Source organism: Rhipicephalus sanguineus, unplaced genomic scaffold, assembly GCF_013339695.2.
Source record: "Rhipicephalus sanguineus isolate Rsan-2018 unplaced genomic scaffold, BIME_Rsan_1.4 Seq484, whole genome shotgun sequence".
In the NCBI taxonomy this organism is placed as follows: domain Eukaryota; kingdom Metazoa; phylum Arthropoda; class Arachnida; order Ixodida; family Ixodidae; genus Rhipicephalus; species Rhipicephalus sanguineus.
Window position 1 is genome coordinate 126422 of NW_023615352.1, and position 144179 is coordinate 270600.

Below are 144179 nucleotides of genomic sequence, written 5' to 3' on the forward strand. Positions count from 1 at the left end.
CCAAGGTTCAGGCTCCTGTTTGCAAAATCTCCACTCGTGCCACTTTCTCGGTATCCCGTGAAGGAACTGTCGCATATTCATCACCAAGTCTTCATCAGACAGCCATCCATTGCTCCTGGCAGCTTGTTCATAGAAAGCTATCCACGCTTCTGGATTGTCGGACGCGTCGTCGAATATGTCTGGCTGGATTAGTCGCGATGATAGCTTTGCCCGCTTCGTCAAGTCTGCGACGAGAGTCTCAATGACAACGTTTTGCTGCACAATTTTCTGCTGTTGACATGCAATGGCTCTCCGTACTGTCGTTAACTCGTCATACGGCGCTGGACAGGTCGTGAAATTCCTCTCTAGTGGTGTTAGCACCAGCTCGTTGAACCTTCTTAGAGGAATGTTGACTTTCACGAAATCTCGCTTCAAAAGTTCCTCTGAAGACAGGGAGGCTTCGGTCAAAATGAGGTTTAGAAGCTCACCTGTAGTCACATATTCGGGAAGCTCCACGGCCACGTCGTCCTCGACTTGATATTTCTTGAATACCGCAGAGTCGCTGCGGTTGTCCACAAAGAAAGTCACCCACATGATGTCTCTTGTCGTCGGCTGCGCCAAATTATGTAACAAGACCGCACATAATTACGTAACAAGACCGCACATAATAAACAGACGACGCTCTTCATGTCGCCATTTCTAACTTCTTCTTTATTCTCCCCCAGTCCCCCTGGCCTGAATTCTGTCGTCTTCTTCCTCAACTGCTTGAGCTTGCTTCATTGTGTAAGTGCGGCATTGTAATATGCGCTGCTTATTTACTCACTGGTTCTCAGTGCCGTTCTGTTTTACTCTTTAGCAAATAAAATATTGTTTACCAATGAAAGAGAGAGAGAAAATATATTACAAGGCAGAGAGGGTGGCCTGAGCTAGTACGCCCCTGCCTGCTACTCTGCACCGGGGAAAACGCAACGGGGGAAAAAGAGTGATGAAGTACGATGATGGGGAGATAATTAGGTAATCCGTATATACATAATAAGACACGTTTGCTAGCCTAAAGAGGAGAAGGACGCTAGTAACCATCTTTTATTATGCTGTATACCAACTAGCCCAACTGTCCGTCTTATAGGGTATATATACCATTTTCATAATTGTTGAGCTATCTTTCCTACGATGCAGTTAGCCCAATTAATTGCATCTAGTCACTTCTTCAAACAGAGTGTTCAAGCGCGGTTTGCTTGCGCTGGGACGCGGAAAGTGTATACTCGGCTCTCTTGACACGAACACGCATAATAGACAAACGCCAGCGCGCGCAACTACGACCTCGACTCCACTTGAAGCACGAAAGTTGCTGCCATTAGTTGAGAGAAAATGTAGTGCAGGAATTCGCACTCGCGAATTGTGAAATGGGTCTATAGACCCTTTATGTAATCCGCAACTTTACGCGTCCGTTTACCGAACGTCTAGCATCCAGTGCATTACTATTGAAGAAGTGACCTTGAAGCACTTAGTAATACTGCATGGTCGCGTATTTAGGGAGAAATACAGCTTTCAGCTAGAGGCCCCCGTCTTCTGCTGTGACAAGAAAGGACAGTCGCGCAATTTATGTTGTAATGTCTGGTACACTAGATAGCGCTCACAGTTCAGGATGTACGCACGATTGAAAAGGCGTGAGTGGCGCCGTGTTACGGCAAAGACGAGGTGAAACCTGCGGAGTATACTGGCGCAGCTGCTGTTTTTTCTAGCCGGGAGGCAGAAACTCATGTCACTCTATTTACCGCAATATTAATTAGAACTAACAGACAATAATGCCAAGGGAAGTATAAAGCATGTTATCTGTAATAATTGGGATATCAATGTGAAGAAAGTAAAGTGGGCGATAAGGTAACTTGCCGCCGGCAGGGACCGAACTTGCGACCTTCGAATAACGCGTCCGATGCTCTGCCACTGAGCTACGGCGACGGTCATCCCCCCGTCCACTTCATAGGGTACACATGTGCATTTAAACCTAGGAGTGTTAGTCAGCGCCGATCACAGCCATGGCGGCGAGTGTGGAACACCCTTTTTCTGCCTTTTGGCGTCACGTAGCAAGTGACCTTTTTTTACGAGCTGGCAGCTGACCAATAATCCCTCGAGCGCATACTACCTGAAGGCACCAAGTCTGCCAGAACGAGACCCTCGCTATGAATGAAGGAAAGAAGGTGACTTTTAGGGGCTCGTTTTTCTTTGTCATACACCCTTAACAACCCCCATACTTTCCTTCGCATTATTTTCTGTTAGCTCTAATTAATATTGTGTCTAACAAAGAAAAACGAGCCCCTAAAAGTAATCTTCATTCCCTCATTCATAGCGAGGGTCTCGTTCTCGCAGACTTGGTGCCTTCAGGTAGTATGCGAGGGATTATTGGTCAGCTGCCAGCTCGTAAAAAGATCACTTGCTACGTGACGCCAAACGGCAGAAAAAGAGTGTTCCACACTCACCGCCGTGGCTGCGATCGGCGCTGACTAACACTCCTAGATTTAAAAATGCACACGTATACCCTATGAAGTGGACGGGGGGATGACCGCTGCCGTAGCTCAGTGGTAGAGCATCGGACGCGTTATTCGAAGGTCACAGGTTTGGTCCCTTCCGGCGACAAGTTATCTTTCCGTCCACTTTACTTTCTTCAGATTTATATCCCAATTATTACACATAACACCCCCTATACTTTTTTTTGGCAATATTGTCTGTTAGTGCTAATTATTATTGTGTCTAACAAAGAAACACGAGCCCCTAAATGTCATCTTCTTTCCTTCTATTTCCAGCAGTTACCTGTACAGATGGTCTGTTTGAAGCTAGTATATTTCTGTGTAATCTCTGCATAGGTGACCTCAAGAAAAACATCGCGTCAGTCCGCAATTATAGTATTATGTAGGGCTTCCACAATATCTAACCGACAAACTGAGAAAAGATGCCTTGCTTACTAGAGCGAGCGTCTTATTTAATTTCTCCTCGTCTCTCTTTTACCTTTCTCGCGATTTCCTCACCATCCGCCACACTGAATGTTTCAACTGCGACTTTCCAACCAGTGTGGTCCCCGAACGCGCCCCCGGTTTCGATGAGCTCGAGTAGGCAGGCTTCGAGAAAATACGACCTGCTGCCGAATAGTCCAGGGATGATGGCCACATATTCTTGAATCCGCGACATCAACCAACGACGACGGGTCCCTTGTGTGCAGTGTGCGAAAGTGTGAATTTTTGCACACTGGACACAAGGGGCCCGTCGTCGACACTTTCGAAAGTGTGAATTTTGGATCGTCAACGCGTCTAATGAAAAGATTTGGGCCCATATTAAACACGAACGATGCCTCCCAAACAAAGAGATATCGGTTTTAAAGCATCCATTAAAAATGTCGATTAATCGATTAATCGATTAAAAGATTCCCCCGAAAGCAATTAATCGATTAAAGGCTAAATCGATTAACGATTAACGATTAATCGATTAAAAATTTTAATCGACCATCCCTACTCGAGTCTATCAAGTAGTGGCCGTCGTGCGCTCTGTAGCTCGTTACCACCGAACTGATGATTTTGCTTGCTTTAGATTCATGTCCTTAAGCTTCGACAGCAAAGTATTCGTGTCAATTCAACGCCGTTTTCGAGAGCCATCTTCAAATAAAGATGATGCAGGCTTAGCGAGTGGCGATGGGCCTGGCGATAGGCACTTCCGGAATCTCGGAGAACATAGATTATGTGTTTGTTAGTTGTTTTTACCTCCATAGCTGGCGCCACTTGATGTGGTAGAGCAGCTACGCCTTTGCGATACCCGAATACTGGACAGGCTAAAAAATACGGCAGATCCCACGCATTGCGGGAATCGATGTAATGCGAAGCAGCCAGCAAACAGCCGCATGCATCGCCTTATTTGTCTTTGAGGCAAGTGAAGTCATTCATGTCATGACATCTAGTCCACTATATATCGCATCTTTCTTTCGCATGCATGTGTGCATATACAATATTGTTATACCATGATAATGGAACGTACATTCTGATACATACAATGCACGACCTGTCATTTATGTTCGTCACTATGCTCATGTCATATGCCGTACTAATTTTGGTATATATCCAGTTAACAAAACAGCCGGAAGTGCACCAAGACAGTGTCATGTAAATCATGCCATACATGACATGCATGTCATGATTTGATTGTTAGGACCTGTCGTTTATGTTCACCATACAGTCACGTCGCGGAATACCGATTTTGGTCCATATCAAGCTAGCGAAACGGCCACGAGCGCACCATGAGCGTGGCATGTAAGTCATGCTGTGCGTGACACGCATGCTATAATTTTCATGTTACCAGCTGTCATTTATGTTCAGGGGCGTAGCCAAGGGGGGGGGGGGGGGGGGGGTTCAAACCCCCCCGACATTTTTCAGTTTTGCTTGCGTATATATACACGCACACATACAAACGCACGCACGAACATACATAAAGTATGGTTGAACCCCCCCCCGAAAAAAATTTCTGGCTACGCCCCTGTTTATGTTCGTCGTACAGACACATCCCACGAAACCAATTTTGGTGTATACGAAGCTGGCGAGACGACCGCGACCGCACCATGAGCGTGGCATGTAAATCATGCCCTACATGACATGCATGACAGGTTACCACCTGTCATTTATGCTCGTCGTACAGTCATGTCACGTAGAACCCAGTTTGGTAAATGTCAAGCTAGCGAATACGCCGCGGGCGCACCATGAGCGTGGCAAATCTATCATGCATGCCCTACATGACAGACATGTCATGATTGCCATGTTACCGCCTGTCATTTATTTACGTTATGCAGTCACGTCACGCAATACCAAATTTGGTACATGGCAAGCTAGCGAAACGGCCGCGAGCGCACCATGAGCGTGGCTTGTAAATCACGCCATGCATGATTTCATACAGAAATTTTTCCTCATGCCAGTTCTGACATATACCCATTCAATTAAACAGCCACGAGCACCCCGAGAGTATTTCATGTAAATCATGATGTACACGACATGCGTGACGTGATTTGCTCGTTATAACCTGTAACTTACATTTGTCATACATTCTTGTCACGCCGTACCAATATTGGTATATATCAAGTTAACGAAACGGCCGCAAAAGCACCAAGACCGTGGCATGTAAATCAAGCCTTCATGGCATGCATGTCACGATTTTCATGTTGTGACCCGTCATTTATGTTCTTCATACAGTCATGTTATGCCTTACCAGTTTTGGTATACATGCCATTAACGAAGCGACCAGGAGAGCACAAAGTCGTAGGCGGATAGATAGATAGATAGATGATAGATAGATAGATAGATGATAGATAGATAGATAGATAGATAGATAGATAGATAGATAGATAGATAGATAGATAGATAGATAATAGATAGGATAGATAGATAGATAGAGATAGACAGACAGACAGACAGACAGACAGACAGATAGATAGATAGATAGATAGATAGATAGATAGATAGATAGATAGATAGATAGATAGATAGATAGATAGATAGATAGATAGATAGATAGATAGATAGATAGATAGATAGATAGATAGATAGATAGATAGATAGATAGATAGATGCACTCAATGTCGCAGAAGTTCGCTACGAAATGCTTGGCATTTAAAAATGCTAATGTGCGCCTGTCGTAGCCGTTACAAAGCGTTATGCGTTAAGCCTGCCCTCGGTTGCTACTCAGCTCTGCGATGACTTGGCGGCCCGTCTCTCGGCAACTTCTTGGCGGTCACTTTGCCGATCCGTATGTCATACGCCGCCGTTAATCCCTTCGTCGTCTCTTCTCATTTCTCTCGCTCTGTGATAAATTCATTCCGTCATGAGACAATATGTTCGACTGCCTCTTTCCGATTTCCCACATGATCTGCCCATCACACTTATGCCCCGTACGTGTTAACTATCTCAAGACTATGCTGCTGAGAGCTGAGAGTTTCTGATAAAGGGAAGCTCAAAGCATGCACAAATTAAAAAAGTAACAAGTAAAGAAGACAAACATATAGCTACGTGAACCAAATAATTATGGGGAGGGGCGAAGCATGTATAGGGAAGGGTCTTTCAGCTCCACTAACGTGAAACCTGTGGAGGGGCGAAGCATACAGGGTGCACTGGTGTTTACAGCAAAATCACTGCTAATGGGCAATGAGAGACAGATGAAAGATTAGACACAGAGACCCGCAGTCTGCTTTTAGTTAACGTGCACGCTGCGAATCTTTATTGTTCAATTACGCACAAGAGAAATCCCCCACCGGTACTACATTGTAGGTAACGATATATACGGCGGGGCCGGTGAACGGTTGCGCAGCGCGAGCAGTCGGTTTTTCCAAGAAACTTGCTAGCAGTCGCTGGTTGTGTCGGCGTTGTCTCTCGCGGGCGAGGGCGCGTTCTCGTTCCTCGCGAGCTGTTATTTTAGCGTTCATCGCAAAAAGAGCGTTTCCATATATTCAACGCGCCGTTCGCTCTCTCTCGCCACACGGCGAGCGCTGAGGCGGTGGCGCCCTTTCTTGCGCTCAAGCAAATGGACAGCAGACGACGATGCACGCCGACACCCCAAGGTGCTTCGCCCCTAAAACACTTATCTGCCGCTGTCGTTCCGGAGCCCTCGAAAAACGTCCTTCCACTAAGGACTAGGCTGCTGCATCCTCAAAAAGCTTCTGACAGCAGGATCGCGCCAAATAAGTTAGCGGAGGGACAGCGGCACCTGTAGATAAGCTGGACAAGTACCACGACCCATGAAACGCAAAAGAAGCTGTTTCACGTCTAAAAAACGTCTTGAACGGATAGCTGTAAGGGCTATATAATACATGTCTTCTTCAAGACAGTCTGTAGCCGTAGACGGCTATCCGACATTTGGATAGCCGCGCTAATGTGACGCTAAAAGTTGTCTAAAAAACATCTTGACAAGGTCAAGCTAAGCCGTTTTTTAGACATTTTCGTAATTTTGCTGTAATGGCTTTAGAAATTAAAAAAAAACAATATATTATAACTGTCTTTGCAGCGTGTTTGGTTGGCAGCCTGATGGCCCCTACCAGGAATTTACATAATACAGAGACTGAAAAAGTTCCCGCGGGAGCTCTTTCCTGTTTTTCTCCCATGTTCTATGTCAGTCGTCGTGCAGGTGACCGATCAAGCAACATCACTAACAAACCTGTTCATCCAGCCATGTCCTCACCGTGGCATTTTATAATTTTTCGATGTGCCATGTGTCAGTGCCATGTGCCGGGAAAACTACTTCAGCACACCAGATATATCCTATTTTCATACAGAACACAATATCGGTTTACTATTGAACAAATAATCAGTCTGAAAAGAACGTGACCGCACAAGGTGAGGCTGATTTCCGCGGCAGCAACATGAATATGTTCTGCATGAATGCACTCCACGTCCCGTCAAAGAAACTGCACTGGCTTCCACATTAGCTGGCGTGGTCTCGGGCCCAGTGTCCATTGTGCAAACAGTACCTGAAGAAAAGATGCATTGAAGAAAAAGTAGCTATAGGTATGATTTACAACAAATAACAGAGCACCAAGTCATTCTAAAGGCAGATTTTCAATTACAGATGTCATGAAATGCTGTCATGTATTTATAAACGACAATCAGTGATAACTGAACTCACAAAGCGAGGCACCTATTGCAGAAGCGTTGCGCTTTATTTGTCAGCGACTGGCCGACATGGTTGTAAGCAAGCAAGCGTTGGCTCGCACGCACACACCCACACACGAGCTGCATCCCGCAGAAGAACAAGATGACCCGAAATAAGGCTAGTCACTCTGGCTTACGATTAGCACCGGCGCGTCTTTCATATAGCTTCGCGTTCGACCAAGATTCAACCACCAGCACAGAACTGTCATATTTAACGTCTTAATTACAAGACAGCTAAAACGTTCCAGCAGTAATGACGAAAAGTGAGCCGCACTTTTTCCCAGCTGCAACGAAGGTGGCGAGCAGATATGGCCATTTTTGTAACGAACCATCGGCGAAAACACACAGCAGTGGCGTAAGCAGAAATTTTTTTCGAGGGGAGGGGGCATCTCCTTGATTCGACATTGGGTCCGGGCAGATATATAAGTGGGGTCGAGTGTCATTTAGTCCTCTGTATCCCATGGGGAAAAAATTTCGGGGGGTTGGGGGCGCCGAGTCCGGTGTGCCCCCCCCCTGGATACGCCCCTGACACACAGTATGGTTTGTTTCACGAAACACTTATGGAAAATATCCGCCATGAGCACAGTTACTTGGTGCTAGATAATTACAGCCAGTGAACCGTACAGAAAAGCTGGCAACGCTTCAAAGCGCAATTTGGTGACCGCCCAGCTGGTGCCAGCGCAAAACGACGCCAACGGGGCCTCCGTATTCGCCGGTGCACAATCGTGAAGGAAACGTTTCAACATGAATGCCATCGAAGCTGATTGCACGGTGCGCTGCGTGCGTGCCCTGCGTTTTGCTCTTGTTGTCAATCGCTGTTGTGCGAGCATGCTGCTAGAGGCATCATTATCTGTTGATAGTAATATATCTACAGGTATACACATGCGGTGTCAAAGCAATTATGTTGGGGGTTTTGTTGTCTGCGTCAGGTGTTTGAGTAAAACCGACGGTCACCGTTCTCTTGACATGCCATTTTGGCATATTGACCCTTCTCGACAAAACATTCGAAGAATCATTGAGGCAGTCGTTGTGCACTCGCCGGCCCTTTCAGACAAAATGTCTAAAAAATGTCTCGAAGTAGACGTTATGAACTTGTTTGCCAAATAGACTCTGGCTATGCCGTAGCTCTATAGAGAATGCTAATAAACAGTACGCAAGCACATCTGAGGCGCTAATGTTATATTTTAAAAAATCTCTATTTTAGGTCATCTCCTAGACAAGACGTCTATAGCCGCTTGGAGACGTTTTTTAGAGGTTTTGTGTTTCGCGGGAAGCGCCTGACCAGCGAGGCGGTAGAGGGTTTTCACGTGACGACGAGCGTTTGGAAAACTTATTCTACCGGCTTTTTATATTAAAAAATCCGGCAGATCCCACACACTGTGGGAATCGGTGTAATGCGAAGCAGCCAGCAAAGAGCTGCATGCGATCGCCTTGTTTGTCTTTAACGCTAATGAAGTCATTGATCTCGTGACATCTAGTTCACTATATAACGCATATATATGTTCCTCATGCATGCATGCATACACAATCTCGTACACACCATGAAACGTATATTCTGGTATTACAATGCATGACCTGCCATTTATGTTCGTCACGCACTAATGTCATGCCATGAAAGTTTTTGTATATATTAAGTGAACAAAACTGCCGGAAGCGCACCAAGAATGTATATCATGCCGTACATTACATGCATGCAATGATGTGCTTGTCAGGACGTCATACAGCCATGTCGCGCAATACCAATATTAGTGCACATCAAGCTAGCGAACCGGCCGCGAGTGTTCCATAAGCGTGTCATGTAAGTCATGCCATATATAATACGCATGTCATTATTTTCGTATTACTACCCATAATTTATGTTCATTGTACAGTCACGTCGTGCAATACCAATAGCAAAATGGCCGCGAGCGCAACATGAGCTTGGCATGTGAATCATGCCTTATATGACATGCATGTCACGATTTTCATGTTACCACCTGTCATTTATGTTCGTCATACAGTCACGTCGCGCAATACCGATTTTGGAGTATATCAAGCTAGAAAACTGGCCGCGAGCGCACCGCAAGTGTTGCATGTAAATCATGCCTTACGTGACATGCATATTGCGATTTTCATGTTACCACCTGTAATTTGTGTTCGTCATAAAGTCACGTCACGCCAGGGGCGTAGCCAAGGGGGGGGGGGGGGGCAGTTGGGGGTTTCAAGCCCCCCCCGAAATTTTTCAATTTTGCATGTGTATATATACATGCACACATACAAACGCACGCACGAACATACATAAAGTATGCTTGAACCCCCCCCCTGAAAAAAATTTCTGGCTACGCCCCTGCGTCACGCAATACCAATCTTGTTGTATATCAAGCTAGCTGAATGGCCATGAGCGCACCACGAGCGTGACATGCAAGTCGTCATACATGACATGCATGTCATTATTTTCATGTAAGCACCTGCCATTTATGTTCGTCATACAGCAACGTGGCGCAATACCAATTTTGGTGTATACCAAACTAGCAAACTGGCAGCAAATGGCATGTAAATCATACCTTTCATGACATGCATGTCATGATTTTCTGGTTACCACCTGTAAAAAACGGTAAAAAACTGGCTCGAAAAAATCAGTTGTCAGTCCCTTAATGCATTTCCATCTACGCAGCAGTCTTTCGCCTCCAAGTGTTACGAGTGTAACATATGCTGCCGGGCTTTTTCTTTTTTGAAAACTTTTGCTGCTGCTTCCACAATACTGCTGGTTGAGAGACGTGCAGTAGCATGTTTATTCTTTGGTGAATTGTAGATCCAATGTAATACGACACACCGACAGCTCTTTCACTATGACAGGTTGTTGCGTGCCGAAGTGTTACAACCGCTGCGAAAATGGTAAACCACCTTTGGCAATCTCACGAGTGCAATTTGCTATAGGCCACCGACTCCAGCGGCTGCTACATATGGCCCGTGTGAAAAAGCCGTAATTGTGTAAAATGAGACAAGTGCAATGAAATTGTGACGTATAAAGCACCAGCTCCATTTGTCACTGGAATTGCCGAGTAATTGCATCCTCTGCCGTTGGTGTCACATACAGAAATAGCAATTGTATACAGGATGTTTTCTTAGGCAATACACATATTTAATAAAGATGGTATGATAATGAGACCCCTGTCATCTTCGTAAATGAACTCTACGTCGAGGTGGAAAAACATTGCGATACTTAAAGTTCCATTCAAATAAGTAATTAACAAAACTTCACTAATTAACTTTTTAATTATTCATTTAAGGGCTGTTGTTTATATGTAAGAGCTGTAGAGCGTGACAACTTACGACATGACCATTTTTTTTAATTGAAAAAAATGCACATAGTTTGAGATAATAATCCCCAAAATTCAAGATCCCGATCAATGGGATACCGAAACTGAGTGCACCGGGTGCGCAGGAAATCAGTCAGCCCGGAAGCTCACATGACATTGAAACGGCAACTCGGACCAAATACCCAAATGGACCGCTTATTCTTTGCATTTGGTGTGTGGTGCTTATCCGTCTCGTTAAACTCAAAGAAGTGCAAAGAAGTCGTTCGCTTGTGTGCGAGAAGTAGTGCCGCAGTGGCTGCCGCCTAGTTTTAAGTTGTACAGTCAAAGAAAAAGTGGCAATTGCGGTTTTCTTGCCAGCATTTGTTGCAATTGCGATAGTGGTGCTGTCACTGTCTGCTGGCATCCGTTCTGCTGGCATCCTCACAGAGCACTGCATCTTTTCGTGTTTACGTGCATTCGCTTGCATTTAGTATCATCGACAGCCGTGGGTAAAGCCAGATTTCGGAATACGTACATTAAATTGTTTTTCCAGCGTTCAAACAGAGACCAATTGGTAAGGCTGCAATGTAAGAATAAGTTTCCAATGACCACGAAAAATCCATAGTTTCTGTAAGCGCGAAGGACACGTAACACAATCGAAGGACACAGGACCTGTCCTTCGCGCTTACAGGAACTATGGATCAGTACCAACTAGCCCGATCTCAGTGCCTTCTAAGAAAAGTTGAACAGCCAGTTAGTGAATGTGCTGGAGAAAAGGTGCCTGCAGAACACGTGCATAAAGAAAAATCTACCTTTCTTGGATATACTTTACAAGTGCCTTTTTGCATCTTCATGAAGCTGACGTCGGGGAAGCATGTCGGTCTATTGGTGCTTGTTTGATTCACAGTCCACGTCTGACCAACCAACCAAGATAACAGTCAATTTTCATCCGCACATGTGTGTCTGGACTAGCACACAGCTATTGCACAATATAAACACGATGTTCCACCACTCTCGTGAGCACCTGTACCATGTACAAAAACCTGTGAGTGTGTAAATCACACTGGCATAACTACACGGAAAAATTCAAGAACACAAAACAATAAAATGCATGCGAATGCACACAGAATTCGAAGAATTGGGAGTGCGGGACAAAGGACGACAGGTCAAGAAGAACCAAATGAGAAAGAGTGCTCGCGAGGGGCAAGCTTCCGTCGTTCATGATCCCGTGCTGCCCGTTGTTTGAACCTTACTGTGGTGAATTTACTGCGCTTTAAATGTCCACGTCTACAACTTTACGGAATAAGGTGATGGCGAACTCTTCAGGTGTGAGTAAAAGTACAGCATTTTTAATACCGACAGGCAAACTGGATGGTGTTATTACATTGAATGCATGGGCACAGCACAGACCAGTCAAATAAGTTTTTCGCAAGTCCTGCCACGTACTTGCAGCGTCTCCGTTCTTATGTAATAGACGCACATGCACTACATCCCCTTTTTATTTATGTCGTGACAACGGGTGGTATGTACTACGTACTTTGAGTAGGGGGGGGGGGGGGCAGGTCAATGCACACCCACTAACGAGTTCGAAATGCGAAACACTTTATATGAAGACTCGTACGCGCATGCAAACGCGCGCGGTCGGATGAGACAGGGTTTCAAAACAAACAAAACGACAGCTTTCCGTCGGCCGATCGCACACGACGTCCTTCCGATAAGTCGTGTATGTCGCACGGGCAAACGGTGAACACAGGCTAGAAGTCAAGCAACGAGGCAACGGCAATGGTGCACTGTGAGTTAAGCGAGTCTACGTCACGGGCAGCGCGGCCCTCCTGAGCACCAGATACCCGTTGACCTGGTCGGCGGTGAGCAGGCGCAGTCGCGCGTACTCGTGCCTGTTGGCGTAGCGCAGCTTGGTCTTGGGGTCCGTGTACGGCGCCACGAGGCCCGTCAGGTCAGAGTACTTGCGCCAGGGACGCAGCGAGGGCGCCGCCTCGAGCGCCGCGTAGGCTCCCGGTTGGAGACGCTCGGCCGTCACCACCTGCTTCAGGCTCTTCCAAACGCGAGGCTTGCTCTTGGTAGAGGTCGACGAAGACTGCGACTGCTGCGGCGCGGAAGGTTGCTTGGAGCTCGTTGAAGGCTCCTTGGAAGTGCTGGGCCGGTCCATCTCTTCCTCCTTCTTCTCCGGCTCGGGTCTGGGACGTTTCTTGCCCATGGCTTACGGGTTCACACACAGCGAGGAGGGGGGAAAGATCTAGGAGCCCACTGAAGGGAGGTCAATGCACACCCACTAACGAGTTCGAAATGCGAAACACTTATATGAAGACTCGCGCTGGCGGCAGCTACAGTCACACTAAATGAGGGCTGTGATAGCGAATCACTCGATCAACAACGCCGACAATTCCTACACTGGGGAATATCGTTGTGGCCGTGACCAACCAATACAATATACGGCTCTGTGACCAACAATCGTCATAATACCAGAGAACATCTGGTAATACGGTAATACCTAATCGTACACTCGTATTCGGCTTTGACCTCGGCTTGGATTGAAGTAGAACACTGTAGATTGAAGCGAACTGTTTTTCGGATCGAGTCGGCATCGTGTTGACTCGTGACTGGCCACTGGTTGAGAGCACGGACAGCTGCACGGAAATCCAATTTTTTGCTGCGGCCTTCCAGAGAGCAGCGAAAACGTTTATTCCACGCGGATTTCCTCGCCCAAAAACCGAACTGGCGTATGCTAGTCCCGAAATATGCGCTATTTATGGTGATGAGATCGTCGACTCTCTTGAATAAAGAGTATTTTGTTGTTGTTGAGTTGTTGGGGCGTGAACTGAACATCGTTTTGGAAGAGCCATAGCCAGAAACGTCGCAGATTTCGGGAATCGTACTCCCGGCGCTAGCGTTGTGTGTTTCACGGCGCCTTCACGGAAGAGGCCGTTCGCGAGTCTCGTAGCACCTGTGGATCCTCGCGTACTCCTACTATCAGTCGCCGGGACGGCCCATCCATTGGGCCATGTGACACCGGCGGGGGGTGTGAGTGGGCGTTTTCGAACACACAGCAGACCGGCGGCGCTGAGCGGTCCCAACTCGTCGCGCCAGATCGTGGTGGCTGTCTGCTTCGTCATCGCGCCGTGATGATGACTCTTCAGGACGGCACCGATGACACGGCAAATTCGGCGGACACCTCGCTCAAGGTAAGCTCGGCGGCAGTACGCGACAGGCACTTCATCCAGCAGCAGCCGTGACAGTTGGGAAAACGCGATGAGCATGTTAGGCCTACCAGCCTGGGACGTGTCGCGAGTCTGGGTCTCTCACGCCTGCGACCGCCGCGTAAGTTCCTCGCCGCATTTCATCTCGACCGTTTTGTCAGATTTTCGGGGTACCACTCGACATTTCGCACTCCGTGCGAGCTTGCCTAACGCGCCGTTGGCAAGCGTGTCACTTTCGCAAGCTCGTCAACACCTTGTGCTTCAATTCACCGCCCTGAAATTTGCGATGCAGTTTAGCCTTTCTATTCCTTGAGCATAGCACCCGTTAGTCTGCTTAGTAACGTTCAGGAAGCGCCCAATCTACTTGGTTGTCGGAAGCGCCGGCCGGCATTGCGCGTTTGTCGGTATGGGCTTGCAGTGTTTTCTTCTTGTGGCTGCGCATTTCGCCCGTACATTTTTTTTTGGGAGTGGATATTCGCCCGGCATCCGGCTGAACTGCGCGAGCGGAACTTGGCCGCAGTGTCTCCTCATTGGCCGGCGGTAGTCACGTGGTTAATGCCGGCATCCTGTGGCAAAAAGTGCTTTGCCGGCACGGGTATTTGCCGAGTGTCATTTCGCGAGCGGCCGTCAAGCGAAGAGTGCCGGCATTTAGTGAGGGAACAATTATATGCCGGTACTTTGACTTACCCACGCCGTCGTCACATCTGAAAACGCACGCCGTGACAGCAACAGTTGTCCGGTTCTGGTTTGACCGGCAGTTTGCTTTTGCGGCCGGACGCGTCAAGCGACGAGCGCCGGCACTTAGCGCACGGGTATTTGCGAGTTTCATTTCGCGAGCGGCCGTCAAGCGAAGAGTGCCGGCATAGACCCACGCCGTCGCCACGTCTGAGAACGCACGCCGTGATGGCAACAGAGTTGTCTGGTTGTGGTTTGACCGGCAGTTTGCTTTCACGAGCGGCCGGCCGTCAAGCGACGAGCGCCGGCACTTAGCGCGGAGACAATTATTTGCCGGTAGTTTTACTTATCCATGGTATAGCCTCCCCTGAAAACAGGCTGTGACTACTACGACGGCACAAGTCGTCCGGTTGTGCCCCTAGCAAAAATTCTGATAGAGGTCTGTATCAGTCTGATACAGTTTCCTATCAGTTGCCATAGTCTTGTATAAGACTGATACAAAGTCCTATCAGTTCTGATAGACATCCGTATCAGTCTGATACAGTTTCTTGTCAGTTTTACCAGTCTTGTATCACACTGATACAGGGTCTTACCAGTGCTAACAGTTTTTCAATCAGTCTGATTGGCCATTTCTATGGTGTATTAGTCTATAGGTTTTTAGTCTTTTGTTGGTTTATGGGATCTTCATAAAATGCAGTAGTGTCATTTTAACAGTTACTCTTTTTTTTAAACACACTGGTCATATATATGATTGGTCATTTCTGCATGCATACTGGTGTATCAGTGTTTTCTATTGAACATTGCGACCATCGTATGACATATTACCATCATTCAATGAGTGCCACTGGTAGCTTTTGGATGCGTAGAATAAAGATGTATAATGCTTCATGCAGGTGTTAAGCATAATGAACACACTGAGCTTTGCAAAGCAGGTTTCAGGCTAGATGAACATCTCTCATTCTATGTACAAATGGGGTTGCAGGTGCCAGATAGCAACGCAGTTTATTGTGACATTCAGGTATCTTAGGAATTTTAAGACACTAAGTATACAAAGCTTATCACACAGCAGTACAAACACAACTTAAAAACATACAAACAAACTTCTCATCACACAGCAGTACCAACACAACTTAAAACAACAATACAAACAAAACTCATCACACAGCAATACCAACATAACTTTTAAATTTTTAGCTTATAGGGCCAGTAAACATCCCAGGACACTAAACTTCATATATAGAGCATTGTGTCCTATTGTGAAATGAGCATGCTGATGCAATAATTTTTTGAAACTGTGCGGAGTTGAAAGCCTCAGTGTCTGGATGCTGGTTCTTGCTTTCACGACCCAAGCTGGCCCTAGCTGCCTCCCCCACATAGTGCTTTGCCTTTAATGATGAGACACTACATCAGTGCCATAATCCATACTGGATGAAATCCTTTAAAGGGGGGATGAACCACTTTTCCAAGTAATAATCGAATGACCTCAGGGTCGAAGTTTATTGCCTCGCAAATCCACTGCCACAAAAATTTCAAAGCGAGCGGAATTAGAAGGGTTTGTGTGCACTTTAAGCGCTTTCTCTTTTCTCTCGGCCATCCCGACAAGGTGCGTTGGAAGCTAGGGAGGAATGGCACTGAGGAAATACGTTATGTCAGCACACATCATGACCTAGAGCATGTTTGATGAAGCACGACTGCTTTTTCCTGTTGCAGTTCCCATGCACGAGTTTGACTATGTAATGTTAGCAGATTATGGACAGCAGTGCCAGCATGTGGCAGCACCCTGTGGCAAGAAGCACATCTGATCGAAACGTTGCTCTTGATTTATGATGGCTATAGGCCAATATCTATCTGTTTTACACCATACAGCAGGCATCCGAAAGACCGAAGAAAGTGAGCAGGCATCTATATATATGAAAAGAGGGCACCTGAGAAATTCGCAACTTCGCATTCCGCTTTTAAACTCCCTTGCCGTGCACAGCTGCAAGATTTGGGTGAGATGTTTATAGCAGGTCTGGCATCCACAGGGTGTCTTTTCACCAAGGACTGGTACAGACCTGTTTAATACTTGCATGTAATCTTGCCAAGATTTATGAACATCAAAAAACATGTACTAATAAAGGCCAAAGCATTTGACCGCAAAAAACACAAGAAACTGCCTACCATAGTAAAAGTTCAATTGCGAAGAGAACAGCGATAGAAATGGTCAAGAAAAGTAAACTTTTGATTGCCCTACCACGTTAAACTCAAATTAGACTGACTACATTTGTCACTGACACCCAGTAATCAGTCTCTTTCAAACAGTTTCTTTTTGGCTGCCTCTTCAACAATGTGCAAGGTATATGGTACCAGCAGAGACACCAATCACAAAAAATAGTCAAACTTCTCAAGCTCTTCATGACACTGTTCACATTCCCACTGGTGCATTGTTATGTTTCACCTTCACTGTGCTCATTATAGCGAGCCATGCATCACTGCTGAAAAAGGGCCTTACAAGGTTAATGTCCATGCACTCATCCAAAACACCACAGTTCAGCAAATCTGGCTTTGTTTCCACATCTTCTTCAAGAATTTTACCACTGAGGGCACTGATAACACCAAAACAGTTGCGCTCAGAATATTAGGTGGTATCGTAATCGTCGGTGATTTTTTTCCCCTTTATTTCACCATGTTTGTCACCGACGTGACGGGACTCCGTCACACTATCTTGACATGTATCGGCAAATATTTGTCTCCGCGCTAGTCGCTTGACGGCCGGCCGCTCGCGAAAGCAAACTGCCGGTCAAACCACAACCGGACGACTTGTGCCGTCGTAGTAGTCACAGCCTGTTTTCAGGGGAGGCTATACCATGGATAAGTAAAACTACCGGCAAATAATTGTCTCCGCGCTAAGTGCCGCGGCGCTCGTCGCTTGACGGCCGGCCGCTCGCGAAAGCAAACTGCCGGTCACACCACAACCGGACGACTTGTGCCGTCGTAGTAGTCACAGCTGCCTGTTTTCAGGGGAGGCTATACCATGGATAAGTAAAACCAGAGTCATGTAAAACTAACGGCAAATAATTGTCTCCGCGCTAAGTGCCGGCGCTCGTCGCTTGACGGCCGGCCGCTCGCGAAAGCAAACTGCCGGTCAAACCACAACCAGACAACTCTGTTGCCGTCACGGCATGCGTTTTCAGACGTGGCGACGGCGTGGGTCTAAATGCCGGCACTCTTCGCTTGACGGCCGCTCGCGAAATGAAACTCGCAAATACCCGTACGCTAAGTGCCGGCGCTCGTCGCTTGACGGCCGGCCGCAAAAGCAAACTGCCGGTCAAACCAGAACCGGACAACTGTTGCCGTCACGGCGTGCGTTTTCAGATGTGGCGACGGCGTGGGTAAGTCAAACTACCGGCATATAATTGTTCTCTCACTAAACGCCGGCACTCTTCGCTTGACGGCCGCTCGCGAAATGACACTCGGCAAGTACCCGTGCCGGCAAAGCGCTTTTTGCCACAGGATGCCGGCATTAACCACGTGACTACCGCCGGCCAATGAGGAGACACTGCCGGCCAAGTTCCGCTCGCGCAGTTCAGCCGGATGCCGGGCGAATATCCACTCCCTTTTTTTTTTTTTTCGGTGTCGGAGGCGTGTCGTTGCGACTTACGGTGTCAGCTGCACGGCGCGTACAGCGCATATGTGTGTGCATTGAGCGTTGACCCGTTCTAGCAAAAGCTGTTTTCACAGTCACCGCCTCCGAGCTGCGCCGCATACCTACGTCGCTTTTGTGGCAGCTTCCTGTCTGCGTACGAAAAACCTCAAACGCCCTTGCGCGATGGTATGTGTTGACTGCAGTGCTTACATGGAGACGTATTGCCGCACTGTTTTTTTTATCGAATGTCCCGTCGTTTTGGGGCGGTTTCGCTGCCGCTTTGGGGCGTGTCACACCAGATGCGACGTGTTAGTTGTCGCTGCGGCAACTCGATAGTTCTTTCGTCCCTTGCTGTTTGCTACGCGAGTGCGCGTACCAATTCACCTTTTTTTACAGAGCCCTGCCGCTAAGCACGTGGCCGCAGGTTCGATAACATGCGGTGGTTGCACTTCAGTGGACGTGAGAAACGCGTGAGCCTAGCTTTGCGCTCGCCTTAAACGACTTCAAGCGGTCGAAATTAATCCTGAGCTTCCGCCAGTACTGTCTGCAAGCCGTATGTTGGCTTGGGGGGCGTTAAAGGCAGTATTTTTCCTCGTCTAAACAAGCTGATAGTAATCAAAACATTGTGACAGCCTGGTGTCTAAAGTTGGTGTAAGTAAGTGCTGTCCTGTCTGCTTCTAGTCTGTTTTTCAGTGCGCTTCAACCAAATTTTCAAACATGAACGTCAACCAACTGGCTCAACTTGCCATCTTGCTGCAAGTAGTTAAACTATTGTTGAACTAACATATGTGATTTCTTGTCCATACTTTACTGATACTTGTTTTGAGTGCAGTCCGTTTTTTTTTTTGTTGTGCTAATCGTAGAGAAAGTGGCCTTTGAAGTGTAGTTTGCACTTAGCAGAGGCACTAACGGTGAAGTCACTCGGAAAATCTCAGAAAAACACTTGCCGGGGATCTCCTAGCATAAAATCGTGATATTTTCCTATCTAACTGCAAGTACGAGCTTAGATCAGGCTTCGTTGAAGTCAACTGGTGTGCACCGCAACTCTCAACTTTAAACGGAACAAGAAAGCCAATGTGGTCCACTGATTGCTGACATTTTGCCTGTTTTTCGGGCACCGCCATCACTGTTTTGTCTCGAGCGCAACCTGCATGATTTGTGCTGCTAGTGTCAGTGTTCTTGTACTCCTAAAAGTTGCCTTTTTCTATATACCTTACCACTAGCGAGTCAAGTTGTTTGTTCAAAACCAGATTTGAACATTTGGAAGAAGTTTCCGCTTTGTAGCAGAGGTTTGTAGCACCGTTGCCAATGCTGTCTTGTATTTTCGATGCATTTTAATGTGTCCAGGCCATTCCTAACAAAATTACGAAATTTATTTTATAATTCGTTGTGCAGTGTTCTTTGTAAGTGAACTTTTAAGTATCTCTAATCATAAACTGTCCAAATCCACATCATCAGAAGCTCATTCGTGAATTTGAACGCTCGTTGCTTCCTCAGTGTTGCTTGTGCATTCGCGTCTCTCGAAAATTCAGATAAATCGCAGTATCCTGGTCATATTGACTAGCGCATGTTTCAGAGAAACTTGAGCACTCATTTTTCGGATGGAAGTACGACGATTAGCAAGCAAGAGTTTAAGGCTCCCTCTTGAAGCACTGCATCTAGAATCGATATTACTGCAATGTTGCAGTGTCAGTGAAATTTGCTGGTGCCGTGTATGTAGCGTCAAGGAATTATCTCCTTCACAGACTTGCCAGTCCGGCCAAATGTACATCAGGTAGTGGAGCTGTGCGAGTGACTTGAATGCTTTTTTATTTGAATAAAAGATGGGGATAGGGTGAAAAGCCCCATTTCGATTGTTAAACAAAACCTAATGAGGCCAGAGTAGACGCTGAGTATCATTCTGCCTACTGCAGTCAGCTTCCACAATCTTGCAGGTGACCTCCCATGGGCAATGTGTTGAATGCAGTTTGATAAACAAGAATTATGAGTAAAGTAACAGTTGAAAAGTAGACCTCAGTCTTCTTATGTGACATGCATGCAATGCATCTTTGATAACATCGCACGGTTTCGAAGCAAAAGGTTTGGATGCTGTTGTGTTGCATCGTTGGCTCCTACTGAGCAATCACGTACCAACCCTCCTTGCTGCATGAAATTAGATGTGGAAATCCTCTTAATGGCATTGCTGTAAAAAAAAATGTGTGCACTATTTATGTGTGGCTGCCGTGGTGATGAATGTGGGAATGAAACAGGCCAGCTGGTAATCTTGTAGTGGTATCTACATCCACTGCATTCGAACAAACTCATTCGCAGGAATCACGATCCCAGAAGGGCTGTGGCATTTTTCCGTACTCTTCTGGAGATCGGTGTACAGTTTTGGACTTCAATGTACAGCAAGAATTTGTTCAAATGTGCCAGCCCAGAGCACATTTAATGCTTGTTCTGTGTTCTTATTGTGGCTTCTTAGGTGCTACTGTTGGTGTGTGTGGCAACGTGCTCCTAAGCACGAGGGTTTGGCTTTGATTCCCGGCCACTGCAGCCGGTGTGCATTAAATAACTGTCTTACCTGTATTAAGAGCTGTTAGTGGACGAAGAAGTGTTTGTCTTTCGTCACTGTGTACTTTTGCGTGGTTACCTTAGCATCGTGACTCATTTAAAAATGTCGGCACATATTACTCGCCCGTGTAACTCTGTTCTTCTGTCTCGCAGATGCGGTCAGACACGATTGATCTAGCAGACCAGTCCCTGCTCGTGGATATCTCGGATGCCCTCAGTGAAAGGGACAAGGTCAAGTTCACCGTGCACACCAAGGTATGTATCTTGGATTGACCCTTCAGAAAAACAGCAAACGTACCTTTGTCGTCTGGGCCACCGCTGTAGTACAATGGTTATGATTCTCGGTTGCTGACCAGAAAGTCGCGGGTTCAGTCCCAACTGCAGTGGCTGCATTTTGATGGAGGTTAAATGCTAGAGGCCTGTGTACATTGCAATGTCGGTGCATGTTATAGAAAACCAGATTGTCAAAATTTCCGGAGCCCTCCACTGCAGCATGCCTCATAATCGTATCGTCGTTTTGGGACGTGAAACCCCAGATGTTCTAACCTGGTTGTCAGAGGCTGTGCGCTTGCAGTTTTAACCTTTCTGCTAGTTGAATAAACCAGACATATAGAGCCTGGAGAATTTAGCGGTGAAACACACTGCTGAAGAAGTGGTTGATTGAGCCAGTGTGTGTGAAATGCTTGTGGACTTTTAACCCCTTCAGGGTTTTCGCCGTACATGTACGGCAGAAGCTTCCTGGTACCAAAGGGTTTTCGTCGTACATGTACGGCATAGCGTTTATTTTTAAAACGCGCGCCTTTTTCGATCATTTCTTTTGTTTGGCCTGTGCTTCCACACTTCGGGAATACGTGGAATTTTTTTCATGCGCCGATGTCTCTCCGTTGTATTTTTTTTTCGCTTCCCAAAACGGCGCGTCGCCTATCGCTTGCCCATCCGAGCGCGTTCGCGGTGCAGCTGGTTTAAAGTGCGCGCCTTTTTTGATGATTTCCCTTGCTTGGCATGTGCTGCCACGCTTCGGGAATACGTGGAATTTTTTTCATGCGCCGATGTCTCTCCGTTGTTGCTTTTTTTATGCTTCGCAAAATGGCGCGCCGCGCGCCGGCTATCGCTTGCGCAACCGAGAGCGCCCGCGGCGCGGTTCGGTTTCAAACGCGTGCATTCTCCCATTTCTCTTGCTTGGAATGTGCTGCCACGCATCGGGAATACGTGTAATTTTTTTAATACGCCAAAGTCTCTCCGTCTTTTTTTTCTTTTCCAAAGAGGCGCGGCGGCTTGTAGTCTCGCGCGCGCACGCGGTCCGGCTCGTTTCGGTTTCGTCCTTCGGGTGGTTTTCGCTTCTTGCGCCCGCAAAGCTGATGGCTGTTTGGTTTCTAATCTCTCAAAGGGTGACCGCTTGTTACTCTCTCATTTATTGCACCCCGGCGCGCGATTACATCTGTTTCCGTGCGGCGCTAAATTACACAAACGACGCCGCCGTGATTGCGTTTTCCGTTTTGGGGTCTCGGAAAAACTAACTACGTCTTGTTGGCGATAAGATGAAGTATTACTGTAGCTTTTTCACTCGTTTTGCTTTCCGGACGGGAGCAGAACCATAGTTTTCTTCCGTGCGCTCACTGACGCAGTTCGCTTACGTTATGGAAGCGCGCGCCGGTTGCACTGCTGCCGGTGAGTCGAGCAGCGATTCTTCCGATGCGGACTATTCCCCAATTGCCGAATCAGAATCTGATTCATTGGATTTCAGTTCGTCAGACGAGAATTTTTTGACGTGTTCAGACTCCGATGACGATCAAGGAGCGACATCTGAAACGCGTGCGCGGGGAGCCATGCTTCAAAGACTATCACACGCTGAAAAGTTTTTAGTGTTCGAGCACGAGCGTTTTTTACCGGAAATGTACTCTGGTGCGCTTATTTTTGTATGTTTGTGAGCTATGTTTAATACAATGGATAATTTTTATTCATAAAAAATTGTGAAGCTTTTTTTTTTTAGGATTCTGCTTGATTTTACTACGAATAAGCCATATGTATGTAACAACAAAACTGATTTTTTTTGTCACTTTACGGTCACGAAAAAAATTTTAGACAATTTTTTTCTTAAATAGAATCGTCTGAAGAATTTATTTCAGCAATAAAAAAATTACACATTTTTGGACTGGATTTCGCGAAAAAATTCGACCCTCAAAGGGTTAAACATGCACATTTGGAAAATCACAGGTGGTCAGACTTAAAGGGGCCCTGCAACACGTTTTCAGCATGGTCAGAAAATTGCCGATCGGTAGTTGAGGCTTCTGGGAACACGCGGGCCAAACGTTATACTAGTGCACACGCTGCCTGGAATTTACAATTCTCAGTCAAGCAGCAATCACTCCCTCTTCTCTCTACGAATGATGCCATATACCGAAATTACTGCGCCATGTACTTAAGTCCGTGGCTGTTAGATGATTTGAGCATCACGAGCAGCATAGTTACTGTGGCCCCTGTAGGATTCTGCCACATGCCCGCGAGCGTGCTCGCGATCACACTGAATGCAAGCCACGCTTTCAAAGAAAAAATGAGTGCTTAAGGCCATGACGTGCGCTGACAAAGGGACGCATCTTCTTGCCCTCTTGTCATTCCCCCTTCCTGCGTAGCTTTCAGCGCGCTCGCTGGTACGAAAGGAGAGAAAGCGCTTAAAGCATGCGACGAATCCCTGTAACTGCGTTCGTACTAGACGAAGTCTAAAAATTTTTGCTCCAGTCGAATCATGAGGCAATAAGCAGTGTTAAAGGGGTCATGAAGCACCCCTTCGGCTTGTTGAAAAAACACATCCTGTGGAAAGCTAACACGGCTATGAACTGCTCTGCCAAATATTAGTCGTGCGCGCCGCTTAAAGGCCACAAGCGGAGCGCAAAGTTGCCGTTTCCCCAGGCACCCTCTTTTCAAACAGAGGCCGGTTCTCACTCTCGTCGGTGGGCGGGGTGTCTGCACGTTGACGTCGCGGATCTGCCAGTTTACGTTGCAAGAGACATAGCATACTTATTGGCCGATAGCCGACGTAAATCGAGAGCGGTATTCGGATCAGATGCGCTTCTTGTCACGGGGTGCCGCCACTTGCCGGCGCCGCACTCCTCACTACATGGCAGCCGCACTCGCGCACGCGAATCACAGCGGGAGAGCGGTCGCGTTTCATGACGCGCGCTGACGTAACTTCTTTCCCCCGTGCCATCCCTCCCTATGTAGCTTCCAGTGCGCTCGTCGGCACGAGAAGAGAAAGCGCTGAGAGCGTGCGCCAGATCCCCGTAACTCCGCTCATTCTTGACGGATTCGAGAAATTTTTGCGGCAATCGATTCGGGAGGCAGTAAACTCCGATACTGAGGTTATTAGATCATTACTTGGAAAAGTAGTTCATGACCCCTTTAAAGAAGCCATTAGACAGTTATACTTGGAAAAGTGTTGCGGGGCCCCTTTAAATTCATTCTCCATTAGTTCGCTGTTATGGTATGCCCTGTATGCAATCATAGTTTTGTCACGTAAAATCTGAGAATGGAGTGTGGTTATTTTCTTCTTTAACCCTTTCAGCCCTGGATTTTTTGTTTTGGTTGGAGGCATTTTTTGTGCGTGTTTTTCCTAATAGTTAAGACCTCAGAAGACCACAAACGAAAAATTGAGCCAGTGTTGCAAGTATTTATGGATTAATAAGCATGGATTCAAATTAGGTCATCAGGGCTCAGCGGTTGTGCAATGAGAAAAATAGCTTCCTTTTTGCTGCTACTCACTAGAGTACACAAAATGTGAACTGCGTCTGATTTTTCAGTGTGATACTCATTGAAACAGCTTCGGTACATCGACCCAAAATTGGCGCTTACCCGCCTCAGCTTTCCCGCCTCGGCGTCGCCCATGACTTCGGTCAAGCTTCTCCTTTGCGGCTCCCAGCTCCGCAAGCATGTCACAATTTTGGTCTCAATCGCAGTGGGGATCATTGAAGAATTCCGCCAAGAATGAACAGTTTTGGTTTCATATCCGAGGTGCTACGGGAAATGCTGTGTGGTGGTGTCAGTTGACACCGCCAAGGCCGAAAGGGCTAAGCGCATCACCTCCTTGTTTCCAGCCTAAAAGAATACATGCATCGAGCTCATCCTACCATTTCTGGCTCATTTTTCACTACTGGAAAACGACATTGCCAGTGTTTGTTCACTACATGCCAGTCTCTGCAAGAACAATTTAACTTATCCAAAAGCCTGTCTGTTGTATTGAAATTAGATTGTGATGTTTCTATAATAATTCGCTCCTTGACTTCACGTGCCATCAACCTCCTCTCTGCTGCAGACGACACTGTCGGACTTCCAGAAGCCGGAGTTCTCGGTGTTGCGGCAGCACGAGGAGTTCATCTGGCTCCACGATGCCCTGGAGGAGTGCGAAAGTTACGCAGGCTTCATCGTGAGTGTCGTGTGCATACGTTTGGTTTCTCTTTCGCTTCATGCGAGACTTCTGTGTTCGTAGTTTGCCGACGACGGCCGTCGATGATTGCAGACTCTGCTGTTAGCAGATTTAGCCATAATGTGGGATAGTAAAGGTCTCGAAGGTGTCGCGACTATTTGGGAAGAGTGTAAGGAGCCATTGAACGCATTGTGCTTGTGACTATGTTGCTGGTTTCGGCCAACTAAGATGACCCCCTCCTGCTTACTTCAAAACCATTTTAAGGGGAGACGTGGGTCTTGAAAAAAACTTCTTTGTCAGTTGGATTAACTGAATGGAGTTTAATGCACTTATTCAGTTTTCATCTGCACATTCCAAATCTTTAGATTTTTATTATCTGCATTAGAACAGGTACCTTTTGGCAACTTTGTTTTGTCAAACAAAAACAAAATATCTGGCAAGACTGTCAGAGAGCTCGTCTAGCCGATGATGCTAATTTGATTGTTTTATCAATTCAGTTCATTTTATTCAGTTTCTTTAGAATGTAACTAATTACATCGAACTTCGAATGCAAAATAAACAAATGCAAATATGTGTGAAAAATTTTTGCTTCATACATTTTATGATTATCGAGAATTATCATTAGGTAAACATTATAAGAAAATAAATAGCATTATCACCTAGACCAGGTTTCTGGCAATCTTGCCGCATACTTTGCTTTTGTGTTTGATGAAAAGAATTACCAAAAATCCCCATGAGGATTGTGCTAGAAAACGTTCTAGAACTAGCATATCTTGTTATAATGCAGCTATCAAAAATCTACTCCGAGATTTGGAATCTGCAGAAAAAACTGAATAAGTGTATTAAATTTCATTCCCTTCACCCAACTAGTAAAAACACAATTTTCAAGACCCACGTCTCCCCTTAAATGTCCTCAAGGTAACGTTCGCCATCGATTACAGGGTCAGAGGTGTCTACGTACAGATGCCAAACCCAACAACAGAAACACCTCAAGATAGAAATATTGGCGAGATTTGTCCTTTAAGCGCCATAACTTAAATTGTCTTCATAGCCTCTCAATTTTACGTGAATAACCCGGCACAGCGGTGTAGTGGTTATGGCGTTTGACTGCTGACTCGAAGGTTGTGAGATCGAATGTCAGCCACGGCAGCTGCATTTTGATAAGAGGCAAAATGCTAGAAAATTGTGTACTGTGCGAGAACAGTGCATGTTTAAGAACCCCAGGTGGTTGTATTTTTTTGAAACCCTTCACTACAGCGTGTCTCAAATCATGTTGTTGTTTTGGGACGTAAAACCCCAACAATTATTTTATTATACTTTTACATGAGAAATTCACGTGCCTGCGAGCCCTCATGTTCAGCATTTATAAGGAGGCATTTGCGCAATTGAGGTTCTGCGTTGTACAAGAATGGTACCTCTGCTTCGCTCCTGCTTGTTCGCATGTCCTTTGTGGTTTTTGCGAGCACTGTCAATATATACGCACCAGTTTATGTAAAGTACCAAGTAAGTAGCCAAATGTGGAGTGCCTGTGTACAGAGTGCGAATTGCATATAGTTGTTGGTTCACGTCATTCCTTTGTAGACTTATCTTGTTAATGGTTTTGTGCTAAGGGGGCACAAAGTGTCGTTTTGTCTTGGGACGGGTTAAACTGCAAACAGATTTATGACAGTGCAATGCAGGGTACTGGAACGTGACCATAGGATCAGCACGCTATACTGGGAATCTTTTTGTGTGCCTTTATTTGTAAAAATTCGTCATTTTAAAAGATGTAACTGCAGTAGCCAGCCCAGATACATGCGTTAATGTTTCTTTGCAAGCATTTCGTATTTCTGCATGCTTGCAAAGAGCTTTGTGGAAATTGAGTTGATGTAACTGTTAATTTAGGAAAGTGGCATGAATTTTGGGCCCCTCGTTTACTATATCAAATGGCGTTTGATTTGAAGGCATAGCTGACGTATCGGTTATGTTGGTAGTATCAGTTGACGCAGTACAGGGCTTTTGGCATTGGAGTTTCTTTTTCTCGGAAACAGAGCATGGGCACAGTGCAAGCGCAACAGTCGTTTGGCATTTCAGATTCCACCGGCACCTCCTCGGCCGGACTTTGACGCCTCTCGTGAGAAGCTTCAAAAGCTGGGCGAGGGCGAGGGTTCCATGACCAAGGAGGAGTTCACCAAAATGAAGCAGGAGCTTGAGGCGTGAGTTAGGCTGCTTCTCCTGTCTAGCTCGACTTGAGGCAATCCTTTGGTGGAAGTTGGCGTTGCGGTGGTAGAATGCTTGCAGTGCTTGGCTGCTCACCCGAAGGATGCATGTTTCATTCATTCAATCAATCAATCAATGGAACTTTATTTTCATGAAAAGAAAACTGAACATACAGGGCGATTCTTTTAGAACTGTGCTAGTATTTCATTGGGCTGTAGTTTTGTTACAAATTATCCGACTTTAATGTGGTTTGCACAAAACATTCAGGAAGGATGAAAATTCAATGTCCATTTGCGTGACATACCACGCCAGAAAACAGTCGGAAAAAGGAAAACTGCAACATTCCTCGAAATTCTATACATTAGGGATGCTGGGCGCGCACAAATGCCACAAGTGACATGATGAACCTGATGTCGCCAACTTCCATCGCTGCTGCCTGACGCGAAAGCTGCACTGGGCTAGCCATCCATCCTTGTATAGCATTTCGCAGTTTTCGTTATTTTTTTTTATTTCTATCGGTGTTGCACATCAAGAAATGAGACGGACCAATAAATTTTCATCCTTCCGTAATGTTCTGCTGCAAACCGCATTAAAGTAGAATATTTTGTAACAAAACCATAGCCCAAAGAAATTGGTCCGTTCTAAAAGAATCTCCCTGTACCAACACAATTATTTGGACCGATGGCCTAAAGTGGCTAGTGGCCAGTCCAATACAATGTGCTACAAAGAATGTACAGGTCATCTAAGGAAAAAAAACAATCATGTAATTATATACATACATGCTTAATAACTTAACTTATAGCTTGCTATACATAAGTACTCAGTAAAAAGGCAATGAAAATCGGATTACTAACGATTTCCACCAACATGCACGCAGGTTTACATGTCTTGAAGTGATAAAAAAACTTGCATGCTAGGCTGAAATTATGGGCAGCTTTAATCTCAAGGGTGATCATGTTCTATATTTTAGTTCCAATTAAATTAGTCTGTCACCATGAACGTTGACATTTGGGTAAATTGAAGTTATTGTTTGAAGAATGTGGGTTTGATCCTGGCCGCGGCAGTCGCATTTTGATTGAGGCAGAATGCTAGAGGAGGCGCTTGGATTTTGGTGTGCTTAAAGGGGCTGCAAGTTGTCTTTTGGTCCATTTTAATTTCTTCACACTTGCATCGTAATTACTACAAATAACATCCCCCATACTTTCCTTGTCTTGACTGATTGTTAGTTCTCGTTAACGCTGTGTCTAACAAAGAAAAGCGAGCCCTTGAAATTCCCCTTCTTTCGTTGCATTCACTGCATGCTTCTATTTCTTGTGAACTTCCATCTTGCAGTTTTGTAAGTGGCGAGCGCGTGCACTTACAGTATGCCACGCTGTGTATCCCTCTTGCTTTCAGGGAGTATTTGGCGACGTTCAAGAAGACGGTGGCCATGCACGAGTTGTTCTTGCAGCGGCTGGCCCTGCACCCTGTCTTCCGCACGGACTCAAACTTCCACGTCTTCCTAGAATACGAGAAAGAGGTGAGTCTTTTTCTTTCTACTCAAGGCAATTGCCTCGGGTTTCAAAATGTTCACAATAGTTATGCTCACACTGATCAAGACTGCGTTTGAGTTGTCTTCCTTTGGCCTTCCACTTCATGACTGTGTTGATGCAGTGTAAAACTAAATACTATGGTGACCGGCCCTCAGGTTCCTCAAAAATAGATTTTTTTTTAAAAGACAATAGTCTTTCTTGGGATACGTACTTGAATGCAGAAATTTTGGTCTGTCTGTCTGTCAGTCAGTCACACTATTCAGCAACCCGGCCACAGTTTAAGCACTTTCTGAACACCCAGCCATCTTGAACTGGTAGCTGCGTTCATACTTGTGAACATTGTCGATCAAAAAGCAAATATTGCGCATATCTTAGACGCAACATCAATACATAAGCATTAGGTGGTGTGTTCCTTTACTAGAAAATACATAGATACGTAATCCTAAAGACCCTAGTGTTTCTTAGGCTGCGCTGAAAATGCGACGCTATGCATGAAAAGCCCTCTGCCGAGGATATGGTGCCGCCACCTGGCAGTGGCCCTGGGTTCTGCACAAGCTCACGTTTCCCTACGCCACTGCCAGATGGCGTCCATATCTCATGCAGCGCCTCCTCTATTTTATCAATGCCAACTGGATGCGGCCAATTCAACATCGAGGAGGCACTGTCTGAGGCAAGGCAAAACATAAATGGCAGAAGACTACATATCGTCTTTCGATGACATTTGCAGCGAAGCAGCAGGTACGCGGCCAATTTTTTTTTACTGAAGTAAGTTTTTTTGTATTGCATCATTCCTGTAAAAAACATGATCCATTGCAGACTATGCTTTGCATAAGAGGCCAAATTTCAGCATAATAAAGTTAACAATACGATTGCCAATTTTACCAGCTTTATTGTGTTGATGTTTAGCTCTTACTACTTCTGCATCCATGCGGTGCACATTCGTCAGTTCATCAGTGGATAGCACACTGCCTATGCCACAGGTGGTGCTCCAGTGGGAAGACTACCGATGGGTTTGTGGTTGGATACTGTGGTTGGCAACACTGCGACTTTGCCATACTGAATCTTTGCAGGCGCAATTAAGAACTACTAAGTCCCGACTGTTTCGCTTTACAGAGCTATGTGAAACAGGCTTGTAGAAGCAATCGTTAGTTAAAAGAGAAAGCCTGGAAGGACTTTGCCTACGTGAGGGCAACACCTTCAACAAGTGTAGTGTTATCATTAAGTGTCCAGGCTGAGGATTTGCTTGTTTAGCCAGCTTTGACCTCTGCACTTCGTCTTCCCCGTGGACCTCTCTAATTTGGGTTTTAGAAGAGGCACAAGTAATGGCCTCTGCACATGCTGGCTCCTCTAGCATACTCTACATTTTGTGCTTGTCTTGAAAAGTTGGTCACCTAAACATTGCGTTCATGGCCATGTTTTGTTCCACTTTGGCTGCCACCCTTGATGATGATATTCTAGCGTGCGTTGCGAGCACCTTTTCATTCATCCTGTGCAAATTAATTTTGTGCTCGCAGCTGAGTGTGCGGGGCAAGAACAAAAAGGAGAAACTCGCCGGACTGCTGAGCCACCTGGGCAAGTCTGCGGACGACCTGCGCCTCTCGTCGACGCAAAAGGACGTGGACGAGTTCTTCGAGCACGAGCGCAACTTCCTCACGGAGTACCACACGCACGTGCGCGACGCCACCACTAAGGCCGACCGCATGACCCGTGCCCACAAGAGTGAGTTCCAAGGAGTCGTCAAAACACGGGGCGTATGAGTGATCAACAGAACCCGGAGGGACCAAGAAAATATATGTTCAATTTAACATAAGTTCTGAGGCATCCAAGCGTCATCAAACGGGAAAATTGACCGGTGCCCCGTGTCAGCGGCACCAACGCAAGTGATGCGAAAAATCATCTCTGTATAATGTGACCATATGATGTCATCATGGCATCGCAGATATCCAAAATTTGTGATGTCATGATGACGTGGAAACTTCATCGCATGACACCATTGCTTGCTCAAAGGTGGGCTGATCGTGGAGGCATTGCAAAACCATGTTAGTTGCAGAAAGCTTTCGGATGGGGGTGGGAAGGTTCAATACATCGCCACAGAAGAAGAAAAAAAATGCCTTTTGCTTTAGAGGCAACTGAGGTGGGCACATAAGGGACCCTGCGAGTTTTTGAGAGATGAACGGGGTTGCAGCATTCAAGTACGAAATCAGTCGCGTTAAAGCCTGTTGTTGCACTTCAGCTGTACTCCTTTTAATAAGAGATTGCCGTTTACTGAGTCTACTATACGTGCATTAATATTACAGTAGAACCCCGCTAATACGTTTTTGAAGGGACCGTAGGAAATAAACGTAAGAGACGGGAAACGTAAGAGCCGAAAAACAGGAAAAACGGCAAAATATTTAGTGGTACAGAATTTTATTTCAATTCTTACGAGTAGCACGAAAATTGGCGCGTTCAGCCGCGATCTAGTCGATGGATAGAAACGCGGAGCTTAGGACGGCCTCATCCACAGAAATGTAATCAACGTATGTGATTTTTTTAACACCAACAGCTGTAGGCATGAGAGAACTAAGCACACGCAATCACGACCGGCGCGGCGAGTCCGACCGCGAACTGCACGCACGACCAGCGAGCTCCAACCAGCTCGAACTCCTCCCGTTCTCCGACAATAACGATGATGGTGAGTCTACGCCAACGCGATGGCAGAAGTGAATGCCAATCTCGAAGGCCTTGCTTTCGCAAGCAGTTACGTCATTCACGCCATGTTTGTGCAATACAAATCTCAGAGGCTATGCTTTTGTCAATAGTAAATGCCAATCTCGAAGGCCTTGCTTTCGCGAGCAGTTACGTCATAGACGCCATGTTTGCAATTTGAATCTCGAAGGCCATGCTTTTGTTTGCATCAATTGAAAGATTCTGTTGCTTGCGCCTCTCATGCGGCTAATATTACGGTCAAACGAGGCCAAACTGCGTCAAAATGCGCCATGGCCGCTCTCTTTGGTAGTCACTCGGTCGGCTCCGAGCGCACTTCGCGACGTATCATACGGGAACGGTCCGACAGTTACGACGTAACAGCAAGGTTCCCAATACATTGTATCCTATGGGAGCTATGCCGGGACCGGCGGAAAACGACGTAACAGCTGGGAAAACGCAGCAGTGAGGAACGTAACAGCGGGGTTCTACTGTACATAGTGGTTATTGTGGTGCGGGCACATCAAGAGCTGACACCATCAATTTTGTGGGAAGCCTTGCAGTTTACATATTTTATTTCATACCTGAATGGCTTCTGCTAATGCATTATTAATTGCAGATTTCAGGTTACACACAAAAGCTATAAAAGTTGAAAGTGTAAAAAAGAAATTGCTGTGCTTACAAGGTCATTAGGGATCTTCCACGTAAATTTGTCATCTTTTTTGTTCTTGTTTGACGTATTCATTTATTTTACAGTACAACACTGATAAGCTTATGGATGGGTTGAATTTAACTGCGATATAAACTTGCAATATTGCCCACCTGAAATACGTTGCATACAGTGTGCAAAGCATTGGTTGTTCTGAATGTGTTAGCTGAAGCCACTCTGGGATACAGATTGCCTGTAGTCGCCAGGTCACCATGAAACTGGTGCTGTGAGATAATCTGATAGCTTTTACTGTATTTCATGTGACAGCACATAAGGTACGCAGTTCTTCTTTGCCACGTGACAATCTTTTGCTTGCCAGTTTTCATGAAGTTGTTATTGCTGCATTCGGGAACAACTTTTCTCGGCACTACTGTGGAAGCTACCGAACCAAAACGCATGCCTGCCAGCGCTCCAAGAAATAGTACACAACTTTACCGATAATTCTCATTGCTTTGCTGAAATTAATACTGTTTTATTTATTATGAGGCTCAAATAGTTACGGGGAGTTGTAGGTAAATTCCTATTATTGTTCATCTTACAAGAATGTCTTTTTTTTTCCATTTTTTAAACGGCACCACGTTTTCTGCACGCCATGTTTTTCAAAGTAAACATGGTGTCCGTGACTTGCGTGGGTCAGTTTGTGGCTGCAAATTTGCCGTTAAGTTCTCCAAGAAAAGCATACTTTATAATATGGCACTGAAATGTACGCTGCACAATCTAAATGTCTCTTCCCCATTTGCATTTTTCATGTGTATGTTTTTCTAAATGCGTTAATCGCTGTGGACAGTTCGTCCAGGCAAACATGCGTACTAAATGTTGGACACACTCTGCCCGCTGGGTGACAGCGAATGACTGTGCTTTCCATAGTCATTGAGATTTCCCGCATGACACCAAACTTGAACAAATCTGCTATATTCTCCACGTTCTCACGTTGCATCTTAAATTTTTTGCAAATTTAGAAGTTTGCTGGTAGACAGTTGTGGTACCGTAGACTCGTATTGGGCCATGAGACAGAGTCCGAGCGAGTCCGGTGGAGGAACATTTTGAGGGGTCAGAGTCCGAGTGAGCCCTCGGAGCAAAATACAGTATTTCTTGAGTGAGTCTGAATGAGCTCCAATTTTTGTGCCGACCTATGTGTGATACTGTGATGGAAACGTGTATCGTAGTTAGTGCTTTGGCTGCTGGGCATGTGTTATGTGGGTCGTTTAATTTTGTATGTGCCATTCTTTCTTTCTCTTTTTGTTTTTAGATGTGGCCGACAGCTACATCAAGATTTCATCCTGCCTCACCCAACTGGCCACAGTCGAGTCGTCCGAGCTGGAGAAGTGAGTTGGCCTCTCTTTCACTTCGCTCTTATTACTAGAGCTGTGCGTATAGCAAAATTTTGGGTGCAAATCGAATAGAATATTTTTCGAATATTTCTCGAATATTTCTAGAATATTTTTCGAATACTTCGAAGCGAAATTGCAGAGAAAAAAAAGTTAGAGAGGATTCCTAAGCATATTCTTATGAGATAGCAACATGAAAGTGTTTCTTTTCGCTAGGTTGATGAAGCACTGGTGGGGTGGTGTTTCATAGTTGTCTTATCAAGAATGAGGCAATGTAGAGGCCGAACTGTATTTAGGTACATGATTTGGTGCAACCAAAGTGTTGCCGACAACACTTTACACATGACAGGCAAAGATGCCATTTTTCTCAGCCTCTCTTCTTCTTTCAACTTCTGTGGAAGCCCAACTGATGTGGCGGACAAGGGTGTGCTCCCTTCAAGTCCGGAGTTCCAAATCTGCCTCGTAGACGTCGATATAAGAACATCTGAAATTTTGGAGGCTAAAAAGCTTCGGCGTACGATTTTTCGGACTTCCTGCCCAAATTTCATGTCCAAAACAGCATTAGTTGAGCCCCCACCTCTGCCACATCTTTCATCTCCATGTTGGAACCAGCGTTTTCTTGAGTACAGTTGCGACCGAAGCATAGCTTGAAAGGCAGCTTTGCCGCAATGCGGGGGTGTGATGAGGTGAAGCATATTGAAAATCTGAAGGGGGCACTTTCAGTCGGACATTGACTGTATTTGTCTTTGGGAAGTTCGAATAGTAAAATTCCAGTGTGAATTGAATCGAATAGCAAACACTATTCGAAAAATATTCGAAATTTCGAATATTCGCACACCCCTACTTATTGCCATACTGCCCCTGTTCTTTTTTTTCTCTAAGTACTAAATTAGAATGATGATAGTATGAGAGGTTTTTCCAATTCAGTCTGGCAACGTTGATCTTCCTCACTGTCCGCTATTAGTTAGGCTGGTTGGGCGATGACTCTGCCACTCGTGTCGTACAACGAATATTTTTGCATCGGCGATGTCAGGATTGAAAAATTCGCAGTAATTCTAGAGAACGTTACGGTAACAAAAAAGAGAAGCTTGCAGCACTTTGCGAAAACTGAATGGAAAGCTACATTCTGTCCATTTCCATAGAAACCTAAATTGTACAGCGGGGAAGTTAAATACACAGCCTTTGAACAGAGTCACACTTTATGCCTGCAAGGCATACCTCTTCTTTGACCTGAAGGTGGTCTTTAGTTGCTGCGATGTGCGTCAGTGTTCTGAAGTCGCACACACTGGTGTTCTCATTTATTTGTATCACTCTCGTATTGAACCAATGCCTGGCTGTGACGGAGTGTTTCCTTCGTAGGCACATTTTTTTTTTCTGCGTAACTTTACATTCGTCTGTGTGCACGTGCCATATTATCAGAGCCAGAAAACGTGTTATACCAACGCGATTGCCTACTGGGTCACACTGTGCCAAACATCCCAGCGATTTTGGTGAAGATCTGAAATATATTCGAAAAAAAATGTGCCGTTTTCTTGCTTGAAAACAGTTGATTGCTAGAATATTTTGGAGAGAAAAAATTTTTTGGTCACGTGAGAGCCTTCCGAATTTCGCAGAGTGTCGTCTGAGTGTTTGTCAGAACGTTTATTCTGAGAGCGTTGTTTATTATTTCAATACCAAATTTGATTTGCACATTAGGCGATGACATTTGTGGGAGGTGTTTCGAAGCTCAGTTACATTGCTGCAATTTTTCTGCCATATACGCCTGCAGAAATTTTGCCAAAATGTTGTGTGTCTGCATTTTTTGCCTCGTAATATTACTCTGTGTATGAATATCCGACTAATGAATACTTACTGTACCGAAGGTATATTTTGCATTAAAAATATTGTCAAACCACTGAAGTTTGTAAATCTTGCGAGAAAAAAGATCGTGAATTTCAGAAAAGTTCATTTTTGGCCACACTGAGACCCAGTTTACACCATGTGGTGCTCCAATTAAAAATCACTTTTATACTTCAATTCAACGCAAATAAGTAGTTATTCTTGCGTGGCAAGTTTTGATTACATTTTTTGTTTGAAAGAACAAAATTACTTTTGAAATTCCCTGTCGACTTCAATACCAAATATAAAGATAGCGGTGAATGGGGAACTTAAAAAAATTATCTTCCTTAAAACAAAAAATGTAATAAAACTTGCCATACAAGAATAACTTTTTGTTTGCTACAACTATATGCCACGCACGCGTAGTTTACCAGTACGACTCACCCACCTGATGTCGTCAGAGAGAGACTTCTTGTTGCTCTCGTTGTTGTCACATCTTGTTTCTGGCTAGCTCAAAAGGTAAAAAAAAAATTATGTGCATACGGTGGTCGTAAGAGGTGGGAGAAAGCTAGTGGGCCTCGCGCTGCGGTCTCATTGTGAAGGAAGTTGCAAGACAAGCACTGCATCATGTACGCTGCTTTTACGCAAAACAGGATTTTCAGATTCATCAAGTGAACTAAAGTGTGTTGATTTAGTAAGTGTTTATTGGTTCATTGATATCGTAGATAATTTGAAAATTTGGACATTTTCCTCTGCTCCATGAAATTGAAATTAACAAGGTTTTACTGTAGCTTTTGAAGACTTGAAACTCAAAGGAGGGAAGTTTCTAAAGGGAGAAACTTTTTGTGAGTTCTGTGAAAAACTATTTTGTGAAAAGAAGTCCATTCCGGCCTAGGTTAATGAGGGAAGAAATCTGATTGTGACAGTTGTGTGCAGTCAAGTACATATTGCACGCCTTTTTGTACAGTGCGTACAGGAGGCAATACAAAAGCTTACCAAGCTATGGTGTGTGCAGTGCTGTCCATCAGTAGTTCTTGTATGCTTTGTCGTTCATTGACCACCTGTTGTGTGTCTATTTGTACATTTCAGGTTCTTCCCCAAGGTTGCAGAGTGCTTCGAGAAGGCTCGGGTGAGTTGTGCTAGATGCCAAAGGTTTCATTAAAAGTATGCAGCAAGGTTAGACTTGGAACTGTCTCACATTTGATGCTGTGTTTCAAAACAACTTGCTGTCTCAAAGGGTTTCAACTAACCCATGTGCTTCGTGATTTGTGGCTTGGGCAACGGAAACCCCATCTGGCCTCTGTAGCCCTCTTATATATAGCTTGCGTTGTAATCAGATTTTGATGACTGTTCATAAAAACTTCTCTCCCGAATATCATATTCCGTTTTCATTATGCACAAAGTAGGTAATTCTAGTGAAAATGGTCTTGTTTGAGCAAAGACAAAGTGATAGTGACAAAGCATTAGGCTTGTGCAAATAGTAAATTTTAGGTTCGAAGCAAATAGTGATTTGGTCGAATAGTTTCGAGTCGAATTCGAATAGCATATATTATAAAAAAAAAACAGCAGATTTGTTATGACCCAGCTAACCTGCGGAATATTTAAAATTGAAACAAGGCATGTGTAAATGTTATTCTTTTTGGTTCAAAAGGGAAGTGAAAGCAACTTTGACTGGTAGCAGGATTTGACTTTTGGTAGAATGCAAGTGATAACCTGTGAAATACGTTGCATTTTAAAATTTACTATACTTGGAGCATATAAGGTGGTATAACAAGCTTTTAAACTTAAAAAATTATGAATCGATGCGAGGGTAAAATGTTCATTTAACCTTGAAGTGGGGCTTCGCGACAGTGTGGATTCGCACAAACCTACAAAGCACCCGTGAGAAAACGCTGTGTTCTGCCCCTCCACTGCTGTGAAACCACCTTTACAGGGGGTTACGTGCGGTTGATTTGTCTATTCGTTCATTTCGAATACTTCGAAATTTAGAAGAATTTACATTTGTCGAAGCGAATTTGAATACTGTAATATTCGTTTGAATATTCGCACAAACCTACAAAGCACCCGCGAGCAAACGCTGTGTTCTTGTGTCTGTCGGAAAACCCTAGCAAGCAAAAAACCTAGCAGCAATTGTGTGTGGGATTACTAAACGGGATGCAATAAGCTCTTGCTGGTCAAGTCCATACAACTTCAGGAGCAGGCTGTCCCTGATGTAATGGCTGTCCCGTCTACGCTTATTGTGTGCAGAAAATCGAAGGTCGGGTGGCAACGGATGAAGATTTGAAGTTGTCGGACACGTTACGGTACTACATGCGCGACACCTCTGCTGCCAAGGTAGGTGGTGCTTATCATTGGAGGATCAACTCAAATAAGGTCTAACTAGGCTTGTGTAATCGTTACTTTTTAAAGATAATAGCCTTTAGGATACTTCAACACAAAAATTTTGGTCTGTCTGTCTGACATGATTCAGCCACCCGGCCAAAGTTTAAGCACTTGCTGAACGCCCAGCCATCGTGAACGGCTGACTAGGTTCATACTTGTGCACATTGCCGATCGAAAAGCAACTATTACACATATCTGAGGCGCAACATCAGTACGTAAGTATTAGGTGGTGTGTTCCTTTACTAGAAAATACATAGATATGTCATTCTAAATACCCTAGTGTTTCTTAGGCTGCATGGAAAATGCAACGCTATGCACGAAAAAGCCCTCTGCCGACGATATGGTACTGCCACCTGGCAGTGGCCCTGGGGACAGCATCATGGGTGGCTGCGGATGAGACCAGGACTCGTGTAGTACGGCCGGCAGAAGACTATAGTCCTTCGACATTTGCAGCGAAGCACGCAGATACAAGAGACTGCAAATGGAATGCTAATTATTTTTGAATAATTTTGAACTGAATTAGAATAGTAGTACTGGTGCAAGTTATAAATGGTAAAATGTTACATTTTAAAATTTACCATACTTATTCCATATCAGCCTGTATAACATGCTTTTCAACTTTAAAAAGCTTAAAGAAATGAATCGGGGTGTAGGTAATATGCACTCTTACCTTGAAGTGTGGCTTCATAGAACTGCGGATTTCGCTTAAATAGGTGGTGTCACGGCGTAGCGGCCATTCACTGCCGTGAAACCACCTATATTGACCATGTGTAACCACCCATATTCAGTACATTGCATGCAGTAAAATGCATCTATTCGTTCATTTAGAATACCTTGAAATTTTGGAAATAATAAATTCATGGGGAGGTGAATTCGAATACTGTAATATTTGTTAGAATATACAAAGTGCTCGAATATTCGCACCGGCCTAGGTCTGACCGCTCAATATCATAAAAGGCCAGTTAACGCAATCAGAATCTAGAAGGCAAGCAAAGCAGACTGAAACTTCTATTCAGAACGAAGGAACTTTGACGTTGAGGCAGTTGCTAGCACATTTTCTATAATTCTTCACTGCATTTGAAGAGAGCTGATTAGCACTGCATGCATTGTTCATAATATAGCTGGAGTTTGGGAATATTCGAAAGTTTCAAATGTCGAATTAAGTGGTGTCTTCGATTTGGTGTTAGAGTCGAATAGCCGCTACTCATCAGAAGACATAAGTTTTTTCGCTATTTCAAAATGTCAACTGCATGCGAATGAACACAAAATGGGTGCTAAAGTATGCCTTTCATCAGAGCGTGCATAATAGAATCAAAAATCACAACTTGCATAGAGCAACAGGCTATTTCACTTTGTAAGCCACTCTTTGTACAACGATTAACTTTTCTCATTAAAAATTCATGTACATGTGAAGAATCCGCTTATTTGTTCCTGATGTTCCATTGTACTTTCATTGCTAAAATACTTGGACGGAAATATTGTTGTACATAAATTGTAAAAATGGCTGTTGAAAATTCAGGAACAATTTGGAAAGCATTCAGCTAGATTTGCTTCTAGCACTTATTAGGTTTGTATTCATTTGGTCTTCAGAATCACTGTTTACACACTCCCTATTAAAAAAAAGATATTATTGCTGAAGATTTGCTTTGTGCAGCAGTAGTGTCAAATTGCTCTTAAAAAAAACTCTACTACACTCAAACCTATAACGAAGTCTCATCCGACATGAAAATAACTTCGTTATACAGTAAAACCTCGTTAACCCGGATCTCACGGGACCGGCGAAAATGTCAGAGTTAACCGAATTCCGGATTATCGAATGGGCCACGAAAAGAAAAGGAAAATGTGCTCGGCACAGACAAACCTTTTTTTCATGAAAAACTGCGTTATTTTTGTCTGCCTCGTCGTAAGAATTTGAACTAGAACAATCTTCTTCAACCCCATCAGGTGGTGGTGCGCACGCTCGCTGTCGCGGGAATCGACGCAGAACTCCTCGAGGACAGCGAGGGCTTCGGCGGCCTCCTGCACGGTGCGATGTCGCGTCGGCTCATCTTGACTGTCATCATCGGAACAGTGATTCTGATCCTTTCAAGCACTTCCGATAATGTCATCGTCAGTCAGACGAGCAACGGCGTAGTCTACAATCTGGACGCCACTAGGAAGGAGAGACCTATCTCCTGTCGAGAAACACCTGTGTTCACGTCTTTAACATCACCTTTCTTTCTAGATCATTTGCTTGCTGCTGTTGCCGCTTCTGTTCGGTGACGGTTGCCATCACTATGAAGCACGAGACGGCGGCAACGCGAGCAAGCACAGCCGGAGAATGCAATATGCACAAGCTCACACACTACGTGCGAAGTCACAACACAAAGAAACCAGCAGCGTAGGCGCGTAGGCATAGGCGTAGACACTGGATGTGCCAGCGGCCCAAGTGCTTCTGCTGGGTGGTGACTAGCGCCACCTAGCCACTTCTCCCCTCTCATTCACTATCATCATGATCATATCCTGCTGGAGTCGTTAGTTCGGTTTCGGTTTCTCCAAAACTCTGGTTCCGCCGTCTGTTACGGCAAGCAGTGAGTGCTTGAACCTTCAAGCCACGAGATTGCGAGACTGAAAACATGGGAGTCCACTCGGAAGTGTCCGAGTTAACCGGTGCGCAGCTAAATCCCTCCGGATTAACGAGCATTCAACACCATTGAAGTACACACAGTTTTGCCGGGACCGCGCCGCGACTCCGAGTTAACCGAATTTTCCGAGTTAACGAGATCCGGATAAACGAGGTTTTACTGTATAGGAAAATTCATTATAAACATACATTTGTAATACTGCGTCTATGACACGACTACTATTCAATTAATTCGTTATAACCAATAATTCATTACAACCATGTTGGCTGTATCGAGGTTTGAGAGTATGTATCTCGTGTAGATATGTAAGGGTTGCGTTCGCATACTTTTCGCCCTTTTCTTTTTTTGCAAATGGGTGTGCATAGCTGTAGTGTGTGGTTGTGTGCAGGACCTGCTGTATCGGCGGCTGCGTTGCCTGGCCAACTATGAAAATGCCAACCGCGCCCTTGAACGGGCACGCAACAAGAACAAGGAGGTCCAAGCGGTCAGTACTCCTCCTCTCGTCACACTTTTTCACACTTTGCACGCCCATTCAGTCACGAATGGGCGTGCGTGTTATCAGTATGACATAGCATTCTTGATAGGGAGTGCGAGCAAGCCAGGTGACAATCGTAGTTGCGTGGCAGAAATACTCCCCAAATACTCTTTTTTTTCTTAGTGTATTATACCATATAGTGTCTTTGTATACCATGACTTGTCTTATAAGATTTCAAAGTTATCATTGGTGTCCACGTTCCAGAGTAAACTTGAGTGCTCGCCTTGTACACACTATTTTATCAAGGAGTCTAAGACTATTGGCAACAATCCCAGGCATTTTGCAATGCCTGGGCCAAGTGGTGGTAACAGGTTTTTGTGGGTGAAGCTCGGTCACACAAAAATAAGTGCGCGTTGCAGTATATAGTACCAAGCTTTGGCTAATTAGATTGATGTTATCTTAGATCTGACCAATTGGTTGCTTCACTACTTAGGCCGGGTTCTTTGCAGACTGCATTTGTTCTGGTTAATTTTTTCCATTGCACTGTCTTTAGGAGTTCATTGTGTGACGAAAAGGCAAGCATTGCTCCCATACACATTTAATGGAAATTTAGCTGAAACATTTCTTTTTTACTGCAAAAGTCTGTTTTTTTTTTTTTTTGAAGTGTCCATCAATTTCAGGTTACTGTGTGGTATTTTCAGAGTAGAAATTATATGCATATTTTATTCAATTTCAGGTGACTGGTATTTTCCTTGTAGAAATTCTATGCATATTGTATATGATGCAGCGTATTAAGTGAGCACTGTTTCATCTATCTACTGGGACATGCAATCCTATACATTGTGCAGTCAATAGCTGCCTCTCTGAAAACTTAAAAAAGTGCAGTCATTTAATGTAGGCTAGTGCGGATATCACATTTTTGGTTTGAAGCGAAGAGCTTCAGATAATTGTCAAGCAATTTTGAATATATAGTGGTTGGATTTGAATAGTAGTAAAACTGTAGTTACAGGTGGTAAAATACATTACAGTTTAAAATTTGCCATACTTAGCCCATATAAGCTTGTCATCCCTCAGCCACCGTGGTCTAGTGGTTATGGCGCTCGACTGCTGACCCGAAGGTTGCGGGATCGAATCCTCGCTGCGGCGGCTGCATTTTCGATGGAGGCGAAAATGTTTGAGGCCCGTGTACTTAGATTTAGGTGCACGTTAAAGAACCCCGGGTGGTCGAAATTTCCGGAGCCCTCCACTACGGAGTCTCTCATAACATCGTGGTTTTGGGACGTTAAACCCCAGATATTATTATTATTAAGCCTGTCATAACACGCTTCTAAATTTTAACAAAAGCTTGAATTGGGGTGATGCATGCATAACCATGAAGTGCGGCTTTGCGGCGGTGCAGATCTTCCCTGATTAGGCAGTTTCTGCACATAGCGGCCTCTCATCACAGTGAAATTGCCTTTCCAGGTGGGTTACATGCGGAAACATGTATTTGTTTGTTTCGAATGCTCTGAAATTTCGGAAATTTTAGACTTGGGCAAAAGCAAATTTGAAAATATCCACAGGGGCCTAATTTATGCCACGCCTTTTCATCTGATTGTCTTCCTTGTGTTAACTGGTGTGGCATCTTTTTCTTACCGTGTCTTTGCAGGCTGAGCAAGCCCAACAAGAAGCCTGCGAGAAGTTCGAGGGCATCTCGAAGCAGGCAAAGCAGGGTGAGGGACAGACTTCAGGATAGTTGCCGCGGCTGTTCTCCCGACCGCGAACCGAAACTTCGTTTCACGCGTGATGCCCTCGGCTCGCGAGTGCGATCTCTTCTACGCCCGATCTCCGTGTTGTCTAGGGCAAGCTTCTCGCGACAGCATGCGAAGTTGCAACGCGCACGCTAGGCCTAACGGGCGCTAGCTGCCATATCGGTGGCCGCGGACTACAGAAGTCGCGGTTTGGTGCCGAGTCAATGAAACATTTTGCATTTAGAAGGGGTGACTTCCATCTTTAACGAAAACGCGGGCTTGCGTGTGAAACACTCGAGTGGTGGTTTGCGGTCGCCACCGTTTTCGACATCGCGCACGCGTGGTATGTTACCGCGGCGACTTCCCGTGAGGGCGCATTTTTTCTGCGTTCGTTATGTCGGCGCCGCAGATCCGCGGACGCCAACCGTTCAACATTTTCAAATGTAAGCAGATGCAAACTTGCGTCCCAGTCGCATGCCTCGATAGTCGGAATCGCGCGCCTGCCTGTTGGTCATGTTTTGCACACGTGCAACCTTTCAAAAATATTGATTTGGTTATAGTGCGGATATTCGCGACTCCGGCGACTTACGTTATAAGCGGTCTATGCTATCGGATGTTTCACTGTGTGGGAGTTTGATATACGTGTGCACCAGCCTATTCTTTTGCAAGGGAAATTCAAGGGGATTTTTGAACTGTTCGATATAGCCAATAATTTGATATATCAGTGTTTGATATATCCAGGATCGACTGTATTAATAACAACTTCATGGCAACTAAACTGGTCTTGTGTTTGAGGGTAGAAGAGCGGAGAAATATTAATCAGCAGTAACGTGTCAACAGTGATCTCATCATGTTAACATACCAACTTGCCCAACTAGCTGTGTTAACCCCAGAAGAGTCGGTCGTACTTGTGTCGACTTGAGAATGTGGAAGTGTTTGTCCCATGCATGTGATTCGGTTGGTTCACTTTGCATGAAAGCAATAATGTATTGGTCAACAGTAATTGAAAACAATCCCCATCAACCAGTGCGGTTGTGTAATGCCTTGTAGGCTCTGTCGGTTGTGGATGCCAGATGACTTTCCATCAGTCTGTCGCACACCTGAGAATGGACGTATGCATCAAAGTGAATATCTGCTTCGATTCCTCATTTCCTCCGCAGAGTTGACGGACTTCAAGACTCGCCGTGTGGGCAACTTCCGCAAGAACTTGCTCGAGCTTGTCGAGTTGGAGCTCAAGCATGCCAAGGTATGCACTCATCGACTAAGGGCACCTCTTCACTTTGACACCAACCATGTCTTTGATGTTGCCACCTTTTCAGTGTCGTATTCTCCTGAGGATCTTTCCTTTGGTAATCATTTACGTTCAAGGTGCATCACACCTCATCTTTATCTTAAAGGGTGTGCTAAGTGAGCACAGACACAACACAGAACGACAGAATACAGGACACGCGATGTCAAGCGCAAGCTGCCAACTCTGGTGTTTGCGCTGGGCATTGTCTGTCCTGTATTTGTTTGCTTCTGTGGCTTCTGTGCTGTGTCTGTGTTCCAACAAGTCCACCTTGTAGCTCTGCTCAACGCACCACACCCACAACTTACCATATGCTACAATCATTGTTGCTATTTTGGTGATATTTTTTGGTCACCCGGATTTAACAATGCCAGTTCTGGTCAATGTTTTCGTCCACTGGCCAGCAACTTTTTTTTTATGATACACTTGACAATATTTCAACGATTTCTGTGATGAGATGCTTCAGAAATTGCTTTCAAGAGCTTCATTATTAGTCTTTCAAGCAGTGGGTGGCCTAAATTCGCTGTAAGGCGTGTGGGCTCTGTGATAATACCAAAGCAACCGAACTGCACTGAAAGAGGGTTAACTTTGTCCGCTGTGGTAGCTTAACTGGTAAAGTGTTGCACTGCTAAGCCCGAGCATGCTGGCTTCAATTCCTGGCCATGGCAGCTACGTTCCACTAGCTGCGAAATGCAAAGAACACCCGCCTGCTCAAATGTAGGTGCACGTAGAGAGCCCCACGTGGTCAAACAATAATCTGGAACCCCCCACTACAGCATGCTTCACAATTGTACCGCGATTTCGAGGTAAAAACTTCAGCATTTTTTTTTTTGTGTGTTCTTTAATAGTGGCAATGGGGTATTTGACCTGCGTGAAAATTTTGATTGTCATTCATCACGATAACTTGAAAAATCTCGTGCCACTGAATTTAGTCCTCTTCTCGCGAGTGCAACAAGACGGTCTGAAGGCAGGGCGTGCATCTGGTGCACGTTTTTCAGAAAAATTGGGTTACTGTTTTTTCTCGTGTATAACTCGCACAGAATATACAGAAAATTTGGAGCTAAAGTTGGGGGGTGGGTTATAGTATGTGAACTTCTGTGTGAAAGAGAGTGGTTCGTGAAAGAAGTGAAAAGGGACGCTATTTTCTGCCTCCCGTCATGGGAGCACGGCTCAGCGCCCTTAGGGATGGGGAAGTACAGATGATAGAAGAGAAGATAGGAAGGAGTGAGAAGCGTGGCAAGAATGTCTTGTGAACGAAGGCGGGAGCACGCAGCCAAAGCGTTCATCTATACGGCACTGCTTCACAGTATGCAATGAACGCGGCTTCAAAGCAATACACGGGGATCTTTTTTTTTCCGTGATTTGTTGTTTAGGGTGCTCGTTATATGCAGGTGTGAGTTACACACAAGAAAATACTCCACTCTAATGGAGGGATATGATGAAGTAAATTGGCTTCAACTGCATTGTAACAGTCTTAACCAAATTTGTTACACACTGGTACTCGTGGAAGGCGGGCTGTAACGAACAATTTCATGTTTACGCACTTTTATACCATATGTAACGAATATAAATTTTCTGGTGCAGGCGCAGGTCCAGCTGCTGAAGAGCAGCATAGCACTGCTCAAGAACGAGCCGGTCAAAGTGTGAGAAACCTGGTGGGCCAGCCGCCACTGCCAACAACCGGCCCAAGAGTATTTTCCTGTACCATATTTATTTTTCTTTTTTTGCCACACGCGGAGACAAGGGGGTCTTTTTTGGATATGTGAAGAAAAAAAAATAATAAAAGAGCATTCTATTCAGGTTTACAACTGGTTCCCTCTAGACTCCACGTGAAAGAGTTGTGGTACATTTGTGCCCGTTTGACAGTCACGTGGGACTTCAAAGAAATTGTCTGAAAAGGGAATGTTGCAGGAGCCCAGTGTTGTTTGTTCAACAATTTTTTAAATATCGGACTGTCCCAACATGGAAGCAGCCCGCTGAACGCTGAGTCACCCACCTCGGGACCTTCAATAAAGTTTTGCATCCATCCATCCATACTTAGTGTAATGTAGTGGAAGCATGGAACTGCATGTTGGTCAGGAGAGTCCATTTGTATCTCATCAGCTTGGAGTCACTTGACCCAAGCAGAAATGTCTCTTATGATGTCATTGGTAGAGGGGAACTTAGCTGTCGACTCTGCTTCTGGCAGTAGCGATGCTGGCAAAATATAGTGAGAACCGCGAAATGACATGGCGTACGTTACTGGCACCCTACTGATATGGGCCAACTAACCACACTGGCAAAGTAGCTATACTTATGCAATGCCAGGTAGAACCTTGCCAATCATACAAACTGTGTGGTGGTGGTATAACCTTGTACGTAATGCTTCTGCATGGGTCACTCGACTCCCGAGGTGTAGAGGTGCAAATGGACTCTCCCATTGGTCAGTGCTACGTAATGCACACCAGCAAAAGTTCAGAGTTAGTGCATGTGCACCAGGTGTCCTGGTTCCTGAACATGCGCATTTGCGATTGGCTTATTGTAATTGTGTGTCTACGTTTGGAAGCACGTGTGTACTTTGTGCTAAAGCGAAGGAGCAGCAGGGGTTGTTTGACCCACCAGAATAGTGCACTGTACTGTCAACTGCCGATTTTTCAGACTCCTGATTTTCCGGACATGCTTGAAAATTCGGACGCTATCGCGGCACCGTCACCAGCCCCATAGATGTCAATGTATAAGAACGTTCGAAATTTCGGACGCTGAAACTCTTTGGCGTTCGATTTTTTGGACTTTCTGCCCAAATTGCAGGTCCGAAAGGCATTAATTGGAGCCCTCACCTCTGCCGCGTCAATCATCTCTTAGGTTCGAACCAGCGCTTTCGCGAGTCGATCTGTGTGCGACAGTAGCAGAGTCTGAAAATCAGCTTTGCCTCAATGCCGAAGTGTTATGGGGTGAAGCAGACCAGAAATTCAAGGGGCCGCTGTCACGGCGCCGTGCGGCGATATCTTTACGGATAAGCAGCGGAAATGCACGGAGGCGTGATGGCGGCACATGGCAAACACGCCAGTACAGCTTAATCGCTGACAACCCTTACGATAAGCATCTTCAGTTAACTGCTCAGTAGTGCATGTGGCCTAGCGCACTTGCATGCATACTGCACACACGAGAACATAAACGCGCCGCGCCGCCATTCGTTCTGTCGTTTTGTGCGAGTCCGCAAAGTGCGCCGCACAGACGCGTCATCACGAACCATTTCATGACAAATGCGTGTGTGCGGTACAGCAACAGTACAGTGATGTTGTCAGCTTAGTTGGCGATGTGCTGCACACAACTAGAAATGATCGGCGTCACACGGCAGCAAATCTTGCGTATCGGTGGAGATTCGGTAATGTCTGTGCGCACCGCTTACGTGCGCACACGCATCGGGGAAAGCCGGACGAGTCGTCCGCTTTTCCGTCACAGTCTTTGTGTTCCGTGTCATCGCTTCCAAACGCTCCATGCGACAGAGCCTTAATCTATTCTGCGCTTTGCTGCTATCAGCGGCGCTCATCACGAGACGCAAATTTGCAAGTGGCAGTTGGCACGTAGTTTAAGCGGGGTTCGCGGCAGGTACCGAATGTATTTGCGAGAGCCTGGGCGCACTCCAAAATGCCTGATAAGTGTACTGGGATGCATTAAAGCTATTTTGAACCTGGCTCTGGCGATTTGACCGCTTGAGATAAATAAAAAAGCATGAATTCGATTTTTCGGACGATTTCGCGGTCCCTAGGGAGTCCGAAAAATCGGACGTTCACTGTATATGCCTGGATGTCTTTGCAAATGTGCCTGCCATGGCTACATTAGCATTTCTACTTTTGAATGTAGATCGTAGGAAGTTTTAAAGAATGTGTCTATCTCCTGTATATTGTCAATCGGTCTCCTACTACAGCATAGCATATCGAAGCTGGTGCTGGTGCATAAAGCAGTAAGTGCACAAGTTTTCAAGCACGATTCACGATCAAACATGAATTAGAAGTAAGACACAATACTAATAAGAACTAACAGACAATGCCATTGAAAGTACAGGGGATGTTATTAGTAGCAAGTAGGATATAAATGTGAAGAAAGTAAAGTGGTCGAACCAGGGACAAACTGCGACCTTCGAATAACGCGGCTGATGCTGTACCACTGAGCTACGGCGGCGGCCATCCTCCCGTCCACTTTATGAGGTATATATGTGCATTTGGAAGTAAGGTTTTCCCTAACTGGGAAAGTTAAAGTAAAAAAACAACATATAAATTTGGAATGAAAACTCTATGCAAGAAAATGAGAATAAAACTATTCGAACAAAAGCTACATTATGGTTAACATGTGTGAGCGAAATCCCAGCTTGACATAGACTTTCTCGTGAATGTTCAACATAAAACATTTGTTCTTTTATTGCATATAGTTCATTCTATATTACTGCGATATGCCAATTTACTTCGTAATCTCCCAGCTTGGGATCTTGCTTCCAAAGGGCACATGAAATGTTCGGTTTTTAAAGCGCACGGTGTACTACAAAAATAATTGCATATTTGAAATTGGTGCACACGTATAGTGTGCAACGATTTCTGCAAGTTTCAGTTGAAACTGCAAGTTTTGTCAAACTTCTTTTTTTTATTATTGAAAGAGGTACCCCCCTCCCCCTTAGATTGGGGATGCAACCTTACTACGTCACGGCCCATTAACCTAATTTGGTGCTATTCTAAAATGTTTGTTGCTTTTTGCACCTTGTCGCTTTTGTATGTAGTAATGTTCTGTGGAATATTCAGAAAGAACTCTATATTTGCTCTTTCGCCAGGAGCGGCCATTGTATCTTGAGAAAAAGGCTTCAGGAGATGCACATGCAATCAGTTGATAACAAAGGTGTGCACGGTACAAAAGGACATGATAGTTTTATTACCTTTAACATTTAATGAACACCAAACACAAAGTATACAGTCCACAACACACAGCAAACACTTCTCTGAATGTAGCCTTCGCGCCGCACATTCCCGAAGATGCAAGAGACTGTTTGCCCCTTGGAACTGGCACATGAAGTCTCCCTCACGAAGCAGCACCTTAGGTGCAGTGCTTGGCGACTGAGGTGACAGTTATAAATGTAAACAACGGTACCTTTGCAGCCTCTTGGGCCTTTCTCATCCGCGAAATACCAGTCAGCATTTTCAATCCGTCGGAAGACAACACTGACAATCAGCTATTAGCTGATTTCACAAACCCAAGTTGACGGCAAACCACTCGCTAGGCGTGAGAGACGTAATATGTACAACCACTCTTTGCTGTGGTCTGCCGACCAATGAGGAACCGACAAGTAGTAAGTTGAAGTTGATGAGTCTGTGCCTCAGTCCATGAAATACAGGCGCCTGGAGAGGTCGTCGAGCATCCAGTCCATGCCGTCCAGCAGTCCTTCCATGCCCGTGAATGCGCTGCAGCCGACCATCTTCCAGTGGAGGTTGTTGATGGCCGACAGTTCGAGTGCCTGAAGTTTTGTGAAAAGAAGCTGAATGGCAGTGCCCAAACAAAAGCAAACTGGCACGACGTTCTAATTTCACTCCGAATTTCTTTTTATGTGCGATTTCTTTTTATATGACATGTCCTGGCATTTACCCAAATCCTTTTTTAGAGCAATGTATCCAAATGAAGATGGCGTACCTCTGCAATCTGGTCAGGGGGCAGGGCCCCCGGCAGGTCTTGTTTGTTGGCCAGTACCAATAGACTGCTTCCGAGCAGCTTCTGCACAGTCGAAACAGAACGATATCCTCTTGGCTCTGTGTCATACTGATTTTACCTTGTACACAGATATCACCATGAAATCATCAATTCTGTGTCTTGCGACAGTCATGACCACTGATGCCCTTTCTACTCTCTTTCTCAGGTAACAGAAAAAAATTAAGGCAACATTGCACTAGTGGTGCCAAGCCTGAAGGAAGTGCAGAGACGGGTGGCCTTCTTTGTTTTTCTTCTTCTTTCGTCATCTTTCTTTCCTTTTCTCTGTCTATTTCTATTTCATTCTGTCTCTCTCTATATATTTCTTTCTCTTTCTCGCTCTTTCCATTCGGACAGTGACTGAGGCTAGTTGTGCATCAGTACAGTGGCGTTTCAATGCCGTGTGGACGTATGAAGCTCACACACAATGCCACAATTTCTGTGCAAGTTTGCATACAAGGTTTCTGACAATCGACATTTAGCAGGCTAAGAAATATCTTCGTTGCTGCATAATGTTTCTTACGTAACTCGCTGCATCTTAAAACGGCAAACCTGTGTTAGCTACAGAACTGCATTATCCCCAGGATGGACTTGCGCGTCAAAGGCATTTTGTGAAGGACAGATTTCCTGGGGAGCTAATCTTGAACTAACGTTTAATGATTAAAAGGCAAATCTTTACAAACAAGTACACTGCTAACGAGGCTTCCATATGAAATGCTGGAATCTTGTTTAAAGGGACACTAAAGAGCAAAACGATTTTTGTCGCATTAGTAAAGTAGCCCTCCACGATACCAAAAACACCACGCTTGCTGCGAGAAGACGCTTAATAAGCGAGAAAACACGCAAAAAGAAAATACGCCACCTTGGAATTCCCGCACCATTTGCCGTGACATCACATAATTTTGACGGCACCTGCTTGGGTCTACGTAGTTCTTAATAGGTTAAATCGAAGTACATTGTCCTCTGAGGCGGCCAGAGATTTGACATAACGAGTTTGTGGAAATTTCGTCGAGCCAGTGGCGCCAAAATACAGTAAATGCTCTTTGAAATCTTTTACCTCACGAATTACAAAGTTTGGCGCGAAATTTAAAAATGAAACTTTGAACTTGGTTTTCTCCTCTAATAATAAACCTATGGTAGTGAAATAAACTACACAAGAGTTCTCCGAGCACACTTTATCAGTCTAAACCAATTCACTGTTTCTCTTTAGTGTCCCTTTAAAAATTCTATTTGGTCGATGTAAGTCTTTCATTTTGTCCCATTTCATACGGACCAGGCGGTCTTCCGTCTGACTCTCAATTACATAAGTGAACTGTGAGGCCTGTCACGCAGCAATTAGAACATTACTGAAGCTCACCTCCTCGCAGATGAGTGACCTCAGCTCCCGGTGACAGTCCTCCATGCGGCGCCGGTCGGCGCTGTCCACCACCCAGATGATGGCATCGGTGCTCTCAAAGTAGTTGCGCCAGTAGCCCCGCAGGGACTTCTGGCCACCCACGTCCCACATGTTGAGGCGAAACCTGTAGACGACGCGCACGACAATGTGACTTGATGTCCCTTCTTCGCCAGAAAAAGTTGCTAGCGTAAGCTGTGATGAACAGTGGCTGAACACACAAATCTTCAGTCTGGAAACGAGAAAATGATCAGTCTCTGTTGAGGAAACTGTTGTCATGACGTGTATTGGTCGAAACTTTATTTTTAACTGCATACGTAAAAGATGCACTGGGGATGCAGCTGACGAAATTGAAATTTTTGGTTGTGTGGGCTGTGAAAATCACATCCTCATGCTTAAGTGTACCTGACGCTGTTTCTATTATTGATGTTTCTTCTTTTTTGTTCTTGATTCGCTACAGTCTAATAAGAAGCTTTCTTTCTGAAAAAAAACCAAATGGGCTTATTTTGCAGCTTCACGCTACAAGCATATGGGATGAAGACATGTTTGATGTCTTGTATCAAGACATGTTTGATGTCATGATAAAAATATCGCTTGTTCAAGATATGTTTTCCGTTTCACGAACACTTTACCATCTTACAGGCTTCCACAAAACTGGCTTGCCATCAATTTCCATGTTCCCTTAATAAACCACGCTGCACACAGCGAGTAAAACGAGACTGCTTACCCTCGGTGCTCCAGGGTTTTGATGTTGAAGCCAAGCGTGGGCGACACTTCGGACGTGTCCTCCCCGTTGAGTCTCTTGAGCAGCGTCGTCTTGCCCGCATTGTCCAGCCCTCTGGGATGGTCTGGCTAAGGCGAAAAGCTTCATCTCTCTAGCAGAAATACCAAGAACAAATATCGAGCAATTCGAGAGCTGCCCCGGTTTGTCTCTCAGGCGTTCCGAAACAAATAGTAAAACAAGGAGAGAAGTACACGACCTCGAGTGCGAAGCAAACCTCGGTCAAAGTGTTGGTTTCGTGATCAAGTGAACAAAAATATGTTACACAAGTTGCGATATTTCAAGAAGCCCAGAAACATTTTTCGAACAACAAAATTTAGGCAAACATGTCATGGAATGTGCAACACGAGAGCTTCTCAAAAGTAAAAATAATTCTAAGGTTTTATGCCACGAAAGCATGGTGTAGTTATGAGGCACCCATACTGGAGGGCTCAAGGTTATTCCTACTTACCACCTGTGATTGTTTGTTTTGTGACATGCACTAAAGCTTAATGCATGAGCATTTTGGAATTCTGCCCTCACGGCTCAGTCCAGTGGCAGAGATTGAAATGTGAAAGAGAGGACAGACTTTTGGGCTAGTTGGTTTGTTACGTTCATTGAAGCTGTAGCACTGATAAGCGCACGTCCCATCCTCTTTCTGTGGTCCCTGTCTTATCAGCGCTATGGCTTCAATGAACTTGACAAGAGAGGTTGAGTGCAACCTCCATTCATACTTGCCTGTGTGAACCGAGGTTGCAGTCCACTTCCAAATGAAACATGCAGGCTGCCATGCACTCTTCTTCACTGCCACTGTGAGTGTTTAAACAGCATCATGAATGGACAAAGAACAAGATGAAAAGGTGACACGTTTGTCCCGTCTTTTGTCCTGTCAGTGTTATAAATGTTTACCAAGACACCCTACAGACTAGTTCATTAACAATCTTGACTATCAGCACCATTTTCCAACTGTCATGTACAGTGGCACTCAATACAAGTGGCAACAAGGTGGTCATGGTTGAAGGGGCTCCAAGCCTGGACTGTGACACTAACAAACGTTAAGTTGGGTTTAGAGAATACTAGTACCTGAAAGAGTGTTCACATCACTAATGCTTGCTCTGTTGGCCCCACTTTGAGCAACATAAATACAATCTGCAAAACATATTGCAGCCAATAATGGGCGCAGGCGTACTTCCCAATATGAGTAGGATAATGCACTTGTACAGGCGTGATCTTCCAGCAGCCACTTGCGGTTGCTTCTGAAACTTTTTTTTTACTTTAGCAAAAATGTTCTTGTAAGAATATCCTCCTCAACAATGTTTCGGTACGTTAGTTTTTCAGCGCACACGAATGAGATCAGGGATTTATAACCCCCTCAAAAGTTATTCCACATCAATACACATTCTCTCCCCTCTTACAGACAGGCACTCATCACCCCCCCCCCCCCCCCCACGCACCACACACGCACACACACCTCCAAATCGAAATTCTCGGTAAACCCACAAGTGAAATTTGGGTTAGCTAAGATATCGTTCGTCTAGTCTTCCTGTTTCTTCTTGTGTTCTTGTCTTTCGCGTAACCTGTTCAAGTCTGGATAAACACCTGCACACGATATGACTCGAGCTACGGCATAAAGACGCTGAAAAATAACATGACGCGCGTGTTAATAACAGCTACAGCACTCAGACTCACGACGACAACCTAAATATACCAAGCACAGCAAGTGCTCGTCCTAGGTGGAAATCTCTTAACATGGGGCTTTCCAACAGACCCGCATGGTCGTCAGGAACACGGGAACGCCGAACATACGTGTGCGGTTACAATTGCTGAGACTTCGGTCTCGTAAGCAGGCGTGACAGGTGCATAGCCGACGCAGGCTTTTTCACGCAGTGGTTTCAGTTAGGTTAGACCACTAGCTGCACATGCATCTCGACTAACGTCTTGCGAGGTATAAGGATACAGGATGAGGACTCGGACCTCCTTCTCCTTGCGTCTCAACTTCTTAAGAATGGTGTGCAGTCCCATATTGCGTCGGTATCGGGCCGATATCAGTGGGCGCGGTGAGCTGACAAACGCGGCAAGCCCAGCACCCGGTCACACACACGAGCTCTTTCACGACACGATTACGGGTTTCACAGTTGCACAAACACCGTTCATCGCCGCAGAACAAAAGGAGCTTCTAGCACAAGCAACGCGCTGGCCACAGTCACGAGTAAAAGGCGTAAAGTCGTGTAAATTTGCGTGGGTGTAGTGAAAGCGGTGAAAGGGGCCCCCGCAAGTCGAAACAAAAACCAAACACAATTTTAAAAAGATCAACTTGGCTTGGATTGAAACGTTAACTACATTGATGGTGATAGTGCGTAAAGCGGTACAAGTTGTCGTCATTCTATGCACATCGTCAATTATAAGTGCTATAATCTAGAACGAATTAGACAAGGGCAAGACTGTGACAATAAATAAAACATATTTGGTAGTGAACGTTTGTTGTCTCATTTGTTATTTGGCTTGGCTTGACCCCGTTAGCGACACAAACGCGATCACAAACATGAGCGTGCTGCGTGCATTGTTTGTGTGCACACACGCACGCACTACACACTGCTACCCAAGCGTATGGCGTGTTGTGGACGCTAATGCAGCGTATTAGCCGCAACTCTCTTTTTGATAATTATCATAATGGCTTTCACCGGTTGACACCACTCTAGGTGGCCTGCTGAATGACCGTAGTTCTTGGCCGGCGGTTGCAAAAGCTTCAGAATGAAGTAAGGCGAATACATATCTTGTGCGATCTTCCTTAGCTCTCCAGCCGCGGTACATTCGATGTGCGGCATGATAGCTGCGCTGTGCTCTGATACGGTTGTGGTACCTTTTTGAAAATCCTTCTGGCCGTCGCATATTCTATGCGCTTAATTTCGACAACGGACGAAATGAAAGTTCGACTTCAACTCGATGCGATACGCAGTCGCCTCGACCCGATTCGATGAGATGTGCCCGTTTGAGAGCGTTATTCGCCACAAAAATGTGTGATACGCTTCGAAATTCTGTTGTTCGGCGCTAGTCATTACACGTTGAGTGCGAAAAGGTCGTTTTTGATCGCTTGCGACCGTCTCTTCGTGGCCGTGTCCACTTCGTTGCGCCGCTAAAAAAGTGAATAAATGAACACAATCAAATTATTATTATTATTTTGTTGCTAGATACCCCTGGACAGGGCCTGTATCTGGTAAGGCGCACCGCTGCAACGAATTGAGGATCACATACAGATCATTTAGAAAAACATCTATGCCACATGATCTTTCTGCAGTTAAGTGTAAATGGTTGTGTAAGAAACGAAAAAAAAAAGGAGCAGCAGTACAGACATTCAACAATTCCATTAACGAAGCTTTGATTCTGAAAGCCGTAAACTCAGAGTCCGTTAGTATTTCTTGGCGAAAACAGAAAAATATAATTTGTGACATCAATATAGGTTTTTGAAAAAAATGTAGTTAAAACTCGTTATAACAAAGCTGAAGGGCGTGCCACGTTTCGTTGTAACCATAATTTCGTTATAAGTAGAGTTCTTCCGTGCTGCTGGTATTGCTTGGCAAAAGGGATTCAACTATTGAATGTTTGACACAGTTGAGACGTTGCAAAATTAAGGATGCTTTAGGGCAAATAAACCACTGTAAATGACGGTCGTTGTCTCCAGTCTATAAGTGCATGGTCCGAAGAAGCAATAAATCAATTCCACCACGTCTAGAGGCTGTGCAGCCATTGAGACATTTACCTAGTAAACATTTGAGCTATCGTGGTTGCTGTCTGCACTTTCCACTTACATCAAGGCAAGCATTTCTTTGGTCACACTGTGTCAACCAGCATCCGCGCCAACAAAAGAATTATCATTGTTAGGATTTTTCATCCCAAAACTACAACATGGTTACAAGAGACGCCGGAGTGGAGGGCTCCGGAAATTTGGACCACCTGGGGTTCTTTAACGGGCACCTAAATCTAAGGACACGGGCCTCTAGCACTTTCGCCTCTATTGAAAATTCGGATGCGATGGCCGGGGTTCGATCCCACAACATTTCAGTCAGCAGTCGAGTACCATAACCACTAGACCTCTGTGGCAGGTCTGCGCCAGTAATATAAAAATAAAAATAATAATAAAAAGATGTTATGTTAGAGGCTAAACAGCATGGGGATCTTTTGTGTCTGAGACGATTTAGTTCATTATATTCAATGACACAGCAACTCTTGTTGGAATGGCGTTTTGATACACTGTCTCTATGCAAACTTCAAGAAGTATCGCAATTACTTCATCATTGCCGGTGTTGTCGTAATGAGGTTTGAATTTATGCCCACGCATTGCTATGCTCTTGTGACCACTTTCCAGGCATGCTTATTCGAGATGTCCTCTGTAGATTTAGATTGTGAAGGTTTGAAACCGCATCTTTCGAAAGCAGCATTTGTGGTGTCTGTGTTTAGATGAGTGGCCTTCTTCCTTTCAGGATCGACGTTGACGGCCTGTCGGTGTTCTTCCCGTACGACTACATCTACCCCGAGCAGTATGCCTACATGCTACAGCTCAAGCAGTGCCTCGATGCCAAGGTAAGGGCCAGCCCACGCTTAGCGATATCACGTTGGCTTTGAGACGCCGAGTCCCTCAATGTCGTGGTTGAAGCACCAAGGTTAGCTTTGTGATTTTAATGAAATTGTGGGCTTCCATCTGCATAGCTCCAAGACTGGTCAGGGTATTCTTCAGCAACTGCGCAGGTGTACTTACCACATTCGAAAAGTATTGCAGTGATCCTATAGCCTTAGCAAGTGCTGTCACAAAATTTTTGACTTGATCCTTTAGTTCCCAACTTGCCTAAGCATTGGAAATGATTCCGGCAAGGGCCGCAGTGTTCCAAATAATTTACTTTTATGCTCGTGTTTTACTAACGAGTTTCACTACTTACGGTACGTGGGATGCCAAGGAAGCTACTGCATGGCATGCTTTATTGAACATCTTCAGTAAGATGAAATTACGTCCCCTTCTTTCTCTTGCATCGGTGTCAGATGCGCTGTAGCCATGATGAAGGTCAACGTTTCGCTCTTTCCTGCTAAGTAATGGTGGAATGCACATATGCGTGTGATGGCCCGCTTGAAGTAAATCCCTGTCGTTTTACAGGGTCACGGGGTGCTGGAGATGCCGTCGGGCACGGGAAAGACGGTCACCCTGCTCTCCCTCATCCTCGCCTACCAGAAGGTCAGTGTTCTCTGCTGTGTGTCCTTGTGAGGCGGTCTTTAGTGCTCAGCGGGCAAGCTGATCTCTGAATAGCACGAACCTTGAGTTTGTTTTGTGTCAGCAGTGTACGGCATCTGTATCACAATGTCAACAGTGTAGTTTGGTTAGTCGCACAACACACACAAATTTGTGTTATAGTCTACTTACTATCCCCATCAAAAATAGAAAAAAAAATTCAACGCCACATTGCTAGATGTTATAGCGGCCGGATTTATATTCTAGTAAGTACTGGAGGTTGGAATTGCCCATCTCGATTTTGTGTGTGTACTCGCAGACCTTCCCACGCTACAGGCTAGGATAAATATGAAAGGCTTAAATACACTCAAACCTCGATATAACGAACACGGATATAACGAATTATCGGTTATAACGAAGTAAATGAATAATAGTCTTGTCACAGATACAGTGTAACAAATAATCGTTTATAACGAATTTTCGGATATAACGAAGTTATTTTCGTGGCAGATGTGACTTTGTTATAATGAGGTTTGAGTGTATCTGTCTCTTATTATGAACCATCATGCTCATAAAATATGCCACCTGTACTTAAATTCTCCATGTTGAAACATCTAGGCACCGTCATTCGATGTTTTTTTGTACTCCTGATGTCTGTACTGACTGTTGCAAGTATGTCTTCTTTCAATAGCTAGTATTAGGGAACGGAATTCTCTGTCTCAGGACGTGGTCTCAGGCTCGTCAGCCGATTACATTCGTAAAATACATCGACACCCTGATTTATAAGTGCTAATAGAATTGTTTGCCTTTATGCAACTCGGTGCTTTTATTTTGCTGACAATTAGCTTGCAAGTGATTTCGTGCTGTTCATTTTGTTCCTTCACCTGTCTGATTTCTTTGTAAAGAAATATCTGTAATGATTTCTTTCGTGAACGCTGTCTGTTAGACATTTGCACATCTATATTTCTTTCACTCCTGTAACAGCTGTTTGCAAGGGCTGTGCATGTTACTGTATTTGTAAATAGCCTAATGAACAACAAAATAAGCAAATAAATAAATACTAAATGCTTTACAATATCTGTTCCTTGGATGTCAGTATCACTGGGGTCCTACATACTGCTGTTAACAATCTTGAAGGCTGGCTTTGAAATATTTTTGTTCTCTTTTTGTTGTGTATTCAGCCATTACAAATCATGTTTGCTTTCTCCTAAGTTGGTTTGTCTTGTTTTTTTATGTGCCATTGTTTTTTTATGTGAAAAATCTTCCTTATATATTTTCTTTGATGTGTGGTTTGTATCTGCAGTAGCTTTGCTTGCTAAAATCACTATAACTGAGCGATGTATGCTGTCCACTGACGTCCAGGTGGCCAGCTCATTGAGCTGCTCAATGCAGCAGCTTTTATGTGACTTCCTCTCTCCTCTCTCTGCAATAGAAAATATAAGCCTGTGATTTGATGTGGATTGACAAGGCCATCACGGTTACCAGTGTAGCAGTACAATCAATAGCCTATGCTGATGACCTAGCACCAGATAGCATTTGTGTGAGAGAGGCAAGGTTTCGTTGCGGCAACCACATGGTTATTGTGATTGACTGTGTTGGCATTGATGTAGCATATTTTGTACATTGGTTGTGTATATTTATATTGTATGTACAGGGTAGTTAATTAGTGTTAAGTTTCTGTGGGGTGCTGTTTATGGACATAACAAATGGGACTGTAATGTACAAGATTCTATTGAAACCTGGCAGAACTGCAGCCAGGAAAAGTAACAAACGGGAGCTTGTGTGAATGAGGTTCTGCTGTATTCATTGGGGTGATGCCACTATGGGCACAAGTGATTAGAAATCCTTCACCGGGAATGTTGCTGGGGTCAACGCTTCAAGAAAAAGACTTGTGGTCGTGACGGCATAGGCGCGGGTACTTTAACTGGATGTTACGGCACACTAAATTAGGTATGTGAGAAGCAAACTTTGGTGGTAGTGTGAAATTAACTTTAACAATCACAAACTCTCATTAATTACTGTTCTGTAAGTGCTTCAGTACATTTTTTAATTTTAAGCTTGCGTTCCAGGCCAACCCTGCCATGATATCAAAGCTGCTGTACTGCTCACGGACCCTGCCTGAAATTGAGAAGGTACGATTTTCGCTTCTTTCGACTCGTTACTATGATTACGCGCCCTGCATGGCCATATTCCAGCGCTTTGTCTGGGCAGCTAGGTAGACAGCTAAGCCGACTACAGCTATATTAAAGGGGTCATGAACCACTTTTCCAAGTAATGATCTAATGGCCTCAGTATCGGAGTGTACTGCCTCCCGAATCGATTGCCGCAAAAATTTCTCGAATCCGTCAAGAATCAGCGGAGTTACGGGGGTTTGGCGCACGCTCCCAGCGCTTTCTCTCTTTTCTCGTGCCGACGAGCGCACTGGAAGCTAGACAGGGAGGGATGGCATGGGGGAAAGAAGTTACGCCAGCGCGCGTCATGAAACGCGATCGCTCTCCCGCTGTGATTCGCTTGCGCGAGTGCGGCGCCGGCAAGTGGCGGCATTCCGCGCAAGAAGCGCATCTGATCCGAACGCCGCTCTCGATTTACGTCGGCTATCGGCCAATAAGCATGCTATGTCTTTGCGACGTACAGCGGACAGACGCCCCGCCCACCGACGAGAGTGAGAACCGGCCTCTGTTTGAAAAGAGGGTGCCTGGGGAAACGGCAACTTCGCGCTCCGCTTGTGGCCATTACGCGGCGCGGACGACTGTAATATTTGGCAGAGCTGTTCATAGCCGTGTCAGCTTTCCGCAGGATGTGTTTTTTCAATCAGCCCAAGGGGTGCTTCATGACCCCTTTAAGCCATGTTCTAGTTCTAACACTACCGACAAGAAAGACAGAATAAAAACATTGAATGATGCCAGGATATTTCATTGCCTAAAACAAAATGGTAGCTAAGCAGTATGCTTGGAAACTGTATGGGTGTTACACCTGTGCATGAGGAAGCTTAGTCTTGCCTGCTTATGCGCCTAATGAGAGCTCAGTCGTGTTTGGCACAGATTTGCTCAAGAAAAAGTTAATGTGGGACAATAACCCATGCTTAACTTTTGTCCTGTGGATGGGAGTTGGCGTCAAGTCACAGAAACATCTTTCCAGCCTTTCATTACTTTTTCTTGAAGCCATCATGTTAGCTGTCAAAGTAGGCTGTCTCCAATGCTGCCCATAAAAGGAACAGAGCCAATTTTGTTGTCCTAGTAAAGTGCAAGCGCATTTAAAAGTGTGATATATAGGCTAATACTACTTTTTCAACCCGCTCAAAAGAAAATAACTGTATTGAATGAAATTCATTTTCAGAGTCATGTCATAAAATGGAGTGAACGTGATTGGTTGATACATCTGTACAAATTGTTTTCGAGTTAGACTACAGTGTACCTACTACTGCAATCTCACCAGCTATTTTTCTCAGTCCATTTCTAAAAAAATATTTGCGCTTTTTGGACCCATATTCAGAAGCTAGCAATATAGTAGTTTGATGAGGCAATGGTAAAGGCAATCTCTGTAGCTGTGGCCAACATTTTAAAACAAAATCAATTGATAACAATGCTATAAAAAGATGAGTGAAAAGAGTAGACCAGGAGGTAAAAATAACTTAGTATATATAGGTGTCTGTTTGTGTATTTATAATTTGTTGGTCCATACTGTGCACCCTTTTCGTGCTGTTACAGGCTGGCAAATAGAAGCTCGTAAGACCATGACACGGGCATAAATAAATTCTTTAACAGAAACATTCTGTTAAGTAAGTGGATACACATTAAAAACTTAGTTTGTAGGCATCTCCTCTGGAGGAATGAGGCATGAAAGCATACTATGGTCGGCAACTACAGTGATCGAAGTACTGCTCCAAAGTGTAATATTTGTTAGTAACTGCTCCGAACCTGCTACGAAATGGCGTTGTGAAACGGAAAACGGTAAACTTCAACCGTGTGACCATCCAGCGAGCCTAAATAAAAACAAAAAATAAGCCGTATATTATCATCTAGTATGCAGCTTGTATACTACCTGTACACTAGCATATTGACAATTCTACATGTACTGGCATTGTCGATGTATATCTGATTTATTTGTATATCTGCCTTTGAGCAGGAAGTGCTGCTGACTTCTAAAGTTGTGCCTGACTGTAGTTATAGTTTATCCGTGAAGACATTCTGCCAGGGGGTTGCAACTAGACGCTGTGATCCACATTCAGGCCTCTCATGTGCAATTGTAACAGAAGTATTAACCTGGCAACCTACGCGCAAGTGTCGGAAGGCTTTGCCGTATTGGGTTAGGCTGTATGTAAGTGATTGAGCGCCATTCGGAAATACTCGTTTCTTGCCGTGCGGAGGACGACTCTCTTTCTTCTGCCTTTGCCACGTTGTGCCTTCTGCAGGTGGTGGAGGAGCTTCGTCGTCTGCTCGAGCACTACAAGCAGGATACCGGGGAAGATATGGACCTCCTGGGGCTGTGCCTCACATCTCGCAAGAACCTCTGCATACACCCACAGGTGAGGGGACAGATTGGCCGGGAAAGTAAGGAGCAGTCCACTCACAACCCGCACACAGAAGCACCGCGCAGTGTTCGAGGTGTACACTCAAACCTCAATATAACGAACACGGATATGACGAATAATCAGTTATAACGAAGTAAACAAAAAATAGCCTTTTCATAGATACAGTGTTACAAGTAAACATTTATAACGAATTTTCGGATATAATCAAGTTATTTTCCTGGCAGATGGGACTTTGTCATAATGATGTTTGAGTGTGGTAGCAAGCTCACGAGTTGGAAAACTCAGGCCCCACCTGTTGACACTTGTCGCTAGGCTAGTTAGTCCGTGGTTTCTGTGTTTGGAAAGATGCGAAAGCGAGAAAAGAAACGACCTATGTGGTGCTGTTTGTTTCCTATGGAACTTTCTCTGTTAAATGCGTATAGTACAGTCCAAACTGCATATCATATTGAACCCACATATAATGAATTATTATGTATGTCGAACAATTGTTAAATAAAAGGCCTTTAAATATATTTTCAATATATAAAATTGTTTACACTGAATTACCTGCATATAGATCTTTTTTACGATCCCCTTCAGATTTGATATATCAGTGTTGGACTGCATTACCACTGCGACATGCCAGCAAATGTAAAGTAGTCCTTTTTCTATCAGTTGTCTTTGCGCTTGTTTTAATGTGTTTTTCTGTTGCAAGTCGTAAACTGTTGATATTACCGAACTAGAGCAGGAGGTTTTTAAAAATAGCAAAGTGTTCACAGCAAGCTACCACACATGGAAGACATTTAATCAGCTTTACCCACATTTCATTTTGTATGTTTTTTAAAGGTACCAAAAGGCATGCATGCAATACAAATGTGTCTCGTTAAAATGCCTGCTAATTACCACTAAGCTTTACATATTCTGCCAGGTTTGAAGTAATATAGTGTTTCCTGTATAATGCTTGTTCCTTCTTCAATTTCATCATCATTTTGTGTATACTGTTGTTTTTTCAGGTTTCTGAGATTGCATCAAATTAGTACCGCACTTTTATGTTACGTCACCTCAATGGGGAGGACGAGAATTCTTGTTGACAAAATCAACTTATGTTTCACTTTTCAGGCTTGACCTGCGTGATCCACGGCGCAAGTATCCAAATCTCGACAATGTTTGGTGTTATTCGTGCTCTTATCGCTTGCTCTGTAATGAAAACAATATACAGGAAATAAGGAAATAAGTTGCTTTTTACTTTTCTGTGTTACTCATGCTACAGTATGTGGCTGCACAGCGGGGTGTTGTTTCCTAGTTTTTCCCAGCTTTGTTCCGATGCATCTTCGGGAGACATGGCCTTGGTTAATGAAGCAGCATGTTGCTTTAGTAATTAGTTTCTGTACTGTGTTTTGTTTACTCATTAAAAAAGCCCATATAGTCTCTTGGATTCCATCGGGTAGACATATTTTCCCACAGCAAACATGCCTGAATCCTCTTTACTGAGTCTCTGTAACTACTACGTGTTCTAAGGCAACCGGACCTCTCTTCAAACACTAGAGCGCTTCCCCTTGAGTTATCATAAGATGCTTTCCTCCTGAGTTCGTCTTATTTCTTTTGGTAGTTTCTCGTAGCTGCTTTGTTCGTCACATCGCTGCTGTCCACTAAAATCTTCTCCGCCTAGGTTTGGACGTGTTAAACACCGCGATTTAGTATTGAAGTTCTTAAACAAACGGTTTACTGTGTTACCAGAGCAGAGCTGGCACGTTTGCAGGTGAGCCTGGAGCGTGACGGCCGAGTAGTGGACGGCCGGTGCTTCAGTTTAACGGCCTCGTATCGGCGGGCGCAAGCGACCGACCCCGACACCCAGTGCTGTTCCTTCTTTGAGGTGAGCTCATTGTTCGGCAGGATAAGTGGATTCGTTGCACTACGGCTGCTCGATAAAAAAGAAAGGGTGCAGCCTGTTGCGTTGCGCTGAAACACATGGGCGCAAGTGGGAATGCTATGTTGTCAGTTTCGTCCGCGTTGGCGTTAGTAGATGTCCATCTACACGCTTCTAGAGCGAAAAAAAAAGAGACAAAGGGTGAAGGTTGTGGCGTGCGCGAGACGCTGTGTACCGCCCTATATGAGCATGCCGAGGAGCCGCTGCGTTTCGTGGCATCTTTGAACGACAAGGAAAGATGTCAACGTCGGCGAGCACAAATTTGTGCATGGCACTGAATTGTGTTAAAAGTCCAAATGATGAAATAAGAAAATCTTTGTTGTTGAAGAAAGTGATGCTTACAGAGGAATGTGGATGATCTGATCGCCAATAATATATTCCAAGAATTCGAGGCTCCTCAAGAAAACCCTCGACACAAGGACAGTCGCGTTTTCCTTAAACAACCTTGGCGCGACCCGTCTCGTGGCGGCACAGTGGCAACAAGTTGCTCCTGCTGCTTTCGGGGCATGCAACAGGCTGCACCCTTTTTTTTATTGAGCATCTGTGGTAGTGCTTACATACATACTCACCCCTTAATACTATTGTAGACTCAGCTTATCCTCTCGCTTTGCGACACTATGGGTGAACACTGCCCAGAGCTGCCTTCCATTTCAATTTCTGAATTAACTACCTTCACATTTATTCTTATTACAATAAAGTAGGCTATTTCGAATATCACTTCTTTGATACAGAATGGAAGGTAATTGGTGCCGAATAATTCTCAAATGAATTTGAATAGTAGCAGGGTGTGTTATAATTCATAAAATATGTTACATTATAAAATTTTTCATACTTAGCCCATATAACGCGCTTTTGAACTTTAAATTCAATTGGGGTGCAGCGTGGCTTCGTGGCAGAGTGCATTTTCACTGAGGAGGTGTTTCACGGCATAACGGCCACGCGTTGCAGTGAAACCTCCATTTCAGGAGGGTTACATGCGCTGAATTGCATCTGTTTATTCGTTCCGATACTTCGAAATTTCGAAAATCTTAAACTGGTGTTGAAGCGGATTCGAATATACTGTATTATTCCTACCAATATTGAAAGCACTCGAATATTCACGCAGGCCTAGTTTAAAGAAGGGTATTGGGCTTACCGTGGGGATAGTTTTCACTCAACTGTTGCATGGATACATTTTCATCTTTTGTTTTGTTTCCAGTGCCCTCTAAAGCTAAAGCTTGTGCGCTTTCCTTGTTGCTGTCACAGCACAGCCACGTTATCAGTAGCTGTACCTTTGCTGCGTCTTTTTCGAGGCTGTTGCTTCGTTTCATATACAAGCCGAAATGAGAAAATTGTCGAATTATCCATTGAATTTGAGTGAATTAAGAAGAGATTGGGTCCAGGTGGGACATGTACACTCAAACCTCGTTATAACGAACGCGGATATAACGAATTATCGGTTATAACGAAGTAAATGAAGAATAGTCTTGTAATAGCTACAGTGTCGCAAATAAACGTTTATAACGAATTTTCGGATATAACGAAGTTATTTTCGTGGCAAATGCAACTTTGTTATAATGAGGTTTGAGTGTAGTGCATAGGATAGTACGAGATAACCTGTGGTCAGAATGGGTGCCTAGAGTTTTGTGGAATAGATGTCAGGAGAAACGAAGTGCTGTTCGAGGTGTCTGAGAACTAAATGAATGAAATTGGGAAGTTTTCAAGCATAAGAAGCCATGAGGTAGTGTTATACAGGGTGTTATTAAAGTTTGCTAGAAGCCTTCATTCTACTGTGGACATAATACTATAGCCCAATGGAAATGATGGTTCTATGGTCATTCTGCTAGCTCAATGCAGCTTGATTTTGTCATTGTTACTGAAGCGCAAGAGACGAAAACAAAGGAAATGCAATAATAAGAGGACCTTGCAACCGCTAACTGCTCACGTTTTTATGGATCAAAACAAGCCTTTTTAAGGTTGCGGACACACGTTCTTGGAGGCAGTGTATTTGGGGCCTCTTCCACCTATTTGCAGTAACAAGTAATAACGTTGTTCACCTTGATAATTTCTGACCGGTTTTGACTACTGTATATACTCGTACTCTACCAGCACTGATTAACGTTGGCTAACTTTTGTTTGGTGTTGGACATACACTGTTGTAATGGCAACATTCTCTTCAATCAATGCCATTGAATAATATCTCCTAGATTTTTTTCTTGTTTTTTTTTTGTATGAAGTACCTTCATTAATTCCTCCGATATCACAAGATGAAACAGCGCTTGTTTTCTCTCCAGTCAATAGAGAAACAATCAGTTGTTAGTCGGCACGAGGTGCTGATTCTTTTTGGTCTTTCCTTTGCCTTCAGCTTTTGCGTTTGTATGAATGATGTATGTGTGCCATACTCACCCATTGTACTGCTGATTGCATTGTCTTTACTGCGCAGAACTTTGACAGCCAGGGCCGAGACATTCCCCTGCCCACTGGTATCTACAGTGTGGTGAGTTTGCGCATTGCTTGAATGCTCATAGTTCCGTGCCCTGTGCTGTTTGCAAAAAGACAAAGGCTCCGTGGATTTGTTGTTAGCTGTTTAGCTCAAACCTCAATATAGCGAACACGGGTGTAACGAATTATCGGTTATAACGAACAGAATTAAAAATAGTTTTGTCATAGATACAGTGTTACGAATGCACTTTTATAACAAATTTTTGGATATAACGAAGTTATTTTCGTGTAAGATGTGACTTTGCTATAATGAGGTTATAGTGTACTGAGCATGTTACTGAAACTTTTAAGCTTTCTCTTATGGAGATTGTAACCGCAGAAGATGCAGCAGATAAAAAATAACCCCCACCCTGAACTGGTGTGCCTGAATATGGCGCAGGCAGTACCCATCCAGAAACGTGGCTCGAGTCAGTAGATGCTATATCCAAATCTTCAGTTTCAAATCCATTGTGTATAACGGTTTGGTCACATTGACAGGGGAGGCGTTGCGCTGAGTTATGATTGTGCTGGGGTTTGAAGAAAATGGTGCCCTTTTACTTTTCCAAAGAATACTTTTCCACCAACTTTCTCTGTTCGACAGTTTTTTTTATCACTTGGTGTAGCTTTGTATGTGCTAGACTTTTGCTCTGTTTGTGACAAACTTGATTCTCCTTGCTCATTCGTGCAGGACGACCTCAAGGAGTATGGCCGGGAACGCCAACTGTGTCCCTACTTTGTGGCACGGCAAGCGGTGAGCTCATTTTGTTTGCCAGTTCTTGTTGTGTGCCCCATGTTGCATTGAGATGTTCAACCATATTTATTAGTCAATAATCAATCACTCAGTTAATGCCCCAAGGTGCAAGCTGACGAGCTCACTGTACTCAAGGACACTACAGTAGAACCCCGCTGTTACGTTCCTCACTGCTGCGTTTTCCCGGCTGTTACGTCGTTTTCCGCCGGTCCCGGCATAGCTCCCATAGGATACAATGTATTGGGAACCCCGCTGTTACGTCGTAACTGTCGGACCGTTCCCGTATGATACGTCGCGAAGTGCGCTCGGAGCCGACCGAGTGACTACCGAAGAGAGCGGTCATTGGTGCATTTTCACGCAGCTTGGCCTGGTTTGACCGTAACATTATCCGCATGAGAGGTGCAAGCAACAGGATCTTTCGATTGATGCAAACAAATGCATTGCCTTCGAGATTCGTACTGAAAAGATGGCGTCTATGACGTAATTGCTCGCAAAAGCAAGGCCTTCGAGATTGGCATTTACTATTGACAAAAGCATGGCCTTTGAGATTTGTATTTCACAAACATGGCGTCTATGACGTAATTGCTTGCGAAAGCAAGGCCTTTGAGATTGGCATTCACTTCTGCCATCGCGTTGGCGTAGACTCATCATCATCGTTATTTGTCGGAGGACGGGAGAAGTTCGAGCTTGGTTGGAGCTCGCATGGTCGTGCGCGCGGTTCGCGGTCGGACTCGCTGCGCTGGCCGTGATTGCGTGTGCTTAGTTCTTTCATGCCTGCAGCTGTTGGTGTTAAAAAAATCACATACGTTGATTACATTTCTGTGGATGAGGCCGTCCCCAGCTCCGCATTTCTATCCGTCGACTAGATCGTGGCTGAGCGTGCCAATTTTCGTGCTGCTCGTAAGCATTGAAATAAAATTCTGTACCACTAAATATTTTGTCATTTTTCCTGTTTTTCGGCTCTTGCGTTTCCCGTCTCTTACGTTTATTTTCTACGGTCCCTTCAAAAAGGTATCAGCGGGGTTCTACTGTATTCTGTGGCAGCACAGGGAAAGATACGGGAGTAAAGCCTCCGTGCGTGTGTTACTGGACAACTAGCCCAGCACTGTTGACGGTGCTATTTTTTTGTTAACATATACTGATGTATCGTAGCATCCATGTGCGACAGCTTGACAGTATCGTGTATGGGAAAGGGGAAAAAAAAAATGACTCCAGCTTAACACTGAACAGTTTACTTTGTGTTGCCTTGCTGTTGTAAAAAAGGTGACTATATCGAGCTGGCTTCCGGAAAGTTCTACCACACATAATACCTCTGTAGCTTTTGCTCGATTGCTGCAAAACGTTGTTCCTAAGTGCAACCCGGGCAAAGACCCCCTCATGTGTCCTAACATTGACACTAGAAATGTGTGTCCAGGTGAAAGTTCTGCAGGTCACTACTTTTTGCTTCAAGTATGATCACTGAGTTCTGTGAACATGATGAGGTGCATTTCTCTCTTGAGCATATAATCACGAGACCTAATTACTAGGGGTCTGCGAATAGTGAATTTTTGAACCGAATCAGATACGAATTGAATAGTGTTCGAATAGTTTTCGAAAAGGAAGGCAGCCATTTTCAGAGCAACCCTAGAATGGTGATGTAACCATTTTCGAAACAGCTCAGGAATTCCACAACATTTTATTCGAAACAAATATTCATTAGCTGTAACAAAGGAACATTACAATTACTTTTAACCGACAAAAAAAATATACCACAATTATGTAAACTAAGGCAAGCTTGTATATAGAAGCAACTAAGAGCCTTAAAAATATTTTGTAACTGCAGGTTGACATTCAGCAGTGACTACAGTATTCAAGGTGGCACTTTGTCAGCAGCTGTTAAATAAAACCGATATATAAATAAATATTAAACAGTGTTCTTGAGTCAACATGAGCATGAATGTCATGATGAAGATAGTGGATTGATTACTCTCTTGCTTCGGCGACACTGGGGTTTTAAGCAAAAATGCCTCCATACTGTGATAAACATAGCGTCGATAGTCCCGTAAAACCTTAAGCTGCATGCATCTTGGGAATCATGATTAAAACAAGGCACCTAACCCCGCTCTGTTACAATGTTTCGTTTCTTCTAGGATTTTTCATCAGTTTTTATTATTAAAAAAATATTTGGTATTTCAAATATGCAGTATTCGATTAGAGTACCAAATCAAATAGAATGCTATTCGGTTTGTTATTTAAAATTTTAAAATATTCACGCACCCCTACTAATTACCACTAATCACCCCTCCATCTTGCACTAGACATGCTAAATAGGTTGATGGTGATGAATTCAGTCCTTGGTAACTTGAAGTTTAAGGTGTTATGTATTGCAACGTGTCATTTCTTTTTCTAGTTTTCTATTGTCATGTGACAGTGGCAGTGGAGCAATATCTGACTGTTGAATAAGGCTGATTCTACTGTAACCTTTCCAAAATGTTTAATATTCAACAAGGTTTTAAAATGTTTTAAGCATTTAGTAATCTTTCCAGGGACATATGAGTACAGAAAAAAAAAATGCCTGATAAGAGGTGATTTATAAGCTCTTATGCTACGCTTTCTGTTTATGCAAAAGCACACGAAGCCAGCTGCTTACGAAATGAATGCAAAGACAAGAGGAATTACCTGTGATTGTTTATTCAAATGTACAATTGATATGGCAAAATGAAATTAAAGTTAATGAGAAGTAACTTGCCACCAGTGGATGTTCAACGAAAATCTTTCATATTGCGTGTGTGGTGCCTTACAAGTGGAGATAAAGTAGTGGATATCATGCTACTTACATTTTCAGTTATTTATGTGTATGTTTGCACAAATGTGACTCTTGGAGTCTTAGCTAGTGCAAGCACGCTCTTCCCCATGCTTTCTTTTGCATTATGTATTCTGCAATGTCCTCATGTGGTAGTGTCATAAAAAAATCATTCTAGCATTTATTTTGTTCTGAATGTAGGAGTAACAAAATGTACTCGTTATTTTCTTTTTTTTTTATAAAGCTAATTCTTTATTAAGTACACCCATTTTCACTGTATAGTACGTACTTTCTCACGTATAACCCACATCCTGAACAACGATTCGCGGAAAATCTTCTAAAAATGATACCCTCGTATTGCCGCATAGCTAGCTTCCTTGCGTAGCTGTAAAGCACTGCCATGAAGCGACCATTGCAGACTGGAATTTGCTTTTATTTTTGTCTTGACTTTTTAGCTCAAATATAAAAAAAAATTTGTGCATGTTATACACGAGAAAATGAAGTTGTATGTGGATGCCTATAGTACTAGTGTGTTTGGACCCAGCACATTTTTGCACTGCGACAAATGCCAATACACCGTAGTGACATTCACCTGCGTAGTATACTATTCTGCTCTAAATAATGTAGACAGCGATCGTGACACAAATAGACCAACCTTCCTTCTAGGTGCTGCATGCCAAGGTGGTAGTGTACAGCTACCACTACCTGCTGGACCCCAAGATTGCCGAGGTGGTCTCCAAGGAGATGAGCCGCAACGCCGTAGTCATCTTTGACGAGGCCCACAACATTGGTGCGTCGCCCACCTTTGTTCAATTGCGGTGCGCCCTCGAACAACTGCACGTAATACGATTCATTTCCACTGATGGGGCAGTTTCAACTCCACTACCGTATTTTGTCGCGTGTAACCCACGCAAAAAAGTGCAGAAACTTGGGAGCCGAAGTCGGGGAGTGCACTATATACACAGACTATGCTTTCACAGCAATGCTTGGCAACAGTGCATGCAAAGTCGCAGTGACAGCAGTAGCTGTCACTGACAGGAGGTGAGGACAGTACCGTATACACTTGTGTAAGGGCCGCACTTTTCTTCCGCGATTTTGATGGGGTGCAGCCCTTCCATGGGAGTGTGAAATTTTTGTTCAATTTTCGATTCTATATGGAAAAACCTATTTAATCGTGCCATATATCCGCCTATAGCACAATCGCAAGCGGTTGTGCTAAAGGCAGTTGTCAAAATTAACGGCGGCACAAAGGATCAATGGCGCTGGCGAGAAAAGCGGCAAGATCCACCAGATAGCGCCGCGTGACAAAGCTGCAGGACAGCTATTGCCATCTAGTGGCTACTGTGAAATGCGCCGTACAAGAGACGCGACGGCGCTGCCGTTTCCTGGCGAGAATTTTTCTCTCTTTTTTTTTTTTTTTTAATTTGGACTGCCAAGTTGGGGGGAGCGGCCCTTACACGAGTGCGGCCCTTAGTCGAGTGTATACAGTATGTAGCGATATTGGTGACTAAAATTGAGTGAAAATGAAGCTTTTGCAATTTTCTAGCATAGTTACTGTGCTCAATATTATGAAGTTTTCAAGTTCATTACAACGTTTAAAGTGTGCAGGTAATACATGGGAATATTTAGAAAAAACTATTTCTCTGGGTTGCAGTTGGGAGAGCAGATGATATCCAGGGGCGGGTTATACGTACTTACTACACTCAAACCTCATTATAGCAAAGTCACACCTGTCACAATAATAACTTCGTTATATCCAAAAATTCGTTATAACCGTTTATTTTATTACTGTATATATGACAACACTATTCTTCATTTAGTTCGTTATAACCGATAATTCGTTATATCCGTATTCGTTATATCTAGGTTTGAGTGTATACCTGTTCAATGTATTGTTTGACCAGACATTGTCAATTTGAGAGCCAACTGATGTGACATTTCAGACAATGTGTGCATCGAGTCCATGAGCGTGCGGCTGACCAAGCGGACCATTGAAGGGAGCATGGAGAACATCGACAACCTTGACCAGACCATTAAAGAGTGAGTCCGTTACTGCATGTACCCTTTAAAGGGCCATGACACGGTCACCAAACAATTTGTGGTTTTCACCGAAAAGTAGAAGTAGAGGGTCTATTGTGCCTGTACATATATTAAAAATGGACTGTAAAGGAAATTTCGTTGCAAAATAAGCCCTAGAAGTCGCCAGCTATAAACCCCGCCCTCTGCCAGCAATCTCCATTTTGCCACGGCACATGTGGCGTCATGTGCTGCATAGAGCAGAGCCATCGCCTTCTACCAAAGTTTCAGCCTCTGCAAATTGGTCAATTTGATTGTCAAGCTAAAGAAAGCTGGAATAGCTCAATTGCACGTGCAGCTGGCCACGGAACAAAATCGTTCGACGGAACGGAGACGCTCGCGCAGCAAGCAGCTTGTTACATCACAGCTCACGAGTGTGTCAGTGTCGCCTGACTCTCAGGCCGCTCGCTTGTTTATAAAAATATTCGATTACACATTGAGCGCTCGACCAAGAATGCTAAAATTTCACCAACTTGTTTCTGAACGCACAAGGATTAACCCACATAACACAGATTATGACTGAAAATTGGTTGCCATGGCCCCTTTCAAGTGTCAATGGACTTCTCATTCCAAGCCCCTGTTTCTCTGCTTCCATTGTTGCCAGGAGCTCAATCATATGCACAAGTGGAAATACTTGTCACTGTCACCTGTTGAAACGATGGCACAATGCAACGGTGGCACAAATCTTAGTGCGCTCAGCTATGGAGCGATAGCAGTTGCAGTGGGGTAGCAGTTGCAGTGGGTAGCAGTTGTAGTGGGTAGCAGTTGCAGTGCAGCTGCAGTGGTCATAGTGAGGATCAAATCCGCATCATGGCTACTTTTTTTGTTCATTAGTTAGAGCAAGATGACGTAATTTGTGGGCTGTTTTACAGCGTAAGCTGTTACGAGTTGGCAACGTGAGCCGATTTTTGTAGCGTAGTTGTCTGTCGCCGCCGGTGTCCGTCACAGCTATGGCGCACAATGAGAAAAAACACCAGAGTTTGAGGTGGACTTGAGCCCAGGCTTTCGGCGTGGCAAGCAAGCGCTCTGCCAGAGAGCGACGCCACTGCTTGAATCCTTTTTGGACAAGCACCCTATATAAGCTTCACGTATGGTGAGAAGACGCGTTAACATAACAAATGTCATACTGCATGGCAGAGCAGTAGATTCACACTGTGTGAATTGCGTAACGAGTGGGTGGTTTAAAGCTCCCCACCCATTACAAAGAGCTCAGGAATAATTCTTCATCGTCCTCATCATCGTCCTCATCATCGTCCACCACAGCAACAACAACAAAGTATAAGGGTAATAGGTGCACATATTGCCTTAGAAACGCATTGTGGATGCTTCGCTACTTTGTAAAATGCGATGATTTATTGCACAGTGGGTGCTTCGAAACTGCACTTGCAGCAGGCACCCTAAGAGAGCTTACTGCGGGCTCTATGAAGGCCACTCTGCCAGCTTACTCTGTGTCTGTGCTGCACGTTTCGCACAGACCTAGCATTTTTATTTTTTCTGCCACCACTTTCTGATGAAGGAAGGGGTTGCACATTGGACCAAGCAATACTGTCGCACTTAAAAAGAGGAATGCGTCACACCGTGAAAGCAAGCGCGAGCTGCGCGATAACATCATGTCGGGCCAATAAAGTTTAAGCGTGCAACCAGACAAGGACAGAAAAGAACACGTTCAACACACTGTGCTCGTCTGGTTGTGCGCTTGAAATTTACAGGTCATGTCTTACCAACACGGCCAAATTGCCATGCTTGTGATTATGCCTGGGCATGGAAGAAATGGGGTTTTCATCAGTGCATGACAGGTCACACTCCTGGTGCGTTCCCATCATTTACGTGCTCTTCTACGGACACGACATGCAAAAATTGCAACACTGTCCGTGCCACCGGGCACAGTGCCGTGGCTTTACTGGAACACCCAGGCGAGGGCTGTATCACCAATTAAATAATTTGTGGCTCCATCTTCTAGCTTCGCGTGCAGTAAGTGCATGCAAATACACAAGTGGATAATTTTTTCTCATTGGGCCATTTGATAGTCTTTTTGTTAGCTCCATCATTAAAGTGAATAGCTGGTAACATAACAATTATGGATTTGGTCTTCTGGTTAGAATGAAGTTCTCTTCAACTGCGACGCCTCTTTTTCTTTTTTTTTTTTTTTTTGGTAAGTCCATCCTTTAGGATTCCTTCTGCTCTCAGGTATGGATGCTGACATTCATTCAATCAATCAATCAATCAATCAATCAGTTTTTATTATGTAATATACAGGTAATGAATGGTTATTATTATATAGGTAAGACCCCAGAGCCCTTTCAAGGGTTGTTTGTGGCAGGGGTCTGTTTTTAACTTAGATGGTTAGTAGTATTGAACTACAAGGCAAATACATACAAAGAAATAGTACAAGTAAATACAAATGTTGCAATAGCTTTGTTACAAATGCACATAACTTTTTTTTTTGTTATCTCGGTTACTCTTGTAAGTTAAGTAAATGAAATGCTGTGATGCTATTATCGATGCTGTGATGCTACAAGGTAAAGTGTTCCATAGTGTCACAGCAGTGAATAGAGAATGAATGTAAACCACAGTTAGACCTTATGTAGGGTACCCATAATGGTGTAGTTAAAGGGGTACTGACACAACATTTTGCGGCCGAGATAGCCTGCTGGATCGATTCCCGTGTACGTGCGTGTACCATCTGCAAAATATCGACAGCGAATAAAGCTTGGAAGGTATTTTATGTGAATTTTGAAGTTGGCGAGTGCGATCCAGCATTATAGGCGGCACCTGGTGCATTGACACCCTCGGAGGTGACCCAAGGTGACCCCCCTACTTCCCCTACGTAACCGTTGCAGCCGGTACAAGTTATGATGACGTCGTAGCCGCCATTTCTGTTTTGACGCGCTTCCCGACGAATCGGTCCTCGCCAGCGGGTCAAACCTGAAGTGATTTGCCACGTCAAAAATTCCTTCCATCCCCGCCGCAAGAAAATCGTCGCCATCAGACGACGATGAGCCCGACGACGACAGACCGCGTGGAAATGCGTCACTGTTCTGTGTGCTCACGTGACCGAGCGTTTCACTCGCTAGGTGGTGGTAGTTGCACCCGATGGCTTGTCGTTTTTGGAGCTCTGTCAAACCGAAACTGGTAATGAGGAGCTTGTAATTAATTATCTGTCGTGCACTGCAGCAAACGATGTGCCGTGTTATGACTAACAGGCCCCCAGCAACACATTGCAGCAAAAAAACGCAGGGCGAAAATTTTTGTGTCGGGACTCCTTTAAGGTAGAATGTGGAGAAATTGCATGAAACTTCACTGCAGTGTTACGCAATATGAAACTCTTGCCAACGCCCAATGCAGTAAGTGAGCATGTTGGTAGTGCTGGATCCCAGAGAGGCGTGAAGCTCATGTTGCATAAACTAATCGGTAAACCAGAGCTGTCCTCTAGCATGGTTTGTTCCCTCAAACTGGGACTGTGTGTTGTATGCACGTGGGGAAATCCTTAAAGGGGTACTGGCACAATATTTCATGGCCGAGATAGCCTGCGGGATCGATTCCCATGAACATGCGTATATCATCTGCAAAATGTCAACAGCAAATATAGCATGGAAGGTATTTTAAATGAATTTTGAAGTTTGCTTGAGCGATCGACACCCTTGCGCTACTGACACCCTCAAAGGTGACCCTCGGTGACCCTCCTACTTCCCTCACATGACCATGCTGAAGTTTAGATGATGTCATAGCCGCCATGTTTTTGCCACGTTCGCTCCAGCTCCAGCAGCCTACTTCTCGGTAGCTGCTCGCAAACCGCGCGGAAGTGCGTCACAGTTCTGTGTGCTGCCGTGATCGAGCGCTGCACCTGCTAGGTGGTGATATATAGTTGCATTCGGAGGCTTGCAGTTCTTGAAACCGGAACTGGTTGGTAATGTGGAGCTTGGGATTAATTATTTGTCGAGCGCTGCAACAAACAATGTGCCGTGTTATGACTAACGAGCCCCCAGCAACACATTGCAGCAAAAAAAAAAACGCGAGGCCAAAACTTTTGTGTCAGTACCCTTTAAAGACGAAGTCCTTTTGCCGTGCAGGTTAAAAGAGCAGGACGCAGAAAAGCTGCGCACCGAGTACGAGCAGCTGCTCGAAGGACTGCGCCAGGCCAAGGAAGCCCGGGAGGCTGATCTCATCCTTGCGAACCCTGGTAACGTGCTCTATCCCGGCTTGGCAATGATGCAACTACAGTAATTAAATTGCCTTTCGCTGTAATGAGTAATGTAATGAGCTGCTTCTGTGGGCTGGCCACTTAGTAATGTAATGTGTTACCCCAAGCCAATAATTTCAAGAAAACTTCTCGTTACTTTCCCAATAACTTTCAACTAAAATAAAGAATGTCTGCTTTCCTGGCGGCATAAAAAATTGACTAAATAAAGCAAAAAAAAATCATCAAAGACCAGTTAGTCTTAGTGCTAAACCTCAAGCATGGGAAGTTGAACAAAGGTCTCTAAGGCTTCAATGTATGTATGTGGTAAATAAAGTGTACATGAGTTAAAGCAATTTCGAAATAATCATTACTTTTCAAAAGTAATAGGACTGTAGTGTCACTACTTTTAGCCAACTGTAATTTGTATTGTAATTTAAGTACATATAAAATATCTTTAAAAAGTAATGAGTAATGTAATTTAATTATGATTGGTTGGTGCTAAACTTTTCCACCATGTCCTTTCCCTCCCTAACAAGCGAGTTTCACTCGAACCCGGGATTTCATTACCTTTTAGGATTAAATTTGCCAGCATATTCATATTCAGTATGGACCATATTCAGTCCATAGCCCTCCCTTGCAGACTCCCATACAGCCGAGTGTGCCTATGTGGGGGTTATACCCGTGTCACACGGGCATTTCGAAGGCCATTGAACCGATGGTCCATTGACTCAACGGGGATGCACGCGCTGCCACACGGGCAGTTTCAAAGGCCATTGAGTCAGTGGCCCATCGAGTTGACGGAGCACTCCACAACTCCATTGAAACTTCGACGGCCATCGAGCGGCGGAAGTGGAAACAGCGTCACCGCGCCCTCTCATTCCCAGCGTGCTCGTACTCATAATTAGAAAAGGAAAAATTTAACGAGTATGCATTAAAAGTAGTGTGCATGGGCGTTGTAACTTATTTACTAAAGTATTTGTGTGATTTCACGCTTCGTTCTGTCACCGCATCCATAGTCGTCAGCAAATTGTTCACGAGCAACAGCTCATTCTCAATGGCAGCGTCGGCTTCCTGTTTCGCCGCTTCGATCCCAGCATCAAGCTGCATGATCGCAGCCGCGTAGAACACCATGGCGGCCTTGTCATCTGTTTCACGGTCACTCATGATGGCGGAACAGGCATGTAATGAAACCAATGAAACGAAATGAGTACACGTAACCGCAAAACCAGGCAAAACTACGTTAACTACGTGGTAAACTTCGCAAACCCGTAAAAGCGGCCGGACGGGTGAAGCGGTTATAACGTAGCCACAGTTTCGCTGTTCAGCAAACTTATAATTATAACCAACTCTGCTTATAACCAATAATGCACTTATAATTACGTATAGACATTTTTTTTATATTTCAGAACAAGACAAGACACAAATGTGTGCTTTTAAGTGGATTTATTTTAGTTCACTTACGACGACATGAAAACGAAAATAAGATTAGCAGCGCCACAAAATGTTTGCGAGAAACACCTGAATCAGTCAACGGCCGTTGAAAACCATTGAAAACCGCCGTGTGGCAACACGAGAACTCCATCGAGTTCGATGGAGTTGTAGCGTTTCGATGGCCATCGGCTCAATGGCCTTTCAAACATGCCCGTGTGTCACGGGTATTAATGACCCTGTGAACTATACTCATATGCACTGTTAAGGGATGATGACCCACTACAATAGCTTACTGGCTATTGCAGTGCGATAATGAGCTTAATGGAATGGTTTCAGTCCTGGCCGCTGTGGGCTTATATCGATGAAGGCGGAGTGAGGAATGCATGCATACCTTTGATTTAGATGCATGTCTCTAAACGGCAGGGGACCGAAATTATTCCGGAGTCCCTGACTATGGTGTGGCTCACACTAATCATTAGATTGTTTCTTTGACTCTTAAAACCCAAGAATTTTCCGTTTATATTTAGTCATTGATGTTCTGTAGTCATTAAATGAACATTGTGCTTCTTCTCTGTTTTCCACAGTTCTGCCCGATGAAGTGCTAGAAGGTAAGCTGTCGTCTCTCTCGTTCCTTTTACATCTGAAGAGAGTGAATGAAGAGTGAATGAGTGAGGAGTGACAGAGTGTGAACATAGTGACCTCTCCTGTTCCTTGCCCGTCTGAAGCGAATGAGCGAGTCGGTCAGTGAGTGTTTGTGAACCGAGTTGTGCCGTTCCTCCTTGGGGCAGAGGCGGTTCCTGGGAACATCCGTCTGGCCGAGCACTTTGTGAGCTTCCTGCGGCGCCTGCTCGAGTATGTGAAGATGCGGCTGCGGGCGCAGCACATGGTTCAGGAGAGCCCCGCCGCCTTCCTCAAGGACATCCTGCAGAAGGTGAGAAGCCGTCACAGCGTGAAGTGTCAAGCCACAGTTCAGTGTGCATGTTTCTAGGAAGAAGCAGGAGGAGCTTGATGTGGGCAAGTTGGTTGTAACGTACTTAAGGGGCCCCGAAACACTTTTTCAGCGTGGTCAGAAAACGCTGCCGATCGGTAGTCGAGGATCCTGAGAACACGTGAGCCAAACATTATAGCGCAGCACGCGGCCTGGAATTTACAATGAAATCTCGAAGTCGGCTTGAAATCGCTCCCTCTTCTCTCGATAAATAATGCCATAAGCCCAAATGAGCGCACCATAAACACAAAGTCCACAGTCATTTGCCGATTTGAGCATCGTGAGCTGCGTAGTTACGGTGGCCACCGCAAGATGCCACTACGTGCCTGCGCGCGCGATCGCACTGAAAGTACGTCACACATTCGAAAATAAAAAATAAAAGGAAGTGCTCAACGTCATGACACATGCTCGCAAATGGACATAGCTTCTTGCCTTCTTGTCATTCCCCCCTCCCCTGCTTAGCTTTCAGCGCGCTTGTTGGTACGAAAGGAGAGAGAAAGTGCTTAAAGCGTGCGTCAGATCCCTGTGACTCCGCTTGTACTTGTACATCAGATCCCTGTACTCCGCTTGTAATTTTAAAAATTTTTGCGGCAGTCAATTCGTGAGGCAATAAACTCCTTTAATGAAGCCATTCGATGATTACTTGGAAAAGTGCCGCAGGGTCCCTTTTAATGTATACGCTGCATGACAGCAAGAGGACCAGAAGGAAGCACTTACAACAGGCCTGTGTAAACCTACTTCTGGGAAGAAGTAGGTTTACGTAGACGGCGTGGCGAATAAGCGGTTCCTTCATCGTGCAGTGGCTCATACATCGAACAGACAGGTCATTGCCTCAATGATTTACTGTGCGACCACTCTAACATCTTTGTGTCCAATAACGGGAGTGAATTGTTCATACGTTGTTCTATCAGTTGGTAAGTGCTTTTACATCAAGAGATGTGTGTTTCGCCTAGATAACAAAACCTGCGCGTGCCGGAGATTTATAAAGCATTTTCTATGCTTTGCAAAGGCTCATCATATGTGAGCATCTCACTGATCACTGTGACTGAATAAGAGGTTAAGTACCATATTTTCTCGCATATAAGCCGCACCAAGAAAGGGATCAATGTGCTTAAAAAGTGGAGATGAGGGTTATTGAAGGACTCTGGTCGGGGTAGTAGTAGTCGTAGTCGTCGTCGTAGTAGTAGTAGTAGTAGTAGTAGTAGTAGTAGCAGTAGCAGTAGTAGCAGTAGTAGTAGTAGTAGCAGTAGTAGTAGTAGTAGTAGTAGTAGTAGTAGTAGTAGTAGTAGTAGTAGTAGTAGTAGTAGCAGCAGCAGCAGCAGCATCAGTTGTGGTAGGCATCACGTAGGTCATGTGCTCAGGTGGGGGAGTGTTATTAATAAGGAAATAAATTAAACGAAGTGATGATGATCATGCTTTTCTTCAAATAAATAAAACAAAATGATAATGATGCGGCTTGAATTGATAATGAATATTTTGTACTGAAAGTCATCATCATCATCTTTACAGCTTCACTGTCCAATGGATTTTGCACCGTGGAAGTGGCTGAAGTTTCTTTAGGTTTCTCACGAGCCTTTAGCACCAAGATGCATGTGTGGTCGAAAGTGTCCCAGAAAATGAACATTTGGTCAGACTGTCTGGCTTGCAAACCGTTAGACGCAGGCTGTGACGTTCCCTTCTCCATGCACACCTACTCAAACCTCATTATAACAAAGTCGCATCTGCCACGAAAATAACTTCGTTATATCCGAAACTTCGTTATAAACGTTTATTTGTAACACTGTAGCTATTACAAGACTATTCTTCATTTACTTCGTTATAACCGATAATTCGTTATATCCGTGTTCGTTATAACGAGGTTTGAGTGTATTTGCGTAAATACTTTTTGAATGACAGGGATAGCGAGCCTCTTCAAAACTGTGCTGTCCTTGTGTCGCAGGTGTGCCTGGAACGCAAGCCCCTGCGGTTTGCAGCGGAGCGGCTGCGGTCTCTGCTGCGCACTCTCGAGGTGCCCGACCCGACCAACTTCAGCCCCCTGGTGCGCCTCTGCCACTTCGCCAGCTTAGTGAGCACCTACACCAAAGGTGCGTGTCACCGAGTCTCGGTGCTGCAAATGAGTTCTGCGGAAACCCACAAGGTGGCAGAAGGTTAATAAAAGGGATAATTGATGACCGCCCTTTCATAGTACGAAGCCACAAGGAAATTCATACGGATTTCTCCAAAAGAAAGCTTCTCGGTAACCAAAAAATTTGTCCTGGTTCGGGGATTTGATTCTGTGCCCGAAGTCTACACCCTTGTCTGGGGATTGATTCTGTATTCTGTGCCCATGTGCTTTGAGTTTTTGATCAATTCGCACTTGCAGTGCCAATTGATAGCTTCCTGGTTAGCTCAGTTGGCAGAGTGACCGCCTGGGAAGGCATTGGTCGCATATGGATTTCCTTATTCGTGCTTCAAATTGATGGTTGTCAATTATCCCTTTCACAAGTCTCAGTGTGGCTTGACTTCTGCGTGTGTGTATTTGCATAGTGAACAGGAGGCATACGCATGTATTTGCTTTGAGAAACAGTCTGCCCAACACATTGTAATGGCAATCTCCGGTAGTTTCAGTGGTCCTTCAGATCTGAGCAGACTGAGTTTAGATGCACTGTGGATCTAGGTGTTTGTAGGGTGCATCTTGTGCCAGCCGAAGTTAAGGCTGAGGGTAGCTTTGGTAACGTCGTTAGTACTGCCACCTGTGATGATAACTGTCATTACCATGAAAGTCCTTGATTGCCATGGTAACCACAGGAAGGTCTGGGACTCGTGATCGGAAAGCTAGTAGTCACTGCTCTGAAGGCAATACTGTGACCACATCTGCATACTCTAACCTGGAGTCAGCTAACCTGAAAAGAACCATCTAAAGATGCCAAAAGCCTTTAGCTCCCAACTCTTTTTGTGGAAAAGAGTGTGAAGTTTCCTGCATGCTTGTCGATTTTCCAATTTTATTTACGTAAGGTTGTCATAAAAATATCAATTGGATGGTTTGTGCTGTGAGTTAAATGTGAACATTAATTGAACATTTCAATGCATCATTTCTTTAATGATACATAAAAATTGAATAATGTTCTCCACCCCACACGGCAAAGCAAGTGTAAAACACGAAATCGCATGCTGAGGTGAGATAGAGCACGGTGAAAGTCTGCAACAAAATTCGCTGCCTGTAGAAGTTGGCAAAGGGGTTAGTAGTGGTAGAAGTGTGGTACCTACCTTTCCTTAAGTGGGCAGGCATAGGCGGGCCTAGAGTTACTGTATATGCTACCTTTAGGTAGCAGAGTAGCGCATAGGTCCGGCTAGCAACCACAGCTATGCGGTGAAGTCGCACTCCCTTTGCAGGCGACTGCCTACCGCGTCGCCGATAAATATGTCTGGCGTGTCGAAGGCCGGCGATAAACATTGGCTGTCGATGACTAGTGTTAATTCAGTGAGCTGCAGCGGCGGCGTCGAGAAATACAAAAATTGGCCCGAGCGTCAGCTTCTCCGCAATGCATGGTTGCTAGCGGCGTTGGAAAACAGATGCGCAACTCTGCTACCTAAAGGTAGCATATACAGTAAATCTAGGCGGGCCAAGTCATGAGTTTATTTCGGTTACAACGGAAGTCAGCAGGAAGCCATGACAAAATTGCTTCTGTGGTAAAAAGTTTTGCTCCGACGCTCCGATCGCCAGGAACGTTATCTTACAAAACATTACAGACTTTTGCTGAAGTTGATTGCGCTACAGTTTTACAGTGCAGTTGCTGTCCAACGCTTACAGATTTTTGGGCGGTTAGGCTTGAGACTCAGCAGACGTGTGGTATAGAGTCAAACCCAGCTATATCTAATTATTGTGTCTAATAAACAGTTTTATCAAAAACCTTCGAATATGCATTCAAAGGCATAGCACTGTGTACACATATATTGAAAGGGTTCGCTCTGATCTTCATTTTGTTGAGAGTAGTGCTTTGTTTATGCAAGTGTCCATCTGTTACTACTAGAGATGTCATTGGTACTGCATTCACTTCACGCATGATTAGAAATATTCATGCCGACAAAATTGCGCTGTTTTGACAGATGCTGTCAAATGATGCATTGAACCTGGAGGCATGCCATAGAGAAAACACCCCAGCTCAGAATAATACTGCGCCGATTTGACACGCAGCATACAGCCTATGTTTTTTTTAATACTTGGCACGAATAATGGAAAAATCCTCTCATATATATGTAACGCACTTTGTTTTGTAGTTCTGTTCAGAATGATTTTGTCGTCCATCTTAAACCACTTTAGTGCAGCTGTGCTGTGGCAAAGGCATTTGTCAGGGCTCATGTCTCCTGTCTTGGGTATATTTTGTGCAATCGTGGCCAAGTCATCACATCGGTGGTGCAGGTTTCACAATAATTGTCGAGCCGTATGACGAGCGGAGTCCCGGTGTGCCCAACCCCGTGATCAATCTCTCCTGCATGGATGCCTCACTGTCCATCAAGCCCGTCTTCAACCGCTTTCAGTCCGTCATCATCACATCAGGGGTGAGTGCTGGGACGATGGGTGCCATTTGGCCAGTGGCGTAGGTACTCCATGTCGAACTGTTAACACAGAACGCAATAATTGACGTGGCTCCCCCAAATGGAAAACCCTTTGCACACCTATGGCCACTACAAATTGTGCAGCCTACTAAAGGTTGCTGGTAAGATTGGAGTACACGTTTTATTCAGTGCAAGAAACAAACTTGCAGCACTGTGCTGCAAAGTGAACGAGGCGGGCAAAAAGAAAGAAAACTGTGAGAAAAAGCACAGAAAACACTTCGTTGAATGCAGAAATGCTGTAGTACACACGATTCCTTTCACGTGCGGGCATTGTTACGTCGACCAAACCGGCCGATGCTTGAACGACCCGCTACGAGAGCACGCATGCTCAACAGATCTGTGTCCAGTTACTTGGCTCAGCACTGCAGTGCATGTGGCTGTCGGCCAATTCTTAAGCGGTGCACCGTATTGGAAACGTGCAGGCAGCGAAGAGCACGTGAGATTAGCGAAGCTTACCGTATTCATGCACATGGAAGTGCTTGCATCAGTTTGCCGTCGATTTTCCTGCATAACTGTGAAATCGGTTGCTTATTGAAAACATGACAGCCTGTTTTGCTGACGCATCTAACACGATGACTTCTTTGTCTCTCTCTCTGTGTGCAGATACTGTTTTTTTTTTTTCTGCGCAAAGCTTCTGTATATATTGCGTATCCCAGCAATAAGCCTGTGTTGTTAGTTCAGCGCCTGTCGTTCTTTCTCCAAACCGTGTCCAGCACTGTTTGTTCCCGTCTTAAGCCTACTAATGCCAGCGGACTTCTGAAGAGTCAGTGGAAAGGGAAATGGTGCCAGTGTTTTACTGTTGGAGACTGTAGTTGCTGCATGGTTCAGACGGCGCTGAAACTCGGATTGCACAGTGTGGTTCATGTGTATTGGCTGGCGTGGACCCCGCGAGAAGCTCGGTAATAAAGATGAAACGCCTGCGATTGAAGTGCAGCCATCAATCACGACCGTAAGCAACTTGGGCAGAACGAGCTCGGGTTGTTGTCTATGCATACACAAAAGCACAGTTGAACTAAGATTGTTATAACAGTTGTGCATAGCCAACACACTGGCCAATATCAGCCAGTGCTTCTAGTACGCGAGCAAATATGGTAGGACAGAAGACCACCGGTCTCTATTTTCCAGTTGCAAGGCAGGAGGGGGTTTGCCGAGATATTCTCCCACATATAAATATGTGTGCCACTGTCGTGCCACCATTAGCAGCGACGCTACTGATGCCTCTAGCTCAGCATTTCACCATTCCATCCTTCCAGCCGTGGGTTTACTGTATCTTCTCGTGTATAACCCACACAAAATACTATACAGAAAATTCGGAACTGAAGTGGGAGTGCGGGGTATACACAAATCTCACTGCAAAGTTGGCTTCACATCGCTGCATGGCAGTATGCTTGGATCTTTTTTCTTAATTTCTTATTTTTTTGTGGTTTGTTGGACGCAGGTTTTATGCAGAAATGGGTTACACACGAGAAAATATGGCTTTTCTTCATAGCAGAACCGATTTCCCAGCTGAGTGGTGTTGTTGGATCTGCAAACCATAGAACTGCTGCAGCAGCTGTTACTCCAATGACGCTTGAAAGTGTGGCAACAGGTTGTAATTTGATTGTCTTGCAGACGTTGTCCCCTGTGGAGATGTACCCAAAGATTCTGGACTTTCGACCGGTGGTCTCCGCATCTCTCAGCATAACCTTGGCAAGACCCAGCATATGCCCTCTGGTAAGCATATCAAAGTTTTCTGTGCAGAATATGGAAAATTTTAAGAATTTCTGACCCACCTACTGGCTGTCAGTCAATTACTTTGCACTGAGGTAAGTTTTGCTTAGAATTAGTGTTCAGTCTTTGATACAGTAGAATCTTGGGGAAATGAACCCGGCTGGTAGGAATTTCGGTCCGATATGAATTAGTGAAATTCCCCAGCAAAATTTTGTTTTACGTGCGTGCTATTGTGATTTAAAAACTGATTTTGCTTGTTTTTTGGTGATACAAAATTTCTGATGATGCGAATATTTTCACCCCACCTTGAGATTCACATCACTGTAGTAGAATCATGGCGGCAAGGGATGTTTGAGAGTAACACTAAAGCAGTTAGACTATCAAACTACCATATTTTCTGCACTAAAAGCTGCACCTTTGTATGATTTGTCGCTCAAACTTTAAACAAAATTGGAGCAAAACAAATTGACGTGTGTATAAGTTGCACGTGTGTATAGGGTGGAGCAATCTACAGGCCTGCATTTCTGACATGCTGGGGCATGTCAACTGCGGATATCTCAACAAACCAGTTACTCATAAATAATTACTATTACTGTTCAGCTAAGGTAAGATTTAGTGTGAAGGTGTGCAAATATTAGAAAGTTTCGAATATTTGTAATATTTGGATTTGATTAAAAAATTTTGTATTAGAAAATTTACTTTTAAAATTCGAAAGCATGAAGGCACAGGTTGAATTTTTCTCATATTAGTAAATTCACTTCCAAAATCAGCGTGCTTGCCGCAAGAAGATGTTTGATAAGCGAGAAAACACGCGAAGAGAAAATGCGGGTGGCGATGCCACCTGTAAATTCCCTCACCAAATGCCATCATGTCATAGATTTTGACAGCACCTACTAGGTCCTACATTGTCCCTAATCACTAAAAAATGAATTACATTGTGCTCCTAGGGGGCCACAGACTTAACATACCAAGTTTCAGGAAATCTTATTGAGCCAATGTCGCCAAAATACGAAAAACACTCTTTGAAATCCGTAATGTCACACACATTATCGGCACGAAATTTAAAAATGAAACTTTGATCTTTAGTTTGTCCTCTATTAATAAACCTATGATGGTGAAATCAATGACATTAGAGTTCTCATTGTAGAATCTATCACTCTAAAGCAATATTTGTTTCGCTTTAGTATCCCTTTTAATTTTATTGCATGTTAAATGATAATGATTATAAGGATATTGGGGTTTTGACAAGTAAAACCCCCATATTTATTATTATTATTTCAATGAGGCAAACAATAACGCACGATCACGACCCAATGGCTGCTGTGCAGATTGTGAGCAAGGGCAGCGACCAGGTGGCACTGAGCTCGCGCTTCGAGACGCGCGAGGAGGTTTCGGTGGTGCGTAACTATGGTGCCCTGCTGGTGGAGCTGGCATCGTGCGTGCCCGATGGCCTGGTGTGCTTCTTCACTTCTTACGTGTACCTCGAGTCGGTGGTGGCCGCCTGGTACGAGCAGGGGGTCCTCGACCAGCTGCAGCGCCGCAAACTGCTTTTCCTCGAGACGCCCGATGCAGCCGAGACAGCACTTGCACTCGCAAACTATGTTAAGGTACTTGTGTGTATGCCTGATAGCCGTCGTTCATTTGATCACCTAACTTTATAATAAACGGATACTAAAGGCAAATATTAGGTTAACTTGAATTGTCAAAATGCTATTCCAGGAAACTCACAGCACTTGTTTCATGCTGAATACATTAAGCATTAAGGAGTTATATCAACTGCTGATGTTTGTCCCATACTTGCACGGGATGGGCTTGATGGCTAGTGGATTGAACTAGGATTTGCTAGTTTTTGTTTTGAGGACGTGCCGGCAATATTAAAATGTAGTAACTCTCACTGGCCCAGCTGGTGGTGGTTGAATAACATAGAGTTGTACAGGGAAGAGTTTGAACTGTTGTCATGAGTAAAGGGGCACGGGGCGCGTGCCGGACAGCGCAAGGCGTCGATGGTGTGCGGGGAATGGAAATGTACCCGATGGTGTGCACCCTCGCCACGTCGACGCAAGCCATTGGCCGGAGAAAGGCGCGTGCCACGCGACCCGAACTGAGGTGCGGAACCCCAGAGGAACAAGCAGTCATTGTTCGGTGGAGTCGTCGAGGAGCAAGGTGGTACAGGCCAGCGTCGCGTCCGCGACGAGAGCAGCAGGGCTGAGTTCTGGAGGCAGCATTGTGCATGCCCCGGGAGGGTGGCCGTCGACCTCGGGTCTACCGACGAGGGCGTCCTGGGCTTGCGGCAGCCTCATGCACGCAGTTCTCGTGGCACCTGCGGCACTACCACAGCTCGGCAAGACGACGGCGACCCACCGACAATCACCGAAGAGCCCCTCGACAGTTTCGCCCCGGTGGCACCAGGAGAGGCCAGGAGTTAGCCTACTGGGCGGACAGATTTCTCGCGAGGGCCGAGACCGGCGACGAGGAAGACTAGCGACGCGGCGGATCGACGACAACGACCCCAAGACGTCGACAGCAGCTGCGACGACGGGGCAGGGCGTCGATCTTCGCATCGAATCGAGGCGACGGGCAACACGAACCGTAAGAACGTTCGATTCGCGTAGCGAGACTGAGGCGCCATAGTGGCCAGACTTTGGAGTCTATGGGAGCTAAGCCGGCTAAGCATAGTCTGTAGGCTTTGCGATTTGTTAGAGATTGCACGATATAGCGTCACTGTTTCTAACGTTACATTTTTGATGTAAATTTTTTGGTGTTAACTTTTTGTTTGCAGTGTTGAGTTCTATAAAGTGTGTTTGTCGTGACGCCACGGTCACCCGCCTCGCTCACTCTCCCAACTCCATCACACATTGCAAGCGCTCCCGAGATACGTGACACAATAAGTGGCGAGCCTGTGCCAGGATTTTTCCAGCGTTGGGCCCAGTCGCGTATCGTCGGGGGTTGTAACGATGGATATGGATTGGGAGAAGATTGTGAGAGTCATTCGTGAGAGAAAGCTCAATGGAGAGCAGGGTCTCAGGTTCATTGAAAAAGAGTGGCAGAATCAGAGAGAAGAGCGCGAAGCCGAGCTTGAGGCGAGACGCGCCTATCTCGAGGCAAGTCGCGCCGATCTCGAGGCAAGTCGCGCCGATCTCGAGGCAAGTCGTGCCGATCTCGAGGCAAGTCGCGCTGAACGCGAGGCGAAACACGCCGCAGTGTTAGAAGCTTACGCTCGAGAGAAGCGGGAACTCGAGCTTCAACTGCGATTGGCACAAGCCAAACAAGCCAAAGAGGGTATTGGACAGAATGAGAGAAGGTCCATAGAGATTCCATCGGGAGATATCAATGTGTCTGATTTTCAGAGTTTTGTTTCCGCTGAGCAAAGGGCCAGTGAGCCTGCTAGTGGTGCAGATGCAAGCAGTCTTTGTAGAAATGGGCAGAACAAAGAGGAATCAAGGGTTGCACATAGTGACAGGATAGCAACAGTTAGTGAACTGTATGCCAGTGCTGTTGAAGAGGGGATGGAGGTAGAGAATGCGACACCTCCAGACAACAAAGAGCCAAAGGATAGCTCCCCACTGATGAGCATGTATGTTGAAGAAAGAAGTAGTCAGCGTTCGCGAGATGTGACAATAAAGAGTAAGATGAACGCAATGGCTCAGAAGCACAGTGCTAAACGCGTAAAAGTTAAGGAAACGCAGGCAGCTCCAGAGATAGCGAAAAGTGGTTTCAAGCATCAGGACGCAAGAAAAGATGCCCGAGCTGTGAACAGTAGACGCGTAAGACGAAGGAGAAAGAACGCTGCGAAAACGCGTCAAGTAGGTTGTATTTATTTGGATGCAGAGAGGGTCGTGCAAGAAACCAGGGTCGAGCATAAATGTAGGACGCAGTCAGAGAAAGTTAGGTCAAAGAGGCGTCCCGTGACGAGTAACGGAGGAAACAGCCATAAGGAGCACGCTACGTGGGCAAATAAGAACAGTCCTTTCAAGAATGAGCTGAAGAAAAAGGGCCCAAATGTTGCATATGGGGGGAGTAAATCAACGACTAGTGAGTCCCATGCCAGTGTGCCTGAAGTGGGCAAAGAAGAAAAGAACGCGATGCATCCAGGCAATATTGAAACCGAAGACAGCGTTTCGCTGAGCAAAATGCCTGTTGAAAGAACAAGCACTCAGCGTTCGCGGATAACATCAGAGAGGAGTAGGATGAATGGAAAGCCTCAGACGCACGGTAGTACAAGCGTAAAGTTAAAGAAAGTGAAGACAGCTCTGAAATCAAAGGAACCTGGTCGTAATTATCAGGACGCCATAAAGGTGGCTGAACTTGTCAAGGGCAGACGCGTAAAGCGGACTAAAAAGAATGTCCCCAAAACGCGCAGAGTAGGGTGTAAGAAGTGGTATGCAAACAGGCTGAGGCTAGTAGTGAGAGCCAGGCATAAAGGGTGGACGCTGCCTGAGGAAGTTAGGTCGAAGAGGCGTCGGGTGAAAAGAAACAGAGGCATCAGCTTAAGTGAGCGTCCGAGACATTGGGTAGCGAATAGACGTAAGGAGAAACTGAAGAGGCGTCGGGTTAGAGTAATCAGTTGTAGTGAGCGTTTAAGAAGACATGTCATGAATAGGCGCAGGAAGAAACTGAAAAAGATGCGCAATGTGAAAAAAACACAGGTTTAAGCATGGTGTATCAAAGCGGTGGCTCCTATTGTGTTGAAAGGATACTAGGATTTGAAATAGGTTTTGAGAATATTGATGTATAACATTTTTTTTTTTAGTTGACCTTGACAGACAGTGAATTTGTGCAGATTTTTGAAGAGTCAGTGTGGCGCATTGTGAGTAGTTATTTCGGCAGGTGGAGAGACTGCAGCCTATAGTGTTAAGGACGATGAACTTGTGGACATCGCGAACGGTTCAGTGTAACGTTTGATGATGTGTTCGTGAAAGTGCGTGGTGTTCACCATGGTGCAGTGAAAGTAGATGGGACCATAAGAGAAGAGAATGCGAGTCAGAAGTTTAAGACATCATCAGAAGAGCAGAGGGCCGCAACCCTGAAGAGAAGAAGCAGTTTTTTAAGAAAAAACTCTTAAAAGGGGGCCCAATGTCATGAGTAAAGGGGCACGGGGCGCGTGCCGGACAGCGCAAGGCGTCGATGGTGTGCGGGGAATGGAAATGTACCCGATGGTGTGCACCCTCGCCATGTCGACGCAAGCCATTGGCCGGAGAAAGGCGCGTGCCACGCGACCCGAGCCGAGGTGAGAGACCACGGAAGAAGAGTTAGTCATTGTCCGTTGGAGTCGTCGAGGAGCAAGGTGTTGCAAGCCAGCGTCGCACCGCGACGAGAGCAGTAGGGCCCCGTTCTGGGGGCAGCGGCACAAGAGGCTCGGGAGGGTGGCCGTCGACCTTGGTGCCATCCAAGTGAGGCTCCCCGGGCTTGCAGCAGCCCCGTCACAGCAGTTCGCAGGGCACCTATGGCACTCCCACGGCGTGGCAAGACGACGGCGACCCACGGGCAATCACCAGAGAGCCACGTCGGCAGTAAGACCCGGTGGCACCAAGGGGAGGCCAGAAGTTAGGCCTAACTGGGAGAGATCGGTGTTCTCCGAAAGGAAGGAAACATCGGCGAGGAGGACGATCAGCGAGGCGTCTGATCGACGGCGACGGCCCGGAGACGTCGACAGGAGCTGCGACGACGGGACTGGGCGTCGACTTGGACCACGAACAGAGTCAGCGGACACCGCGAACCGTAAGAACGCTCCATGGGTATCGCGAGTGACTGAGAGGCCATAGTGGCCAGACTTTAGGACTAGAGGAGCTAGGCATAGCTCGAAGGTTTTGCAATTGTCCGTTAGTGATTGCGCAATAGCGTCGCATTTCCTAATGGTACTTTTTGTTGTAAATTTTGAGTGTTCATTTTTGTGTGCCGTGGTGTGTTAGATAAAGTTTTGTTTGCAGTGCCACCACGGTCTCTCCCGAGTCTCTCTCTCTCTCTCTCCCAAATCCATTCCGACATTGCAAGCGCTCCCGAGATACGTGACAACTGTCCAAAACTATGCTGAAAAGTAGGAGAAACTTCAGTTATCCTTATTTACGTTTGGTATCTATTAGGCTTGTGCGAATAGTAAATTTTAGGTTCGAAGCGAATAGTGATTTTGGTCGAATAATTTCGAATCGAATTCGAATAGTATTATTAGGGGTGTGCGAATATTCGAGTTTCGAATTCGAATCGAATAGTACCTAATCAAATAATTCGATTTGACTTTCGAATAGCTATTATTCGAAGTTTCGAGTAATTCGACAGCACGAATATCTAAAACGCGACAAAGGCCAATGGTGCAAATTGGTTAGGGTGGGGTGGCTAAAACTAACGCTAACGTCGTTACAGTAGGCCTTTCGTTGAAATTTTCACTGACATCTTGGTTCAAAAGCGAGTGCATGCTGATCTTAAAGGAGATTATGTCATTTCCACACGTAGAAAAACACATGAGAAAACAGTCAAGCCCTTCACAACTTCGTTCCCGAGACGAAGGCACGGACTTCTTGTGTATTTCGGTCACGTATGTCGCAAGCGCCATAAAACGTCCCCACTTTGGCCTGCGAAACCCTTGGTCATTGGCTTTGCATGTAAAAATTTCTTCATGCTGGGCAGTCGCCACTGCCTCCCCGAACCACTTGTTCAGAAACTTCCATTGTTTCGGCACGCAGTTAAAACGCTGCTATGAACGGGCGCCCGAAGATTTTTGGGCCCGGAGCACCCATGGCGATGAAGCACAACATTACAGTTGTCACATGAGCCGTATTGCGCGGCCACGGGGGAAAAAAACTAGCTACCGTACCCTCGTCTGTTAGTCATTAGGAGGTTTGGAGTGGCGCTGCTGACTGGAATAGCAGTTCTTCTATCAACGTGCTTGTGCGCCCATAAAAACTGAAACAAAAGCTACTTTCGAACAAGTGCGTAATAAAACTGTCGACACACCGCAGCGTCCCCGATTTTTTCTTTGTCTTGCCGCAACTGGCGGTACACATTTCGTGTAAATATACTATTCAATATTCGATTTGGTATTCGATATTTTTGGCCACTATTCGGCACTATTCGATTCGAATTCGATTCGAGGTGAAATTTCAATATTCGCACACCCCTAGTATATATATGACATATTATAAAGAAAAATGAGCATATTTGTCATGACCCAACCAACCTGCACAACGCTTTTTTAAAATTGTAACAAGGCATTGTGCAAATGTCATTCTTTTTGGTTCAAAGGAAGTGGAAACAACTTTGAATAGTAGCAGGATTTGGCTTTCGGTAGTAAATGATAACCTGTAAAATATGTTCCATTTTAAAATTTACTATACTTGGAGCATATAAGCGGTATAACAAGTTTTTAAACTTAAAAATGATGAATCAATGTGAGGGTAATATGTTCATTTAACCTCGAAGTGGGGCTTTGGCAGTTGCGGATTTTCCTGGAAGGTGTATTCACTGTATAGCACCCCCACAGCAGTGAAGCCACCTTTACAGGGGGTTTCTAAGCGGGCTAATATACATCTATTCGTTCATTTCGAATACTTCGAAATTTGCAATAATTTAAATTCGAATCAAACTGAATTCTAATACTGTATTATTCGTTCGAATATTCGAAGTGCTCGAATATTCGCACAAGCCTAGTATCTATGCATGGCGCGAGGTATTGCTGATAACATCATGTCTAATTTTGTAGCTGAGACTTGACCTTTGTATATGATGCGAGTGTAACTCAGACCTCATTATAACAAAGTCGCATCTGACACGAAAATAAGTTCGTTATGTCCGAAAATTTGTTATATTGTATATTCGTAATACTGTATATATGACAAGACTATTCTTCATTTACTTCGTTATAACCGATAATTCGTTATATCCGTGTTCATTATATTGAGGTTTGAGCATTCTTTGTAGCTGTGATCCTACAATCTTCTGCCTTGGTGCAGGCATGCGAGAATGGTAGGGGAGCCGTGCTGCTTTCCGTAGCCCGAGGCAAGGTGTCCGAAGGTGTTGACTTTGGTAAGGTGGCTCATTTCTGCAATCAGTCGAAGAGTGTGCCTTAAACTAGCTCTCTCTCTCTTACAGACCACCATCTTGGCCGGGCTGTGCTCATGTTTGGCATCCCTTTCGTCTACACACAGAGCAGGATTCTTCGGGTGAGCGCGAGGGGTACCCTTCTTCCATGACACCACAGGTAGATGTAGGAGACGGTTAAATCTCACAGTCACAGAGCTGAACTTTTTTTTACTGAAGGCTTGCGTTATACTACATATCGAGAGGATTGCTCAAGTACAATTGCTGTGTTTTAGTAGTTGAAAAAAAAAAGGATTTTTAGACCCTTTAACGAACCTATACTTAGGACTCAAACATTTCTGGTACGCATATGGTGTTAACAAAAATCCCGAGAGGAATGGGGTCATAATTTTACCGTCAAGCATACTGGCTAGACTAAGCTAAACAAAGCAGGAGAAACCGATTGTGCTACAAATTTAGAAGTGGCATGTGAACAGGTGGAGCGATGAATTCAGGAAACTGGTAATTAGGGATGACGGTTGTTGATGTGATTGAAAAATGACTGAAATTTGGCAATATTTTTGCTTGATGATGGTTGGTAGCTGAGTGCTGACGCACGGTCCTTGACGAAAAAAGAAAAAAAAGTTGCAGAGGATCTTGAAGCATATTTTTATGAGATGAGCACACAGAAGCGTTTATTTCGGCTAGGTTGTTACAGAGGAATGCTACAAAATGGTGTTGCCGAGTTCTTTTATAAGGAATGAGGCAACGCAAGACGACAAACTCTGTTATAAGATGTCCATTTCATTGAGCCTAAATCGTTTGCTCTTGCCCCGAGCAGACGACCAGGATCCTCGCGGGAATTCGAGCCACACTCTGGATATTTCTCCGTGAACGTCTTTTTGCACGTACCTGAGCATTGCAACCACTGCATTTGAGCTCATCGAGTATGTCTATGTTTTGCATAGTCATGTGCGGATATCCAATGCATAACTTTAATCTTTCATGACTTCCTTTGCGCAAGACGTACACGGACACAAGGAAAAAAGAGGCAGACAACACGGGCGCAAACTCAACTGGAAGATGTAAAAACACCAGGTTGAGGGAGCATGACTCGCATTACGTAGTTCAGGACGAACACATCTGGTGGATCATTGCAGGTCTTGTGGGTGCGCACCAATTTTTACTGGAGCTGTGCGAATAGCAAAATTTTCGGTGCGAAGCGAATTCGAATATTGCAGTGTGAGTGCGAATCGAATCGAATATTTTTCAATATTTCTCGAATATTTCTAGAATATTTTCGAATATCGAAGCGAATTGCAGAAAAAAAGTTAGAGAGGATTCCTAAGCATATTCTTATCAGATAGCAACATGAAAGTGTTTCTTTTCGCTAGGTTGATGAAGCATGGCGGGGTGGGTGTTTCATAGTTGTCTTATCAAGAATGAGGCAATGTAGAGGCCGAATTGTATTTATGTACATGATTTGGTGCAACCAAAATGTTGCCGACAACACTTTACACATGACAGGCAAAGATGCCATTTTCTCAGCCTCTCTTCTTCTTTCAACTTCTGTGGTAGCCCAACTGATGTGGTGGACAAGGGTGTGCTCCCTTCAAGTCTAGAGTTCCAAATCTGCCTCGTAGACGTCGATATTAAGAACATCTGAAATTTTGGATGCTAAAATACTTCGGCGTCCGATTTTTCGGACTTCCTGCCCAAATTTCATGTCCAAAACAGCATTAATTGAGCCCCCAATTCTGCCACATCTTTCATCTTCATGTTGGAACCAGCGTTTTCTTGAGTTAATAAATTTGCGACCGTAGCGGAGCTTGAAAGGCGGCTTTGCCGCAATACGGGGGTGTGAGGAGGTGAAGCAATATTGAAAATCTATGGATCACTTCCGATCGGACGTTGGCTCTCTCTTGCCCAAGTTCGACCGCAACGGAGCTTGAAAGGCAGCTTTGCCGCATTACGAGGGTGTGATGAGGTGAAGCATATTGAAAATCTAGGGACCACTTCCAATTGGACGTTGACTGTCTTTTGCCTAAGTTCGACCGCAACGGAGTATGAAAGGCAGCTTTGCCGCAATACGGGGGTGTGATGAGGTGAAGCATATTGAAAAATCTAGGGATCACTTTCAATTGGACTGTCTTTTGGCTAAGTTCGACCGTAACGGAGCTTGAAAGGCAGCTTTGCCGCAATACGAGAGTGTAATGAGGTGAAGCATATTGAAAATCTGAAGGGGTCACTTTCAATCGGACGTTGACTGCATTTGTCTTTGGGAAGTTCGAATAGTTCGAATAGTAAAATTTCAGTGCAAATCGAATCGAATAGCAAACACTATTCGAAAAATATTCGAAATTTCGAATATTTGCACACCCCTAATTTTTACAGACATTAAGATTCTGTCAACTCACGAGAAAGAAATTAACAGGGAGTTGATTGAAGCATTCCATATTAGAAACATGGGAGAAAATTGTGTTAGCCAAGCTTCCTCCTAATAATAATAAAAAAAAAAGTTTGTTCTTTGCTCCTTATCATGACGTAGAGCTGAATAAGTTTTCTTTAGTTTTGTCGTGTGTTCCTGGGTCCACCAGTGGGGGGCGTTTGTTATACATGAAGATAAAAGTACAGTTTGTTGTTCAAAATAAATCAGCTGTGAGTTTGCGCCCGTGTTGTCTGCCTCTTTTTTTCCTTGTGTCCGTGTACGTTTTGCGCAAAAGAAGTCATGAATGAGTACCAACTCGCCCAACTTTCAGTACTGTTGCTAACTTTAATCTGCCGAGTGGGTTTCTCATTTAACAAAATGTTACGGGGCTAGTTGATGATACTTTCTTGATACATACAAGACAGAAGTGCATGCATGACAGGACGGGCACATGCACTTCTCATGCCATTATCAGCCTGTGATTCATGCATATCTCTGTCCTGTCTTCATCAAAAGTAGTGCTGGAATATTTTAAGTAAGAATGTAAGAAACTAAGGCTAGCCTACCATGTACACATGCTTTATACCAGCGCAGCTGGCTGGTTGTTTATCTGTGGCTATTGCTGGCTATCAATACTGTATGAAGGTATAACAAGAGGTAGTTAAAGGTAATCCTAATGAAATGAAAACACCTAACTACTTGAATTCCTTTCTTTGCTAGGCTCGGCTGGAGTTTCTGCGGGACCAGTTCCAGATCCGGGAGAACGACTTCCTCACCTTCGATGCAATGCGGCACGCCGCACAGTGTGTGGGCCGAGCGCTTCGTGGGAAGACGGACTATGGCATCATGATTTTTGCTGACAAGGTGGGGACTCGCCATTATACTACTGTTTGCATTTACCATATTTTCTCGCATATAACCTGCCCCTGCATATGGTACAGTCGAACCCAGATATGTTGTATCTGAAGGGGATCACAAAGAAGTTCTACATATATGTAATTCAGCATGTAATAAAATATTTCATATGTAGAAAATATATTTAAGGGGATTTTACAACTTTTCGATGTACACAATAATTCGTTCCATCTAGGTTCGGTATATGCGGGTTCGACTGTAACTTGCATGCCCAACTATAAGCCGTAAACCAAATGAAAGAGAAATATCCCTCGTATTACCCAGATATTTCGACCGTGCATATCTTTTTTTCACACCCAGATAGAAATTACCCCTCTAAGTTTGCTCAAGGTTGCAAAACGACATCATTTTTATTCTGTTTTGGTCACCTGTGTCACTCTCCCATTGTCAATTTCAGCCATCGCCCTCACTGCCACCTTTCTTGCATTGCCCTGAAGCCACCCTGCATGCCGAAATTTGCATACCACTTGCACCTCGACTTTAGCGCTAAATTTCCTTTGTTTTGCATGTGGCTTATGCACGTGAAATCACAGTAACGCATAGTTAAGCTAGATGTCAACAAACACTACTGCAATGTGCTAGTAAAATGTAGTAATCGAGAAATACACTAATCGTGTGAGACATTTGCACAGTTGTAGGAACAGCGTACTATTTCGAATAATGTTTAGAATGTGTGAAGCTCTTTTCTGAACCCTTAGGTGCTGCAGTGGTTGCTTGTGTGGAAGCATGTGTTGTCAGGTGTTGCATGTGTTCCGAGAATATCTTTTTAGGCTTAATGTCATCGAGCGGGGGGGGGGGTAATGCAGCAGCACTGTATCATGGATGAAGGTAACGTAAGGCTTGAAACCACTGCGCTGTCACATTTTCAGCTGTGCCGGTAAGATTGTTCCCTTTAGGTAGAATTGAACTTTCTTCTAAAGCTTGGCATTAAAGCAGATGTGAAATGCTCAATGGCTATACACATTGACATAAAGTTAGACATGAAGTGTTGATTGCGACAGTATGTTGAAATTTTCTGTCACTATTGCTCCGTATGTAATGTTTTCCTGTCTTTTCTTACTGAGGTTAACTTTTTAAATTCAGTTATTGGATTACGCCATTACTTGGAATACGTTATTTGCATAGGTCGGCAAAAAATTTGGAGCTCACTCAGACTCACCCAAGAAGTATTTTTTGCTCTGGGGGCTGACTTGGACTCACACTTGCCAAAATTTTCCTCAACTGGAATCACTCGGACTCACCAACATATTATTCAGCCGGACTAACTCAGACTCAGACTCACAGCTTGACTTGAGTCTGAGTGAATTGACTCATGAGTCCATTAGTGTAAAATTAGCTTTTTCAGTCATGGTGTCAACGCCCTTTAACGCCAATATCTCAGATAATCAGTGCTCTACCATACACCTTATGATCTTGTGCCTTGAAGTATGAGTTATCAGTGGTTTCAATCTAATAAGGACATTTTTGTGAAATAAGCGACTCACACGAGATATTTTATGAAAAGACTCTCGTGAAAGAGTGCAGGGGGAGGTCGTGCCCCTTCCCACATCCCCACTGATCAATATATATTGAGGTGGCACATCAACGCTAATGAATTGTGATATGTGTTAATAGACTTGAGTATAAACGTAAGCTGATAAAAGGCTGATAGTAATGCTGAAGATGAGTAGATAGGACCATATGTCGACAATAAGAGGTGGAGCTCACTCAGACTCTCAAGCAAAATATTTTGCGCTTTGGGCTCGCTTGGACTCGGACTCACCAATATTTTCCTCAACCGGACTCATTCGGACTGAGAATCACTAAACTTTTCTTCAACCAGACTCACTTGGACTCAAGCTCACCAAAAGATTACTTACTCAGACTCGCGGCCCGATCTGAATCTGAGTGAGTCGACTCATGACTGAGTTTGCCGACCTATGGTCATTTGCAACTGTTCAAATGTTGAGCTGCCAAGTTGTAGGTGAAACTCTTACATGAGCGTGTGCCATTCTTCAGCAAGTTTACTTTTACGAGTACACAATTGGGTGCCGCACTTTTGCCCTGCTTGACGTTCGATATATCGGGAGTCGCTGCTATTCTTGTTGGATGTAACCGTAATTTTCGCTATATATTCTCACTGTAACTATACCGTGTTCAGAAGTTGTTCGATATACAGGATAATTCGATGTAAACGGGCTCGATATAGTCGGCTTCGACTGTAGAGCATAATGCATTCTGGGAAAACGGCTTCAAATCAAGGGTGTAGCACCCAAGACATGCCGTCTCAAGCTTTAAAGGCCCGGTGACACCTTTCTGAGTTATCATAGCATGATGGTACTCTTGGACTCTGTTGCCTCCCGAAGCTCCTGCCGCAAAAGTATGTGAGCAGAGCTACGGGATCACAAGAGCGCTTTCTCTCATCTTTTGTTGCGGATGCGTGAAGATAGATACTCAGGCGGGATGGCAGGGAGGCGATGTGCCATTCAAAAGTTAAGGCATCATGACCTTGGACATTTCATCTTCTATCTTCTGTTACTGTATTGGTTCTTACCTCTGGTTCGGATGTGGGCTGTACGCTGTTGATGACCACAGTACCTACATGGCACAGCATGTGTATGCTGGTGCACCGTTCATGCAATCAGCCCATACCTGTTGTGCCTGCTTGCTGCATGGTTGGGTCCACTCACTGTGTATTTGAGACAGCATTGTCAAGGAGAGAGCGAACAGTTTTTTTGTCTGTGCTTGTGACGAAATTGTGAATTGCCTGCTTCGTGTAGTGCAGTATTCTTTGGCTCACATACTATTTGCAGGTACTTTGGTTGCAAATTGGCAGTTTTCTACGTTCTAAAAGTGTTGCAGGGCCCCTTTAAGTAAGGCCTTCATTCTGTCACTCGCTTGTGTGCTTCTCCTTTGTGTGGATACCCCTTATAACAATTTGAAATGGTTATCATGGCTAAGCTTCCACTGACGGTAAGTAAATTTGTGCTCTTGTAAACTGACGTGCTGGTGTTGCCGACGACGACGCAGCGTTTCTCGAGATGGGACAAACGTAGCAAGCTGCCCCGGTGGATACAGGAGCACCTGCAGGACTCCCTGTGCAACCTGAGCACTGAGGAGGCATTGCAGGTCGTCAAGCGCTTCCTCAGACAGATGGCGCAGCCTTTCACAAGGGTCAGCACCTCTTGAACGTTGTCTTTTACTCTGTTTAGCTGGCATGGGCTCATACGTTCAAATAAGTCTTCGCAAAGCGATTTTGATATTTCTTGTTGCAGGTCTGCGCCTCATGCTTTCTTCGTGAGCCGATATTATAGAATGTCAGATAGGAACTTTGTCTTTGATGCAGCGTTTTTTTTTTCTCTTTTTTTTTTCTGCTTTTATTGCGACAGCAATTATAGGGACAGTCTCGGCCGGATTTTGCCGTCGCCGTCGTCATGCACCGTATATGTATAAGTATGTATATATATTATATATATATATATATATATATATATATAAAAGCCCCAAAGAAAAATAATTCAGAAAAATGCTTCCAAGGCGCGGAATCAAACCAGGGACCTCTTGCTCCTCAGCGAGTGGCGCTAACCGCTACGCCACGAAGCGCAGATCCTCCATGTAGCTAAAGGCGAGCGTTATATACACACCCTTTACCGCTGGACAGACTCAGAGACGGCAGGCACATATAAGCGGTTATTCATTACCAGCTAGATGGCGCTAGGAGCGCGATGGGCGCATTTAGAGGTCGTCGGCGAGCTCGCTCGCTTCTTCTCATTGCGCAGGGAGAACCTTGCCCTTCCGCTGTCTGCTCGCGCGGTTTTCTGGCGGTGAAGGGAAGAGGGTTGTTTCAAGCTTTCACCGTGGTGTCCTTGCTCATGTTACGGAGCGTACGAAAGTCACTCGAGCTGAAGGGACGCCGCTAAATGAACAAACAGACGATGAGCGCGGACTATCAAGTGTCACAGCTCGACACTTAAAGCACGCTAGTTTCCTTCGCTGCTTCGGCCGCCTTTGCAACAGGAGCGCTGTTCAAACTGAGAGTATCCATTGGCGAGCCTCACTTCGTATAGCATTAGTTTCTTGCTATCGCATTCATTGCTTCGCCCTTGCAGCGAAACTGTGACTTTTTTTTTTTCTTCTCTAAATTGCATGTACTTGTCATGTTCTTTTGGTGATCGTGTGCAAGAATGATTTATGCAGTATTTGTGCTTATGCTTATGTGTGCCGTCACTTTATGCTGCTGAGCTGTTATCGGCTGGGAAGCTTAGTCAAGCTCACAAGAAATTTTTCTTCCCATAATCTCTTTTCTTCTTTTCTTCCCATAATTTAAAGTTCATGTTGAACTCTTTTAAAGATATATGAGTGCAAATGTTCAGCTATAAGGAGCAACAGCAGCTAATACATGCAGTGTGGAGAAACAAAAGTACTGTGAGTTATCAGATTCAACTGAATAATGTAGCTTAGATTAAGCAGCTCTTAAATGCATTGGACATGTGGCAGACCAACCAAAACCTCCTGTTTGTTTGAATTAACCAAGAATGTGAAGTATATATCAGAGTTTGAATTGTCATGAGTCTATTATACTTATCTGGGTTGACCGAACTCAGCACTGTGCTCAAGCTTTGTCTTTCTTGCTGCAGGAGGACCAACTCGGGGTGTCTCTGCTCACAGCCGAACAACTACAGTCGGATGAAACAAGGCGCAAACTGGAGAGCAGGGTGCAACTTCACTGAACAGAGGGGAGGGGGGGAGTTCACCGCAGCTGGCATCGTTCCCATCATCAATGTTATTTAATAAAATGTCTATCCGTATTTGGTGGCTCTTTCTAAAAGGCTCGGATGTATGATGTGCTTTGATGCACATAGCAGTAATAAAGATGTGGTTTCTTTTTTTTTCAGTCTTTTTAGGGTTAAAACCACAACCAGACAACCACTTTGTCAAGTAGTTGCATTTGCCTTGATCCCCTCAGTTCCAGACAGCAAATGTCTAAAAACTTATAGGGTCCCTTATTAATTCGCCTAAGACGACTCGTAGGCGAAAGCCATCGTCTGCCCCCCTGCAAAAGCTTTCTGCACCTATGGTTTTGCACTACCTGCAGGATAGGAAGCATTGCGAGCTTTTCTGCTCCTCACGTGCGTCACCATTTAAGACGTCTGAAATTTTGGCACTCTGTGACGTCATGATGACGTTGTGTGGTGACGTCATCACTTGTGTTGGCGCTGATGCCGTTGGACTTACTATGGCCGACGTCAAGAGACAATATTCACGTTTAATGAGGCATCTAGAGCTTAAAATGCGCAGGATCCCTTATGCATTCTCCTAACACGACTCGAAGGTGAAAGCCATCTTTTTCTTTTCAGTCGATGTATTGATCCTGCTCTGCCGCCGTCCGAAAGCTCTCCGCACCTAATGTGGTTTTGCACTGCCACCGTGATCGATCCACCTTTGACTAAGCTACAATGTCATGTGACATGTTAAATTTTGGTGATCTGTGAAGTTATAACGTCATTGTGTGATGATTTTTTGCATCACTACTTTTGCATCACTTCGCCGGACACCGACGGTCACTTTTTGCGTTTGATGAGTCATCTAAGGCTTTTGCCTTAGCTTTATCAACTCTGCTACATACCATGAAGAACTGAATCAGAAAAAAACGGGTGTGTATCCGTGCACATAGTGCATGACGCACGAAACACAAAACCTCTAAAAAACGTCTCGAAACGGCTACGAATGGCCATCGAGGTCTTGGTCTACGAGAAGACCTAAAATAGACATTTTTTTAAATATAAAATTTCCGCCTCAAGTGTGCTTGCTTACTGTTTATTAGCATTTTCAACAGCTACGGCATAGCCAGAGTCTATTTGGCAAACGAGTTCATAACGTCTACTTCGAGACATTTTTTAGACATTTTGTATGAAAGGGCGAGTGCACAACGACTACCTCAATGATTCTTCGAATGTTTTGTCGAGAAGGGCCAATATGCCAAAAACGGCACGTCATCAGAGCGGTGACCGTCGGTTTTACTCAAACAAATGACGCAAACAACCCCCCCCCCCCCCCCCCAAATTGGTTTGACACCGCATGTATACCTGTAGATATGTTACTATGAACAGATAATGATGCTACTAGCAGTACGCTCACATAACAGCGACTGACAACAGGAGCAAAGCGCAGGCACGCACGCAGCGCATCGTGCAATCATCTTCGGTGGCACTCATGTTCAAACGGTGTCCTTCATGCACCGGCGATTGCGGAGGCCCGGTCGGCGTCGCTTTGCGCTGTCAGCAGCTCGGCGGTTATCGTTTTGCGTTTTGTGTAGCGTTGCCAGCTTTTCTGTGCGGTTCACTGGCTGTTATCTGATATCAAGTAACTGTGCTCATGCCGTTTGCCTCATATTTTCCATCAGTGTTTCGTAAAAGAAGCTCTACTCTGTGTTTTCGCCGACGGTTCGTTACAATAGCCGAATCTGCTCGGCACCTTCATTGCAGCTAGGAAGCAGCTATTCGGATAACGTACTTCTTTCGCTAAAGTGAAATTAAGTGCGCCTGACTTTTTGTCATTACTGCTGGAACTTTTTAGCTGTCTTGTAATTAAAAGGTTTAATATAACAGTTCTTTGCTGGTGGTTGAATCTAGGTCGAACGCGATACTATATACGGAGGACGCGCCGGCGCGAATCGTAAGCCAGACTGGCTCGCCCTATTTCGGGTCTTGTTCTTCGGTGGGTTTCAGCTCCTCTCTGGGTGTGTGCGTGCGAGCGAGCGCTTGCTTGCTTACAGCCATGTCGGCCTGTCGCTGACAAAGTGCAACGCTTCAACAATAGGTGCCTTGCTTTGTGAGTGCGGTTATGATTGATTGTCGTTTATAAATACATGATACCATTTTATCACATCTGTAATTGGAAATGTGCCTTTAGAATGACTTGATGCTCTGTTACTTGTAAATCATTCCTAGCTTGCTTTTTCTTGTATTGCAGCTTTTCTTTCACTGCTGTTTGTACAAGACATTGGGCCTGAGACCGCGCTAGCTAGCGCGGAAGCGAGTGCAGTGTCGTGACGGGACCTGGAGTGCATTTATGTAGAGCTTGAATTTATGTTGCTGCCGCGGCAGTCAGCTCCACCTTGTACGTGCGGTCACGTTCTGTCGTAATCATGTGCCGCATTGAGTTGCGCTTTATTGAATAATGAAACCGTTTTTACAAGATCATGGGATAATTTATTGCTTCTGATAGGCATGATTATTTTGTGCGTGAAACACTAAACGTCATTTATGAAGTACGTGTTCATATTCTGCATGTTCAGATTTATTATTTGTTCAGTTGTGAACCGATGTGTTCTAATGAAAATTCGATACATGTGGTGGGCTGAAGTAGCTTCCCGGCACATGGCACTGACACATGACACGTCCAAAAATTTATAAATGCCACCGTGAGGACATGGCTGGATGAACAGTATGTTAGTGGTTGCTTGATTGGTCACCTGCACGACGACTGACATAAAAAATGGGAGATAAACAGAAAAGAGCTCCCGGCGGGAGCTCTCAGTCCTTGTATTGTCTAAATTACTATGGTAGCCGTCAGGCTGCCGACCAAACATACTGCAAAGACAGTTATAATAGCTTTTTTTTTATTTCTAAAGCAATTACAGCAAGATTACGAAAACGTCTAAAAGACAGCTTGATCTTGTCAAGGCGATTTTTTTTTCGGACAACTTTTAGCGTCACAACAGCACGGCTACAAAATGTCTTGACCAAGACATCTATTAGCCCTTTCAGCTAGCCGTTCAAGACGTCTTTTAGACGTGAAAAAGCTTCTTTTGTGTTTCATGGGTGGTGCTATTCGGTAGCCAGATAAGCATGAAGTAAATACGCAATTAATTCAGTCACGCAACAGCAGTGCGTATGCGAAGTAGGCGGAACACAAGCTAAACACGTGCAAATAAAACGACAAAGAAAAAAACGTCAGAAAGTGCAAAAATGCAGACTGTCGCCGAGGACGAGCATCCCGTTCATTGGCAGGTTGTGCTTCGCTGACAAGTAATAGTAACATTCAGCGGGCTTCGTACATTGATTCGGCAATGGAAAACGTACATATCACCAGTAGGCTGCAGTCAACGCGTTTCATTAGCTGACAATGGGCTAAAAAAAAGAAAGGTTGGAAGTAGCGCTCTGTGTCCTCTTTTCTGTCCCCTCCTGTCGGTTGCGCTGATTTGCACTCATTTTCACCGCTAATGTATAAGTGCTACCATATTATAAAATTGTAGTTCGTCGTCCCTTGTTTGAAACGTAAAGGTTTGGAGAGCAGTGAAGTCGAAACCTTCACTGAAATTTGCCAGGAAGTTCAAGTTTTCGACCGAAAGCTAGCGACACCCACACGCGCCTATATGGGAAAGTCACCGGGATCAAATACGTGAGAGGTGTTTGACGTCATGTAGAGAGTTCATTACCATTGAATGGGACATTTATGCAAGTGCTCTCTGGGTGGGGCTGCGACGGCTGTGGGCGGAGCTTACATTTATACTTAGGTTGTAACCGACTATAGTTCACTACGCGTTCACGCCGAGAGCGTCGATAGTGCCGAGCAGCGTCTATGTGCTGTGTTGCAATACGTTGGCTCCCTGTCGCGGCGTGAACTCGAAGCGTGTTGACTGCTCGTCGTCCTTGCCTAAATCAAGAGATGCAAAACAAAGTTAAATCTCTGCAAACCAACGATCTGATTTTCCCCCCAAAGCAAGCATAACCGCGCTATCGCTCGACAAACTTGGTTTAACAGAGTTCAACCAAGGCAAGTTTTTTTTTCTTTTCACACGCTGTTTTGGAATGTAAAACGCAGAACAGAAAACAGACATCCATGTATATCGCGTTTCTGCGGGATCGATTCCTGTGAACATGCTTATATCATCTACCAAATCTCAACAGCGAACATAGCTCGGAAGGTATAACTTATGTTCACTTTGAAGTTCCCGTGCGCGATCCAGCGCTGCACGCCGCACCTCGCGACATCGACATCGTCTAAGGTGACCTGAAGGTGACCTTCAACTTCCGAGACGTCACCACTGCGGCCGTGCTCCGAGCTGGCGCAGAGAATGATGATGTCATAGTCGTCATTGCCCTTTGGCAGCGCTTGTGCCAGCAGGCTACTATTTGACGGCTGCTCGCGAGTCCATGCCCGCGGCGAACTTGTGGAAAGTGTGGAAGCCTCAACAGAGTGATTGCCGCCATACGACGACAATAAAGACGACGATGACGGCAACGACATTGTGCAGTACATGCGGCAGCGAGAGAACGCGAGCAGACGATGCAGGCAGCGCGGTAGTGCATCATAGTTTTGGGTACCGTTTCACACGCTAGATGGCATTAGTTGCACCAGGCGGCTTGTCATTCTCTGCGCTCTTCAAAACCGAAACTGCGACTGGGCAGCAATAAACAGACTGTCATTAGTTATCTGTCACGTGATTTAGCAAGCGATGTGCAGTCTTATGACTATCAGGCCCCCAGAAACATATTACAGAAAAAAAAACGAAAAAAATGCCAGACGAAACTTTACCCCCAGTACCCCTACTCCAAGCGCTCCTACCAGTTTTCACGACTTTGGGTTCGAATGAAGGACCATGCACCTTGTGGATAGAAAACCCAGCAGCGTGAAGAGTTAATATCGTGGTTCCAGAGTTCCTCTCGTGGTTCCACATTCCTCTGACAAAAATTTAGTGGTCGTGGGGCATGTCGCCTTTGCTCTTTATCAATAGGACCTCTGCTGCATTTAGTTATCAGGTGGCAATAATGCCAGGCACTTGCCCTAGCTGTGTACCCCGTAGTGGGGGCTTGCCATAAGCGGCGACCAGCAGCTTCGTTTTTGTGGAATCATCATATGTAACATAGCCGTTCGCGCGCCCCTGTCTTCTCAAAACCTGCTTGATCTTACATGTATGGCTTCTTAAATAATATTTTATACATAATCTACTTATAGAACAACCGCTTTCTTGGCCAAGCCAAAGAGTGAGTGCGTGCCAACAGCATCAAGGCTCTGCATCGACGTCTACAACTATGCGGCAGCAGTGATTGGCGGTGGTGGTGCAAGTCTGCCACGCCAGCCAGCGCCGGGCGGCGCAGCACCAAGCGTCGTCACTCCATAGCTGCAGTCAAGACCGGTCTGCCGCCACCGGTTTCCTGGTCCCGTCAAACACCCTGATCGAAATCGGTGAGCTGAAATGTATAGTTGTTCGTCCTTTGCGGCATCGCCAACGTGACCGCGTATTCCAGATGCCCTTGTAAAGGTGAGCGGGCACACACACACACACACAGATACACACATAGGCGTGCGCAGGGTTCCCTTTCAGGGGGGGGGGTGAAGGTTCACCGCGGCGCCCCCCCCCTCTCTATGAAGTCAATGTATGGGACAGACTTTGCGCCCCCCTCTTAGGTGACTAGGGGGGCGGTCACCCCCTGCCCGCCCCCTCCTCTGCGCACGCCTATGGATACACACATACATACACAGACATACGCAGAACACACGTCCGCCGTGGCGGTACAGTGGTGACGGTGCTCGGCTGCTGAGCCGAAGGTCGCGGGTTCGACCTCTCTCGCAGCTGTCGCATTTCGGTAGATGCGAAATGCTAGAGGCCCGTGTATGTCGTGCATCTTACAGAACACTAAATGGTCGAAACTTCCTGAGCCCTCCACTGCGGCATGCCTCATAGTCAGATCACGGGTTCGGCGCGTATAACCCTGGACATCATTTTTATTACACACATGCACACACGCGCCTACTACACAGATACACACATGCATACACACGTACGCACCTATATACAGACACAGATCACACACACAGATGCACTCATGTACACACAAACACACACATATATACACATATCCGCGCACACGCGGAAACGCGCGCGCACACAAACACAGGCTAGCACACACAGACTACTAACTTTGGCCTTGCTGACTCTCTCGTCTCGAGGCAAAACATTTCGCTATCACGCGTTAAAAAAAAGTCAGTTTCACCACAAGGGCGCAGCAATGAATGCGATAGCGACAAATTGCAGTGTTACACAAAGTGAGGCTGGCTGCTAACTGTCTTGTATCCGATCTCGCCTAACTACAAAACGCTGGTGTAAGAGAATACGGCCGCTCCAGGGAGATGCTCTCCATATAGTCACTTCACGTTGAGAGCGCAGCATGTAGAAGGGTATACGAGCCGCATGCTGTGATGGCTTTCGAGTAAGCGCGCGCGCCAGAGATCGCTCGCGACCGCGCCCTTAGATCCAAAGTTCAAGGTAGTGGCTGCTCGCGCGACACCCCCCCCCCCTCCCGCTCCCCCCCTCGCGCCTTTTTCGTGGTAGTTAAAGACGGCGGGGCGTTTCCTGTCTGCTTCAAAGGCAGGCCTCCCGAGCGGGGTGACGTTATCGCATGCACCCTGCGAGCGACGGAAACGGGCCGGCTCGTTTGATCTCTGCTTCGGCCGCGTTCGTCGCCCCTGCTCGCGAGCTTTTACCTGCGGTAGAACAACAATGCGCGGGGGGATCTTATCAATTTGGACTTCATACCGGAAGGACATGGCGGCGACGGCGACGGCGAAAACCAGTCGAGGCTGTCCATATAATTGCTATCGCAATAAAAATACAAATTTTACAATTCCTCCACTGCGGGAACTGAATCCAAGCCTGCAGGGGTGTGGTAGAGTATTCTCCGGTCAGGGCCTGTCGTTTCTATAGGAAGGGCGTGGACACGTGCGGTAAAGGAAATTATTCATTGTCTCAGATACTGCCCTCGATTGACCATCGCCTAGCATCTGCTCTCCGTATGTTCGCCGTGTGCACCTTGCAGCTCGAAAAGCTGGTGCGGTCGTGACATGAACCAAATGTGGATGTAAATTATCCTCACGCCGCAGCTACCTGAGGCAGCAAGTAGGTGCGTCATAATCACATCGTGGCTTTGGGACGTTAAACACCAACAGTTAATGAACTAACTATTCTCTTTGTTCCTACTGTTGTTGCCGGCATGACAGGACATGCAAAGTGGCGAGTTGAAAATAGCTAAAAGCACGTACGTGCGAGCTCAATCGTGTATGTGTTCATGATTTCGGATTAAGTAGTGCAATCATCTTGAAACGAATGCTATAGATCTCGTATTTGTTTAAAATTTTTATTTTTGTTTATACATTCTCCGTGACAAATGTATGGATCCCGATTCTCGAATAAGAGCAGTTGGGCCTGTCATCAGAAGAAACGCCACTTATCCGGAGCAACACGCTCTTCTTTAGGAGTTTATGATACGATGTATCGACGTCATCGCTTCCCTTCTCACTTTGAACAATGAACATTTGTGCGCCTATAAAATTATTATAGTTAGACAGCGAAGTTTTTTACACGCTATGCTGTATTCTCGGACATTTATACTTGATGTTGGCACTACTTCTTTCATCAGCTATCGTATGCGTCTAGCAGTATTCACGTATTCACATTATTGAATTAATAATTAATTAGGCTTACGTAACAGCGCGTAGTTTGCGGCTTATGATGCAGCGAAGCTAATGTTAATATGTGTGTAGTAAATGACACTATTAATAAGAAAGGAACAACGTTTGCCTGACATAATAAAAAGATGGTTGATCCCTCCGTCATAGGAATCGGAATAACACGAAAGTAAAGCGTGCCATTACAGAAGTAACTGTATCTTTACTGTACGTTGATGTAAGAGAGTTTGTGCGATGTATATTGATGTCTGGCAGCTATAGCACCGTTTAACATGGATGCACCCACTTTGATGATTGGTGGTACATCTCCATCCCGACGGCTAAACCTTGAGGTAGCTGTAGTAGTTAACGGTGAAAGCGTAATGAGAGAACGAGGTGTGATATCCAGAAGAGCGTCACATATTGGACGAAGAACTTGGTCGCCATCCCGTGGCATGTTAAAATGTGATTGAACACCACGGCCGGACTAGAGGGAAGCGCGAAGCGCGTCGTGCCGCCCCCCCCCCCATCCCCCCGCCGCGATTTTTCTCGGGGTGAGCGCGTGAGCGGGGAACGTGGTGTTACAGCCAGGAGAGGCAGGCGCGCGTCGCAGAGCTATTTTTGGTATGGATTAGCGTGATGCTATGAGCGAGGCCAACGCTTTTACGACGCTTGGGCTAAGATCGCCACCTCGCGGTGTGTTAAGAAATTGATAAAATTGAACTTCTATTGAAAACGCGCCGAATGGGACGGACGTGTAACGCGTTGCAGGTGTCAATCGCGGAGGCCACAGTAATGACGAATTACTTTACTGCTCCCAGAGGGCAACACTACCCCGCCGACCGGGAGAGTGGTAGATATAAAAGGCGCGTTCATAGGCGTGCGCAGGGTTCTCAATCAGAGGGGGGGCAACGGTTCATCGCAGCGTCCCCCCAACCATAGTAAGTCAATGTATGGGGCAGATTTTGCGGCCCCCCCCCCCTCTTAGGGGTTAGGGGGGCGGTCGCCCCCCCCCCCTGCCCCCTGTGCGCACGCCTATGGGCGCGTTTGTAAAGCCTCTGGAGTCTGACCGGTGGCGCAGTGGATAGCGTGCCCGGCATCTGTTGTTGCTGACCGAGCGGTCGTGGGTTCGATGCCCGTCGACGGAACTTTTTTTCTTTCCCATCTGATCCTGTAAATTTTTTCGTCGTCATTTCCGTGACGGAAATACGTCACTGAAGTCTTGGTGGACCCCGGCATAAAACACTTTCGTGTTAAAAATCTCAGAGGTACACAACGTGGTTGACGTCAAAAAGTAATGAGATGATGTTTCACGCTTATCGTACACGCAGTCAAACACATATACTTAAAGGAGCACTGACACAAAATTTCGAAGGCGAGATAATGTGTGAAATAGATGTATGTGGAGCCGTACACAACGTCTACGAAATATCAAGGGCCAATATAGCCTAGAACATATTTAAAATCAATTTTAAAGTGCATGCCGCGCGACTGAGCGAGATGCGAGCGCTTCGCGACGCCGACATCAACGCGGGGGATGTGTAAACAAACCTACGTCACGAGTTTGTGTTGGCTGGTGGCTGGTTGTGCCCTTGCGCTTGTGCCGTGCTACCTGCCATTTCTTCCTCCGTGCCTGCGGCTTGGCGTGATCTAGTTGTGCTCTCTTCTGCTGTTCTCTTGTCGTGCCCGTTGGCAGATGTTATGGCCAGCTCACGCTAGCGGCAAGGCTGCCGCAACGGCGCGGTGCCGCAGAATGTCGGCCGTCGCCACACGCGCGAGATCTGTCCAACTTGCACGGCAAGCTTCGCTGGCGAGGCATTCACGCCTCCGAAAAACATGCCAGCACTGCCAAAAGCGGTTGTCGTCCACTTCGAATCTATCAAGTTGCCGCCGTGTGCTCTGTAACGCGTAAGTTCCGAACTGGTGCTTCCATTTGCTTTAGATTCATGTCCTTAAGCTTCGACAGCAATGTATTCGTCCCGATTCGGCGTTTTTGAGAGCCATAGTCAAATAATCGATGCTGTAAGCTTAGCGAGTCGAGATGGGCGCTTCCGAATGCTCGGAGGACATAGACTAAGCGTTTGTTAGTCGTTTCTAATCCTCCATAGCTGACGCCACTTGACCTGGTTCGGCGCCCACCGCACTCACGCTCGCGCGCCGCCTACGTGACAATTTTGCGTGTTCACGTGGCCAGCTGTGGTTACCCGTCCTCCGGAAGTAGTGCTGCCTAGCTCGGTGCTCTTTGAAACCGAAACTGCGACTGGGCGCTCTAAAAACGTCTCTAAATAAAGAACCGTCGCGCACTTGCGCAAACGAGGTTTGCAGCCGTGATAAGTGGATCATAAGCTATCTATTGCAACAAAAAAAAAACAAGGTGCAAAATTTTTGTGTCAGTGCTCCTTTAACAAAGCTGACTTCACACACTCGTGCGACCATGTACATACATGAGTCGACAGACGCATCTACATCTCGTGCAGTCTATTACAACAGTTACTGTGCGGTCTGTCTCAAAGTAGACTAACCAGGAAACATATTTTGTTTTGCAGACAGCCCGGTACATACGGAGGCGAGAGAAAAGTGACCGGATTCAGAACGTCGAAGTAGGTGCAGCGGGGACCAGCGGGGCAACCTTGTTCGAGACATCGAAAATTGTCAAGAAGACCCACGCAGATGGGGCGAAGGCGGCATCGACGTCGCCGCCGGACTTCTGGGCGTCAGAGGACGTCGAATGCATTAGACTCAGCGGAGAGCAAACCCATCCACACACAAGGAACCCGGGCTGAAACGTCTTTGAATAAATCAAATGCTGAAAACGCCGATGCGGGACAATGCCAGATAACGCAAACGCCAGAAACCGCTGAAACTGCATCAAGCGCGGAGAGCTGCGGGTCCGGTAACGAAAACAATCTAGAGAACAACGCGTGTTGTGAATTTGCTGGGACCGACTCAACTGCAGGAGGCAAAGGCGGTGCAGAAGAAAACAGAGATGAGGCGTGTCCCGTATTCGTAACCGACACAACCGCAGGACACAGAGGCGGGACGCAAGACAACAGAGATGAGGGGTGTTCCAAATGCGAAGACTCCTCAATCGCCGGAGGCAAAGACGCGACGAAGGACACCAGAGAGGAGGCGTGCTCCAAGTGTGCAGCCGACTCATCGGCAGGAGGCAAAGGCGTCCCAGAAGACAAGGTTGCGAACAGGGAACATGGGGAGACGCCGGACATTGGGAGTGCGAGGGAGGCTGTCGGAAAACCGAGAGTTCACACGGTTACAGTGGGAGATAAAGACGCGGAGATTGTATCGGCTACCGATCCGGACGTCCATATGGCAACCTTGACCGATTCTGACGTCGTAATGGTGTCGGCCTCAGATCCTGACGTGACAATGCGGACGGTCTCAGAGACCGATGCTGCAGTGATGCCCTTTAGTGTGTCATTCATGTGTCTCAAGTGTCATTCTCAACTGGGCATACAAATTTGCGGCGTCCACACCGTGGGTCCAGCACAACGTGTGGAGGCTATTACTCAAGCTGCCCTCGCACAGGCACCACAAAGAGTTAGCGGAGACGTACAAGGATTCTCGGTGGCACCTCCGTACTTTCTGCCACAAGCATCACCGGGATTGCATATGTGCAACGTTTCACCAAGCGGACAGTTCCAGTCGTCAGTGACCACATCTTCTTGCTTCTTCACGCCATTGCCACCGGTAATCCAGACGTTCGGCATGACGAGTGCACAGCAGCAACCGTTTATGGCCACGCCACCGCCATCTCTCACACAAGTACCATGGGAAATACAAATGTACAATATGCCCCCGAACGTCCAACATCAACTACCTGTAAACACATGGTGGCCAAACTCAGCACAAGTACCGTTTGGCTTCCAGATGCATGACTTCGTCGATGGCACGCAGCGACTACCTTCTGTTGCTCTGGTTCCGTCGTCTGGCGCAATATTTCACACGCAGATGCGCGGCTATCCCTCGAGCTGCCAACTGCAGCCTTCTATGATGACCGCTCCAGCCCTTCAAGTGCCAGTGCCGTCGGCTGTTGAGATGCGTCGTCTGTCTACGCCTAACCAGCCACAGCCTTCGATGGTAACTGCTCCGTCCATCGTGTTCCAAGGGCTGCCGGCTGCTCCGATTCGAGAATTTGCAATGCCTGGCCACTTTCCACCATCGTATTACATGGCAGCGCCACCACAGGTACAGCCACCTCTGTATGCGCAGGTTTACAATCTTTCAGCGACTGGCCAGCCCCAGTATTCCTCGCCTCCTGCATTGCAAGCAGCACCGGGACCTTGCATTTTAGAAGTCAACGTGAACGGCCAGCCTCAATCCTCCATGGCCGTGCCACCGGCAGGCTCGGTGGTACAAATGCCGGCGGGCGTTCCGATGTGCGATATTCCACCGAGCGCACAGTTCCAACTTCCCAGAGCTATTTCCCCTGTCACACAGTTCCCGCCGGCCACACAAGGTCAAAGCGTTGCTTCGAACAACCAGCCACAACCTTGTGCTGGTGTTCAACCACCGCAGAACATCCATACGCCCTATTTTGCGTCGTTTTTTCAACCACAGTCATCGTCAGGTTTGTCAGCATCTCCCCAGCCTCAACCACCTTCTGGTGCTTCACCCCCTCAAAACCTGCAGATGCCCGCTGTTGCATCTCATTTGCAACCCCAGCCATCAGTTTCGGCAGCACCTTCGCAGCCTCAACCACCGTCTGGTGCTCCACCACCTCAAAATCTGCAGATGCCAGCTGTCGCATCTAACTTCCAACCTCGGCCATCAGTTTCGGCAGCACCTTCTCAGCCTCAACCATCTTCTAGTGTTCCACCACCACAAAATCTGCAAATGCCTGCTGCTGCGCCTGGTTTGCAACCTCAGCCATCAGTTCCGGCAGCACCCTCTCAGCTTCAACCATTTTCTGGTGTTCCACCACCTCAAAATCTGCAGATGCCCGCTGTTGCGCCTGGTCTGCAACCTCAGCCATCAGTTCCGGCAGCACCTTCCCAGCCTCAACCATTTTCTGGTGTTCCACCACCTCAAAATCTGCAGATGTCCGCTGTTGCACCTGGTTTGCAACCTCAGCCATCAGTTTCGGTAGCACCCTCCCAGCCTCAACCATCTTCTAGTGTTCCATCACCTCAGAATCTGCAGATGCCCGCTGTGGCGCCTGGTTTGCAACCTCAGCCATCAGTTCCGGCAGCACCCTCCCAGCCTCAACCATTTTCTGGTGTTCCGCCGCCTCAAAATCTGCAGATGTCCGCTGTTTCACCTGTTTTTCAACCGCAGTCATCAGTTTCGGCAGCACCCTCCCAACCTCAACCACCTTCTGGTGTTCCACCACCTCAAAATCTGCAGATGCACGCACTTGCAACTGGTTTTCAACCACAGCCATCAGTTTCAGCAACACCCTACCAGCCTCAACAATCTTCTGGTTTTCTACCACCTCAAAACCTGCAGATGCCTGCTGTCGCATCTGGTTTCCCGCCTCACCCATCAGTTTAGGTAGCACCCTCCCAGCCGCAACCTCCTCTGGATGTTGGATGTTTAACTGTCTCAGAACGCGCAGAGGCCCATTATTTAATCTTGTTTCCAACCACGGACGTCCTCAGGTTTTGCGGCACCTTCTGTCCTACAAGATTTGATGAAAGAGCGCTTTGAGGGCGTTTCAGCCGCCGGCCAGCCGCAACATTCAGCGGATGGGCTAACCTACTCATTCTCGCAGTCTAAATCACGGGATGAGACGTACGGCTTTGCGACCAGTGGCCAACGTCTTAGTGTCATGGCCTAAGCCAAATCTCTTCTTGTCAGCACTGTTGCCTAGCACTTTACCTCCACAGGCTGTCTCCATAGCGCAGGCCTCTGCTCCCTTGGCACCACCGTCACTTTCGTGAACTTGTAGCTTCCGCTCTTCGCCGGCTATTGCGAACCTCTCGATGATGTCGCCGACAGTTAGCCCTGTTTGTCAGGAACCGCCATTGGCAGTGGCCACGCCATCCGGAAACTGAAATAGGTCGATGAACTGGACAAGATGCAGCAAGGGTGGTCTGCATGGTAGCATTAGTGCTTCGCTTGTAGACTCACGAAGAACGTTCGGGTATTGCTCGAAGCATGCGGGTGTATAGTGAACTCCGTGCATTGCTTAAAGACAAAGAACGCATTTCGAGCGTGACTATTCGGACCATTGTACGGGTTAGCACTCAACATTTGCGCCTGCATGTTCAAAGCTATTCGGTGTGGTCAATATTTCACGATTTAAGGTATTCAGTATTGCACACGTTAGTGTCTGAACTGTAAGAGCATCTTGGCGGCTCACCTGATTTTTCAACGCTATATTTTAAAATGTTTGGACTATTTCGCGAAAAAATGAAACATTCGATGGGCCCACATGCCAGAGGTCTTCTCCAAGGCAGAATAGAAACGCACCGCATAGTATAGCACCACTGAGGGTTTGCAAGTGTATTTTTTATATTTTACAGCTGATGAACGCAAGTGTGGTTACGACAGTTGGCACGGACGAGGACCATCTACGCGTTCAATGTATGTGTTTAACATGCAGTCAATGTATTGCTCCATGTTCTGTAGGTTGCGGAACTTTCGAACAATACGTGTACATCATGAGGGACAGAGAATTCATACTTTTAAGTGGGTTGCCACATACTTCAGCCCATGACGTGAACATTCTCAGTGAAAACGTTGTAATAACTGCCTCCTGACTTTTGCTAGCGATAAACCGCATCACTTCTTGCAAAATTACCAGGGTGTGCAGCAATTACATTACGCGACACTGTCGTTTTGAAGGAAAAGAAACTGTTGCCGCGATAACTGTTAAGGCCTCCTGGCATACTAATAGAGATTTAGTGTTGGGGGCTGAAAGCGGCTTGCGTACGCAAGCCCTTGGGTTCATTTGCATTCTTGCGGGGTGCGGCTGGAAGTACAAAGGAACACGGAACGGTGCGTGAGCAGGGCGCTTGTGACTAATGCCTTGGGACTATGTTCACGAGTGGGAGGGCTACCCCCTGAGCTCCCTCGAGTATATATATATATATATATATATATATATATATATATATTATTGCGTTACCATCGCATGTTCGCATCACTCCGACGAAGGCCAGTCCCGCGGCCGAAACGTCAGTCCTTTACAGAACAATTTTTCCTACGTGCTTGATTTTTTGAACTTTTACTTCAGGGTCCTTTGTTAGCACTTCATTATATATATATACAAAAGTGTGTTGCTCTAGACCAGGGGTCTCAAGCTCACCTCAGCTAGAGGGCTAGAGGGCCGGAGTCCCAAAATTTAGTCCGCCAAGGGCCGGGACAGTGAAGAAGGCTGAATCGCGGAGGGGAGGAGGGGTTAGGGTATTAAAAATGTCGCTTAACGCTGCCATTTGAAAGGTCGTATTTTTTATATCGCATAGATGGATCGTTTCTGAGGGTGATCTTGCACCAGGTTTCGAGAAACACATCGATACTGATCTCCAGAATGACTCAAACGTGGACGCCGATTCTGAAGCAAGAAATTTTGTTCCACGGCTGCGTTTCAACACATGGTGACCGCATGGGGTGCCTCTCGAAAGAAAAAAGAACTGCTTGAGACCAGTGCCGTCTGTGTAGCTTACGTAAGTAAAGGGTATTTGAGTAAAATCTCAGTAGGGGGAGTAAACAATGCCAGTACCGTTTAACGAAGTCGCAAACATTTTATTCCTTTTGAAGCCACGGGTCGCTAGCGAAACGTCCGTGGGCAGCATGCGGGCCGCATGCTTGGGATAGCTGCTCTAGGCCGACGAGTAACCACGAGCACTCGTCTTGAGTGGACTTGAGCATGCTATATGCGCACAACCGGCACGGCCAACAGGATGAGAAGAACAAAGAAGGACAAAAAGCTGGGCTAGTTGGAAATAGGGTTGCCACCTTACCAATAAAAAAAAAATCGGCTCATTGAGGGGTGGGGGTGTATACAGGTGGTTAAATTTATGCTGAAAAAATAAAAAAAATGACGCCATAATCAGTATTCCACACCCAAAATTGCCCCCTTTCTTTCTATTTGTCTCTTCCTCTTTCTTTAGATCTATGTCTCGCTCTCCTTCTGCAACCGTTCTCTCGCCCATCAGCTTTACTGCATCCCACGCCACACAAATCGGCGCACTTGCTCTGGAAGCGAAGCAGACGATGAAGAAGAGAGCGCGGGCCGATTCATCATGATGGTAATTTCTGTTCGCACTACCCGGCGCAACGAAAAGCTTAATCATCTCCGCTGTCTAAAAAAAAAAGAACGCCAGGCCTGCGCAGAACACGCGCTCCAATCACAGCGAAATGCTGGAGGAGTGGCCTTTCTATAGATACCGCTGTAAAGTCTCTTGGGGCACGTACCAAGAGCGCAGTGGCAAGGTACTCACGAAGCCACAAATCATCATAAACTGTGCGAAGTAGGGAACTACCAACTATGCATTTTCATCGTTCTGCGGAGAAACGAGGCACCCGCTATATATCAGTAAGACATTGTGTGCGCTTTGTTGATGCTGTGGCTGATGATGATGAGGAGTTATCGCTGGGCCCTTGGTAATGGGTGAGTGTAATGGGTCTACTCTTTACACAATTCACGTGGTTGTTATTTTACCCTTCTACCACGTCATATTACGTCTGTTAACGGGATTCATTTCTCGACATGACTCTTGAACAGGGTATTTTTGCCAAGGGGATTCAGGAACCGGCGTGGCTCTGATGTAGAATGCTCGACAGCCACGCAGAGGGACTCGGTTCGAATGCCGCTCTTTCCTGGACTTTTTTTTTCCCTCATTGTGCGCGATAGCGGTTACGGACACCGGTGAGGCGGCGGGACAACTACACCACCAAAATAGGTCGCTGTTGTGATGGCACAACAGATTTCCCTACAGGAAAGCTGTTTATTCCAGAAAAATTGAAGGCGAACATCTTGTCATTTCGCCAACGGTAATTTGCTTCAATCAATATGTAAAGCAAACGACCTGTATCTGAACGCTGTCGCGTAAACCGCGTTAGGTAAAATCGCCATGCCAAGTCTCCTTCAAAGCGAATGGAATGGAATGGAAAAAAAGTTAATGTGGGTCCGTCGGGGCATGAACTAGCACGTAGCGGGCCGCTCCCACGTCGGAACAGATAGGCCTAGCCTCTCCGCCACGTCGTGGGCCCGTTGGACTGCCCATAGTTGTGTTTTCAAATTCGGACTGCGTAGCGCAGCTTCCCGCTTGGACGATGTAACGTCATGACTGAAAAAAATCCTATACATAATTTACTTGTGAACCAAGGACACCTCGCACCCATAGCAATGACTGGTTCCAAGTTTAAATAAAACTTCTCGGGCTAGTTGGTGTTGTATTCCAGACGCCATATTTTTTAGCGCAAACAGGAAGAAAAAGAACGAAGTAAGTCATAGAGTCAAATTTGGTTGGGTCAGGTAAACTCAGCTGTCTGGTCGGATCAAAATTGTAATTAATGTAATTATCCTCCATAGGCTATAATACATTTTGTAATTTGATTGCTCTTTAACTTCACGTTTTTTTTTCTACTTTACTAATAGGGAGGTAAAAATTAATGTAGTTATCCATAGCATACCATAATTTTTCTTGGCCACTCCCCCAGAGTGGTTATGTGCCAATATTGAAAGGCTTCAATCAATCAATCAAAGGAGAAGAGAAGAAGACAGTGCACAGGGCAAGCGCTGTCTTCTTAGAACCAGACGTCATATTTTTTAACGCCTTCTTCTCTTCTTCTCCTCTTCTCAACCAGTTAGTTCTTTTATTTATTTATTTATTTATTTAATATACCTCAAAGGCCCCCCAACAGAGGGTTTTACATGAGGGTGTGGGCAAACAATGTAGGGTTAATAAAACAATGATTCATGGCATTTCGAAAGTTATCCGTGTTGGAATGATGGATGACACTGGGGGAAGATCGTTCCAGTCCTGGCTGCTTGGGCGAAAAAGGAGTGATGGCGGGCTGTGGTGCAAGCAGGGGGTGGGTAGACGGCCTTGAGGTGACTTGTGCGGGCTGAAGTGCGAGGGCTGATTGAATGGGAGAGTTATATGAAACGCATGATACATTTTGTGATACAATGATAGCCTAGAATCTTACGGGTAGTTCAAGGTTAGGTAGACCTGCTTTTCTTTTAAGGTTAACACTGGTATGATATGAGTAATCTGAGTAGAGAACCTAACTGCGCGGGGTTTGAATTACTTCGATGGGACTTACATAGGTTAATTTGAGGTGGGTCCCAAATGGCGGATGCGTACTCTAGTTGGCGAATGAGTGTTTTGTAGGCTAGTAATTTGACTGATGGAGGCGCAAGATGTAAGTACGACTAAAGTAACCGAGAGCTCTGTTAGCATTGTTAACTATTTTACTTAGTGAGAAGACCAGTTTAGATTCTGTGAGATGTTAACAGCAAGATATTTAATGAAATTTAGGGAAGAAACTATGGAGCCATTAATATTATAGTTAGCGGCAGGTAAGTTATGGCGTCTGTGAAATGAAACGAGTGCAGTTTTATTAGTATTTAGGACCATGAGCCATTTGCGACACCACTCGTCGAGTTTAGTAGGTCATGCTGGAGAGTAATTGTATCTGAAACGTTAGTAATAGGTCGGTAGATTTTCTTCCTGTTTGCGCTAAAAAATATGACGTCTGGTTCTAAGTGTTTAGCATAAGTAAACGCCGATCTCGTTTTGCTGAGCATGTGCCATCATGCTCAGCAAAATCGTCAGCTCAGCTAATCTTAGCTGTTCAGCTAATCATCATTGTCAGGCAAATTTACGTCTACTGCCGGGCGAAGGCCTCTTGCAGGGATCTCCAAATTACCTATCTTCTTCTAGCTGATTCCATTTGATGACAGTGAACTCCTTAATTGCGTCACGCTATCTGTTGCGCTGGCGTCCTTCGGTGCGTTGCACATCCGTTGGCAATCATTCCGTTGCTCTTGCTGTACACCTGTTGACTCTCCTACGCATTACGTGGCTGATCTCTTAAAGTTCGACGTATAATTGTATGACACACTGTGTTCCTCAACCTTTTTTGAGTGTCCTTGTCATGCTCCAAGCTTAAGCCCCGTATCTTAGAACCGGCAGTTGGCAATGATTGTATACTTTAGGAATAGCGGCGGATTCTCTGTCCGGAGTGATATCATGAAATGTGATTAACAAAAAATTATCTTCAGAATCATCGTCGTAAAAATTGTTTTTACGACTCTAGTAACGGTCGAAATTACTTGCCCGAGATTTCCCGGGAAGCATCGATCATTTTTTCTGTTGAACACGAGGTCATATTTTTTCCATTCCTTCCTCGAAAACAAGTGCGTTTCACGAGTTTTCGGCATTTTGATGCGTGCTTACGATAATGCTGCGTCCAAGCATCTCCTGAGACTACTTTATTCGAGAACGGATGTCTTCGCGCCATGATGAGGTCAGTTTGACCGAAACGTACAAGTATTGATAAGCCAGCGGGCCGCTGCAATTATGACGACAACTGCTTGTTTTTTTTTCAAAACGACAGTGTCGCCTAATGCCAAGACTGTGCACGTTGATGATGTCGCGAAATGTGACCCTATTAGCCATGGTTCTCACTGGAGAGAGGACGGACGTAGTAGCATTTACAACGCTTTCTGTGAAGACGTTCGTTTCGTGCCGGTGGCTGTTGCAACAGGAATAAATACACGAATGCTATCTCTCGTCGTGTACATGTATTGTAGCCATAGCGAACAACACAGAGCACAGAGACCGAAACATTGATAGCACAATGTATAAAACGTAGTCGATCCACGTATGTGCAACCTGTCGTATTCACGCCGACATTCCTCCGCAGTAAAACGCGGACAATGCATTTGCGAACCCTCAGAGGTGCCGTACTTTGCGGTACGTTTATATTCTGCCTTGAAGAGAACCTCTCGCATGTGAGTCCATCTTAGGTTTCACCGCTTTAATCGTGAAATATTTCAAAAAATTTTTAAAAATAGCTTAGAAAAATCATTAGGCGAGCCGCCCAGGCATTCTTACAGTGCGCCGATTCGTCCTAGTAACTGTATCCGACACATTCGGCATGAATACGTGCAATATTGAGCAAGTTAAATCGCAAAATATTCACTGCACCGATCGGCTTTGCACATTCAAGCGTAAATATTGACTAACCGTTACACTGGTCCAATAATGCAGGCTATAAATGCGTTTTTTTGTGCTTAAGTAAGGCGAATGTACTGTGTGGAGTTCAATAATCACTAGCATGCTTCGAGCGCTGCCGGAAAGTTCTTCACGAGTCCATAAGCGAAGCACTAAGGCTACGATCCAGGCCGTCCTTGCTGCACCTTGTCCAGTTCATCGACCCACTTCAGCCTTACCGGTGGTGTGAGTGCTGCCAACGGCGATTGTTGACTAACAGGGCTAACTAAAGGTTGTGGCTGCGAGGATCCTGCCAAGCCGGAGGATGGATGGGCTTGGAAAGCAGGTGCATTAACGGGGATCAACACATTCTGTGGTGGTGGAACAGCCGAACAAGGTTGTGGCAGAGAGGGTGCTGCTAAACCTGAGGATGTCTGTGGCTGGAAACTAGGCGCAGTGAAGGGGATCAACATATTCTGTGGTGATGGAACAGCCGGAGAAGGTTGTGGCTGGGATGTTGCTGCGAAACCTAAGGATGGTTGGGGTTGAAAAGTAGGCCCATTAACGGGTAGTAACACATTCTGGGTTGATGGAACAGCCGGAGGTTGTGGCTGGGAGGGTGCTGCTAAACTCGAGGATGGCGGGGGTTGGAAACTGGGAGCACTGAAGGGTATCAACACGCTCTGCGGTGATGGAACTGGCGGAGAAGGTTGTGGCTGGGAGGGTGCTGGTAAACCTAAGGATGACTGGGGTTGGCAACTAGGCGCATTGAAGGGGATATTCACAGTCGATGGTGATGGGAGAGCCGGAGAAGGTTGTGGCTGGCAGGGTGTTGCTGAACCTGAGAATGGCTGGGGTTGGAACGTAGGCGCATTAAAGGGGGTCAACGCATTCGGTAGTGGTGGAACAGCCGGAGAAGGTAGCGGCTGGGAGGGTGCTACTAAACTTGAGGATGGCTGGCGTTGTAAGCTAGGCGCATTAACGGGGATATGCACATTCGATGATGATGGAACAGCCGGAGAAGGTCGTGGTTGGGAGGGTGCTACTAAACCTGAGAATGGCTGGGGTTGGAACCTAGGCGCATTAAAGGGGGTCAGCGCATTCGTTGGTGATGGAAGAGCCGGAGAAGGTTGTGGCTGGCAGGGTGTTGCTAAACCTGAGAATGGCTGCGGTTGGAACCTAGGCACATTAAAGGGGGTCAACGTATTCAGTAGTGGTGGAACAGCCGGAGAAGGTAGTGGCTGGGAGGGTGCTGCTAAACCTGCGGATGGCTGGGGTTGTAAGCTAGGCGCATTAACGGGGATATGCGCATTCGATGGTGATGGAACAGCCGGAGAAGGTGTTGGCTGGGAGGGTGCTGCTAAACCTGAGAATGGCTGGGGTTGGAACATAGGTGCATTAAAGGGGGTCAACGCATTCGGTAGTGGTGGAACAGCGGGAGAAGGTAGTGGCTGGGAGGGTGCTGCTAAACCTAGGGATGGCTGGGGTTGGAACCTAGGTGCATTAAGGGGGGTCAACACATTCGGCAGTGGTGGAACAGCCGGAGAAGGTAGTGGCTGGGAGGGTGCTGCTAAACCTGAGGATTGCTGGGGTTGTAAGCTAGGTGCATTAACGGGGATATGCACATTCGATAGTGATGGAACAGCCGGAGAAGGTTGTGGCTGGCAGGGCGCTGCTAAACCCGAGGATGGCTGGGGTTGGAACCTAGGCGCATTAAAGGGGGTCAACAAATTCGGTAGTGGTGGAACAGCCGGAGAAGGTTGTGGCTGGGAGGGTGCTGTTAAACCTGTGGATGCCTGGGTTTGGAAGCTAGGCGCATTAACGGGGATGCACATTCGGTGGTGATGGAATAACTGCAAAAGGTCGTGGCTGGGAGGGTGCTGCTAACCCTGAGGGTTTCTGGGGTTGTATGCTAGGCGCATTAACGGGGTTTAACACATTCTGTGGTGATGGAAGAGCCAGAGAAAGTTGTGGCTGGCAGGGCGCTGCTAAACCCGAGGATGGCTGGGGTTGGAACTGTGGTGATGAAACAGCCGGTGAAGGTTGCGGCTGATTGCTAGAAGTAACACTTTGACCTTGTATGCCAGGCGGCAGCATTGTCCAGGGCGACATAGCTGTTGGAAGTTGGAAATGTGCGCTGCCTGGACTACCGCACATCTGAACACCAGGTGACATTTGCACCACAGATCCTGCCGGTTGCACGGCCATGGAGGATTGGGCCTGGGCGTTCACGTTACTGTGTACAATATTAGGGCATGACGGTGCTTGCGCGGCAGGGGGCAAAAGATGTTGAGGCTGGCTGCCTGCTGAAAGGTTGTACAGCTGTGCATTCAGAGGTGGCGGTACCTGCGGCGGCGCTGTCACGCAGTGCGGTGGTGTAAACTGACCAGGCGTGAGTACCTCTCGAATTTGAGCAGATGGCAGCCCTGGAATCACGAAGGGTGGAGCCGCTGTCGCTGAAGGTTGTGGCTGGTTGGGCGTAGACGCACCACGCATCTCAAAAGCCGATGGTACATGTAGTCGAAGGGATGGAGCGGGTATCATAGAAGGTTGTAGCTGGCTGTTCGAGGGATAGCCAAGAATCGGCGTGCGATATATCGCCTGCGCTGCAGACGACGAAGGCACAGTAACAGCAGGTAGTTGTTGCGTGGCTTGTAGGAGGCCGTGCATCGGGAAACCTGGCAGTATATGGGTGGAATTTGGCGACCATGTGATTGCGGGTGGTTGTTGATGGACGCTCGGAGGTATTTTACACATTTGCATTGCCCATGGTAGTGGTGTCAGCAATGGGGGTAGCGTGGGCCTAGAAGGTAGCTGCTGCGGACATGTACTACCGAACGTCTGGATTTCCGGCGGCCTTTGTGTGATGGGGATCGAAGATATGGTTGTTGGCAGTTGGAGCTGTGCGTTTTGTACAACGTTGGATATCTGCATTCCCGGGGATGCAGCCGAGAAGCCTTGGGACTGTTCACACATTCCCGGTCGTGCCTGTGCGACAGGCAATAACGCAGCGGCCCCTGCACGCTCTGCCGGGCTGGCGGTGGGGATTCCGCAAACTTGTAAGCCAAGTTGAGAATGACACTTGATACACATTAGTGAGACACTCACGGGCATAACTGCGGCACCTTCCTTTGAAACTGACCGCATGGTCGCGTCAGGATCCGACAGTGACACCATTATGACGTCGGGCTCAGTCAAGGTTTCCATATGGACGTCCGGCTCGGTAACTGATTCCATTTCCACATCTTCATATCCCGCTGCAACTATGGAAATTCCAGGCTCTGTTGAAACAATTGCCACGGCTGCGCCAGACTCCGTGACAGCTTCTGTTGCACTGGCTACGTATGGCGTCTCCGCGTGGTCCCTCCCAGCAACCTTGTCTAGCGTCCTGCCTTTGGCTGCTGAGGTTAAGTCGGCTGCGCTTATGGAACACGCCTCGCTTTTGTTGTCCTGCGTCACACCTTTGCCTCCTGCAGTTGAGGTGGTCGCGCATTTGGAACACGCCTCCTCTCTGTTGTCTTGGGTTCCGCTTTTGCCTCCTACGGTTGCGGCAGTGGCACATTTGGAACAGCCTTCCTCTGTGTTTCCATTCCAGCCTTTGCCTCCTGCGGTTGAGTCGGCTGCACATTTGGGACACGGTTCCTGTCTGATGTCTTTTGTCCCCCCTTCGCTTCCTGCTGTTGAGGTGGTTGCACTTATGCAGCAAGCCTCCTTTCTGCTGTCAACTGTACTATTGCATCCTGAGGTTGAGTCGGCTGCACGTTTGGAAGATGCCTCCTCTCTGATGCCCTGCATGGTACTTTTTCCTCCTGCGGTTGAGACAGCTAGACATTTGGAACATGCCTCATCTCGGTTGTCCTGCGTGCCACGTTTGCCTCCTGCGGTTGAGACGGCTGCACATTTGGAACACGTCTCCTCTCTGTTGGCCTGACTGCCTCCTTTGACTCCTGCGGTTGAGACGGCTGCACATTTGGAACACATCTCCTCACTGCTGTCCTGAGTGCCACCTTTGCCTCCTGCGGTTGAGACGGCTACACATTTGGAACAAGCCTCCCCTCTATTGCCCTGCGTGCCACCTTTGCTTCCTGTAGTTGAGGCGGTTTCGTCCTTGGAAGACGCCTCCTCTCGGTTGTCCTGCGTGCGACCTTTGCCTCCCGATGCTGAGGCGGCTGCACACTTGGAAGACGCCTCTTCTCTGATGTCCTTTGTCCCACCTTTGTCTCCAGCTGTTGAGTCGGTTGCAGATGTGGAACGTGCCCCCTCTATCTTCTCATGTGTCTCGTCTTTGCCTCCTGTGGTTGTGTCGGTTACAGAACTTTGAAGACACGCGTTCTCACTGTCGAGCGCGTTAGGCGCAATAGCGGCAGGCTGCTGTTGGGTGTTTTGGTTACCGGACCTGCTGTTTCCCGCTCTTGATGCATTGTCAATGGTGTCTGTCATTTGTATGCTCTGGTCATCGGCATCGGTGTTCACCGCTCTCGACTTACTCGCAGACGTTTGGGTCGGGGTGTCGGGCCCGTGTGTTTGTTTATTACTCGCCTCGCCTAGTGCATTCGACGTCATCAGAAGGCCCCAATCTCCGCGACGTCGATTGCGCCTTCGCCTCATCTCTATACCTTTTCTTGACAATTTCGATGCCGGAAAGGAAGCTGCCTCGTGGGTCGCCGCAATGACCACTTCAATGCTTCGGATGCGGTCACTTTTCTCTCGCCTCCATATGACGTGGGCTGTCTGCAAAACGAAACATGTTACGTGATTAGTCTAAGTTCGCGACGCCCCTATAGCTGTCGTACAGACCGTACAGTCATTGTTGTACCAGACTGCTCGAGATATCGATGCGTCTGCAGGCTCATATGTATGGTTGCAAGATTGTGTGAAGTCTACATTGTGAGGAGTGTTTGACTATGTGTCCGATAAGTGAAGCGTGATAATGTTTTCTGGGTACCTCTGTGCGTACCTCCGGTATTTTGTTATTTTGTCCGGCAAGCATTTTGTCTTCCTAATTTGTAGTGGCATTTGTAACACAGTCAACAACCTTAGCTTCTGTGCTTTATATAGAGAAAGCTATGCATTGTTACGTTTTATTAATTATTTGTAAATTATATATTATGAATACTGCTAGGTGCATGTGATAGCTGATGGAAGCTGTGCCAACGTGAAACATAAAGATTAGACAACGCGGCATGGCATGTAATAATACTTCACTGCTTAAGCACAAGAAATTTTATATACACACAGATGGTCAGTCCACAAAGTGATAAGAGAAGCTATTGTGTCGGTACACATATAGTCAACTCATAAAGAAAGACGCGTCGCTCTGAATAAATGGCGTTTGTTTTAATGACGCAAGTGTTCTCATTCGAGAAGGCTCATATACATCAGACTGAGGGCGTCTACCCCTTATGGTTTGTGTACTGTTTCGGCCAACAATATCAACAAAAATAAATTGTAAAAAAACACGAGGTCTAGCATTTTTTTCGCGATGATTGCCTAAGTTAATTGAAGAGCATGCACACATGTACGATTGAGCTGGGAAGTACACATTTTGAGTTCTTTTCAATCCCCCTTGTATGTTCTGTCGTAGGAACGACAAGTGTAAGAGGAAGGTGAATACTTAATGGGCTATACATATCTGAACGCTTGTAAATGTTTCGTTGCTGTAGCGAAAAACGGATCTATGAGACATCTTCTTGCTGGGGTATTGAGCGTATTGCTTCCGCTGGTGGGTGAAGCGTGAGCCTTCATTTATTGCCGCATTTGATTAACGTCACGATAACACAAGCCTTTATCGGCGAGCGGTTGCTAGCAAAGTCCAATCGAACAGGCTGTACGACAGTTAATTATTAAAGCGAATACCTTAGATGCCTCGTCAAACGCGACAATTGGTCGTCGGCGACGTCGCAGGGGTTGTCTCCGGGCATGGGCGCTAACACGAGTGGGGGAAAAGGTAATCATCACGTGATGACGTCACCATATGACGCCTTCACGACGTCACAGATAGCAAACATTTGCGGCGTCATCGTGACGTCACTATACTGTCACAAAACATGGGTCGTCACATGGCATCACATGGCTGAGTTTCTGTATTTGTGTGTGCCTGCGTGTGCCCGCTCATCTTTACAATGGTATCCGACATGCGCGGTCACACCAGCGATGCCGCACAGTACGAACAACGATATGTTTCAGCTCACCGATTTCGATCAGCGCGTTTGACAGGACCAGGAAAGTGGTGGCGGCAGCCCCGTCTTGACAGCAGCCATCGAGTGACGACGCTTGGTGCTTCGCCGACCGGCGATGGCTGGCGCGGTAGGCTTGCACCACCACCGTCAATCACTGCTGCTGCATTGTTGTAGACGTCACTGCAGAACCGATAAGCTACTGACACGCACCCACTGTAGGGTTGGCCAAGGACCAGACTGTCCTATAAAAAATTGCATACAATATCTCTATTAAAAAACAATAAATCTAATAAAAATCAAATAAATTTTGAGAACAGAAGGGTGACGTGGACAGGCGTGTTACAAATGTTAACTTCATGAAAACGAAGTGGGGTATCTGCTGGTCACCGCTTATTCCAAGCCCCCACTATGGAGGATACAGGCCATGTTTCTGGCGCTGAGATAACAATCACATTAGCCCAGCATAACTGACTTAACGTCGCGAAGGCTGATGAAACAGCGAAGCGTAATCCATTGCTTCATCTCGCCTCGTTTTAAACTCAGGGTCCGCTGCAAGCCGTACACGTCTAACCTATGCTTCTCTCACTCGAAGTTCTGGATCTTCTACCCTCCACTTGCGCTTGACTTTCGAATCACTTGAGGGGCTTCTGAATGCGAACGACGTCGACGTTGCCATCCACGCTCCAATTTCCGTGCGCGCTTCCGACGGGGAGCTCCTTCCGGAGACCGCACGACATTAAATATCGCCGAACATTCTAGAAAGACCGCCGGGCTTCTGGATCGGATACGTTTGCCTGCTGCCAGCAAACGAAGGCCGATTTCGCTCTTGTTGCGTAGTACGCGATCCGTGGGACATTCAGGCTAGTTATAGACAGCTTCATTTTTTTTAGTGGAGGGGATGTTAGTAGTGGAGCTTACCGAATTTCTGTGGCACATACCCGCTAGGGTTGTAATAGACAGGTTCTTCAGTTTCAGTGGACCGGGGGTGAATAGTGGGACTTGGCCAATTTATGTGGCACATACCCGCTAGGGTTGTAATAGACAGGTTCTTCATTTCAGTGGACCGGAGGTGAATAGTGGGACTTGGCCAATTTATGTGGCACATACCCGCTAGGGTTGTAATAGACAGGTTCTTCATTTTCAGTGGACCGGAGGTGAATAGTGGGACTTGGCCAATTTATGTGGCACATACCCGCTAGGGTTGTAATAGACAGGTTCTTCATTTTCAGTGGACCGGAGGTGAATAGTGGGACTTGGCCAATTTATGTGGCACATACCCGCTAGGGTTGTAATAGACAGGTTCTTCATTTTCAGTGGACCGGAGGTGAATAGTGGGACTTGGCCAATTTATGTGGCACATACCCGCTAGGGTTGTAATAGACAGGTTCTTCAGTTTCAGTGGACCGGAGGTGAATAGTGGGACTTGGCCAATTTATGTGGCACATACCCGCTAGGGTTGTAATAGACAGGTTCTTCATTTTCAGTGGACCGGAGGTGAATAGTGGGACTTGGCCAATTTATGTGGCACATACCCGCTAGGGTTGTAATAGACAGGTTCTTCAGTTTCAGTGGACCGGAGGTGAATAGTGGGACTTGGCCAATTCATGTGGCACATACCCGCTAGGGTTGTAATAGACAGGTTCTTCAGTTTCAGTGGACCGGAGGGAATAGGGGACTTGGCCAATTTATGTGGCACATACCCGCTAGGGTTGTAATAGACAGGTTCTTCAGTTTCAGTGGACCGGAGGTGAATAGTGGGACTTGGCCAATTTATGTGGCACATACCCGTTAGGGTTGTAATAGACAGGTTCTTCATTTTCAGTGGACCGGAGGTGAATAGTGGGACTTGGCCAATTTATGTGGCACATACCCGCTAGGGTGTACGTCAACAGACGGGTGTCCGTCGATGCGATGATTTGATTCCGGCTAAGAGCTGCGAGCCGCGTTACGCCGATCGACCCGGGAAAACCTCGACCAAAACTGCTTCGCTGTTAAAGCCACCTTGGACCCAAATTCAGCAGGTGTCCTATTGATGCACCGTAATGCCTACGTGGCCCACGACCGCTCAATTTTCGTCACACCAATGATGTGGGAAACGTAGAAGAGCCGGGTACTATAGAACTGTAATAGTAAAGCCACAGGGGGCCTTATGGCTTCCCCTATGACGACTCGAAGGGGAAAGCCATCATCTTATTTTTCTTTTCAGTTGATTGTATTGATCCTCCTCGCCCCTTCTCAAAAGATTTGTGCACCTCAAGTGGCTCTGTCCTGCCTCTGGGATCCGCCCAGCTTTGCCCAAGTAAGAATGTCGTGTGACGTAACTTTGTGACGTCATGCTATGTGACATCGTTGTGACATCACTATGAAATCACAAGATTCAGCGGTCACTGACCTCTTCGGCGTCTGAGATGGTGACGCCATCACGACGACATCTGTGACCACGTGACATTTTGCATCGTTCATGTTTACATCGACGCCGCAGACACAGCAACCGACGAAACCAACAGTCGCTTTTCGCGCAAGGTGAGGATCTAAGGCTTTCGCCTTAAAACTCGTTATGCCGTACAGCCTGCAGAGAGCTTTCGTTCTGCATGATGCATGTACCATATTTCGAAGCCTAAGTCTTTTAGAAATGCTGCGATTTGGGCTAGTTGGTTTCGCGTTCTTTGTTCCCTTAGCGTGTTGTTTTTGCATGACTCAAGAACATTAAACAGCGAACAGGGAACGCAATATATCTGCGTGTCTGTGTTCTGCTCTGTGTTCAAAACAGTGCCTGAAAAAAAAAACTGCCCTGGTTAAACTCTGCTAAACCAAGCTTGCCTAGGGATTGCTCGTTTTTGCTTGCTTTAGGAAAAACGAAAACATTGGTTTGCAGAGATTAAACTTTATTTTACACATGTTGATTTAGGCATCGACAATGAGAAGTCTACACGCTTAGACTTCACGCCGCGACAAGGGAGCCAATATGTAGCATCAAAACACAACACACAGACGCCGCTCGGCGTTCCGAGCGCGAATGCGCAATGAACTTGGATGCAGCCAGCGCCACTGGGGCAGTGGCGCCGCGACAGGTTCACCTTGAGCCGCTTTTCTTTTACCCAATGCGCCGCATTAGTTTTTCGCTGAAGCTCTTTCGCCGTCGCTGACCTTGGCTCAGCTTGAAGGTCAGGTTCACAAAAAGAGGTTTTTCCGGGGGTTGTACCGAGGGCTTCGGCAAGGGTGTGCAAAAAGGAGCACTTGCCGCCTGTCCCCAGCCACAGCAGCATTTGCCCATGATGGTGTGGTTCATTTTCATGGAGTCAATATACGTAACATATCTGTCCATGTCACCTTCCAGTTCTGAAAGTCTGTTTGCTTTTTATTAGATTTATGGTTTCCCAATAAGATTCTATTGCGATAGCAATTATATGGACAGCCTCGGCTGATTTTTGTCGCCGCCGTCATGCACCGTATATATTATATATATATATATATATATATATATATATAACCCACCCACAAAGAAAGATAATTCAGGAAAACTTTCCGACGCGCGAATCGAACGGGCGACCTCTCGCTTTTCAGCGCGCGGCGTTAGACGGTTACGCCACCAACATTACCGTCTTTCAGCCTGCTAACGGCGAGATATTTATATACACCATCTACTTCAGCATGCTTTATTAGTCACCACACAGATGGCGCGATGTGCGCGCGTTGCGCGCTTTAAAGATCGTCGCCCCGCTCCTGCGAACGCCGTTGCTTTTCGCCTACAGGGCGTGGTCGCCTTCGTGCGCTTATCTCGACGAAAGAAGGGGGCGGCCGGGGGAGGGTGGAGCGGGGGGTTGTATGTCTTGTGCTTTCCCCGCGATGTCCGCGCTAAAGTCACAGAGCGTACGAAGGTCACTTTGCTCACTGCAGCGGCCGCGTTTGCGAAAGAAGCGCGCTGTTCAAAGAGAAATAAGTAACAACTGTGACAGTTAGTTCGCGCTCGTCCTGTGTGTACCTGTTCGTTCGTTTCGTGCGTCCTGCTTTATGTTTGAGCAGTGCGCTTCAAATGTCGAGCTGTGACGCATGATAGTTCGCGCTCGTCCTGTGTGCGTTTTTTTCGTGCGTCCATTGGGCTCGAGCGACGCGCTGGCAATTTCAAGCTGCTTTCCGTTCTTCGCGTTACAGTCCAATTTATTGCTATCGCATTCATTGCTTCGCCGTTGCGGCGAAACTGTGACATTTTAATGTAATCTTTATAATGAAGTGGCCAACCCAACGGTGGGTGCATGCCATCAGCTTACGCTCTGCATCGACGGCTGCGAGAATGCGGCAGTTGATTAATATTTATTTGCACAGGTCTGCTATAGCAGCGTCACCTCTGGGTTATTTCTTTAACGAAGAGGGTACGATTCGTCACTGCTTTCTATCCTTTTGCCGTTTTATGATTCCGAGAAAATGAATACTGGAAGTACCTTTCGGAAAGCTGGGCCTGGAATTAACAGAAGCAGTTATTCTTTCGTTTGGGGCCTGGAATGCAGCCACATTAATGCTTGCTTCCCTGTTGGAAAATTTCTCTAAGAGGCTAAAGTAATGCTTTGCTAAATTCTGCTGGATTGAGTATTGATTCTGCATTATTGATTATTTGCTATTCAAAATAATATGTTATCAAACTACAGCAAGCCTAGTAGTGTTAACCTATGGAACCAAACGAGTAAAAGCCACCCACTATTTGGGCAATCCTATGTATTGGGTATGAGTCATGATACGGAGATCAAGAAGAAAATTGACAGGAGTGGTGCAAGCGTCCTACGCGTCGTGCCAGCCTGCGCCGCGCGTCGCAGCACCCTGCGTCGTCACTGGTAGGCTCGTGTCAAGATGGGGCGGCCGTCACCTGCATGACTTTGTCCCGGCAGAGATTCTGGTCGAAATTGGTGAGCTGAAACGTATCGGCATTAGTCCCTTGCAGCCACGCCGTTGGAACCACGTATCACACACAGAAATTACACCATTTCCCGCTAAACGGGACCATGAGGCGATGCGAAGCCGGAGCACTTGCACGATCGCGTTCCGTTGGCGTTCTTCGGGCATGCTACCGACCTCGCGTCGTGGAACGCGAAGAGGAACGCTACGCGCGTCTTGTCTTCCCTTAGCCTGGCCGTTAATTCTCACAGGGCGAGCGGGGAACGCAGTTGGCAGGCGTGCGAGAGGGGGGCAGTGTAGGAGAGGAGAGAGAAAGGGAGGGGACGCGCATGCGCTGGTGCTCATCGAGGCGTTGCGCAGGAGAGAATTTCGGCATGTCTAGCCCGCGCTTCAGAGGAAGAGTGGAAAGGGAGAGGGGAAGTGGAGAGGGGGATGGGAGAGGGAAAGTGGAAAGGGGGTAGGAGAGGGAAAGTGGGGAGGGAAATGGGAAAGTGAAAGTGGAGAGGGGTAGGGGAGAGGGTGGGTGGAGAGAGTATGCGCACGCGCAGTAAGGGTGGTCACGCCGCACACCACCACCACCACCACCACCGGATTGAACTCCGCCATAAGATACTTCGCATCTAAAACACACACAAGCACACAAACGCACACACGTCGGCTAAATGGGGGATAGGCCAAAAGAGAACAAAACATGCGAGTCTGCAGTCATCAGCCGAAATCGTGTGATTTCCTGGCCTTCCATGAAACCTCACGTGCAAAAAAATTATGTCGCGAATCAAAGAAAAAGTGGTTGAATCGTTCAAAGAAGAGATGTCATTTTCTTGGTTACCCCTATGCCTTAGCTGATCTGCCTGGCTGTATGGCCTCGAGGGAACCGTTTCACGGACACGCTTTAAACGAAGCAAAACACACAATTCCTCCACTGTGCGGAATCGAATCTGACTGCAGTTTCGGGAAAGGGCGCTAATACATGCGGCAAATAATTCACGACGGAGAGAATGCCCCATTAAACTCGCGTCGCATGCCCTCGCCACATGATCGCTGTGCGTAACTCGCGGATGGTCCGATATAGGGTTGCGTTGAGTCACGACGCCAGTCTTATGCGGTAATGCACAGAACCTGACGACACACTTCACAACAAAAAGCACTCGATTAGAAGTCTTCGGAATACCGCAGCAAGGACAGGAGGTGTAATAAACTTGTCGTTGGTACAGGCATAGAAGAATAACGAGTATTTCAATATGCATCGTACTTGAGCATTAACCGTTCTTGTTATTGCTGTCGTGGTCACACCATGTAAGGGATGTCGTTGTTACAGGCATAGAAGAATAACGAGTATTTAAATATGCATCGTACTTCAGCATTAACCGTTTTTCTTATTGCTTTCCTGGTCACACCATGCAAGGGATGTCGTTGTTACAGGCATTGAAGAATAACGAGTATTTCAATATGCATCGTACTTCAGCATTAACCGTTTCCTTATAACTGTCGTGGTCACATCATGCGATTTAGGCTGAAAATAACTAAATGCAGTTGAACCTTATTATAAACGAACAATGATTTGGCGAGTTATCGCTTATAGCGAACTAGAGAGGAACTTCGGTTGGTCACGCTTTATTTAAGTGGCACTTATTATTTGAACAGCGGAACTGTTTACGCTGGACGTCAGGCCGTGCAGAGTTAACAAAATTTATCATCATGATCGGCCTCTACATTCTAGTTCGTTGCTCGGCCGGCGTACGCTGCTGAACTAATAAGTGCAACTGAAATAAAGCGGGACCAACCGCAGTTCCTCTCGAGTTCGCTATAAGCGATAACTCGCAAAATCATTGTTCGTTATAATGAGGTTCAACTGCATTTAGTTATTTTCAGCCTACATCGCATGATGTGACCACAACAGTAATAAGAAAAACGGTGAACGCTGAAGTACGATGCAAGTTTAAATACTCGTGAATTTTCTATGCCCGTACGGAACACAGTACTATTCCAGCTCCTGTTGTTGCTGCGGTATTAAATCCGTTTCGAAGACTCTATATATATACGCTCTCTTCGCCCTCTTCTTCACCTTCCTAAGACGTTAATAATTAAGGCCATGCTAGTTAAGACAATTTTATTTATACATTGATAATCAATACGTTGTAAATTAATACAATGCTAGTTAAGACACACTAAGTCTTCACTGATTAGGGTCTTGCTGATTAAGAACTTGCCAATTAAAACGGTACTAATAAATACCTTTATATTCAAGATCAAGCTAATTAAGGATAGACTAATTAATCGTTCACTTCACGTAATCACGACGATACTTCGCCAAGCAATATAGTTCTACGCTCCACATAGCCAAGCATTGCAATGCCTGGTTAAACCTAGCAAAGACATAGTCGAGCTTGTAGAAGCCGACAGAAGCTAGGTCGACCTCAAGCTCCGCTGTTAGTCCAGCCTTGCGCCACTAGTGCAAGGTACCAACATTTTTTTTATAACAAAACTGAAAACGCGAGAGCCCCCGCGATGTCGGCTGTAACAAAGAAACAGGTTCACGTGGAGCTCGAATACAAAGTAAAATAAATTTTGAAAGACAATTGACGATGTCTATCCTTTGAAAATGTGGTAGTCAAAAATTGGTTGGAAATGTGGTTAAGAAAGTTGCGGAAATCTTGGTCGACCATCGCAAAATTAAAAAAAAAAACAACAACACGCGTTTGACGGGTTGCGCCTCCTCAAACATATGAAGAGAATGCGAAAACTTTGGAAACTCATCACCTCGTGTATGGTGTGTGAAGCATAGAACAAGGCGTTTTTGTATGTAGAATTCCTGCGCGTGCAATACTACCGAATTGTTAGTGCCGGTGTCAACCTCTACTGTTGCCAAAACTATTGGATATAACGAAGTAATTTATGGTCCCGATGCTACTTCGTTATAATGAGAGTCGGCTGCAAAACATTTGCATGCGAGTTGAATGGTGCATGTGTACGTGCTCCCGATTAACTTCGCTAATCACCACGAAACGAATGCTCTTACATTTTCTTACAATTTAATTTGCTTGTATAGTTGACACAATCGATATAAGGACCATAACGCGTAAACATCTTGAGCCGCGCCGTTCCCATCAGTTAAGACTGGTTGTACAAAACTTGAGGTGTTATATGTAACACTAAAGGAAATGGGTCCTTCTTGTGTAGTAGGAACACTTGCGCCTGTCATAAAAAACACGCCGTTTATTCAAGGCAGCACGGCGTTATGATAGAGCTGCATGACATGTCCACATCATTTGTCTTATGACTTTGCAGACTGCCCATGCGTATGCACATCAGATTCTTGGGTTAGATAGTCAATTCCTGTTACACAGTCGGATAGTTTCTTGGAAATGTATAATTAGTATTGGCACTGCTTCCTCCACCGGCTCTCAGTTGCATCTCGAAGTATTAAAAGTAATTAATTTAGCATTATTTAGGCAAACGGACAGCGCATAGATAACGGCTTTTCAAGTAACGAAGTTCTTGTTACAATAAGTGTAGTAAATACCACTATAAATAACAAAGTGCACAACGTTTGCCGGACGTAATAAAGTCTCGGGTGCTCAAAGAGAGGTTGACATTAGGGCAAAGTGTCACCTTAAACGGGCATCTAGCCAAACAGCTCTCGTAAGCAGTGTATACTGCACACAGTTGTGCAGCACTAATACAACTACGCGGACACATCAGCATCGCGTGCAGTTTGGCACAGCTATTACTGTATTGTCTGTTCGACAGCAATATGGCCGTCCCGAAAGTAAACTAACCACATAACATTTTTTTCTTTTGCAGATAAGGTGGTGCATATGAAGGTAGGAGGAAAGGGAGCCGAATTCGAAGCCCTTAAGAAGTTGCTGCGGGGAAACGACAAGCAGCTTTGCTGCTAAGCGTGTTGGCCTTATCAAAATTGCCACGAAGAGGCCTGAGAATCGCGCGCAGGCTACGTCGCCGGAGTTACCGCCATCCGGTTACGTCGAATGCATCAAGCGCGGTAGAAAGCAAATCCAGAGACGAGCGAGACATCTAGACAGAGACACCTGGGAATATGTCTAGCAGGGTGAACGCCGATGCGGGACGAGACCAGCACATCAAGACGAGAGAAACTACCCGCAGAAGATCAAGTGCTGCCCACTGCGAGTGCAGCAGTAATAACATCGTAATGGAGTCTGCCTCGAAGGGGTCTAACGCGCTGGACAGCGAGAAGGCGGGTTGTGATTGTGGTGGGACCGACTCAGACGCAGGATGCAAAAGAAGGACGCTAGACAACAGACAGAAGGCGTGCTCCAAACGTGCAAGTGAGTCAGCCGCGGCAGGCAAAGGCGAAACACGAGAAAATAAAGAGGAAGCGTGTTTCAAATGTGAAACTGACTCAACTACAGAAGGCAAAGGCGGGAAAGGCGACAACAGAGTGAAGGCGCGTTCGAAATGTACAGTCGACTCAACCGCAGGAGGAAAACGCGGGACCCAACACAACGGCGTGAAGGCGTTTTCCATATGTGCGAGCGACTCAACCGAACGAGGAAGAGATGGGACAGAAGACCACAAAGGCGCGGAGTGTTCCAAATGTGCAACCTACCCAGCTGCAAAAGAAAAAGGCGAGACACCATGAAACATAGAGAAGGAGTGTTCGAAGTGTGCGTCAGAGTCAAACGTAGGATGCAAAGGCGGGACGACAGACAAGGGAGAGATGGCGTGTACCAAATCTGCAACGGACTCAACCGCGGGAAGAAAATGTGGTTCTGAAGTCAGTAGAAACAAGGCATGTTCCAAATGTGCAGCCAACTCGGCCGCAGGAGTCGAAGATGGGGCACAAGACAAGCCTGCCAGCAGGAAACACTCGGAGACGGCGGATGGCGTCCCCATATTTACGGCGGGACATCAAGGTGCGGAGATGCCGGTTAGCGAGCCGGACGTGCCTAGGCAAAGTATGAGCGACTCCGACGTCACTATGGCGTCGGTCTCGGATACTGACGTCAACATGCAGTCGGCTTCAAAGACGCATGCCCCGGTGATACCCATGAGTGCCTCCCTAATATGCCTTAACTGCCATTCTCACCTGGGCATAGAGATATCTGGCGTCGCAACTTTTCGCCCAGCACAAACTGCAGCGGCCATTAACCTACCGCCTTTCGCACAGGCACCACAGGCAGCGAGCGCACAACCACAAGGATTCTCGGTTCCAAACCCGTACTCTGTGCCACACCAGACGTTCGGTGCTGCGACGAGCGCACAGCAGCAACCGTTTATGGCCCCGCCACCGCCGTGCACGACACAAGTACCATGGGAAGCACACATGTGTCACATGCACCCGAGCGTTCAACGTCAACCACCCGTAAACGCATGGCCGCCGAATTCGGCGCAAGTACCGCCTAGGTTTCAGATGCCCGGCTTCGCAGGCGGTACACAACATCCACCTTCTCCTCCGGCTCCATCGTTTACAGCACAGGCGACATATCACATGCAGGTGAACGGCTATCCGCCGAGCAGCCAACTGCATCCTTCTATGATGGCCGCTCCTTCCCCGTTTCCGGCTGCTCACTTTCCTCAAGTTCCCACGCCTGGCGCCTTTCCGCCAACGTATCGCATGGCAGCGCCCCCGTATGTGCAGCCACCACTGAATGCGCAGATGTACAACTTTTCAGCGGGCCGCCAGCCTCAATATTCCTGGCCTTTTGCAGGGGGAGCACACTTTAGCCCTAATATTTTTGGAGGCAACTTGAACAGGCAGCCTCAGACCCCCATGGGTGTGCCGCAAATGCCACCGGGCATGGGCATTCCAGGCAGTGCGTATTTCCAACCTGGCACCCTTTGACATCATTTCCGCCGGGTGTGCGAAGCGTTGTTTCTAACAGCCAGCCGCAAGCTTCCTCGGGTGTCCAACGACCGCACAACCTGCAGATGCCCGCTACTGCGTGTTGTTTGCAGACACAGCCATTCTCATCTTGGGCAGCGCTCGTTCAGCCGCATTCTTTTCACGGTGTTCAATTATCATCGAACCTGCAGATGCCCGATAGTGCGTCTCGGCTCCAACCACAGGCATCCTCAAATTTTCCGGCAGCTTCCTAGCCGCAATCTGCTCATGGTGTTCAAGCCCCACAAAAACTGCAGGTGCCCGTTATTTGGTCATGTTTCCACCCATTGCAGCCCCCCCCCCCCCCCCCCCCCCAGGATTGACAGCACCATCTCAGCCGCAAAATGCGCTTAGTCCTGTTGGTCAGCAACAGTCATTGGCGGTACGCGCGCCGTTCGGAAGGCTGAAGTGGGTCGATGGACTGGACAAGGTGCAAAAAGGGCAGCATGCATCGCGACATCAGCGCTTCGCTTGTAGACTCATAAAGAAATTTCGGGCATTGCTTGAATCTTTCCAATGAATATTGAACATAGCACAATATCTTCACCTTGCCTAAGGGAGAATTCTTTTTATCGTGATCAATCGGATCAGCGTAGTCGTTAGTGGTGAATAATGGCGTCAATATTTTAAAATTCGATCGCTGCAGTGAATATATAACGATTTAACTCATTCAATATTTCACGTAATAACGCTAGTAGTGCCGAATACAGTGAATAGGGTGAACCGGCGTACTTTATAAGGGCCATGGCAGCTCACCTGACCATCTTTTCCCGCTATACTTGAAAAGTGTTTTGGAATATATGAAAAGATCGAAAGTTTAGATGGGTCCACATGAATAAGATCCCCATCAAAGAATAGAAACGCACTGCACAGCACAGGAACAATGAGGATTCGCAAGTTTTATTCTCTATGTTCTGGTGCGAAGGAAGGTTAGCATGGATGCGACAGAAGACACAGACCAGGAACGTCTGTTTTGTACATTATGCAGTACGCTCCTTGTTTGTAGGCTGTGCAGGTTGCCAAATATATGCAGACACAAGGAGGAACACCATCTGTATATTCACCCCAGCTGTAAAAGCCCGCGCGTGAAATTAGCATTCTCAAAGAAAGCGTTGCAATTATTGCCTCCTGACTTTCACCAGGGACAACAGCGTCATGTTTCGCGAGATTATCAATGCACGCCGTCGTGACATGAGACAGCAATAACGTTTTTGAAAGGAAATAAGCAGTTGCCTTCATAACTACTAGGACCTGCTGGCGTATAAAGGATTACGTGTACGTTTTAACGTAATCTCTGTACAACTGACCCAGTAATCGTCGCGAAAGCACTTTCGTATTTATAGAAGGCAGTTCTGCAATATATTTGGGCCCGGTTTTATTTTAGGCAGGTATAAAAGGGCAGAAAACCCATGCATGAAAATGGAGCTGTTTTCGAGGAAGACAAGGACACAGATAGCACCTAAGAGATACAAGACGTTCCAGAATAGTTTGCTCGATACTTTCAGGACGTCGTGAAGGCGGAACGCGTAAGACGCCTTAGTTTAGGAGACGTCGCACATAACGTCTAATGATCGGCGTTTTGCCTGTTTGAGACAATCTCTGAAACATCTTCGTAACGTTTTCAAAATGCTGGTCTTGAACATAGTTTGGGACAGCCTCCGCTATTCCCCTATGCGTGGGTTCCTGAATACACCGTCGAGACGTCTCGATGACGCTTTGGAAAAGCTGGCTCGAAAGCTCTGCAAGCAGAAGCGCCACCCGGTGGAAAGGCCGCGCACCCAAAATTTGGACATGCCCCTTGTAGCCACTCTTCGATTGCGAACGAAAGCTAAAAGCTCCGTCCGTGGTGGTGGCGTAGCGTCCCTGGGGGAACTAGTTATACATTAAGCTCTTGCCACTCGAAGAGTGAATACAAAACATGTCAATTTCTGTGGCGCGTCAGCCAGTACATTAAACTATTTGTCGGCGAACTTCTGACCACAAAGAGCGAGTTACATGTAAAATATATAGATACTGGCGAGCTGTCGTCAGTTAATACAAATTTGATGCACGGATCATACGCATCAGCTTTTGAGAACCTATACCTCTGTATGTGCGACCCACACTCGGTCTGTTTAGGGATATTACTTTCGTATAACATTCGAGATAACAGCAAATAATGTTTCACTAAATGAGGCTGCGCTCAGCGATAACACTCTAACAGTTTTACCTCGGTAAAACGACCACCTGGAAAACAAGTGCAACTGCACAAGCGTCTTAAGTAACGTTGGCACGCTGCCACGTGTCATCCTCCAAGTCGCAGCCCTACTGGAGAGAACTTGCATACTAATAATAATATCTGAGGTTTAACGTCCCAAAACCAAGATATGATTATGAGAGACACCGTAGTGGAGGGCTCCGGAAATTTCGACCACCTGGGGTTCTTTACGTGCTCTTAAATCTAAATTCACGGGCCTCAAACACATTTTCGCCTCCATCGAAAATGCAGCCGCCGCGGCCGGGATTCGATCCCGCGACCTTCGGGTCAGCAGTCGAGCGCCATAACCACCAGATCACCGTGGCGGAGCGTTAGAAGTGGCAACATTCAATTATTGCGTACTTGAAATGGATGGCGGCGGATTGTCTCTCATGACGGTTGTCATGAAGTGCGGCTAATAAAATGTTATCATGATCCCCGTCACTGTCTCATGCTTGACGCCATTAATGGTCTGAACTACTTGGCAGAGCTCTACCGAGAAACATTGATTGTTCAACGGGAAATCAAACTTGCTCATTGTCTTCCTCGAAAACGAGTGCGCGTTCGTGAGTTTTCTGCATTTTCGTGCCTGATTACAATAATGCCGCATACAAAAATCTCACAAAACAGCTTTATTTCAATGTGGATGTGTTCTCGCCACGATAAGGCGGTCAGCTTTACCCACATTTCGTGCAAACGTAAAGGTAGCCATTGATATGCCAGCAGGTCTTAGTGGTTAACTCCTTCTTTCTCTTTCACAACGACAGTGTCACCTAATGTCATGACGGCATCAATTGATAAGTCTGCGAAACGTCATGCAGTTACCCCTGGTGAGAGTGAGGAGGCAGTAATGAAGAGGCTTTCCGTGAGAATGATAATTTCATGCGCTGGCTTCTGTCGCAACTGAAATACACGAGTGCTGTTCTTCATTGTGTATGCGTATTACGGCGAAAGCCTACGCCTCAGCAAGCGCGTAATTTGACCGTCGGCGGCGTCGGCGCCAACACGAGTTATGCAAAACATCATCACCACGTGATGACGTCCCAATATGATGCCATCGTGGCATCACATGTAGCCAAAATTTGTGACTTCACTCTGACCAGCATTCAAGTGAAGACAGCCTAATCTCGACGGGCTTTGAGTGACGAAGCACGGCGCTGGTCGTTCCGTACAGATTGGCAGGACGCGTGGCACACTTCTGCTCGACCTCATTATGATGGCTCATACCCAACGCAGGGGATTGGACAAGTAGTGGACAAATTTTTTCCGCATTTCATTCGTGTTCTCACACTACCAGCACGCCTCTTGACGGCGAGATATCGCTGGCTTACATTGAGAAAAGAACTATCAGACCAAGTACTGATATTTTTCCAGATTATAAGCATCTTTTATTTCTATTTATCCAAGTAAAACATTATCGATGTTGTCATCACAAAATTACGTTCCCGCGTTCGCGCGCCTTTAATTTTCACTTGCACAGGTAACCTCTGGTGGCTTCCCCTTTGTGCGCCTTGTGCAATGAGGAGGAAACGATTTGTCACTTGTTTCTATCCTGTCGCAGTTTCGCGATTCCTAGAAAAAGAACACTAGTACCTCATCTTCGAAAACTGGGCCTGGAATTAACAGAACCAGTTATTCTTTCGTTTGGGGCCTCGGCATTGGGATACAGCCACCAGGATGTATGCTGAGCCATTGATGAATTTCTCATAGAGACTAAACCAATGCTTTGATAAATTCTGCCGGCTCTAAATATTTTATTATTGATAATTTGCACGCAAGAATAACATATATTTAACTATATCAGTCTGGCAGCGTTAATCTATAACGAGTTAGCGCAGCTTGCAGTAAGTCGTGCAACGCTGGGTCACAGCAGAGCTGATGGGCACCTAGCTGGTCCTGTCTTGGCTAGGCTTTCACCCTCTCCCTTCTCTCTTTCCCACCTCCTGCTATACTATGCTATACATGGCTATGTCTCCTCTAACCAAGGAATTTTCTTCGCCAAGAATTTCTCTCTCTCTATCTTTCTTTCGCCCTCTCTGTACTCGTTCTCTCGTCCATCAGAGCTATATTATCCCACGCCGGAGGAATGGGCGCACGTGTTTCGGGAGCGAAGCAGAAGACGACAATGAAGACGATAGCGCGTGCCGGTTCATAATGACGATAATTTGCTATCTACGACGCACGGCCAACCTCGAGCTTAACAGCTCTACTCTAAAACGAAATGTACAAATCCATCCACTACTTGGCCAATAACCTGTATTGGATATGAGCCGTCGTATTGAGGCCAAGAAAAATAAGAAGTGCGCTACGCGTCCTGCCAGCCTCATTAATCCATAAATACTTGTGTACAGTGCGGTTGGTATGGGCACCAGGTCATCGTGGCATATGTCTAAAGGAGATGGCTGATACTCTTGCGCGGTGGTCCCTAGATGGTCGTGTAATCTCCATTGTGCCTGGTACAGCTTTTATTACTGAATCTAGATTCCGTAAATATTCCTTGCTTCAACATTCCATGAACGTGAAATTACCATTTTAAGCATATATGGTCATCTTTTTCTTGTTTGGTATATTTGGTGCCCCACTCGCCAATTCGAAGTGTCTATTACAAAATTTCGATGACATAACTTGATTTTTATTTACATAGATATCAGAAAATACAGAAACCAGATTGCTCGATAAATATCTGAGGCGTCATGCATATAACAGCTCAGACCCAGTTGTGTCAGCATGCCCTCTGCGTCTCTCTCGAAAAAAGAGCTTGCTTTTTTTGCAAAACCATTGACTTTTATTGTGCTCTTACTTGTTAAGCTTTAACCTTTTAAAGGTCCTCTTTATTTTTTACCGTTTTACCTCTTGACGACCTCCGCTGTTAAGCCACAGATGTTCTTTTTCGTTAAACCCATGTTAATTTTACGTCACCGCTTTCACCCTGTCGATTTTGCCTTTGAGAGCATATTCATGAACTCTGTCAAAAACATTGTCTTGCATGGTATTAAATGCTTTTTGCTTCGTCGCCCAGTTTACGTGCGTAAGTTAACAACGCCTCTAATAGTAAGGAAAACGACAAAATAATGATGGCGGATCCCTCCGTCATAGGAATCGATATAACACGAGAGTCAAGCATGTCGTCACAGAAGTAGTTGAGTGTTTACAGGGCATTGGTATATGAGAGCTTGTACAATGTCTACTGTTGTTTGGCAGATATAGCACCGCTTGATGCGGACGCATTCACGTCGACGCCTAGTGGCACATCTCCGTACCGACGACTAACGCCCACGATCATGATTTAACCCTTGCTGTAGCTGAAGTTCTTAACATATACGTGGACACCGCATGTGGTGAATCCCACGCAAAGAGGCATCAGCAAGCACATAGTAAACACTGATACTCGATATTCACTCCTTCAAACCGTCGTGAAACGCGAAGAGAAACTCCACGCGTGTCGTGTATTCCCTCTAGCGTGGCCGTGAATTCGCACAGGACGAGCGGGGAACGCGGTGCGACAGCCAGGCGAGCGTCGGAGAGCTATTTTTCGATATGGATGGATGACATGAGCGACGCTTAGTCTAAAGTAGCAACCTCGCGGTGTGTTAAAGCGCTGACGAAATTACACTTCTATTGGAAACGCGCCGAATGGGACGGTCGTAGGAACGGCGCGCTTCTTTTTTGAGCCTGGTGGCACACATGTCACCACCCCGTTATAAAGGGAACGCTGGTGGCGCTATATGCTGGTTGATGCCATATTTGCGCGAGATTCACCATATGCGGTGTCCACGTATATGTTAAATCATGATCATGGGCGTTAGTCGTCGGTCGGGAGATTGCCACTAGGCGTCAACGTGAATGTGTCCACATCAAGCGGTGCTATATCTGCCAAACAACAGTAGACATTGTGCAAGCTCTCATGTACCAATGCATTATAAACAGTCAACTACTTCTTTGACGACACGTTTCACTTTCGTGTTATACCGATTCCTATGAGAAAGGGATCAGCCATCTTTCTCTTAGTTTTTTTTTGCCATCTGATGGCGTTCATTTTGCTGACGTATTTCCGTGACGGAAATACGTCATGAAAGTCTTGGTGGACCCCGGAAAAAAACACTTTCGTGTTAAAAAGAATAAGAAAAAAATCCGATAGCATAGCTGTCAAGCATGCGCTATTACCACGCCGTGAGCGAAGAAACTACATATGTGGTGTGCTTGTGTCGAAATAAAAATTAGTTAGAAGTAGCGTTCGGTGTGTCGGTCTTCTAGTCCCCGTCTTCGTGCGCTTACTGGTTTCAAGATGTCACTGTACCAACTAGCCGGACCCAGCATCTCATTCAGATTTTACAATTCCGCTCCTGTGCAGAATCGAATTCGAGCCTGCCAGGAAGGGGGCGACCATTCCCAATGCAAAGCCTAGATCCTTTGCATGGCTAGAGTAAGGGACCGTGC

At 45.9% G+C, this 144179-nt stretch overlaps 6 protein-coding genes across 9 annotated transcripts in view; 2 read left to right on the forward strand and 4 right to left on the reverse strand.

Moving 5' to 3' along the window:
• Positions 1–10472: 10472 nt before the first annotated feature.
• On the reverse strand, positions 10473–13196 carry LOC119377517 (INO80 complex subunit C). The gene has a single exon (XM_037646950.2). The coding sequence runs from the start codon at positions 13140–13142 to the stop codon at positions 12735–12737; it is 408 nt and encodes a 135-aa protein (XP_037502878.1). The 5' UTR covers positions 13143–13196; the 3' UTR covers positions 10473–12734.
• A 625-nt stretch (positions 13197–13821) lies between these two features.
• LOC119377515 (sorting nexin-6) lies at positions 13822–45990 on the forward strand. 3 transcript variants are annotated; one of them, XM_037646946.2, is made up of 13 exons: positions 13822–14127; positions 21149–21250; positions 25302–25412; positions 27486–27607; positions 29007–29130; positions 30658–30862; positions 33787–33862; positions 36773–36812; positions 37931–38017; positions 41078–41173; positions 42813–42876; positions 44055–44140; positions 45767–45990. In XM_037646946.2, exons 1-13 carry the CDS (start codon positions 14068–14070, stop codon positions 45827–45829), a joined length of 1236 nt encoding a protein of 411 aa, XP_037502874.1. In that variant the 5' UTR covers positions 13822–14067; the 3' UTR covers positions 45830–45990. The 3 variants fall into 3 exon arrangements, with proteins under 3 accessions (XP_037502874.1, XP_037502873.1, XP_037502875.1); XM_037646945.1 differs by lacking the exon at positions 13822–14127 and adding an exon at positions 14132–14263; XM_037646947.2 differs by lacking the exon at positions 13822–14127 and adding an exon at positions 18506–18628.
• A 3061-nt stretch (positions 45991–49051) lies between these two features.
• Positions 49052–54322, reverse strand: LOC119377516 (ADP-ribosylation factor-like protein 2). The gene is made up of 5 exons (XM_037646948.2): positions 53999–54322; positions 52009–52119; positions 51246–51408; positions 49835–49915; positions 49052–49661 (listed from the first exon to the last, which is right to left on the reverse strand). The coding sequence occupies exons 1-5, from the start codon at positions 54061–54063 to the stop codon at positions 49524–49526; spliced, it is 558 nt and encodes a 185-aa protein (XP_037502876.1). The 5' UTR covers positions 54064–54322; the 3' UTR covers positions 49052–49523.
• A 261-nt stretch (positions 54323–54583) lies between these two features.
• LOC119377521 (general transcription and DNA repair factor IIH helicase subunit XPD) lies at positions 54584–100804 on the forward strand. Of its 2 annotated transcripts, XM_037646956.2 has the most exons (22): positions 54584–54797; positions 56520–56619; positions 57185–57262; positions 59326–59388; positions 61668–61781; positions 63526–63639; positions 66116–66169; positions 66842–66904; positions 70353–70476; positions 71630–71726; positions 75833–75942; positions 77958–77981; positions 78162–78304; positions 80301–80445; positions 82761–82900; positions 84569–84670; positions 85996–86274; positions 92611–92683; positions 92750–92820; positions 95826–95969; positions 99030–99173; positions 100637–100804. In XM_037646956.2, the coding sequence occupies exons 1-22, from the start codon at positions 54793–54795 to the stop codon at positions 100727–100729; spliced, it is 2280 nt and encodes a 759-aa protein (XP_037502884.1). In that variant the 5' UTR covers positions 54584–54792; the 3' UTR covers positions 100730–100804. The 2 variants fall into 2 exon arrangements, with proteins under 2 accessions (XP_037502884.1, XP_049267555.1); XM_049411598.1 differs by lacking the exon at positions 77958–77981 and having other exon boundaries at positions 78138–78304.
• A 19952-nt stretch (positions 100805–120756) lies between these two features.
• Positions 120757–130051, reverse strand: LOC119377527 (proline-rich protein 36-like). Its single transcript, XM_037646961.1, has 4 exons — positions 129904–130051; positions 126745–126888; positions 123686–124869; positions 120757–121260 (listed from the first exon to the last, which is right to left on the reverse strand). Exons 1-4 carry the CDS (start codon positions 130049–130051, stop codon positions 120757–120759), a joined length of 1980 nt encoding a protein of 659 aa, XP_037502889.1.
• Positions 130052–144166: 14115 nt separating this feature from the next.
• The window catches only part of LOC119377513 (peptidase M20 domain-containing protein 2), a 15604-nt gene continuing 15591 nt past the window's right edge, over positions 144167–144179 (reverse strand). The window contains exon 6 of the mRNA XM_037646943.2: positions 144167–144179. This exon is cut by the window's right edge and continues 339 nt beyond it. The gene's annotated coding sequence lies outside the window, so the exon portion shown is untranslated.

Coding starts and splice junctions, on each gene's coding strand:
- LOC119377517 (XM_037646950.2), bottom strand. CDS start 13,142: ATGGGCAAGAAACGTCCCAGACCCGAGCCGGAGAAGAAGGAGGAAGAG.
- LOC119377515 (XM_037646945.1), top strand. CDS start 14,195: ATGAGCATGTTAGGCCTACCAGCCTGGGACGTGTCGCGAGTCTGGGTC. Junction 25,413..27,485: donor AAAGTTACGCAGGCTTCATC/GTGAGTGTCGTG, acceptor TTGGCATTTCAG/ATTCCACCGGCACCTCCTCG. Junction 30,863..33,786: donor CATGACCCGTGCCCACAAGA/GTGAGTTCCAAG, acceptor TTTTGTTTTTAG/ATGTGGCCGACAGCTACATC.
- LOC119377516 (XM_037646948.2), bottom strand. CDS start 54,063: ATGGGACTGCACACCATTCTTAAGAAGTTGAGACGCAAGGAGAAGGAG. Junction 51,409..52,008: donor AAAACCCTGGAGCACCGAGG/GTAAGCAGTCTC, acceptor CGTCGTCTACAG/GTTTCGCCTCAACATGTGGG. Junction 49,916..51,245: donor GGTCACTCATCTGCGAGGAG/GTGAGCTTCAGT, acceptor TCGACTGTGCAG/AAGCTGCTCGGAAGCAGTCT.
- LOC119377521 (XM_037646956.2), top strand. Junction 56,620..57,184: donor AGCAGTGCCTCGATGCCAAG/GTAAGGGCCAGC, acceptor GTCGTTTTACAG/GGTCACGGGGTGCTGGAGAT. Junction 84,671..85,995: donor GACCCAGCATATGCCCTCTG/GTAAGCATATCA, acceptor GCTGCTGTGCAG/ATTGTGAGCAAGGGCAGCGA.
- LOC119377527 (XM_037646961.1), bottom strand. CDS start 130,051: ATGAAAATGAACCACACCATCATGGGCAAATGCTGCTGTGGCTGGGGA. Junction 126,889..129,903: donor GACCTTCAAGCTGAGCCAAG/GTCAGCGACGGC, acceptor TGGTGGTGCAAG/CCTACCGCGCCAGCCATCGC. Junction 124,870..126,744: donor GCTGAAACATATCGTTGTTC/GTACTGTGCGGC, acceptor ACACAACCACAG/GAGGCAAAGACGAGACACAT.